Consider the following 144,179-nt stretch of genomic DNA (forward strand, 5'->3'; position numbering starts at 1 on the left):
TGTTTGCCAGGGGGTGATGTCCACCCTCTGCTCATGCCATCGTTTTCCCCTGCCATCGTGGAGCTTCCCCTCGAGCCTGTAAGCCAAAATAAATCTCTTTTTCCCAGAAGCTGCTCTTGATTGGGTGATTTCTACCAGCAATGCGGACCGGACTGCAACAGTAAAGTGGTACCGAGGAGTGGGATTGCTGCTAGACACCTGATTGTGTAGCTTTGGCCTTTTGGAGTTGATTTTCAAGAGGAATGTGGGAGGAGTTGAAACCTTGGCCTAAGAGATGCCTTGCAGTGCTGTAAGTACAGCTTGATGGACTGTTCTGGTCTGAGCTGCAAGACCTGAATGCAGTAAGAACTATGGACTGTGAAGTTTGGCTTATGAGGGTGACAAAGAGCTTTTGCCTGGACTGGGCTAGCAGTTTGTGTGAGAAGCTTGCTCTTGTGCCCGTGTCCTGAGAAGTTGTGCAGGGTTGCTTTGCGTAGAAATGAACTGGTGTGTGCAGAGGGATATGGCACAGAAAGAAAAATCTTTGGGTGAACTGCTGCCCGTTCAGCTGCAACTGAGAGATTACAACCTTTGAGACTGGGCTAGCTGACCTGTGCTGGGGCAACAAGAAGAATGTCAACTCTTTTGAAGGGGCCTGAGTGCTCAAGGAGTGTCCTGTTCTTCAAAGTCTGCTTTAATCCCCCCTGGATTAACAAATTGGCACCCTACCTGGTATTGTGGAGTATAAGAAATGCTGGAAAGAGGGTCATTGAGTTTGCAACACGGTCTTGTGTTTTGGAAATGGCCATGGGCAGTGTGAAGCGGGTTTGCTGGTTGCCTGCCTAGAGACCCCATGGGGCCATGAGGATGAACCGTGGCTTGCAGTGGAGGGAGATGCCGGGACCATGAGATGGCTGCCGAGGAGCTGCCGGCCCCGATGAAGTTTTCCAGGACTGTGAGTAGCCTAGCTGGAGGGGCGGAACTGGAATGCCAGAGACTTGTTGATCAAACTTGAAGATTTGTCACTGGTTTGAGTTGCTGGACTTGAAGCTACAGAGTTTGATGTTTGCCCTGGTTGTTTTAAATCTTGTATTGGTTGAATGTTTCTTTGCTATGCCCAATGCCATCTATTGCAGTGTGAATATTTATTCTGTGCCATTCTGGGTTTTTTGAGGTTATATTTTGGTATTATGGCTCAGTTAAAAGATCTTGAACTATGGGGATGTATGAACATCATTGGGATTGATAAAAACTATAGGGACTTTTAAAGTCAGACTGAATGCATTGTATTTTACATCATGTATGGATATCAGTTTATGGGGGCCAGGGGCGGAATGTGGTGGTTTGATTCAGGTGTCCCCCATAAACTTAGGTGTTCTGAATGCTAGCTCCCCAGCTGATGGAGATTTGGGAATTAATGCCTCCTGGAGGGAGTGTATTGTTGGGAGCGGGCTTATGGGCTTTATAGCCAGTTTCCCCATGCCAGTGTTTGGCACACCCTCCTGTTGCTGTGGTCCATCTTATGTTTGCCAGGGGGTGATGTCCACCCTCTGCTCATGCCATCGTTTTCCCCTGCCATCGTGGAGCTTCCCCTCGAGCCTGTAAGCCAAAATAAATCTCTTTTTCCCAGAAGCTGCTCTTGGTTGGGTGATTTCTACCAGCAATGCGGACCGGACTGCAACAGTTTACCTATCTATCTATCTATCTATCTCTCTGTCTATCTATCTATCTATCTATCTATCTATCTATCTATCTATCTATCTATCTATCAATCATCAGTCTATTGATCTATCTGGATATCTGTCTTGTTTTTTGTTTTTGCTTTTTTATTTTTTTTTTAGGTAAGGTTTAACTGTAGCTCAGGCTGATCCGGAATTCACTATGTAGTCTCAGGGTGGCCTTGAACTCACAGTGATCCTCTTACCTCTGTCTCCCAATTGCGGGGATTAAAGTATATGCCACCACACACGTCTCTATTCTTCATTCAAGCAGCCTTTGTGCCTGTCACCAGGAGAAGCTCAAGGGCATTTTGTGAGTTCAGAAAGTGGGAGTCTGGTTCTCGTAATAGAGGGAACTGGTGTGAGTCTTCACAAATACAAACTTTTTGCTTCACAAACAAGCAAAAACCCCTGGCCTTCTCACTGTTTCTTGCATCTTTCCTCCAATAAGTGGTGGAATTTGAACACAGAGAGGGTTTGTTCATTTTGTTTTAAATGAGGGTGAGTGTTTTTTTCTTAGGACTATACAGAATTGGGGTTTTTACACCAGCATAGACTGCCAATATTTATTATTATTATTATTTATTATTATTATTATTCTGGGAATTCAATCCATGATTCTGTTTTAATTGACTGAAATCACTTGTGGCTCTTTTTTTTTTTTCAGTAACAGTAGAGAATGTCATGTATTCTTAAAGTACTCTGGCAGGTGCACATATGTTCACATACTTGCCATTTAATAAATTTTTTATATATTTTAGAGAAATAGAGAGAGAGAGCGAGCGAGAATGGACACACCAGGGCCTTTGGCTACTGCAAATGAACTCCAGATGCATGTGCCCCTTGTGCAACTGGCTTACATGGGTCTTGAAGAACAAAACCTGAATCCTTTGGCTTTGCAGTAAGTGTCTTAATAGCTAAGCCATTTATCCACACTATATTTGTCTTTTATAAAATACGATCTCTCCTGAGTTTGTGCCACCTGCCTGGCTCTCAGTGAAATGGGAGTAAGTACTCCCTGGCTGAGCAATATTCATGTCTTTGGTTTGAACATATATATGGTAAATCCAACTAAAGTTCTCAGAATTACTCATAGAGACTCAAAAATTACCATCAAAACTTCCTGACTTCTTCTTTTTCCCCTACAAAAATCTCTTTCTCAAAAAATAATCTTTAGAAGAAAAAGCTGATATTCTACATTCTACATTTCGATGGATTATGCACATCATGTTTGTTCTTTATTTAGTAGCATAATTGAATTATAATTTCTATTGCTTCTCATCTTTTATGAGGCAAAGCACTTTAGGAGCAACACTTTCCCATACATAGGGAATTTACTACTGGATCCTATGTGAAGTAGCAAAACCAAATGGAAAACAGGCCTGAAGTCTAGCTTCTCTGTATAATTTGTCACAGGTATACTCATGAGAAAAATTATTACTTCACTTTGCAATGCATACATGTCTACCTCTACATTTTCCATATTGTATAAAATAAGAATAGCAAACATGTATTTCAGAGGGTTGAAGCATTTTCCAGAAGCAGTGAGTTGCAGAGAGTCAGCAAGAAAGACAAAACTAAAAATGGACACTGTTCTGCATATGTCCATTTACAGATCTTGGAACACAGTTTGGAATAGAGTAATTTTCATATGTATTTGCAACCTTACCAGCTTGGATCTTCTTACTTTCTTCGGTTTCTATTTCTTGCTTTGTGGATTTTCTCTGCAGCAAAAGTATAAGATAACCAGAATTTAGCATGCATTTCTATTCCCTCATTCACTCCATCACTCAATCAATCAGTCACTAAGACCAAAACCCATGTCTATCAAATCTCAGGCATTATCCTTGAGAGAAACTAAAGCAAGACATCAAATTCAAGAATCCAGCATAGGTGGTTACCTATGACAACAAATAAAAACAGAAGAGAATAATTCACTGCTGCTGTAGCTGAGATTCATATAGCTACACTACCAAGGGGAGCAAGAACTTCTATCCTGAAGCTCAGAAGTTTTTCCAGCAATAGGGTCATAATGTGAAAGGCAAAGAGAGCACAGAGAAAGATACAAGTAGGGAAGACACTGTGGACATGGCACCAGGAGCAAAAAGATGAGGTATGAAAGAAAATAGTGAATGGGGTTAATCTTGTGCAGAAAAAGAGAAATACACTTTCCAGGAGGCACATAAATTTGTCAATTGAGTGATCAGGTCTGTTTGCTCTAATCAAGTCAATCTGCTGTCTTCCTATGGGCATTAACTGCCTCAGCATGCACAAGACACTGGAGGAAGCATTACACCCACCAAATCTGAGCTTTTAAGAATATACCAATAAGGGAAAAAATTTAAGGGTGATAAACATTCATTATATTACCTAGAAAGAATATAGGTGGAGTGGAGAGATGGCTTAGCGGTTAAGGCATTTGCCTGCAAAGCCTAAGGACCCAGGTTCAATTCTCCAGGTCCCACGTAAGCCAGATGCACATGGTGGTGCATGTGTCTGGAGTTCATTTGCAGTGGTTGGAGGCCCTGGTATACTTCCATTCTCTCTCTCTCTCTCTCTCTCTCTCTCTCTCTCTCTTTCTCTCTCTCTCTCTCTCTCTCTCTCTCTCTCTCTCTCTCACACACACACACACACACACACACTGTAATAAATAAATAAATAAAATATTTTAAAAAAAGAAAGAAATAGGTACTTTTTAGTTTTGCTTGTGCACTGAGGACATGGTACAATGGCTAAAGGTGCCACAGGCAAAGCCTACTGTTTCAGTTAATAGTGCTCAGGATGAACATAGCCAGATGCACCAAGGGAAGCATGCACATGCAGCTCATTTGCAGGGGCTAGAGGTCCCATTGTCCACACAATCTCTCTCTCTCTGTCTCTCTGTGTGTGTGTGTGTGTGTGTGTGTGAGTGCAAATATATAAATAACAAAGAAAATGCCACATATCCTCAAATTCTTGTAAGCAGACATCCCATCATAGACTATTACATACTTAGCTTAATTACAAAGAGAGTTACTGCTGTAAAGAAGAACACACAGGGCTGGGCGTGGTGGCGCACGCCTTTAATCCCTGCACTAGGGAGGCAGAGGTAGGAGGATTGCCATGAGTTTGAGGCCACCCTGAAACTTCATAGTGAATTCCAGGTCAGCCTGGGCTAGAGTGAGACCCTACCTCAAAAAAACCAAAAAAAAAAAAAAAAAAAAAAAAAGAAGAAGAACACACAGGAAATCTAAGAGGTTAAATTTGATATTATGTTGCATATACAACCATCATACTAACTGTTTCTCTAGGGTAAATGACTAATGCCTATACATTTATTGATGAAACTCTTAAAGGTGAAATATTTTTGAATAAATTGATAAATTCAAGTTACATTTATACAGTGTTATTTTAAGTAAATCCTTATACTTCATAGAAAGAGTGTGAAACTCTATCCATTGAGGGCAAACTTCAAAATTGTTTTCCCAGGTTTAGAATAAAGGCAGCACATGAAAATTTAATGACTGAGAATTTAAAATATTTCACATACTCATTTATCAAAAAATTTATAAGTAAAATCTTACAGATTATATGCTCATTTTGTCCATCCTTTTCACATTTGCTACTTGTCACTCTTTCTAAATTGTACCCAATGGGTACTAAAGTACCCAGCGATGGGCATTTATCATCCGCTATTCTCTCAGCCACATGTGTTGTATTCATACACAGCCATATGGATAATCTGTGTCCCTTCAAAGAATATAGGAAATACCAACTCCTTTGTTTCTTTCTCTTACAATCTGTCCCTGGGCCATAGGCTTTTTTCTTTTTCTTGTTTTTCCTGACAGGATAGTTTAATGTCTTCCTCCCCAGAATATTCTGTGAAATTTTTTCTGTGAATGTAACATGTTAATCTTGCTGGTAAAAGTGGTGCACATCTTTAATCCCATCACTCAGAGGGTAGAGGTAGGATGATCACCTTGAGTTAAAGGCCAGCCTGAGACTACATAGTGAGTAATTCAGGTCAGCCTGGATTACAGTGAGACTCTACCTAAAAAAAAAAAAAGTCTATATTGTTGACATCAATGCAAACAAATGAACTTGGAAAAATTTTTGGGAAAGATGTCCACAATACTTTAACATTAATAACAAATATCTGTAAATCAAAAGAACATTATCTAAGAATGCATTTTTTAAAATAATGTAACTGCAAAATATTCCATTCCCCTTTAAGACATTCGTCTCTTAAAGGTCACTTTGGCTGTATTCCATGGACATACTTATGTCAACTCCTGAACAAAGTAAGAATGGATCCTTTAAGTTGACAACTATATGGAAAAAAATTTGAATGCAGAAATCAAGAACCTCTGGCAATAACCTAACTTTAACATGAATCGAATTTGCGATCCATCACATATATCTGGTTCAAGATTTCAATAGTCGGCTCACAAGAGTCAATTTTCACCTTAACTTTGACATACAAATTATATAGCTTGAACAAAGAGAGAAAGATATATTTATCATTTTGGCAAAAAAAAAGAAATATGATGGTCAGGCCTAAATGAATGCTGGCACTTATAGTATTAGAACTTATAATGACCGAAATTAAAATTCTAATATAAAAATGGTAAATAAGAGCTAGTCATGGTGGCACACACCTTTAATCCCAGCCTTCATGAGGCAGAGGTAGGAGGATTGACATGAGTTCAAGGCCACCCTGAGATTACAGAGTGAATACCAGGTCAGTCTGAGCTATAGCAAGACCCTACCTTGAAAAACCAAACTAGCAAAAAAAAAAAAAAAAAAAGTGAAAAAAGTGGTCAATGATCCTAAATGACAATCTCAAAGGATATTTTATGGATATTTCATATGCTTATATGAAGCTTGAAACAAAACACACAGAATAAAATCAGCAGTTTCACATTTAAAGAATTTCATACCAATGTCTGATTATTTTCGCTGCCACCATGACTGGTTTTCTTGTCTTCTGCTATTTCCTCTTTATCTGTTGTTGCTGAAAAATGCAGATAAGCGGGATTGACAAAACGAAATTCTTCATACCATTAAATGGAAATATTTAAAACTTGTGTTATTATATCACAACCCTGAGTTAATTTATTGTTAACTGAAAAATGTTTAATATTTAGTTGAGTATGGAATCCTTTAGAAGGCACCGATAATTTTGAAACCTTAAGCATATTACTGGTATATAAGCTAGATGGCACTGGGTTCACTGAATAAAATAAGTTCAAAGATTTGTACACACATTGTTCAAATTAACATCAACACACAATTATTTTGACAAAAACATAAAGATATCACAATAATATGTTCTTTCCCATTGTGTATTGTACTTTACTTCAAGCAGAATGATTTAAAAATGGGTCTTCTGGTGTCGATCATGCCGCCGCTGGCGGCCAGGGACAGCGGAAGAAGGGCAGTCCAGGACAGCTAGCTCTCAAGTGACCCTGGTGTCCCCGCCCTCACCGCCAGAGGGGGACTGGGAAGTGAATGCAGATCCACGTGAGAGCAGGAGTGGACCCTGGGCGGCGGCAAGGTGATGGCCACAGTTGATTATGGAAGATTCCCGCAAGAGTAACACTTCCAAGACCACACCTCAGCCTGGTTCAACAGTTCAGGGAACTCATATTTCTCATATTGCCCAACAGAATAATTTTGAAAGACCTCTCTTCTGAAGAAACATGGAGCAGAAAAGGAGATGGGGAAAATCCTGGAGTTTCTGCTGTCACTTCTATGTCTGTTCCAACTCCTATCTACATTGTCATTGCCCCAAATGGAGCCTTGCAGTTGGCCAGTCCAGGCACAGACAGAGTACAGGGGACTACAGACCTTAACATGACAAATTCAGGCAATTCTCAGTAAGGTACGATTCTCCAGTATGCACAGACCTCTGGTGGACAGCAAATACTTGTGTCCAGCAACCAGGTGGTTGTGCAAACTGCATCAGAAGATGTGCAGACATACCAGATCCACACCACACCACCCGCTGCTTCGCTGCCGCAAGCTGTGGTGATTTCGTCGCCCATCACTCTTACCTCTCAGGCAACTAAGATAGATGACCCCCAATTGAAAAGAGAAATAAGATTGATGAAAAACAGAGAAGCTGCTCAAGAATGTCCAAAAAAGAAGAAAGAGTATGTCAAATGTCTGGAAAATCGAGTTGCAGTCCCAGAAAATCAAAATCAAACTCTCATAGGAGAGTTAAAAACTCTGAAGGATCTTTATTCCCATAAAGGTGTTTGATTTTTTTTTAAAAAGAAAGTATTTTTGTGGACTGGCCCAAAAATTATATGGATTTCTTTTTTATGGGGTTTTATAAAGTTTTATAAAAGTGAAGCTAATTTTTATTTAGGCTTTTGCAATGCAAAGGTAAATAAATGTTTTTATGCAGAGACCTGGTCACAGAATGAAGTGGCAAATGGCCTTAAGAAGCTACTGGCACAACTAGGGGCTTTGTAAACAAGAAACATCCTCAAGAAGTGAACTTCAGCATTTCAAGTTTTCTAAGTCAATCCAAAAATTGTATATAAGGTGAAATTTAGTAAATTGAATTTGTAAATCAATTGACCCTGTAAGTTTGCATTTCTTACTGTTTCTTGGGATTGTCCTTTTTCAGCTGCATGTGGTTTTATGTGCATTTTATTTCTACCAATAAATTCTAAATTACAAATGTAAAAGAAAACTTGATACATTGCTAAATATATAAATTATGTGGTCTGATTGTGTATACCTGTCGTATTGTGAAGTTTTTTAGATGAGTTTTTAAAAGTAAGTTTGTTGGACCTGGAGAGGATTTTTAAGAATGGGTTAACTGTTTCAAAGGTCTTTTCCTAAAAGGCTTGCTAGGTTCATGAATGAAGTGGGATGATTTTGTAGCATTTGTTTTTTGTCAGAAAAATGGGAAAAGGACTATTTTAAAGTTTGATACTTTTAAATAGTTGGGTATTTTTTTTGCCTACTCTGGTAAAGGTGATTTTTACAAATACATACTGATTTGGTTATTTGATTCTATATCCTAAATGCTTTTGAATACCCATTACTTTTGTGCTTTAATAGAATGAAGTATTTACGAAGGATCTGAAAATATTTTTTATAAAACCTTCTGAAAATGCATACCAAAGATTTACAAGAGAATTTTACAATCAACTTCATGTAAGGGCTGTCAGGTTCTGAGATAGAACAGTTAGTTGAGGGAGTTTTGTCTTAGAGACTATTTTGTAATGTAGCGAATGGTACCTTTATAAAAAGAGTGACTTGCCAATATATTTCTATAGCTAATCTTTACAAATTCTAATGTTGAGTTTTAATGATTACTTTAAATATTTTATGTAGTTTGTTTAGTGAAAATCTGCATGTCATCCTTTTTATATTATGAGAAAGTTATCAGATTGGCTAATATTTGAAATTGTAAGTTTTATATGAAAATGTAAAGTTCAAAATGTCAGTTACACAGGTGTTAAACTCTGTATTCTAATTTGCATATACCTTGAAACTGTACTGCAAAACCGTTGTGCTTGTTTCATATTGTCGTCTGTGAAATTTGATAAGAATATTTGATAAAAATAAAAATAAAATGGATCTATTGCTGCATTAAAACATTTATCAGGGGCTGGAGAGATGGCTTAGCGGTTAACCGCTTGCCTGTGAAGCCTAAGGACCCCGGTTCGAGGCTCAGTTCCCCAGGTCCCACGTTAGCCAGATGCACAAAGGGGCGCACGCGTCTGGAGTTCGTTTGCACAGGCTGGAAGCCCTGGCGCGCCCATTCTCTCTCTCTCCCTCTGTCTTTCTCTCTGTGTCTGTCACTCTCAAATAAATTAAAAAAAAAAAAAAAAAACCATTTATCAGGAGCCGTCTGCAGACTTTGACTTTTTTTTCACCCTAGCCATGAAGATCTTTTTGGGTGGCCAAAAAAATGCCTTTCTCCTCAGTGCTGTCCTCACTGTCCAGGCCCATCAGGAGCAGGGTTGCAGCAGTTCACTGATGTAATTGGGTGCCGATTCAATCAAAACTTGAATGGCCTTGTCTTCTCGCTTTGCCTCCTGTGCTCAGAAGGACACGGCCCTCCGTGGGAAGTGACCCTGTGCCCTGAACACAGTCCATCCATCCTTGTTGTCAGTGGACAGATGGGTCTTTGGATGGAGATGTTTCTCTAAAGCCAACAAGCTGATGCAGAAGTCTTGCAAGAAGCCCGTGTGTTGGAAGGCACTGTGACTTTGCACTGAGGGGTGTCCATCCCCTGTGGCAATTTGGAAAAGCTGCTATAGTTAAAAAGTCACTGAAAATTCCGCTACTCATAAGGTGAGGAAAGCTTTTGCAAAGCATCCAAGACGAGGCTGCAGGGGTGCAGCAGACACTCCTTCATTGTCTCTAGGTTTGAGCCCTCCAAGAAGAATAAGGGGAGGGTCCTAACCAAAGCAGGTCTGGCTTGACCCAAAATGACCCCACTTCTTGCTAGGTAGTCCTCTCCTACCTTTGGGGTAGAGGGAATATCTGTAATTTTGGTCAGTCATACTTGGATGTCTGATAGGTCTGACTTATGGGTTATAATGTTATTGTTCTATCTATCTATGTACCTATCTATTATCCTTTTTTTTTTTTGAGGTTGGGTTTCACTGTAGCTTCAGGCTGGCCTGAAACTCACTATGTAGTCTCAGGGTGGCCTTGAACTTGTGGTGATCCTCCTAACTCTGCCTCCCAAGTGCTGGGATTAAAGGTGTACACCACCACGCAAGGCTCTATTCTTCCATCTTTCAAGGAATCTTAGTGCGTGTCACTGGGAGAAGCTCAAGGGCATTTAGTGAGTTCAGGAAGTGGGAGTCTGGTTCTTGATTGTAGTAGAGCAACTGGTGTGAGTCTTCACAAACACAAACTTTTTGCTTCACAAACAAGCCAAAACCACTGGCCTCCTTACTGTTCCTTGGGTCTTTCTTCCAATAAGTGGTGAAAGTTGAACACATAGAGGGTTTTGTTTTGTTTTAAATGAAGCTGAGTGTTTTTCCATTAGGACTATACAGAGTTGGGGTTTTTACAGCAGCACAGTCTGCCAAATATTTGTTATTATTGTTATTGTAGTTCTGGGAATCCAATCCATGGTTCTGTTTATTTATAGACTCAAATCACTCGTGACTCTTTTTTTCCTCAGTAACCATAGAGAATGTTATGTATTTATAAAATACTTGGGCAGATGCATATATGTACACATACTTGTCATTTTCAAAATTTTTATTTATTTGAGAAAGAGAACTAGGCAGGGAGAGAGAGAAAGAGAGAGAGAGAGAGAGAATGGGCACACCAGGGCCTTTGGCTGCTGCAAATGCACTCCCGATATATGTGCCCCCTTGTGCATCTGGCTTATATAGGTCCTGAAGAACTGAACCTGAGTCCTGTGGCTTTGCAGGCAAGTACCTTAACAGCTAAGCCATCTCTCCAGCCTATATTTGTCTTTTGTAAAATGATGATGGGTTTGTACCTCTTGCCTGGCACTCAGTTGAATAGGAGTAAGAAATACTCCCTGGCTGAGCATTGTTCATGTCTTTGGTGTGAACATATACACAGTAAATCCAATTAAAGTTCTCAGTTTTATTCACCATGGCTCAAAATTTACCATCAAATCTCCCGTTTTACTTTCTTATTTTTTCCCTACAAAATCCCTCTTTCTCACAAAATAATGTCTAGAAGGATGAGCTGATATTCTTCTTACAACATTTTTTTAAAATTTTTTGTTCATTTTTATTTATTTATTTGAGAATGACAGAAAGAGAGAGAGAAAGAGGCAGATAGATAGAGAGAGAGAGAATGGGCACACCAGGGCCTCTAGCCACTGCAAATGAACTCCAGACGTGTGCACCCCCTTGTGCATCTGGCTAACTTAGGTCCTGGGGAATAGAGCCTCGAACCGGGGTCCTTAGGTTTCACAGGCAAGCGCTTAACTGCTAAGCCATCTCTCCAGCCCTCTTACTACATTTTGATGGATCATGCCCATCATGTGTTTGTTCTTTATTTAGCAGCATAATTGAATTATAATTTCTATTGCTTCTCATCTGTTATGAGGCAAAGCACTTTAGGTGTAACACTTTCCCATAAGCAGAGAGTTTACTATTGGATTCTATGTGAAGTAGGAAAACCAAATGGAAAATAGGCCTGAAGTCTAGTAAAGGATAGACCATTTGCCTAGAGTACAGGTGGCCATGGGCTTAGTACCTAAATCTGCCAAGGAAGTTATGCATTTTCACCATTATTACTGTGCAGTGCAGCAAATTTGAGAACTTTAGTTGAATAATCATATTACATTAGAGATAGGTGAAGATTATCATTGGTCATGTCTATATTGAATAATTACAAACCTATAGGCCAAATTAGTTACGTGTGTAGCTAGGAAATAATCAAAGGGCTGAATATTTTATCATGTCTTAGTGACACAACTTGTTCTTCTGTGCTTCTAGTTATATAAAAAAGATGTGATAATTTTCAGTTACTAAATGCAATGCATTCATTATAAAATTAAATAGAAGCTGCAAGTCCAATTATCTGTGACCATCAAGAAAGCAAGTAGCATGCTAAATTTAAATATCTTTTTTTATATTTACCAACATATATAAGATTTCAAGAGCCACCTTAAAATGGCAATTTTTGGACAAGGCCCTTTCAGATTATAAATTTCACAATTTACTTTAAAGAATTCTGATTTGTAAACTATTAGGAGACACATCAGAAAAACTATGAATTCAATTTACACTTTGCTTTAAAATTCTTCTTTCATTTAATTGAGAGAGGGAAAGAGAGAAACAATTGGTGTACCAGGGCCTCTTGCCACTGCAACTGAACTCCAGGTGCTAGTGGATCTTATGCATCTGGATTTACATTGGTACTGGGAAATGAAACCTGGTTCAACAGACTTTGCTGGCAAGTGTCTCTATTAATTACTGAGTCGTCTCCCCAGCACTACACTTTGTGAATCACCTTTTGGAATCAAAATATTCTCAGTCTGACTGTACTATCTAGGGCAGGAAGCTCTATAGTAATGAACTATCAGAAGACTTACATGATGTGTCGCTATCATCTGAAGTTGTTCTCCTCTTCTTGGCGTAAGCCAACAACAATGGAAGACTGTAATGTACAAAAAAGTGGTAAATAAAATTACTGTTTCAATGTTAATATGGAAATCATTTGCCCAATGCACTAAATTCATGTTTTTTTCTGATACTATTAACAGTCCTACCTGAATTTTTAATCATATGCTTCAAACTGAAGATTTTAAAACTTTTACATAACTTGTAACAAAAATGAGGCGGGGGGGGGGGGTGAAATGGTTAGGAATCAAAAGTAAACCACCTCAGGCTATGAATTAAATTTTCCTAGCTTACTGAAAAGCATCATGATTTGTTATAACCAACTGGTGCTTTGTTTAGATCAAATTGTTTCTCTTAGGGAAACATGTTCTAAAAATAATACCTTAACTGTTACTTCATTAGGTTGCTGTGAATAAATTGACAGTCTACAGAACATGTACGTACAAAGAGAAAAGCAATGGGGTGATTTTGCTTGTTTTGATTGAGCTGTTCCAGAATCCCAAATAAAACTAGATATGTGTTTGCACATGGGCTCTAATATACAAATGAGGAAGTAATGAGGAAATATTCAACCAATCTACGTATTCAAGCCCTGAGGCAGTAGATCCTTGTGAGAGTGACTCTTGTGGCACCAGCTTCATCTGCAACTGTCTTTGAAGACAAACTTCTCTTTCACACTTGTGCTCTGATGAGACACAATGGGGTTCTCCTCTCTTAATTCCAAATAATGTACTTCAGACTCAGAGAACTGTGATTAATGGTCTTGTGGTAAAGCAAGAACTGAAAATATCCTGAAAACTCAAGGCACAGACTCAAGTAGGTAAGAAGGGTCTCACTGCTATGGAGAATGTCACTTGAGTGACTAATCAGAAGTTGGCACTCTCTCTGGGAAGGCTGATGTGGACCTCCTAACACTGAGGCCAAGAAGATACACGGGCTTCTTTGAAGGGCTTTTGAGTGTAGGGTATAGGGTATTAAAGAAGAGAGGGCATGCCAGTCTCTTCCTACATAATTTGACACTATCTGATAGTTTAGAATGGTCCCCATTCAGACTGGAAAAGGGGACAAACAAGTTCCTCAATGGTAACCCACTATAAAGGTCTAGGTTAACACCTGGCTTCCCTAGAAGGGTTTGAAAGTGTCCGTTTTCTGTCAGTCTGTGTTGTTAAAGCTCAGAGCCCCGGCAGATGCAGCCGAATAGTGTTCAATCAGTAATAGTAGGTGCTCTCAGAAACATGCATATATGTGAACACTGCTTTTCAACTTTTAAGACTCAGTGTCTATTGCTATGAATACTCAGGACACTCCATTAGTAAAGACAAAGGGCAGGAATGGATGTTCATGTCTGGCTGCAGGGTCAGCTTGAGCTGCAAAACTACAGCACAAAATAAACCAAAGGATGACTACAATGTATTCTTTTTTCTTTCTTTCTTTTTTTTTTCTTTTTTCATAACAACAGATTGTAATGTAAAGAATTCCTTAAGTTCTCGGGAGTTCAAATAGCATGCATGTGCCCACACTCATATACCAACACATGTGTACACATTCAAACACATACAAATAAATAAATCATAGAAGAGCAGAATCACAAAGATAGCACTCAGAGGAAAGTAACAGGAATGTTTGATAACCCAGTGATTTCAAAACTCAAAAGCTAATTAGCATATCAAAGATATGAGGTTATGTGTACTCCCTGATTGTGTTATATTTAGAATAAAAGCACAAAATGCTGTTATCCTCAAATACAGCTTTCTGAAAGTTCCTGAGCTAAGTAATGGGAGTGTGACTCAAGGATAGAATATTCACTTTAGTCAAGTTCAAGTCCCAGCCTTTCAAAAAGTACCCTGCATAGAGTCCTGCATCCATTGTTCCTTCTTTTGAGTGCTTAGCTTCTCAATGATGACATGGATATATCACTGCCATTTCAATTGTCTTTAAGTAGATAAGAAATCCTCTCCTGATGGAGAAGCTACCATTTTTGTAATTGCTTTTAACATTCACTTGATGATAGCTACAATTTTAATTTAAATACTTACATCTTACTTTTATTTTCAACTGCATATTCAATGGCCGTGAGATTATAACCATCTCTTGCCTTGACAGATACACCTCTCTCAAGTAAAACCTCTGCAGCCTTTGCTAATTCATATCTAACAGCATAGATGAGGCTGGTCCTAAAATAATGGAGACAAAACATTATATTGGGTATTTAATAAAAAGTACTGAATAGATAACTATACATAATTTGCCAATTTGAAATCATTTGTCTGTGTAGAAATGACCATTTACTAACAAATGTACAAAGATGAGCACAGGTCATCTTTGTAGATAACCAGCAAGGTCAAGGAACAAAACAAAGAGGAAGCTTCTTGTTTTGCTTGACATTCCACAATGGAGTTCAAAATTTCATACCCTTCAGTGGATAATGATTGTGTGGAAGTTATTTATCGGAAGCATTTAAAGAGGTAGATGAGTCATTCCCTATGTCTTCCCTGGTCTGATGTGTGTAGAGTAATAATTCACAAGAGACTAAAATCTATCCACATGCTTAAGGCAATAGCATTAGTATAAAACCATACCAATAATAATGGTGACAACAGTTATAAGACTCCTAAGTTCCAGCATCTGAGCTGGAACAAGGGACTGAAAGGTCACACTTGTTCCAGGAAGCCCAGGAGCTGCAAGGGCCTGGTCAAGAGGTGGAGTTCCCAAAGCCTCAAAGTCGCAGTGCTGATCTGAGTGAGTGGGCTGGGGGAGCAGGATTCCACCACCAAGCAGAAGACTCACACTGCAATTAGCAGCTGCCAACACAGACAAAGCCTTAGTGTCATCAGGAGTAACTCCTCAGTGGATGCTAAGACCACCCAGGCTCTGTCGAGGAACACACTGCTTGGCAGATGCTGCACCACAATTACCGAGTCTACATCTTGGAACTTAGCAAAGCAGACAAGACAGGAGACTGGCAAAGGCGAGAGGCGCAGCTTGATGATCTTGCCCAAGGAGACCAAGAGAGTCTGCATCTGCTGAGAGCAGGTGCTTGGGGACATGTACATCGCCTGGCTCACCACAGAGCAGGTGTAGGTGCTGCCTCCACCACTGAGGCCTGCGCCTATAGCATATGGATTACAGCAGTACTGCCCATGGTACCATCACAGCCTTACTTCTGCTTGTAGTTGCTCAGACAAAGCATCTAGCCAAAAGCAGCTGATAGCAGGGAGGTTTTTGTTTTTGTTTTGTTTTTTTGCCTTACAGTTTTGTGGGGAAACAGTAGCAAGAGGGTTGGTGGTTAAGGTGCTTGCCTGCAAGGTCTAAGGACCAAGGTTAGGTGGCACATGCACGTGGAGTTCTTTGTAATGGCTGGAGGCCCTGGCATACTCATTCTCTCCCTCCTCTCTCTCTCTCTCTCTCTTTCCCTGCCACTCTCTCTCATAAAGCATTTAAAGAAAATAGTAGGAAGAGAGTGAGCTGCTTAACATACAATTTTAAAAGAACAGTATGTCAGAAGCAGAGAGTTAAAGTATTGTAAAATAGTTAAGCATTCACTTGTAATACAAAACTAAAACAAAACCCCAATTATTTAATTCACAAATATTTAAATTATACCATTAAATATATGAAACCTTTTGTTAGATACATTTATATAACCAAAATGGATTACAATTAACAAACAGCAGTCCATATTATATGGTAATATATATCCTACAATATGTAATTTCACAGTATCCTGAACTAATCTTCATCAGTGTGATATTTCTAGCAGGAGTGATGGTTTCCTCTATAGAACACAGTATATCAGTTCAAATTGAAAGGACTGTACCTTAACACCTTATCACATATGAATATGTTGGCATTGTTATTGATTAAGAATATTGCCATCTCCTCCTGTTTTTGTTGAAGAGCCAGTAAAAGTGGTGGCAGTTGCCTCTGTTAAACAAGAAATCAGAGATGAGCTGAAAACCTAACACCACCCTTGTACATGAACATCTAGCACAGAAATTCAGCAGCGCTTTCTTCCTCTCAACCCACTGCACACTGACACGTGCGCCCCTGTTTTTTAAGTGCTCCACCCTGTCTAGGGTTGCAACATGAACTCAGACTCCCACAGAGTTCACGTTAAATGATTACCTTCCTGAGAAATACTACATATGTACAAACTGATGAGTATTTTTGAGTCGGGCAATGGTTCCATCTAAGCCCAGAGCTCCCTGAGGGCAGGAGCTCCATCTTCATCTCAACAACTCCAAAGCAGGGGAGTAATATTTTCATTGTATCATGTGAAAGGTGAGCTGATTATAAAGGTATTAGGATTCCTGCTATAACCATAAGCAAAATACGTTTTTCAAATACCCCCAATCTGGGAGAGAAATTTAAAATAGATGTCCAGTATTGAAGATCTCTTTAATTTTGCTTAGTTACTAATTTATATGCTACTATTATATAGCCTGGGTTAGCCTCCTGGCTCAGAAACTTCCTACTTAAGTTCTCCCCATTGTGCTGGGATTCCAGGCCTGTGCCATTACTTTTATTAATTAATTAATTAATTAGTTAATTAATTTATTTATTTAGGTCTCACTCTAGCCCAGGCTGACATGGAATTCCCTAAGTAGTCTCAGTGTGGCCTCGAACCTATGGAGATCCTCCTACCTCTGCCTCCTGAATGCTGGGATTAAAGGTGTACGCCTCCAATCCTGGTCTTTTAATTTTTTTTTGTGTGTGTGGCTTCATAAATTACCCCTTCTTTAGTTTATTTTACACTAAATAAAAATAATGAGACAATGACATAACATGGCCACCTTTCATATTGTGTATTATTTTTACCAGAACCAAAGTCACCAATTCATGAGTCTTGTTAAGAGACAATTCTGAGGACAATGATATAATTTTGTTTGCAATAATGCACAACTTGGCTGGACTGTTAAAAGTGACTTACCTGTTAAAACTTAGAGGTTTATTTGTTCAAATGAGCATATGTTTAAAGTATGGGCAAAGGAAAATATTTTTATATAAAATGTTCAGTGGTTAAAGACACTTTCAAAGACTGAAAGCTTGTGTTTGATTCCCCAGTAATCACATAAACCAGATGCACAAAGTGTAACATGCATCTTGACTTTGTTTGCAGTAGCAAGAAACCCCAGCGCACCCATTCTCTCCCTCTCTGTGTCTCTCTTTCTCTCTCTTTTTCACTCCTTGCAAATAAATCAATATTTTTAATATTTTATTTTAATTATTTATTTATGAGAGAGGAAGAGAAAGAGCCAGGAGAGAGAGAGAGAGAGAGAGGGAGAGAGGGAGTGTGTGTGTGTGTGTGTGTGTGTGTGTGTGCCAGGGCCTCTAGCCACCACAAATGCCAGACACATGTTCCACCTTATGCATCTGGCTTATGTGGGTACTGGGGAATCAAACCCAGACTGTCAGGCTTTGAAAGTAAGTGTCTTTAACCACTGAGAAATATTAGATTCCTTAACTGCTAAGCCATCCCTCTAGTCCAAATAAATAATTTTTAAAAACTCTAATTGCTAAAGTTAATCCCATTGCTAGAAAAGTAGTACATAATATATAACCTATTCTTAAACATTTCAGTGTTTTGTAAACAATAAAATCTGTAATAAAATTCAAATTAAACATCAACTGTGGACTCAACTATATGTAAAGGCAAAGTCGATGACAAGAGGAAACACCAAATTGGATCCCATGCTAACTGATCACACATAGGTCCTGGACAACAGGTACATACAGGCAGCCAATAGTTCTTATTTGATTTACTGAGATAAACTTTGTAGGAAAAGCCTGGCCTTGTACATTCTCAATTCTCTCCTTGTCACAACAGCACACAACGTTAGGTCTGGCTCTTGTCTGGTCAGGCAGACAAGCATCACTTCAGTCTCACCTCCATCCCCAGGGCCAAGTCCTTCATCATTTGAAGATTTTGTTAAAAGGATAAATGAAATAAAGACGTGAAATTAGTGAAAATTCCATTCAATTCCTGGCGTTAGGGACAGCAGAAGAAATCGAAACCTCAAAAAGGCAACCCGATTCTTCAAAGATGCAATGTGAAATATCTCCAACTCCCAGGAAAGTATTGCACATCTGAGAACATGGTTTAGGCCCTTTTCTATGTGGCTGTTTCTTTTATTTAATATTTTATTTTTATTTATTTGAGAGAGAGAGAGAGAGAGAGAGAAATAGGCAGGTAGAAAGAGAGAATGGGCACACCAGGGGCTCCAGCCACTGCAAATGAATTCCAAATGCATGTGCTCCCTTGTGCATCTGGCTTACATGGGTCCTGGGGAATCAAATCTAGGTCCTATGGCTTTGCAGGCAAGCGCCTTAACCGCTACACAATCTCTCCAGCTCTGTGGCTGTTTCTTAAACGATAGGGAACTAACTATTCATGTGCCTTATTAGTTCTTCCTTTAAATTGTCCATATAATCACCACCCTGTCACTATCAGTCTGGTCTCTCCACAGTCCTCCTAAAGTCCCTCTGCAGGCATGCTTATGATTCAACACCTTTCTCAAACTAAGAGAGCCATTACCTCCCACTTCCACAGCACAATATTAATACATCTAAAATGAATTGTAAAAACCACTTGATGTTTTCCTTCAAATTTCTTATTTCAAAGTTGGCCTAAATATTTCTGATCAATTTCTTTTTCTAATATTTTTTTCCTCAGTCTTACCACTTAGAGGTTAATCACACAATATAACTTTTTTTACAGCAGCATCGAGATATCCACATTTCATCAAGAACTTATGTTTGAGACTAGCCAACTTCTAGGGCAATTTTTATTCCCTATATTTTATTTTAAGCTAGCTAGGAAAACTTTGATGAAGAGGACACTATAGAATAGAAAAAATCATAGCTTAACAGATCATTGTGTTCATAAATTGTTGTAGAGCAGTTTCCTCAGTATTGAAGCAGTTCCTCTTTGGGAGAAACTGGGAGTCAACAAGATGAAGGAAATTTACAAGACCCCATCCCCTAAGATCATTTGAAGTGAAAAAAAAAAAAAATGCCTGGGAAGAGACTGCCAACTGAGCAGTCTGCAAATCCTGTAGTGCGCCTGAGACTCTGCAGCTGGCCAAGCTGCCGCCAGGCTGTGCTATGCACTGCAGAGATGCAGCCTCTGTGAGCCATCGCCTGTGCTGCGGTGAGCTTTCCACAATGTAGCTGCACGTGAGTCACCATGCTCCTGTAAGCAACCCCTCACCCTGTTCTATACGGAACCCTAATAAACTCGTTGGTTCACCAAAACTGGTTGTGGTGTACTTGTGCTTTGGTCTAACTTTTGAGCCCTTTCAGGGGTGACAGATTTCTGCAACATAAGTACTTAACATGAGTGCATAGAAGAAAGTTGTCCTCTGTTACATGCCTTTTCAAAGTATCAATATGCAAAGTGACACTTGAAATAGATGAACTATTTCCAAATAGTTTCATTCAAGAGAAATGCTTGAGCTTGGAAACTGACCTTACACGACTGTGAAAACACATGCATTTCAACTACCTTGGTATTAAATTTGTATGAATTATACCTCGTTCTCCAAGTTAATATCTGCACGGTGTTTCAGCAGCATTGAAGCAAGGCTTATGTCCCCATTGTAGACTGCATAGTGCAGAGCCGTGCTGCCTGTGTTGTCCGCTATGTTCGTCAGAGCACCATGTCGGAGAAGGTATTTTGCACATTCCTCATTTCGGCACTGAACAGCCTGTGAGTAGTGGATCAATAAGCAGATTGTCAACTCAAGGAACTCAAGATACACATTCAACAGAATTCACCACTTAGTTGTTTAAATGAGATAAACTCACTTTTATAATAAGCATTGAAATCAAATCTATATTATCTGAAAATAATGGTGTCGTTATACCTTCATGAGAGGTGAGACAAGGCGCAAATCCACTGCATTAACACTGCATTTCCGCTTAATCAAGAGCTTCACAACGTCCAGATGGCCATATACACAAGCATAGTGAAGGGGAGTCCTGTGGAAATGGAGTGAACTTTACAAAATTATAGAGCGCTACCTCAAAACCTATAGTCACTCTTATAAAAATTATATAGCATGTAACACCTATACTCATTAATTTTCATCTGATGGATCCTTTACTTTCCATAAGTTCGAGACCACCCTGAGAGTACATAGTGAGTTCTAGGTCATCCTGGGCTAGAGGTAAGATCTTACCTTACAAAAACAACAACAACCAAAAAAAAAAAAAAAAAAAAAAAAAGCACAGAGCCATCTTCTGCCTTCAAAGTTTCATTGTAAATTCTCTTTATAATGCATATTTGTATGAGTGTCCACCATAGAAATTGGACATTGAATTTTATTCAAAGAATTTTGGGGTATGTAGCTAGACAGTTTCTCTCACTAGGCACTTGTCTACAGTGTCATGACATGGGTTTTTTTTTTTATTATTTGTTCATTAAATGGTGTATTCCTTAGTTTTGTTCCCTCTTAAATCAAGAAGAAAGTGCTCCACAAGGGGGTGTGTAAGGGGACCCAAAGTTTGTTAGTTTTGCTGCACATGAAGGTGGTCTGGATGCTAGGCCCCTTGCAGGGGTGCAGGGGTGCAGGCCACAGGTGTGAGGAGGAAGGGGTGGAAATAAAGCGAGAGACCAGCCAACACTCCAGGGCCTACTCTCAGCAGAGCCAGGGAAGGCATGGCCTTTTCTACAGGGCAACTAGCCCCATTCACCCCAGGTTAGCTGACCACAGGCGTGAGGAGCCTGTAGTAGGGAGAGAGTGAGAGCCAGGCCAGCCCGTCCCTAACCGCCTCAGCAAAACCAGGGAAGCATGGCCGTCTCCCTAGGGAGCTGCCTCCTTTTTATCCCAAGGGCACAGGCCACAGGTGTGAGAAGCCTGTGGTGGGAAGAAAGTGACGCAAGGGCCAGAGCGACTGCCCTCAGCACAGCCAGGGGAGACGTGGCCTTCTCCAGGTGACACTTGCCTCCCTCCCTGCAAAATATGCAGGCCACAAAATGTGAGGAGCCTGTGGCTGGCAGAAAGTGAGCACACCGCCAAGCCCTCCCCTGCCCGCCCTCCACACAACCAGGGGAGACGTGGCCTTCTCCCCGGGGCTCCTGCCTCCTCCCTGCCATGTGTGCACAAGGGCCAGCTGTTCCCTCCGCCCTCAGCACAGCCATGCAGGACAGGGCCTTCTCCACGTGGGACCTGCCTCCCTCCAGAGCCCAGTCACCTCTTCTTCACATCTGTTTTGCCCCTGTAAGACTCCTTGCGCTTCAGGTAAAGTTCCAAGAGGCCTGTAAATCCGAAGGCTGCAGCCTCGTGGACCTTATTCTGAGGCTCGTAGTAGGTGTGGTACCTGGGCGGGCCAGGACCCGACACCCTCGGATCTTCAAAAGGTTTTTCCTTAGTGAAGAAGTTAATCAACTTCTTCATGGCTGGTTCTTCCTGGGGTTCACAGCCGCCACTTCTCTTTTCCCCAACCAATGAAAATACTTAAAAGTAAGAATGTAATACTGATAAATATAAACCACCCAAAGAACTTCAAAGAACTTTGTGGCTGCGGCTCCCAGGCTCCCTGCCGCCCGCCGCCCCACCCCGCCCACCCCCACCCCCTTCCCCGCCCGCTCCCCGCCCCAACCCAATAAAAACCCTTAAAAGTAAGAATAAACCGCTTCTCAATGAAAAGCCCCGAACGAATTCTATAATGCTCCCGCTCCCAGCGCCGAAAATTAAGTCTGCCACAGATCCCCGGCAGGGTTCGCCTTTCAGCAACTGTCCACAGTTCCGCAACTGTCCACCGAACCGCGGGCTGCACGAGCCGTGACTGTCCACTGAACCGCGGGCTGCACGAGCCGTGACTGTCCACGGGAAGCGCGGTCTGCACGAGCCGGGACTGTCCACGGGAACCGCGGGATGCACGGGCGTTACTGTCCACCGAACCGCGGTCTGCACGAGCCGGGACTGTCCACGGGAACCGCGGGATGCACGGGCGTTACTGTCCACCGAACCGCGGTCTGCACGAGCCGTGACTGTCCACGGGAACCGCGGGCTGCACGAGCCGTGACTGTCCACGGGAACCGCGGGATGCACGGGCGTTACTGTCCACGGGAACCGCGGTCTGCACGAACCGGGACTGTCCACGGGAACCACGGGCTGCACGGGCCGTGACTGTCCACGGTAACCACGGGCTGCTCGGGCCGTGACTGTCCACGGGAAGCGCGGAATACACGGGCCGTGACTGTCCACGGGAAGCGCGGAATGCACGGGCCGTGACTGTCCTCCGGAACCGCGGAATACACGGGCCGTGACTGTCCACGGGAAGCGCGGAATACACGGGCCGTGACTGTCCTCCGGAAGCGCGGAGTGCAGGAGCTGTTGGAGCTCCGCAGCTTGAGCAAGTAGGGGAGTCAAGAGTGCTCAGTGCGCATGTCCAGATCTCAGCGGGTCGAACATGCAGAATACAGAGACTTTAGAGTGGTGGCATTCCACATACCCAGGGTGCTCAATGCGCACGTCCGATGCTAAGCAGTCAAATGTGCAGAGGTACGTTAGAGGCGTGGCATACAGGTACCCTAGTGTACTCAATGCGCATGTGAACAGCCAACCATGTCGAATCTCAGCTGCACAAAACCCTGTTCCTCCAAAGATAAATTTCAGTAGAGGGACTAAATAGAAAAAAGGGGTTAAGTGGAGGGGGAGGGGCAAGGCAGGTGATGGGAGGGGATTGTGATCAGGTACATTGCGTGTATGCATGGGAGTTGTCAAAAAGTTTTTAAAATAAAAAATAAAAACAGGAAACAAGATTTTATGTTTTCTTAATTGTAAGGTTCCATACTCAGATGCAGAATTCTGAAAATTCATAAAATACAAAAAGACGCACATCGAAATACTATGAGTTTCATTCCTGCTAGCCTTTCCCTACACACACATTTTTTTTCTATTTGCTGAATGAGAATTTGATGTTCCTTATTTGCAAAGGACAAAGTCACCGGTGGGCAAACAGGCCTTGGTATGTGAGCCGGTGGAAAGTAGAGTTGTACCCGAGGCTGTCCATCACGTCTCTAAACGCGTCAGAATCCCTCTAGTCCTCGCTTAGCCCTGACCAGAAGGGCATCCATGCGAATTCCGCTGCCAGAAGGGCAGGCTGTGTCCTGACTTCAAAGACGCTGGCATTGTGTATTCGATGAAAACATGCGGAGAAAGCCTTGCCCTTCTCAAGCAGAGATGAGAATGCTTTTACGAATGTCCTTCCTACCTACCAACCGCTTGGCACAGCTGCCCACAACTCCTCACTTCTCTATTTCCTATTTTCAATTTGTAATGAGAGCACTGCTTAGTTTTGACATCTTTTTTGTTTTGTTTTGTTGTTGTTGTTGTTAGAGGTAGGGTCTCACTCTAGATCAGGCTGACCTGAAATTCACTATGTAGTCTCAGGGTGGCTTTGAACGCACAGAGATCCTCCTACCTCTGCCTCCCGAGTGCTGGGATTAAAGGCTTGTGCCACCATGCCCGGTTTTGTTTTGTTTTTTCCTTGACCATTCATTTTTTTTTTTCTTCAACAATTCACCTTTTCTCATTAGGTTAAAGTGGCTCTCTGCCTTCCACCATCCAACTCTTCTGTTAGCTCCTCCTCCCACTTGTCAACAGCATCTCCTCATCTTCACTCCCTTCACCTCCAGTGGCATTTGTGACCCCCTAGGAGGCCCCCCACCCAAATCCTCCACACTCCCAAATGTTGAACTCACTTCTGGATGCACATCCTCTCGGCGTCATCTCCACCTTCCTTCCTTCCGTTGGACCATCCTCCCACTCCACGTCTCCATCGCAGCCACACATTGTGTCAGTTCCCTACGTGGCTGTCCCTCCCGAAACCCTGCCTGACCCAACCAGAGCCGGAGCCCGGCCTTTCAGGACCAGGCACTGCAGCCCACAGTATCCCCATAAGGAAAACATCATCTGGGGAGCGGGCAGGGGAACATGTGTGGGCATGCCCATGACCTGTGCCCTGTGCCCCAGCTGAGCCCAGCAAGGAAGGACCCAGAAAGGCATGTTTACGAAACACTTCAACCATGACAGCATTTTGGAGACAGTAGTGGTCACTTTTCATTTATCATATGCTCTGTTAAGTACTATGCGTGGATTACATAAGTGATTATCGACTGTTACGAAAATCTTTGAAATTAAAACTGGGATCTCACGCCAGGCACGAGTCTTGTGATTAGACCAGACCTTGCTTTACCCACCACCGAGAAGGATGGTGCCGCTAGATGACCTGCCGCTCCACGGGGACCACGGCTCGGCCGCCCTTCTACCCTCCGGGTCGCCTGCCTTCCGCTGCCGTCGGCCGTCCGCCCCCGCTCCCGGCGTCCCCGGCTTTCCGTCACGCCGTCTCTACCCCAGCGGCCCAGCTCCTTTCCCGGGGACCGGCGGCCCCCTTCCTCCAGCCTCCGCGGGCCCTGCAGCCCCGGGCGCCCGCCCGAGGCCTCCCGCGCTGGCGGCTTCCACCCGGGACCGCCGCCGCCTCAGCGCGCCGGCCTCTCCCCCAGGGCCGCCCTGGGGCGCGCGCGGGGCTGAGGCGCCGCTGCCGCCGCCGTCCGACGCTCTCGGGGACGCGGGCCCCGCAGCGCCTGCGCGACCGGCCGTGGCTGGAGGCTGTGCTCGGCGAGCCCCGGCGGCCCGCGGGTGGCTCCGCGGCCCGGCTCAGGCCCTACGCGAGGCCGAGGACGACCGCCCGACCCGGCCGGGCCGAGCGCTCACAGCCGCTGGCCCAGGCCGCCCGCGTGGGCGAGGCGAGGGCGTCTTGTCTGAAGCGAGGAAAAAACGGGCGGACGCCGAAAGCATGGTGGACATCCTTCGTGCTTTGGAGAAGCTGAGGACACTGGGGAAGGAAGCTGCAGCAAGGACGGGGGGTTGTGGGGGGTCTGTCCTCCGGCCTTTGAACACCACCTTCAGCGGCTGAGAAAACTCAATAAAAAGCGCTCTGAACTGTGTGAAGCTGAGGAGAGAGCCCTCCGAGTTGTGTTGGAAGGAGAACAAGGGAATTAGAAAAGAAACACAGAAAAGGAAAAGAGAAAATTTTACTTCGGAAACGTGACATTGAATCCAAATTATCTGGAGATCCAGATGAGCTCCCTCTTGCTCACCTCTAGCAGCCTTTTCGACAGTATTACCTCCAAGCTGAGCATTGCCTTCCAGCGCTCATCCAGATAAGGCATGGTTGGGATCAGTACCTGGTGCCCTCCGATCATTCCAAAGGCGCAAGGACATCTGGGCACCTGCCATTAAGCTGCATGAGGAAAAAAGGCTCCAGGAGTGTGGTCCAGCAGCGCACATCCCAGCCCTGACTGGTAGTGATGCTGCCTGATGCGGCGGCCTTCTGCATGACTTCCAAACTCCATGTGACATCACCTCACCCAGGGCTCTGCATTCTTCTGTGGTCTGGCCTGGCCAAAGGTGCCTCTTGAAGCAGGAGATTCATGTGGCTCTTCTAGGAAAGAGCCAAGGTGAACTGAGGTTATTAGCATAGCAGAGGACTTTCCGCACCAAATTTGCCTCTGTTTTGAGGGGCTTGGTCAGTGTGACCCTTTAACTTACTTGAGTCTTTGTGTATTGATGGGTAAGTACGTTCAACACACTCGATTATTCCATAGAGGCGCACACTAGGTAGATTTTTTTAGCAATCCTTCCACTGGTACTGAGTGTGAAAGCAAGCTTGGTGCAAAACCCTTTATCAACCTTCGTGAAGAGCCCTCTGATTCCAGGAGTAAGGGTCAAAAGCTTGACCTCAGTGTTCCAAATCCAGTGAGGTGCAGTTTGAGAGGCTGCTAGCTAGGAAAATGGCAGTGGCTGTAGGATGGCTTTTCAGGAGAGATGACAGGCCTAATGTTAAGAGTCACGAGGGGACTGCAAACATGAGTGCCTGTACCCACACTCAATCATGGTTTTTTTGTTTTTGTTTTTTGGTTTGGTTTGGTTTTTCCAGGTAGGGTCTCGCTCTAGCCCAGGCTGACCTGGAATTCACTATATAGTCTGAGACTGGCCTTGAGCTCAATTGATCCTCCTACCTCTGTCTCCTCAGTGCTGGGATTAAAGGTGTGCCCCACCACGCCCGACGAAATTTTGTTTTAGTGGGCACTGACTGTGTTCTCATGGTCCCCATCCTGATGAAAACACTGGGCTTGAAGTTCTGGGGTATCTAGTTTAGTTAACTCCAGCAATAGTTAATGTTTCCCTGTGGGAGCAGAACCTTAATCTCAGTCACATTTTAGGAGCTGGTAAAGCTGTGGAATTTTTTTTTTTTTTATTTGAGAGCAACAGACACACACACACACACAGAGAGAGAGAGAGAGGTAGAGAGAGAGAGAGAATGGACATGCCAGGGCCTCCAGCCCCTGCAAACGAACTCCAGATGCGTGCGACCCCTTATGCATCTGGCTAACGTGGGTCCTGGGGAATTGAGCCTTGAACCGGGGTCCTTAGGCTTCACAGGCAAGTGCTTAACCGCTAAGCCATCTCTCCAGCCCAAGCTGTGGAATTTTTTTAGGAGCTCAGGTTTCTAAAACATCCATGTAGTAAAAGTTGGAGAAAAGCAAATAAAAATGATAAATGTTTATACTCATTAATAAATGCTTTTGTGCTTGGAGATGATGGGCTGCAATATGTTAGGTTTACTTTTCTTGTTTCATTTTGGGTTTTGCCAGTTATTTTGTTATTTAATTTCCAAAAACTAACAAATACCATCTTTATTTTAAAAAAGAAGAAAAAGAAAAGAAGAATGATGATGCCTGCAGTTTGCAAGAGAGTTATTACTCATAATGTGGCTAAATAAGAGGTGAGGGCTTGCAAATTAGCCTTATCTTTATTTTAAATAATTACGTTTTGTGCAAATGTCAGTGAGTAGAATGTCATAGTTGTACTATTGTAACTACCACTATATTTCTTATGGAACTGTCTTATTCTAATAAAAATGATGGTAGAGGGCTAGAGAGATGGCTTAGCAGTTAAGCATTTGCCTGTGAAGCATAAGGATCCCAGTTCAAGGCTTGATACCCAAGTACCCACATAAGCCAGTTGCACAAGGGGACGCATGCATCTGGAGTTCGTTTGCAGTGGCTGGAGGCCTTGATGCACCCATTCTCTCTTTCTCCCTCTCCCTCCCTCTCTCTCTTTCTCTCTCTCTCTCTCTCTCTCTTTCTCTCTTTCTCTGTCTGTCTTTCGCCTCTTTTCCCCTTTTCCCACTCACAGGCTCCTGCTTTCCTTTTCTTTACTTTTTCTCCTTCACAACCCTCATATTTTTCTTTGTTTAATTTTTCCCTTTTGTCTTCCCTCCATGTTTCCCCAGGTTACACCTCTACTCCTTTTTTTGTACTGTAACTATAATATGAAAAATGTGACACCTATGGATTATATTCATTGGCTGTTTGCATTAACTGAAGTAGGTTAATAGTTTTGTATAATGCTGCCTTAGAATATCAATTTTGTCTATTCATTTATTCATCATGTCACGTTTTAAAAATTGAATTAGTTATTCCACATAGATAAGTGGTTTCCTGCTCCTTCCTATAAAATCTCTGAAAAGAATTTTCGAACTTACCATTATTTAATTCTGTGTTAGCTGTTTTCCACACTATGGTCAAACTACGGAATTTGAAGTGAGGAAAAGTGCTTTAGCATGAGCTGCATCCTGAGTGAGCCCCAATAACCAGATTTCACAGTTGCAGTTATTGAACCAGATGTCAAGATACTGACACAAAGTAGGTATTACTGATAGTAGTCATTATCACCTGATATAATTGCCCTGCATAAAATGAAAATGGCATATGCAGGTAACACCTCACCCATGCATATCTATTTCTTGTTATGTGGATATATGGCACACTTTCCTTTAAGGGAAATTCCAGATTGAATGTATTGAAGATGGTTATGGAAGAAAGTAAGACAGCTCATCACCAATTATATATGACGAAAAATTGCTTCTCATCCCAAATTAGTGTATGGTTTCTTCATGATTATAGTGGAGCAGATTAGTGTAGTTTTGGTCTAACTCATTCTTCCATTAATTTATCCAGTTCCTAATTCAAACCTTTTTTATTCCAGTCTTATTTTTGTTTAATTAATGCCTATGATAACCAAAAATGCCTATGTCTTGATGGTAGTCTATGAAAAATGACATCATTTAACATTTTGCCAAGTTATTTATGTATTTCTACAACCATATGTAAACTAAGTAGGAACTTATGGGGCTGGGGAGATGGCTTAGTTGATAAAGTGCTTGCTATGCAGGGATGAGAATCTAAGTCTGAATCCCTAGCACACATATATAAGTCAGGTACAATATTACTCACCTGTAATCCCAACTCTGGGAACACAGCAGAAGGATCCCTAGAGGCTTGATGGCTAGCTTGTCTAACTGAATTAATGAGCTCTAAGTTCTGTCAGTGACTGTGTCTCTAAAAAGAAAGTAGAGAAAAGCTGAAGAAGATACAAGATGTCAAACTCTGACATATGCATACATGTACTCACACCTGCACAGACATATGAACACATCATACATCCAAACACATATACCCACAATACTATATATGTATGTACTTACATATATATGTATGCATTCAAATCTATTTAGAATTGAAATTAAGAGAAGTTGATTTTGATGGTAGGTCCACATTTTTCAGGTTAGAGATTGACTGTAGAAACTTAACTTCACAGTGGCCAGCTGGCTAACTGGTTGGCTAGGTTATTTCTAATTAAAAAAAAATGCTTATCAGGATAAAGGCATTGTCATCTTCTTTCCTAGACACTATTGGAAGATGATTCCCTTGTTGCCAGACTATATGATGCCTTATTTTTGTGGTATACATTATTTATTTTCTACCCAAGTATCGCTAGAACAACTTTTTAAAAAATAATTTTATTAATTTGAGAGAGAGAATGTGTACACCAGGGCCTCTAGCCACTGTAAGTGAAATATAGATGTATGTGTCACTTTGTGCATCTGGCTTTATGTGGCTACTGGGGTATCAAACCAGGGTCCTTAGATGTTGCAGGCAAGTGCCTTCATTGCTAAGCTATCTCTCTAGCCCAAACTCCTTTTTTAAAAAATGATTTCAGGCTTCAAACATTAAATTTGTGCCTATCAAAAACACTCTTCAAGGCCTTCTGTAGCTCTATTTAATTCAGTGATAGAAAATACAAGTCTACTAGGTAGAGTCTCTGGAAAGTTCTTGATAAAATTGATAAAGAGGATTTTTAAATGGCATTAGGTATTTAGCTGCTACTTCTTCCTAAGATTTGATGCAACTATCTTATAACTTTAAGGATAACAGCCACAGACTAGCTTAACATTAGATCTAGACAAAGGTTCACTAACTCCTGTGAAAAGTAAAAAGGACTGGAGAGATGGCTCAGCAGTTATGGCACTTGCCTGCAGAGCTTAAGGACCCCAGTTCAATTCCCCGGTACCCACATAAAACTAGATGCATAGGATGACACATGCATCTGGAGTTCGTTTGCTGGAGGCCTAGGTGCGTGCATTCTCTAGCCCTTCCCCCTGTCTCTGCAAATAAAAAATACAATATTTTTTTAAGAGTTTTTTCTTTTTTTTTTTTTTTTTTCGAGGTAGGGTCTCACTCTGGCTCAGGCTGACCTGGAATTCACTATGTAGTCTCAGGGTGGCCTCGAACTCTCAGCGATCCTCCTACCTGTGCCTCCCAAGTGCTGGGATTAAAAGCGTGCACCACCACACCCATTTTAAAAATACAGTATTTTTTAAGTAAAATAAAAGGATAGAGAGCAAGTTCTGTCTCAGCTTCCTACATGGAATCCATACAGGTTCTCAGAGGGTCTGAGTTTAGCTCATGTTTTCACTAGAAGAGAAAATGTTAACTTCCTTCAACTTCAATAACTGTCAAAGAACAGCTGTCACCTTTATAAAAATGTCATTAAAAACATAAACATGTATATGTTTTATTTTCGCAGGCCTGACAAACAAGATCATTCCTTCTTCTGAAATTCTCTGATTAGCTGTGCTAGGCAAGTAAAACTGCAATGAGCCTCAAGATCAGTTGTATTGGAAGCCACAGCAGAGCGTCCTGAAGGATCTGACCTGATACAGGTATTAGCACTGCTAGAATAGTTCCTCTTAACACAGATGTCTTGTGTCAGACATTTCATCCCCAAACAAATTGTGAAATTTTATTTATTTATTTATTTTGGTTTTTCGGTTCCCCAGGACCCACATAAGCCAGATGCACAAAGTGGTGTATGCATCTGGAGTTCACTTGCAATGACTGGAGGCCTGGTGCACCCATTCTCTCTTTCTCTCTCTTTCTCCTCCCTCTTTCTCTCTCAAATAAATAAATAAAAATAAAAAATGAAATTTAAAAAGACTCTAAACAATGAAAAAAGAGAGAGAGAAAGAATGATAAAACCAATAAAAGAGAAACAATTCATTATATACAAAGGCAATTCCATCAGCATTACCTCAGATTTTTTTATGGAAACCATGAAAGCCAAAAAGGCTTGGAATGGAACACTTCAAAGCCTAAAAAAACTATGGCTTCCAACCCAAACTACTATACCCAGTGAAAGTATCCCTCACAATAGACAGAGAAAGGAAAATTTTCTGTGGAAAAAAAAAAAAAAAAAGCCATCCCTATAATTATATGAACACAGAGCAAAACCTAGAGGGAATGCTTCAGGAAAAATTCCACACAGAAGAGTTGAACAACCAAACTCAAGAGCCTACAAGAGGATGAACATGATTACCAAAACTAGAGCAGACATGAAAAAGTTCAAAGCACCAAACCCCATAAACCCTACTGCTTGGCAAGGATTACTTCAAACCTGACAGTCACAACTTTACTTTTTTTTAAATTTATTTGAGAGTGACAGACAGAGAGAGAAAGAGGCAGATAGAGAGAGAGAGAGAAAATGGGTGTGCCAAGGCTTCCAGCCACTGTAAACGAACTCCAGATGTGTGTGCCCCCTTGTGCATCTGGCTAACGTGGGTCCTGGGGAATCGAGCCTTGAACCGGGGTCCTTAGGCTTCATAGACAAGCACTTAACTGCTAAGCCATCTTTCCAGCACACAACTTTAAATATTAATGGACTTAGCTTACCCATAAAAAGACACAGGTTACCAGGGTAGATCAGAAAAAAAAAAGACCTTTCAATCTGCTGCTCTTAAAAAACTCATCTCTTCATTAAAGATAAACACCTCCTCTGGGTGAAGTGATATAAAATGGTTTCCCAAGCATATAGGAAGATGAAACAAGCTGATGTGACTATATTAATATCTGAGAAAATAGACTTCAAACCAAATGTAATTAAGAAGTACAAAGACGGCCACTTTGGGGCTGGATAGATGGCTTAGTGGTTAAGGTGCATGCCTGTGCAGCCTAAGGACTCAGGTTTGATTCTCCAGGTCCCACATAAGCCAGATGCATATGGTGGCACATGTGTCTGGATTCATTTGCAGTGACTAGAGGCCCTGGAACACCCATTCTCTCTCTCTCATAAATAAATAAAAATAAATCTTTAATAAAAAAGAAAAGCTGGGCGATGACACATGCCTTTAATCCCAGCATTCGGAAGGCAGAGGTAGGAGGATCACCATGAGTTCAAGGCCATCCTAAGAATACAGAGTGAATTCCAGGTCAACCTGGGCTAGAGTGAGACCCTACCTTATAAATCCAAAAAACAAACAAACAAACAAAAGGCCACTTTTTACTCATCAAAGAAACAATGCAACAAGAGAACATCACATCACAATTATAAATCTATATGCACCAAACACAGGTGTACCACATTTATAAAACAAAACCTACTAGACAACAAACCAGAAATCAATCCCAATACCATCATAGTAGGGGACTTCAATATGCCACTGTCATCATTAGACAGATCTTCTAGGCAGAAAATCAACAGGGAAATAATAGAGCTCAACAATACCATAGATCAATTAGACCTAACAGACTTCTACAGAACTTCCAACCCCAATTCTACAGAATACACATTCTTTTCATCAGCCCAAGGAATGTTCTTCAAAATAAATACTATATTTTAGCATAAAGCATGCCTCCATAAATTCAAGAAAATTTACATTATCTCCTGAATCATATTAGATCACAATGCTTTGAATCTAGATTAACAACAAAACCACAGAAATTGCACCAGCTCCTGGAAACTAAACAACATGTTATTAAACAATGAATGGGTCATGGAAGAAATTAAAAGAGGAAATTGTAAAGTTTCTTTAACTGAATGATAATGAAAATACAACATACCAAAACTGATAGAACATAATGAAGACAGACCTAAGGGGAATATTTATAGCACTAAATGCCTTCATAACAAAGATAAAGAGATCTCAAATTAACAACCTAACCATCCACCTAAAGGCATTGGAAAAACAAGATCAATCCAACCCTGAATTCCAGACAGAAAGAAATAATTAAGATCAGAGCACAAATTAATGAATCGGAAACTAAGAAAACAAGAAAAGTAATGAAACAAAGAGATGGTTCTTTTATAAAATAAACAAGATTGATAAATCTCTGGCCAATTTGATCAAATGAAAAAAAGAGAAGTTTCAAGTTAACAAAATTAGAAATTAAATGGGGGAAATCACAACAGACATCAATGAAATTGTATGAATCATCAAGACATGTTTCCAAAATCTCTACTCCTCCAAATTGGATAACCTGTAGGAAATGGACAAATTCCTAGACATATACCACCTACCAAAACTAAGTCCAGGGTAGATAAATCTCCTAAACAAACCCATTACATCTATTGAGATTGAAAATGTAAAAGAAAAGAAAAGAAAAGAAAAACTCCCTGAAAAGAAAAGTACAGGACTTAATGGATTCTCAGCTGAATTTTACTAAACTTTCAACAAACAGCTGAAACCACTTTTTCTCAAGTTATTTCACATAACTGGACGACAGATTCTTCTCCAGCATCACCCTAACACCAAAACCAGACAGAGAGATAACAAGAAAAGCAAACTATAGACCTATATCCCTATAGAACTATATCCCTGATAAACTTAGATGCAAAAATCCTTAACAAAATCCTCTCAAAGAGAATTCAACAACACATTATCTTGACCAAGCAGGCTTCATCCCCAGGATGCGGGGATGGTTCAACATATGGAAATCATTCACTGTAATACACCACAGAAATAAACACAAGAACCACAGGATCATTTCAATAGGTGCAAAAAACCTTTAATAACATACATCACTTTTTTATCAAAAGATTGGAGGGGTGAGGTATGGAGGGTATGTATCTCAACATAATGAAGGCTATATGCAAAGCACCTAAAGCCCAAAGTATACTGAGTGGGGAAAGACTCAAGGAGTTCTTATTAAGGCCAGCAACGAGACAGGGATGCCCACTCTCATCAATGCTCTTCAAAAAAGCACAGGAAATCCTAGGCCAAGAAATAAAACAGGAGAAAGATATAAAAGGGGTACAAATTGGAAAGGAAGAAGGCAAACTAGCCCTATTTGTGGATGACTTGACCTGAAAGTCTCTACCATAAAACTTCTAAAGGTGATAAATTCTTTCAGCAAAGTGGCAGGATACAGAATCAACACACACACACACACAAATCAATAGTCTTCATATATGCAAAAGACAAGTGCACCAAGAAATAAATCAGTGATGCTGTTCTTTTTTAATAGCCACAAATAATAAAATACCTGGGAAAAATACTAACCAAGGTGGTGAATGACATAAATACTGAAAAGGTAAGCTTACTGAAGAAAGAAAGTGAGGACAAGAGAATATTAAAACACCTTCCATGTTCCTGGATAGATAGAATTAATATTGTGAAAATGGCAATCCTAGCAAAAGCAATACAGATTCAACACAATACCAATAAAAATCCCAGCATCATTCTTCATAGAGATAGAACAACAATCTCAAAATTTATATGGAATGGCAGAATATCTGGGATATCTAAAAATATCCTTAGCAAAAGAAACACCTCTGGAGGTATAGCAATGCCTGATCTAAAGTTACACTACAAAGCCATAGCAACAAAAAACATGGCACTGGCATAAAAACAGACATACAGATGAATGGGACAGTATTGAAGACCCAACCCTTAGTTCAAGCAACTACAGCTACCTGATCTTTACAAAGGAGCCCATCAACACTACACTGCAAAAAGGAAAGCATCTTCAACAAGTGGTGCTAGCCAAATTGGATAACCACAGACCCACCCCTCTTACCATGCACAAAAATCAACTCCAACTAGATTAAAAACCTCAACGTAAGACCTGAAACTTAATTGCCTGGAAGAAAAAATAGAGGGAATTTTTCATAATACAGGAGTGGGGAAAGACTTCCTGAATAATAACCCCAGTAGCTCAGCAAATTAAGTGATCACTCAATCAGTGGGCTTCCTTGAAGCTAAAATGATTTTGTACAGATAGACATTCCATAAAGCCAAAAGAGTACACATAGAATGGGAGAAACTCATCACCAGCTATCCCACTGACACAGGCTATCTAGACTAAGAACTCAAAAAACGAAATAAAACAATCTAACAATTCACACACAAACCGGGCAAAGAACTGAATAGGGAATTCTCAATGGAAGAAATACAAATGGCTAATACCTAAGAAAATGTTCAACATCCGTAAATATCAGGAAAATAAAAATTCAAACAACTATGATACTCAACCTTACTCCAGTCATGATGGAAATAATTTTTTTAAAAAAAAAAACAATAAATGTTGGTGAGGATGTGGTGAATGAGGAACCCTCATTCACTGCTGGTGGGAATGTAAACTTGTGCAACCATTACGGAAATCAATGAGGAAACTCTGGGAAAAGATGAAAATAGTGCTACCAACTGACCCAGCTATTCCTCTGTTGGGCATCTACTCTAAAAGCTCCACTCTTCACTTTGAACCTAAGCTGACCTCAATCTCTGTTGAAGAATCTGTTTTTATTTTTCAGGAGTCAGGAGAACCAAGGAGATAGACCACCCCTCGCACACCAGCCAGGGCCCAGGTGAAACCACAGAGGAATTGTCAAGGAGAGCAATAGTACTACTTCAGTGGTGAGACTGGCAACCTGTGCCAAGCTTATGGAGACAGACACTGGGAATACTCAACTCACACCAAAGCAGAGATCCAGAACCTGCTGAGAGCTCAACACTAAAGTAGACTTGAAACACACTCACCATGGCTCAGGGAATTTTGTAGAAGACAGGGCATGACAGACTCTTGCCACTGCAAACAAATTGCAGATGTATGTACCACTTTGTGCATTTGGCTTTACATGGGTACTGGGGATCAAATCCGGGCCAGAAGGCTTTGCAAGCAAATGTCTTTAAACTCTGAGCCATCTTCCCAGCCCTCCAGTCTTTTTTTTTTCTTTGTTCAAGGTAAGATCTTGCTATAGCCCAGGCTGACCACTTTAGTCCTAGGGCTGACCTCAAACTCACAGCGATCTTCCTATCTCTGCTTCCCAAGTGTTGGGATTAAAGGTGTGTACCATCACATCCAGCAATTTTTTTTTCTTATTTGTTAGAAGAAATTTTGCTTTCCTTTAAAATTACTAAACAGTTGTGTTTAGCAAAAATTATTTTAGATGGTTAGTGAAATAAAATGTTTGCTTTTCCAGCCATCAAGGAAGGAGTTTGTGAACTAGTTTCAGAAAAATATACTCCAAAAATAAAACCAAATGTCAAATTCAAATACCAAGTAATGAATACCATGACAAGAAAGTGGGACAGGATACATGAGCTATAGTAGTTTAAACACAGAGCAGCTTTGCTGGCCTGGAGTGATCACAGATGGTCCAAGGAGAGACTGAAGTTCAGTACTCTGATAGAAGAGAGGGAAGAAAATGGTTCTTTAGGCCTGAGAGGAGGATTTCCCTAAGTAAAGGTGTAGCTAGACACTTTGTAGGGAGGCTTAGTGTCGGATGAGCAAGGAAACACTGCGGGAGCTCAACAGTTTAGGAAAAAGGCAAAGGGATGTGGTTGGCTCAAGGAAGGAGAGTGGGGTCTTGTACCCAATGTAGACATTCTCCTTTAATCTGTGTGCAACAGGGGCCTCTGACAGCCTCTGCTTGGGAGTTGCATATTGAAAGATGTTGTTAATTTCCAGCTGGGCAGTCAACTGGACTCTCACAGGAGAAGAGGCCCGCTGTATCTAAGCAGGGCTGGTAGGTGCGCAGCTTTGACCTTGATTCAAAAAGTACAGGTACTTGCCCAAGTCAGCTGGTGAGTAAAGCAGATGGCATCTCCCACTCCAGTCCTGTGGAGAGTGCTTCAATTTCTTGTAGAGCTGTGTTTGTCAAGCACAGGAATGAAGAAACCTAAGGAAGAACAGGGGAGGCAATCTGGTTAGTAGCACAGCTTTGCATGTGGTCCAGCTGTTTAGTATCCTGCTTCAGCCCCCACTATACCCGTTTCCTTGTCTGCAAGGTACCAGCACCGATTGCTTACAGTGAGTGAAGGACCTAGTGCATTGGATGGCATGTAATTAATGGTCAGTGAATGTTAGCTGTTATTAGAGCACTGCCAATTAGGGAGGCTTTGACCCTTCACAGGGCAGTTACACAGGAAGGAGAGTCAGGACTCAGCTCATGGGGTATAGGGACCTAATAAAAAGCAGAACCGGCAGTGACTCCCAGCATCGGAGTTGTTGAAGAAACTGGCAGTTTGGAGGAGCAGTTTTGGGATGATGCGCAGGTTCTTGTGTGAGGTTTTGGATTCATTTAGTGTGTTATTTTCCTTCAAGGAATTCTAGGGCAATCATTATTAAAAAGGGGTTGCTTGGACTGGAGAGATGCTTAGCAGTTAAGCGCTCACCTGTGAAGCCTAAGAACCCCTGTTCGAGGCTCGATTCCCCAGGACCCACGTAAGCCAGATGCACAAGGGGGCGCACTCATCTGGAGTTCCTTTGCAGTGGCTGGAGGCCCTGGTGCACCCATTCTCTCTCTCTCTCACTTTCTCTCTGTGTCTGTCATTCTCAAATAAATAAACAAATTTAAAAAGGGGTTGCTAATTTATTTAATGCCTGCATTTGAAAAATAAATGATGTTTAAGAACCTGCCTTCTGACTAGCTTCTGGTACACCTATCTCTAATCCTTGCCATTAAGTTAAACATTGCAAAACAGAATCACAAAATCACAATGCAATTTCATATTTCATGTCCTTATTGTCATATCTTATGTGCCAAAATTAAACTAATTCTTATTTAATTATTAATTTCTAGGTTTAAGATTTTGATTTGGTAGGAGTAATTCAAATGCAAGGACAAAGAATATTGATGTATATTATATGAATCCTTAATAAATCATTATTTAATTAGTTTAACATTTTCACTTTGGGGTATAAAATAGTCTTCTCCAAACATTGAACACTGTTGAAACAAATGCTCTAGGTTTCCAGTTTTATATGAAACACAGGACTTTGCTGTGTTGGCCAAAAGAAAAGATCTGGGAACTGGATTGATCCATGTAGGTGGTCAGGGGAATATGCAAATATATTTGTTATCATTGCCATGAATGACAACATTAATATTCTGTGTCCAAATGGAATATTTAGAATACTTAGCTTAAGTTATAAGGGCACCAAGAACCAAAATACATGACACAGTCTCTACAAAAATACAAAAATGATGGCTTCATTAAGTTGCTTCCATTAAAACATATGCTTTTATGAGTATAATGCTAAAATATTAAGGTTATTGATTTAAATTGTCATCTTAAAGGGGACAGGATTCCCACTATTTTCTACCAAGTATGTTGATGAAACAACTGAGGTTAACCATTTCCTTCTGGTACACAAAATCACATTTTGAGGTCTGATTTCTTTGCAGCCTAATATAATATATTAATTTATTATATTTGATGCACTTGGTCCTAGGTAGCCTATGGATATATTTACAAGTACCATTTTTTTTTGTTGTTGTTGTTTATAAGAGTGAGATAGAGAAAGAGAGAGACAGTGATAGAGAGAGAAAGGATGGGTTTGCCAGGGCCTCTGGCCACTGCAAATGAACTCCAGACGCATGTACCACCTTGTGCATCTAGTTTACATGGGTCCTGAGGAATTGAACCAAGGTCCTTTGGCTATGCAGACAAATTCCTTAGCCACTAAGCCATATCTCCATCCCTGCAAGTACCATTTTTAAAATTCCTATCATTTTGATTTAAAATAGATGTCATAAAGCAGCAAGTTTGAGAAAATCTTGGCCTAAAGCTATAGAGAAGAAGCCAAAGTTCTCTAGCCATCAGGGCAAAAAGCATACATGTAAATGTATCTTTCTTAAATATTTCTTTCTGTTTATTTATTTGAGAGAGAGAAATAAGAAGAGAGGAGAGAGGGTGTGAAAAATAGAATTGGCACACCAAAGCCTCCAGCTGCTGCAAGTGAACTGCAAGACACATGTGCCACCTTGTGCATCTCTTTTATGTGGGTCCTGGAGGAATCGAACCTTGGTCCTCTGGCTTTGCAGGCAAGTTTTTTTTTTAACACTGCTAAGCCATCTCTCCAGCCCAAAAATGTTTTCTTAATACCACCTCTCACTATAATCATACTTTGCCTTTTATAATAGTTTTCAGTATTGCTTTAAATAAATTACTACATTTGTTCCTCACAGTAAATCTTTGAGACAACATTATCGTCGATACCCTTGAGATCATAAAACAGAATTTCAGAAAGAGTGGCCAGCTTGTTCACGTTCTCATGCTTCTATAAACAGTGCTGCTGCCCCATGCTCCCAGGTCTTCAGCTTCAAGTCCCTGACTATATCTGTATTGCCCAAATATCTGAAGTGGCCTCACCGTCAATCGCATTTTACAGAGGGTTAAGTGTTGGATAATCCCTGGAGAAGGTAACGTTGTACATATGCATAAAGAGGGGTACAATGGCAAAAGCTGCGTGTCTCAAGCCAGAGATTTTATTTTTTATTTTTGTTTGAAATCATAAAAAGGAGAAAACACATTGAAAATGCCTAATGCTTTTACACAGGCCAAAGTATCTATGCAAAAAAACAAAATCAGTGGTTGATATTGTATATATGTAAGTACAATGATAGAGATGTGGAGGTAATATGATGGAGAATGGAATTTCAAAGGGGAAAGTGTGGGGCTGAGGGAGAGAATTACCATGGATATTTTTTATAATCATGGAAAATGCTAATAAAAATTTAAAAAAAGAAAACAGGAAAAAAAAATCAGTGAACTTCCAGAAGTTGATATTACAGATTTTTCCCTAATGAGGTGTTCGGGGCAAAAGAATTATTTCTCGAGGTGACATCAACAAATGGCAGTGGTTGGTACTAGCTAGAGACTCCAGTAGAACCTTGTCTTACAAATCCTTGTCTGGAGGAAGGACACAGGTTGAAGTTGGTTGTAATTCTTCTTGTCTAGTCATTCTCAGAATGATGTTATGTTATTCAAGAAATTTATATATGTGGTAGGTGGACATCAATTACAGAAGAAAATATTTTAACTTACTTCATATCTCTTTTGAGAAATATAATCTACCACAATATTGACATTGAAGGGATGAATACTGTGGAATACTAACATCCTTCTAGGCTGCAAATAGAGTTTGGATGTTGTATCTATAGCTTATGATATTAGTGTGGTCTTGCATGTCAGAGCATTTGACCTGTCTGAACTGTGTTTTCTTCATCTGAAAGGGACATGTTAATACACACTTGAAGAGGTTACATTCCTTTATAAAGTATTTAATTAATTTATTTATTTGAGAGAGAGAGAGAAAGAAAGAATGAGAACAGGAGTGCCAGGGCCCCACGTTGCTACAAACAAACTGCAGATGCATGCACCACTTTGTGCATCTGGCTCTATGTAGATACTGGGAAATCAAACCTATGTCATTAGGGCTTGCAGGCAAGTGCCTTAACCACTGAGCAATCTTTCCAGTCCCATCCTTTTTTATGTTTGTTATGAACTATTTCATACAGAGAAAACAAAAAGATGACCTAATATCTGTGTATTACTACCCAGATGCAGTAAAGACTAACTTAACTTAAACTTTAGTTTACTGAATTTTCTCAGAATTTTAAGGGGGTTTTAAGGTAGGGTCTTCTTGTAGCCCAGGCTGACGTGGAATTTCACTATGTTGTCTCAGGGTGGCCTCAAACTCATGGTGAATCTCCTACTTCTGCCTTCCTAGTGCTGAAATTGCACCACCACACCCCACTTGAGATTTTTTTTAAAGAAATAAAAAACAGATGTAGAAAAAAGTCCTTTTGCTCTCTAACCCAAAGCTATTCCCTCCCGTAGCCCACCCAGTGTGCCTCAGGATAGTGGGAATCCTGAATTGAGCTCAAGTCCACAAGGTGATTTTGATGACACAGGAAATGATGCCTTACCTAAAACTACCCTGTAGTGAACTTCATTAGACCTTTGTTTATCTGTTTATGCATCTGGGGTTAAAAATTCAATTTACCAATAAGGAGGGCACAAGATCACAAATGCTTTGTAATCTGTGAAGTGATGCAGAAATTACTTTACAGGAATGTGGTTACTATTAGGTTCATAATTTGTCTTGAAATTACAACAGATTATCTAGAAGAGGTTAGGGTAGGAGGGGAGGACAAAGAAAAGATGGAGGAGAGGTACACAGAAAGAGAGAGAAGAAGGAGAGACAATGACTCTTGTGCAAGGCAGCTGGGTCCTTTGGATGGTTTTACTTGGTCCCACCCCTGGCTTGCACCTGTTCCTGGTATGTATGTAACAAAGCTGGAATCTTTCACCCTGTGCTTTAGGGAAACATGTTCACAGTCAGTGCAGATGAATTATTGTTTGTTATTATGACTCTTTTATCAGCTAAAGGTATACTGTGTTACTCCTTCATTATCAAAATGAAGTTGGAAGTTTTTCTTTTTTTTTTTTTTACTACTTATTTGAGAGAGAGTAAGGAAGAGAAAGAGAGGGAGAAAAGAAGGGGGAAGGGAAGGGTGGACATGCCAAGGCCTCCTGTCCCTGCACATGAACTCCAAATGCACATATGTGTCACTTTGTGAGCTGGCTTTACATGGGTAGTGGGGAATCAAACCCAGGTTCTGGCAGACTTGGCAAGCAAGTGCCTTCAACTGCTGAGCTATCTCTCTAACCCTTCATTTACTTGCAATAATGTTTCTGGCTAGATTGTCAGATTAAAATGCTTCTGTGAGATTTTGACAAAGTATTACCTGGCATAGAAGCTCTTCAGTCGTTCATCCTGGTGGTGGTCAGAAAGGCCATTCAAGAGGAAGCATCCGGAAGCAGCAGGAAAAGATGGTGATGCAGCATGACAAAGGGAGAATCCCACAGATGCTGAGTATGTGTGCAAGAACATGCTGAAGGAAGAGATTCAGCAAACAAGGCCAGTTAAGATGAGGGACAGGACAGATTTCTTGTCTGGTAGTTTAGGCAAAGGATGTGATAGTGAGCAGAGAACAGAAATCAACATGGGGACAGGATAGGATACTTTTGACAGGTGTTGAATGATGCTTTTTTTTTTTTTTTTTTTTGGTTTCTCAAGGTGGGATCTCACTCTGGCCCAGGCTGACCTGGAATTGACAATGTAGTCTCAGGCTGGCCTCTAACTCATGGTAACTCTCCTACCTCTGCCTCCCAAGTGCTGGGATTAAAGGCATGCGCCACCACACCTGGCTTATTGTTGTTTTTTTGTTTTGTTTTTTCAGTTTTTCAAGGTAAGATCTCACTCGAGCTCTGGCTGACCTGGGATTAACTCTGTTATTCTCAGGGTGGCCTCAAACTCACAGCAATCCTCCTACCTCTGCCTCCCGAGTGCTGGGATTAAAGGCGTGTGCCTCCACACCCAGCTGCTTTCTTGAGCAAGGTGTAAATGACACACAGCTTACAGTATTAAGGGTAACCTAAAATTATCTAGAAATGGAAAAGGAGGAAAAACATTCTACCCTTTGAGGAAGAAAAAAAAAAAAAAAAAGAAAGAGAACTTTCTCCTGCAGAAGCTTATAAACCAGCTAATTTTATTTTGGGGTATTGAAAAAAGAGGTAAAAACACTCCTTCCTTCAATGTTTAGGGTATTCAGAATCTAAATGCAACTGCTTCTAAAAGGTAGCTAAAAGTTCTTCTGGATATTGTCTAAGTTGTGTGTGTGTGTGTGTGTGTGTGTGTGTGTATCATTTAATCCTTACAACTCTGTGATATACTCAACATAAGTGTTATACATGGAGAGAATGAGGCATGAGGAAGTAATTTTTCCCACGGTCATAGAGCTAATAAGTGACAGTGCAGAACTCAAACTGATGAGAGTGGTTTCTGGAGCATGGTTTTGCAATCCTGAGTTACTTTTGATGTATGTGCCTCAGTAAAAAAATAAAACAACAAACTAGCTCAGTAGCAGCATGTTACACATGCACTTCCTGTGCCTTTAAGCTTAGAAGACACTCCTGTTTATGTACTCTGTGATTGAATTACTCACTGGTGAATTGCTCATCCCATTTCTTTGTTTTGTTCTTGTCCTGTTGGTTTTATTATTTGTTAGCTGCCACAAAATATAAGTGCCTGAAAATAGGGCCAAGGGATCTAAATTCATCAACTTGTTGATTTCTAAGACTCAGGTTAACTCCATAGCTAAAGCAAAAATAAGTCAAACTATTTCTCAAGTGGTTATTACTAACCAGAGCATTTTTTTAAGATTTAGAGACTGTATTAGATTAAGAGAAGAGAGTGAAGGAAGTGCAGAGAGCTCCCGCCATGTGGAGCACAAATGAGTAATCTGCCTTCTAAAATCATCTGATGTTGCCAGGTATGGTAGTTCATGCCTGTAATCCCAGTACTCCAGAGGCAGAGGTTGACATGAATAGCTCTGTGAGTTCGAGGCCAGCCTGAGGGAGTTCCAGGCCAGTCTGGGCTAGACTGAGACCCTACCTTGAAATAACAAAAACAAAACCAAAAAGTCTGATGTATACAATGCAGTGCTGCTTTCTTGTTTTTGTTTTGCAGTACTGGACTTTAAACCCAGGGCCTCAAGCATGCTAAGCAAGCGCTCTATCACTCCAGCCCTCCTTTTTATTTTGAGCTAAGGTCTCACTATGTTACCTAGGCTATCCTTAAGCTGTCTCTATAATTCAGGCAGGCATGGACTTGTGATTCTCCTGTGTCAGTCTTCTGAGTAACTGGGATGACAGGCCTGTGCCACCAGCCTGGCTTGCAGCACTGATGGTCAGGGTTGCAATGTCCTTGCAGCCAGTCTCTAGAACTAACTGAAATTTTACCCATGTTGAAGAATTGTCTATTTCCTCCTTGCAAGTCCCAGCAGCCCCCTTTCTACTCACTGAGTCTCTGAATTGACTATTTTAGATACTTGATATAAATGGAGTCTTGTGGCACGTGACTCCAGGACACTGGCGTGTTTCTCTCACTCAGCACAATGTCCTCCCGGTGGAGGATGCTGCAGACAGCAAGATTTCGTCCTCATGGAGCCTGATAAGGTTCCATCTACCAGATGTTCTTTATGCTTCTATTGTTGGGCATGTAAGTTGTTACCATACCTTGGCTGTTGTGAAAAATATTGCCATGAACATGAAGTTTTGCGTGTCTCGTTGACATTGATGTCAGTTACTTTGTATGTCTACAAAGTAGTGGGATGGCTGAATCATATAGTATTTTTCATCTTTTGACGTTTCTCCACCTGATTTTCACAACATCCACACTGCTTACATGGCCACCAACCATTCACAACTGCTCCCTTTCTCCACATCCTCACCAGCCCTTGGCTTTTTGTCTTTGAGAAAAACCATGCTCACAAGTGTGAGGTATCTCATGCATTTCTGTGAGGACTTGAGAAAAGAAGTGGATCCCCGCTTTATATATGCATTATCCACCTCCATGTCTTGTTTTGAAAGATATCTGCCTATTTTTTGGCCAATTTTAAATTGCTTGCTTTTTAAAATATCAAGTTCTAGAGGACACATATATTTAATTAGTCTCCTGCTGCATTCACTATACAGCCAGTCTTGTTTTGCTGTTTTTGTGACTGTAACTATTTCTCCTAGTAACCCAGTTCATAACTCTAATGTCACTAGTGGACTGAAATAGATTATATATCCATACATCTATTTCTATGCAAACTAAAATTTTTTTTAAAAATTTTATTTATTTATTTATTTGAGAGCAACAGACACAGAGAGAAAGACAGGTAGAGGGAGAGAGAGAGAGAGAATGGGCGCGCCAGGGCTTCCAGCCTCTGCAAACGAACTCCAGACGCGTGTGCCCCCTTGTGCATCTGGCTAACGTGGGACCTGGGGAACTGAGCCTTGAACCGGGGTCCTTAGGCTTCACAGGCAAGTGCTTAACCGCTAAGCCATCTATCCAGCCCCAAACTAAAAATTTTTACCTTGCAGTGTATTTTTAGAAATACTTTATATACACATTTGTATGATTAAAAGAAAACGACCCAATCTCTCTGAAAATGAAGGATCAAAAGATTGTCCCTAATTCTTTTTTTTTTTTTTTTTGTAGATAGGCTCCATTGTAGAACTAAATTGGTGAAAAGTTCCAGGATTTGCTCCGTTTCATAGTCCCTCTTCCCTTGCTGTCTTTCTCTTTCCCATCTCACCCCTGCTCCCTCCCTCCTTTCTCTCCATGGAAGTAGGAAGTCTATGGGGCGAGGGAGGAAGGGTTCTAAGGAAAAGGAAGAAGGATAACAAGATAGGATACTGGGGGAAAGAAAAGCAAACTAAAAATAAGAAGAAAGTCAAGTATTGCATTTTTCTTTTATATGTAGAAATTATATGCCTATGCACATACATATACATATATGACATGAAAGCAAGAGGGGAAACTATTGAGGGAGGAAGAAAGGGACCAAGGAGAGAAGAAGGGGTGTGACCAGGAAGGGAAGAAGGGAAAAATATGAGCAAGGACCAAGATAGATAGATAGATAGATAGATAGATAGATAGATAGATAGATAGATAGATATCGCCGGGCATATCTCACTCATGCACACCTTTAATCCCAGCACTCAGGAGACAGAGTAGGAGGATCACCATGTATTTGAGGCCACCCTGAAACTACATAGTGAATTCCAGGTTAGCCTGGGCTAGAGTGAGACCCTACCTTGTACAACCAATATGTGTGTGTGTGTGTGTGTGTGTGTGTGTGTGTGTGTGTGTGTGTATGTATCTTACTTTGAACTCATTATTTTGAATGGTGAGAAAAAATAATTTAAAAATGCAAAAGGTGGTCTGGAGAGATGGCTTAGCAAACCCAGAACTAACACTATTGCATCTTTGCTTTGGTCTTTGATCTCTGTTACCAAGCCCTTTGGGTTCTTTGTTCATGTTTATCATCTGGTTTTTTTTTTTTTGTTGTTGTTGTTGTTGTTGTTTTTTGTTTTTGTTTTTGTTTTCCCGATGTAGGGTCTCACTCTAGCTCAGGCTGACCTGGAATTCACTCTGTAGTCTCAGGGTGGCCTCGAACTCCTGGCAGTCCTCCTACCTCTGCCTCCAGAGTGCTGGGATTAAAGGCATGCACCACCACACCCAGTTTATCATCTGTTTTATGTTAACTTTTTCCTTTTCTCTCTCTCTTTCTTTCTCTTGTATATGTGTGTATGTCTTTCATCTACCATTTGTTTTTTTGCATCCTTTCTCTGACTTTTCTTCTGTTTTGAATATGTTTATATATGTCTGCTTCTATTAATTTTGTTTTGTTTTGGGGGGGTTTTCAAAGTAGGATCTCACTCTAGTCCAGGCTGACTTACTCACTCCATAGTCCCAGGCTGGTCACCAACTCACAGCAATCCTCCTACCTCTGCCTCCCCAGTGCTGGGATTAAAGACATATGCCACCACACCTGGCTTAATTTTTATTTATTTATTTACTTATTTATTTATTTTGAGGTAAGGTTTCACTATAGCCCAGTCTGACCTGGAACTCACTCTGTAGTCCCAGGCTGACTTCAATCCTCTTACCTCTGCCTCCCAAGTGCTAGAATTAAAGGCATGTGCCACCACTCCCTGCCTGCTGTTAATTTTTTGCTATAACTCTTCTTTAGATAAAATGACAGATGCAGCCGGGCGTGGTGGCGCATGCCTTTAATCCCAGCAGAGGGAGACAGTGGTAGGAGGACTGCCACGAGTTTGAGGCCACCTGAGGATATATAGTGAATTCCAGGTTAGCCTGAGCTAGAGTGAAACCCTACTTCAGAAAAACCAAAAAAAAAGACAGATGAAAGAATAGTACAGTGGTCTATAGTATTTTTTAATCGGTTTCCTCAATGTCAAAGCCAGAAACTAACATATGTACAATCTCTAGATCTTATTTTTTGTTGTTGTTGTTTGTTCTCACTCTAGCCCAGGCTAACCTGGAATGCACTAAGTAGTCTCAGGGTGGCCTCGAACTCACAGTGATCCTCTTACCTCTGCCCCCAAGTGGTGGGATTAAAGGTGTGTGCCACCTCACCCAGAAATACCCTAGTTTTATATGTACTTATGTACTTGTTTTGTGTGTGGTGTGTTATAGGTCTACTATACCTCCTTTTTTGTTGTCATTTTTCAAGGTCATTGTCAGACATAGACAGGGCCTTGGGTTAAAGCAAACCTAAGCTGTCTGACACAAAAGCCCCAGGCTATGGAGAGGTTGCAGCAGCCTGAACTGTGGGCCATATCTCGGGGACCAGACTGGCAGGGGAGCTCCTCCCCCCATTCTCAGGGGGTGCAGTGAGCCAGGATCCACCCCCATTCTTGGGGGTTGCAGGGAGCCTGGAATCCCGGACAAAACAACAGACCCCGAAATCAGTTGGAAGCAAGACCACTCCCCTCCACATTCAGATAAAACTTGGTCTTTGCCCATAACCCTGTGACCTTTGGCCAGTTTTCTAGAAAACTCCTCATATGGTATCATATGGTATACATATATATGTAAGTACACACATATATAGTGTTGTGGGTACATGTGTTTGGATGTATGATGTGTTCATATGTCTGTGCAGGTATGAGTACACATGTATGCATATGTCAGAGTTGAGATCTTGTATCTTCTTCAGCTTTTCTCTACTTTCTTTTTAGAGACACAGTCACTGACGGAACTTAGAGCTCATTAATTCAGTTAGACAAGCTAGCCATCAAGCCTCTAGGGATCCTCCTGCTGTGTGCCCAGAGTTGGGATTACAGGTGAGTAATACTGTACCTGACTTTTATATGTGTGCTAGGGATTCAAACTTAGATTCTCATGCCTGCATAGCAAGTACTTTACCAACTAAGCCATCTCCCCAGCCCCATAAGTTCCTACTTATGTAGAAATACATAAATAACTTGGCAAAATGTTAAATGATGTCATTTTTCATAGACTACCATCAAGACAGGCATTTTTGGTTATCATAGGCATTAATTAAACAAAAGTAGACTGGAATAAAAAAGGTTTGAATTAGGAACTGGATAAATTAATGAAAGAATAAGTTAGACCAAAACTACACTAATCAGCTCCTCTATAATCATGAAGAAACCATACACTAATTTGGGATGAGAAGCAATTTTTCGTCATATGTAATTGGTGATGAGCTGTCTTACTTTCTTCTGTAACCATCTTCAATACATTCAATCTGGAATTTCCCTTAAAGGAAAGTGTGCCATATATCCACATAACAAGAAAGAGATATGCATGGGTGAGGAGTTATCTGCACATGCCATTTTCATTTTATGCAAAGCCCATCCTCCTGTACCATATGCCTTCCCTTTATCATTGCCTATGTGCTGGAATGTATGTCCCATATGCTAATTAGGCATCAGCAAGCAACCTTGTACATCCTTAGGACCTTCAACTACTGATAAACCCATTTCCCTATTGATTAAAGCAAGCTGTTCACAGAGACTGTCTCCCAAAACTGAATCTTTTGTCATCGCACCCGCCACAGTTGCCTGGGTGCCTTGGGGGATCATGGCTGGCCCGAGGACCGAGGAACCTACAGGACATGTCTTGTTCTTGCCCAGGCTGACCTGGAATTCACTATGTAATCTCAGAGTGGTCGCAAACTCACAGCGATACTCCTACCTCTGCCTCTAAATGCTGGGATTAAAGGTGTGTACCTTGGTTTATACCTCCTCTTTTGATTCATACTACACACATGCTCTGCCACTGAGCCATGCCCTTAGTCCTAGAATCTAGGATTCTATTCTGACCTACTCCATTGCATTCAGTGCACTTTATTTTCTTGGTTAGGGGCAGGTTGGCAGACATACATAACAAGAAAAGGCATATGTGGTGATACCTGTAATCCCAGTTTTTCATTGGGGATCTTAGTGTAAGAGCAAGGTGAAATAATCAGTTACTATCTTTTATTATTATTATTATATGAGACAGAGAGGGAGAGAGAGACAGAGAGAGAGAATGGGCATGTCAGGGCCTTTAGCCACCTCAAATGAACTCCAGACACATGCACCACCTTGTGCATCTGGTTTACGTGGGTGGGTACTGGGGAAATGAACCTGAGTCCTTAGGCTTTGCCTTAACTGCTGAGCCATCTCTCCAAATTTGTGGCTTTTAAAAAAATTTTTGTATTTATTTATTTATTTATTTTCAAGGGATAGAGATAGAGAATGGGCACACCAGCGTGTCCAGCTACTGCAAACAATCTCCAGATGCATGCTCCATCTTGTGCATCTCATTTACATGGGTCCTGGGGAATCGAACCTGGGTCCTTTGGCTTTGCAGGCAAGCACCTTAACTGCTAAGCCATCTTTCCGGCCCTCAACTTGTTTTTGTTGTTGTTGTCATTTTTGTTTTTGTTTTAAGGCGGGGTCTGACTCTAGCTCAGGCTGATCCAGAACTCACTCTGTAGCCCGCAAACTCATGGCACTTCTCCTACCTCAGCCTCCCAAATGCTAGGAATAAAGGCAGGAGCTACCAGCAGGCTCTCAGCCTGAGATAACACCAGGGTTAGAGTGTGGAAAGTCCTACCTCCAGCCAGGTGCCTACTTTCTCTTTGAAGGTCCCATGACTCTGGCAGTGGATGAGAAGCTAGAATGTCAGTGTCATCAAGCATGGAGTTAGCTTAAGGGCTCTTATGGGGAATGTAAAGATTATTTGTGATAATACCTATGAATGCTTAGTAAACATAAAACCACCAGATTCCACTTTCCTTCCATTGCTTCCTCTTCCCTCCAGAATCTTTCACTGTGACATCAGTAGGTTCCAAGAACAAGATATAACTAGAAAGGTTTCAGCTGTTGGTAGGGTAGGAGGAGGAGAGAGGGGCTCTCACCTTGCCGTTGAGAGATGTTGTTTGATTCTAGTAAAACTGTACTCTTAGAGGAAGACTTGCTGTCTTCCCCCTCATGGTAAAAGGGCTACTTGAGTCATTTGCTGCTTAGGAACCATGAGGAGACGCAGGTTGCCTAATTCCTGGCAGATCCTGAGGAAGGAACTGGTGAGGAGAGTCAAGGGCTCTGGGCGGGAATCTTGTGCAGAAGATTGAACAAACAGTTAACAAGCAGGAATGACAAGGCAGGTGTAGGAGAGGCCCTAGATGAATGGTGGCTGCCCTGTACCTTGTGGAGTCACAACATATGACACAAAGGAGGGAAGCTCCAGAAGTGGCTCAGAACTGAACCAAAACCCCTGTTTTATAGCCTACCATCCCCTGGGCAAGCTTCAGCATTGTGCTCTACTCTCAGCCTTTCTGTAACTGGGAGTCAGAGGAAACAAGACAGGGCAGCGAGGTAGAGTAACAGGGAAAGCTATGGTCTGTGGAGCCAGACTGCCTGGGTTTAGAGCCCCACAACCATGTGAGCCTCCGCAAGTAACTGGGCTTTCTGGACCTTTGTTTCCTCCTCTGTGATGAGGTACTGTGTACATAAACTTCCTGTTGAGGACAGGCACGATAGTGCATATTAGAATAATGCCTGACAATGGTAATCTGCACTCAGTAAGTATTAAGCTTGTTAATAAAGAGTCCCTTTCTTTTATGTTTCCTTTAGATAGCTAATTTAGGGCTGAAGAGATGGCTTAGTGGTTAAGGCATATGCCTGCGAAGCCTAAGGACCCAGGTTCGATTCTTCAGGTCCTACATAAGCCAGATGCACATGGTGGCACATGCATCTGGAGTTAGTTTGCAGTGGCTGGAGACCCTGGCACACCTGTTCTCTCTCTCTATCTCTCTTTCCCTCTCTCTGTCTCAAATAAAAAAAAAAGGATAAATAGCTAATTAAAAAATTATTTGGTTTTCAGAAGTAGGGTCTTGCTCTAGCCCATTACCCAGCACATTTTTACATAGGTACTGAGGGTCCACACTTGATATATTTCATGCTTACACCACAAGCACTTACTCACTGACCCATCTCCTCTGCTCCTGTGTGTAATTTCCTTTTTTTTTAATTTGTTTGTTTGCTTGCTTGCTTTTGAGGTGGGATCTCACTTTAGTCCAGGCTGACCTGGAATTCACTATGTAGTCAAGGGTGGCCTTGAACTCACAGTGATCCTCCTACCTCTATCTCCTGAGTGCTGGGATTAAAGGCATGCGCCACCACGTCCAGCTCCATTTTTATATTTTGAGAAAGAGGGAAGGAGAGAGAATGGGCATGCCAGGGCCTTTCAGCCACTGTGAATGAATTCCAGACACATGTGCCTCCTTGTGCACATGTGTGACATTGCACCATGCATCACTGTGCATCTGGCTATGGGGAACCTGGAGATTCAAACATATGCTATTAGGCTTAGCAGCCAAGTGTCTTAACCACTAAGCCATTTCTCCAGCCCTGAAATTTTTTATGGGGGGAGAAAGAGAGAGGGAGAGAGAACTGGCACACTGAGGCTTTTGTTTGTTTTTCTGACATAGGGTCTCACTCTAGCCCAGGCCGACCTGGAATTCACTATGTAATTTCAGAGTGGCCTTGAACTCACAGCGATCCTCCTACCTCTGCCTCCTAAGCGCCACTATACCTGGCTATAAGCTAAAGTTTTAATTTAGTTTTTGTATTTTTTTAAATTTTTTTTTTATTTTAGAGAGAGAGAGAGAATTGGTACACCAGGGCCTCAGCCACTGCAATCACACCGCCTCACCTTTGTGCATCTTGCTTATGTGGGATCTGGAGAGTCAAACATGGGTCTTTAGGCTTCGCAGGCAAGTGCCTTAACTGATAAGCCATCTCTTCAGCACCCAAATTCTGTTAATTCCTTTTAAAATTTTTTTGTTTACTTTTATTTATTTGAGAGCAACAGACAGAGAGAGAAAGAGGGAGAGAGAGAGAATGGGCGTACCAGGACCTCCAGCCACTGAAAATGAACTCCAGACACTTGTGCCACCTTGTGCATTTAGCTTACTTGGGTTCTGGGGAATTGAACCTGGGTCTATTGGCTTTGCAGGCAAGTGCCTTAACTGCTAAGCCATCTCTCCAGCCCTCTTCCTTTTCTTTCTTTCTTCTTTTTTTTTGGGTTGATTTTGTTGAAGCAGAGTTTCACTCTAGTCCAGGCTGACCTGGAACTCACTCTGAAGTCTCAGGCTGGCCTCAAACTCACAGGGATCCTTCTACCTCAGCCTCCCAAGTGCCAGGATCAAAGGTGTGCACCACCACACTCTCCTCTTGATCATAAATTTAATCCTTAGCTTTGAAAAAAAAAAAATCTCAGGTTGTAACCACTGTTACAACATACCACTGTATTAATTCTGTTAAATTTCACCCTGTGCAGTGCCATCCAGCCTACTGTTGATGTTGAATGATCAGATTTTTTTTAAATTTTTTATTTATTTATTTGAGAGCGACAGACACAGAGAGAAAGACAGATAGAGGTAGAGAGAGAGAATGGGCGCGCCAGGGCTTCCAGCCTCTGCAAACGAACTCCAGACGCGTGCACCCCCTTGTGCATCTGGCTAACGTGGGACCTGGGGAACTGAGCCTCGAACCGGGGTCCTTAGGCTTCACAGGCAAGCGCTTAACCGCTAAGCCATCTCTCCAGCCCTGTTGTTGTTTTTTAGGTAGGGTCTTGCTCTAGCCCAGCCTGACATTCATTCACTACGTAGTCTCAGGCTGACCTTGATCTCTCCCCTACATCTGCCTCCCGGGTGCTGGGACTAAAGGCATGCACCACCACAGCCAGCCGGGTATTTTCCATTGCTCTTGTCTGCTTTGTTTCATAGGGGCTGTACCAGCTCGGCATGGATGTCATAATGATGATTCGAGTGTGTAAAATGTTCCGCCAAGGCCTCAGAGGATTCCGAGAATATCAAATCATTGAGCCTGCTTACAGAAGGCACCCAATTTTCTCCTTTTGGGATGTAAGTAATCTGATAAGCAGGATTATTAGGATTTAAGGGGTGTAATGGATACAATCCATACTTAAAACCAGCTAAGAGAGAAGACCAAGAGCAAAGCAGGATGGGAGATCCTGCTGTCACCTTCATTATCCATAGACCTCTACCTTCATGTGCTGGATGTGCCCTCCAGGGTAGTGGCAGCATAGTAGGCCCTGCTGCCCTGGCTTAGGGAATGGAAGGGCAGAACAGAACGTGGGTCCAGAGGAGCGAAAAGGGATGATCCTGCCATATTTCTCCTTCCAAACTCACCAGAGTTTGTTCCTCAGCCACGCAGAAATAGGATAGTAGTGTTATACTCATCCATGTCCCTCAGTATGACTCAAAACATCAGGAATGAGGAAGAAACAGTGTGCTTTCCACCCCTGACCACAAGAGCCAGAAGGAATCTGGAAGTCACAGCAGAACCAGGGCTTTTCTGAGCGTTCCAAACTACACACCATCTCTACTTTCTGAACTATCTTTCTACGTAAATGAAGGGGACACTTTCAAGGCCTTGCTCATTGTGGTGATGTTGCTCTTGTAGATTTTCTAGAAGGTCCTAGCTTAAAATATTTTATCCTGCCAGGCGTGGTGGTGCATGCCATGAATCTCAGCACTTGGGAGGCACAGGTAGGAGAATCACCATGAGTTCAGGCCACTCTGAGACTATAGTGAATTTCAAGTCAGCCCGGGTTGGAGCAAGACCCTGCCTCAAGAAAACAAAAGCAATGGGCTGGAGAGATGACTCAGTGGTTAAAGACAGTTTCTTGGAATGTCTGATGGCCCAGGTTCAATTCCCCAGGACACATGTAAAGCCAGACACACAAAATGGCACAAGCATCTGGAGTTTGTTTGTAGTGACTGGAGGCCCTAGTATGCCCATAATCATGCTGTCTGTCTTTCTCTCTCTCTCTCTCTTTGAAATAAATGAATAAAATATTGTTTTATTAAAAAAAAAAAAGCCAGGTGTGTTGGTGCACACCTTTAGTTCCAGCACTTGGGAGGATGAGGTAGGTGGATCACTTTGAGTTCAAGGCCAGACTGAGAGCACATAGTGAGTTCTAGGTCAGTCTGGGCTAGAGTGAACCTACCTCAAAATCTCCTCACCAGCCCCCCTCAAAAAAGTATCCTTTTCGTAGCACAGGAGCCTTTGGGACTCATCAATAGTGGTACGTTGGTCACCATTACTGTTACTTTTCCCAGAGGTATCTTCATTAGTACTCATTATGATTCCCACAGTTTCAACATTTCCTCAGTCTAACATGAAGACAAGTCTACACATGTTCCTCTTGTTTCAAGAGTGACTGTGCCCCTTGTATCTAGCCATTCAGTCCAAGAAGTCCCCCACGATCATTACGGGAAGATGGAAGTTGAAGAGGAGGACAGTGGGGATAGGAAGGCCAATGGCTACTGTGGTCTCACTGCCGCACAGGCTGGACGTGAGTTCTGTGATGCTCCTGAGTGATGAGTTAACAGATGTGGGACACCATGTTCAGCCTTTCCACTGGTTTCTTTTTAGAAACTTTAAAACAATTTTTTTTAGATAGAGTGAGAGACAGAGAGAGGGAATTGACACACCAGAACCTCAGCCACTGCAATCGGACTCCAGACGCTTATGCCACCTAGTGGGCATGTGTGACCTTGACTTGCCTCACCTCTGTGTGTCTGACTTACATGGGATCTTGGAGTCAAACATGGGTCCTTAGGCTTTGCAGGCAAGTGCCTTAACCATTAAGCCATCTCTGCAGACCCCTGCTGGCTTCTAATTAGTGTGTGTGGCTAAGTTAAGATATACCAAGGAGGAGTGCCTATGGGCTTGCTTGAGGACACATTTCCTCCTAAAGAGATTCAGATCAGGTATTTTCTGACTATGGTGACCATTGTAAGACAGCTTCACATGTCTGGGATGAACCACCAGATGAACACAGTTTATGGGAGTAATGTATTTATTTCAGGCTACAGATCCAAGGGAAATTCCATGCTGGCAGAAGAACCTGGCCCCCCTTTTGCAGAACCATGAGCAGAGAAATGAAACCACTACCAGCACCAACAAGCAAGCACCCAATCAACAGCCAAACAGCAGGGACCCAGGCAGAGCCCACTCTTCACACCTCAGGCTAGAATTTAGAGTCACAGGGACCCAGGCAGAGCCCACCCTGCACACCTCGGACTGGAATTCAATCACAGGGACCCAGGCAGAGCCCACCGTGCACACCTCAGGCTGGAATTCAAAGTCACAGGCCCCCTTCCCCTACCTGCTAGGGAAAGAAGTAGGAAACTCAATTTTAACAACACCTCAGTCTATTAGGGGACATAGATTCAAACCACCAGTGACAAAACAAGCCTTCAAGCTGTGCCAAAAGATGGAAAGAGATGGAAACGAACTGTGCTCTGAGGCGTTTGATTTGCTTTCAAGAAAGACAGTCCGAGTCTAAGGGTGGCATGCTAAGGTAAATCAATGAACATTGATACATGGACCTATTGGTAATCAAAAAACCCAGAGTTTACAATAGGAAGCTTAGAGATGCCTAGATTTACCTGGCTGTGGTGGTGTACGCCTTTAATCTCAGCACTTGGTAGGTTTAGGTAGGAGGATCTCCATGAGTGAGTCTAGCCTGGGGCTAGAATGAGATCTAGGTCAACCTTGGCTAGAGTGAGACCCTACCTCAAAAAAAGAAGAATGGGGGCTGGGAGATGGCCTAGCAGTTAAGCACTTGCCTGTGAAGCCTAAGCACCCTGGTTCCGGGCTCGATTCCCCAGGACCCACGGTAGCCAGATGCACAAGGGGACGCACCCATCTGTAGTTTGTTTGCAGTGGCTAGAGGCCCTGGCACACACATTCTCTCTCTCTCTTTCTCTCTCTATCTGCCCATTTCTCTGTCTGTCGCTCTCAAATAAATAAATAAAAATAAACAAGAAGAATGGAGCCAGGCATGATGTTGTACGTCTTTAATTCCAGCACTCTGAGGCAGAGGTAGGAGAACCTCCATAACTTCAAGGCCATATTGAGACTACATAGTGAATTCCAGGTCAGCCTGGACTAGAGTGACACCCTACCTCAATAGGAAAAAAAAAAAAAAAGGAAAGAAGGAAGGAAAGAAAGAAAGAAAGAAAGAGAGAGAGAAAGAAAGGCTGGGGTGGATGGCTTAGAGGTTAAGGCGCTTGCTTGCAAAGCCAAATGACCCAAGTTTGATTCCCAGGACCCACGTAAGCCAGATGCACAAGGTGGTTGCATGTGTCTGGAGTTTGTTTGCAGTGGCTGGAGGCCCTGGCATTCCCCATTCTCCACCCCCCCCAATAAATAAATAAAAATAAAATTTAGAAAAAAAGAAAAAGAACCATACTTGGTTCACTCTACAAACTTATCAAGCCTTGGGCTGGCGAGATTGCTTAGTGGTTAAGGTGTTTACCTGCAAAGCCAAGGTTTGATTCCCCAGGACCCACATAAGCATCTGGAGTTCATTTACAGCAGCTGAAGGCCCTGGCTCACCCATTCTCTATTTGCCTCTTTTTCTTTCTCTCAAATAAATAAACTTATCGGAGCCTGTCTTCATTGCTAGCCCTTCTCCTCCCCCCATCTCACCTGCTTCACTGCCTCCTTTTTCTCTGTTTTCCTCTTTGCAGTCATTCTTCCTCTGCACCCCCTTCCCTCACCCTGCTCTGTTTCTTGGTCAGTAATGTAGATGCTAGACACAGGGAGCATGGTGTCGTTGGTTTTGAGCAGGGAACATATAAGGGCCAGTTGGTAGGAATTGTCTCCTGGCTTCCTGCCGGCCACAGTGGCCTGGGTAGACAGCAGAGCTGCAGATGCAGGATTCTAGGGACAGACTCACTGGTTCTCCCTCCCCTCTCTTCTCCATGCTTCATTTCTTTCAGAAAAGGAAGAATTGCCGGATCACATTTGACACCATGGACTTCGTTGCTGAGGGGGTATGTATAGCTGTAACTTTTTTTTTCTTTTTCTGAGACAAGGTCTCATGTAGTCCAGCCTGGCCGAGGAAGACCTTGAACTCCTAATCCATCTTCTTCCACCTCCCAAGTACTGGGATTAGAGGGATGTTCCACCATACCTGGCTAACTCTGACGTGTGTGTGTAGGGAGGGGGCCTGATATTCTATCTACACCAGGTTCACCAGGGCTAAGGAGAAGTACAAGAGCTGGTTTCAATCTCAGTTCTTCCACCAGCAGTGTGTCACTCTTTTTTTTTTTCAAAATTTTTGTTATAATTATGTTTTTATTAACAACTTCCATGATTGTAAACAATATCTCATGGTAATTCCCTAACTCCCCCACTTTCCCCTTTGAAACTCCACCCTCTATCATATCTCCTCCCATCTCAATCAGATGTCATCATCTTTTCCTCCTATTATGATGGTCTTGTGTAGATAATGTCAGGCACTGTGAGGTCATGGATATACAGGCTATTTTGTGTCTGGAGGAGGACATTGTAAGGAGTCCTACCCTTCCTTTGGCTCTTACATTCTTTCCACCACCTCTTCTGCAATGGACCCTGAGCCTTGGGAGGTGTGTTAGAGATATTGCAATGCTGAGCACTCCTCTGTCACTTTTTCTCAGCACTGTGATGCCTTCTGAGTCATCCCAAGGTCATTGCCATTTGAAAAGAAGTTCTCTACCAAAAATGAGAGTAAAATTAATATATGGGTATAAACATTAAGAGAAGTGCTTACTGGGCAGTTTGATGAGCGTAGTATACATTTAGCAAGACAGCAGCAGACATTATACCCCTAGAGCTCATGACTCCCCCCTGTTGTAGGTTTTCAGTACCAGGGATGTATTCCCTCCCATGGAGCAGGCCTCCAGTCAAATTAGAGGGTAGTTGGTTTCCCCCATATAATAGACATGCCACTATTGCACCTGTTGGCTCATTTGCCCAGGTTGGTCAAATATAAGTCTTGCAGTATCCATTGTTGAGTATCTTCACTGGTGATTTCTCTCTCTCCCATTGAACTTCATGCAGCCTGGCTTTTTCCAGCTTTCTGTCAGCTGGTCTACATGGAGGAGGTTTTCAGCTCAGTTACAGCAGGATTTCTCAGTGGCCTTGCAGCCCAAGTATGTGAAGTCTTCAGCAATAGGGTCTTACCATCTATTCCTGGTGGGAAACCAAGGACCTTGGCAATGGCCTCTAATGTTTGGGGGGGCATCAGGGACCTCCCTGGCCAACAACTCACTGAAAGGTATTCCATCCCTGGCACTGAAAATTTTCTAGTAACAATCTATGGCTTCTGAGTGTTCCATTGTCTAAAAAAGTAAGTTTCCATAAGATTTATTTGTATCCTCTTTGATTTTGATTAGCCCTCCCTCCACCTTTCCTTTACTCAATCTCTTCCCCTGACCTCACTTAGGCCTTTTCACTCCCATTAGTCTATTCTTCTACTTACATATATACAATACCATCCTATTAAATTCCTCTCCTTCCTTTCTATTCCCTTTATATCTCCTTTCTAGCTTACTTGCCTATGCTACTGAGTTTTGTTCCTACTCACAAAGAAGTACAGTTATTTGTAGCTAGGATCCACATATGAGAAAAACATGTGATGCTTGGTTTTCTGGGCCTGGATTACCTCACTTAGTATAATCCTTTCCAGATCCATCCATTTTTCTGCAAATTTCATAACTTCATTTTTCTTTGCCACTGAGTAGAACTCCATTGTCTAAATGTGCCATATCTTTAGCAGCTGAGGGAATCTAGGCTGGTTCCATTTCATAGCTGTTGTGAATAGAGCTGCAATAAACATGGTTGAGCAAGTATCTCTAAGGTAGTGAGATGAGTCCTTAGGATATATGCCTAGGAATGGTATTCCTGGGTCATATGGTAGATCAGGAACCTCCACACTGATTTTGACAATGGCTAGACCAGATTGCATTCCCACCAATAGTGTAGAAGGGATCCTCTTTTCCCGCATCCTTGCCAGCTTTTATGGTCATTTGTTTTCATGATGGTGGCCAACCTGACAGGAATGAGATGGAATCTCAACGTAGTTTCAATCTGTATGTCCCTGATGACTAGGGATGTAGAACATTTTTTTAATTTTTTGAGTTCTTTGTATATCCTACATATTAGTCCTCTATCAAATATATAAATGGCAAAGATTTTCTCCCATTCTGTAGGTTGCCTTTCTGCTGTATTCACAGTGTCCTTTGCTGTACAAAGGCTTGTAATTTCATGAGGTCCCAGCAGTTAATCTGTGGTTTTATTACCTGAGCAATTGAGGTTATATTCAGAAAGTCTTTGTCAAGACCAATATGTTGAGGGGTTTCCCTTACTTTTTCCTCTAGAAGTTTCAGAGTTTCAGGTCTGATGTTAAGGTCTTTGATCCATTTAGACTTAATTCTTGGCCATGGAGAGAGAGAAGGATCTATTTTCATTCTTCTATAGATACATATCCAGTTTTCCCAGCAACATTTGCTGAAGAAGCTGTCTTTTCTCCAATGAGTATTTCTGGCATTTTTGTAGAATATCAGGGGGCTATAGTTACCTGGGCTTATATCTGGGTCCTTTATTCTGTTCCATTGATCTACATGTCTGGGTTTGTGCCATTTCCATGCTGTTTTTGTTACTATGGCTCTGTAGTATAGGTTACAATCAGGTATGGTGATAACACCAGCCTTATTTTTGTTGCTCAAAATTGTTTTAGATATTTGAGATTTTGGGGGGCTTCCAAATGAATTTTTGGATTTTTTTTCTATTTCTGTGAAGAATGTAATTGGAATTTTGATGGGAATTTCATTAAATGTGTAGATTGCTTTTGGTAAGGTTGCCATTTTCACAATATTGATTCTTCCAATCCAGGAACAAGGGATGTTTCTCCACTTTCTAGTGTCTTCTGCAATTTCTCGCTTGAGTGTTTTAAAGTTCTCATTGTAGAGATTCTTTATTTCCTTCGTTAGGTTTATTCCAAGGTACTTTTTTTTTTATACAATTGTGAGTGGAAATGATTCTGTGATTTCATCTTCTGTGTGTTTGTTGTTAACATACAGAAGGCTACTGATTTCTTTGTGCTTATTTTGTACCCTGCTACATGGCTATAGGTGTTTATCAGCTCTAACAGTTTGCTGGTAGAGTCTCTAGGGTCCTTTATGTACAGAATCATGTCATCTGCAAACAGTGATAACTTGATCTCTTCCTTTTGAATTTGTATCCCTTTTATGTGTGTCTCTTGCCTTATTGCTATGGCTAAGACTTCCAGCACTATATTAAATAAAAGTGGGGACAGTGGACACCCTTGTCTTCTTCCTGATTTTAGTGGAAAAGCTTCAAGTTTTTCTCCATTTAGTAATATATTGGCTGTAGGTTGTCATAAATAGCCTTTATTATGTTGAAATATATTCCCAGTCTTTGTAGGACTTTTATCATTAAAGGATGTTGGATTTTGTCAAATGCTTTTTCTGCATCTAAAGAGATGATCATGTGGTTTTTGTCCTTCAGTCCATTTATATAATGTTTTACATTTATCAATTTACATATGTTGAACCATCCTTGCATCTCTGGGATAAAGCCTACTTGGTCAGGGTGAATGATCTTTCTGATATATTTTTGAATTCTGTTGGCCAATATTTTGTTAAGAATTTTTCCATCTATGGTCATAAGGGAGATTGGTCTGTAATTTTCTTTTTTTGTTCTATCTTTGCCTGGTTTTGATATCAGGGTGATGCTGGCTTCATAGAAGGAGTTTGGTAGGATTCCTTCTTTTTGTATTTTATGGAAAAATTTAAGAAGCATTGGTGTTAGTTCTTCCATGAAGGTCTGGTAAAGTTCACCAATGAATCCCTGTGGGCCTGGACTGTTTTTAGTTGGGAGATTTTTGATAACTGCTTGGCTCTCCATACTTTTTATAGGTCTATTTAAGTGGTTAATCTCATCTTGACTTAATTTAGCTAGGTCATATTAATCAAGGAAATCATCCATTTCTTTCAGATTTTCAAACTTAGTGGAGTATATGTTCTTATAATGTGTCCCTGTGATTTTTTTAATTTCTCTGGTATCTGTTGTGATGGTGCCTTTTTCATCTCTAATTTTATTAATTTGTGTCTCTTCTCTCTTTCTTCTGGTCAGATTTGCTAAGGGCTTATCAATCTTGTTTATCCTTTTAAAGACCCAACTCTTTGTTTCATTGATTCTTCAAATTGGTTGGGGTTTTTTTGGTATCTATTTCATTAATTTCTACCCTAATCTTTATTATTTCTTCCCATGTACTGATTTTTGGTTTGCCTTCTTCTTTTTCCAAGGCTTTAAGGTGAAGCATTAAGTTGTTTACTTGTAACCTTTCTAATCTCTTAATATAGGCACTTAAAGTTATAAATTTCCCTCTTAGGACTGCCTTCATTGTGTCCCAAAGGTTTTTGGTATGTTGTGTTCTCATTTGTCTCTAAGAATTTATATATACTTTATCTCCCTATGAGGCCTGTGTGTTATTGTATACAGATGACTCTGGGACACCTGAATCTCAAGTGGGGCAGGGGATAGGCACAGTTGATCTTGGTACCAGTTACAAAGTTCTATTGTCCCTCACTCTGGAAGAAAAAAAAAAAATGGCTACTCCAAACCAGAGTCAAGACAGGTCTGCATTGATGATAACTTCACTGATGCCTGTAAATAGTAGGTTCCTTTAAATTTAGACTTCACTTTAAAATTTTATTTAACATCCAGGATTTGGTAAGTAGACGTGAATAAAATAACAATGATACTTGAAATTCGGAGACCAAGTCACATAAGCCCAAAGACTCATAAAGTCTTCTTTCAACAGGATGGGAAAGCCAATCACAGGGCTTCCAACACTCAGGTCAGGGACAGATGTGCCCAGCACCACTCAGAGAGTACAGGGCAAAAAATGAATTCACACACAGGCCAAAAGTCTTCCTACCCCGTGGCTTCTTTCTCCTCTGGCTGGACTTCCCCTTTTCTATTTTGCTTTCTGCTATTTTCCTCTTTAAAGGTCTATGCCCATAGATTCTGTGCCACAGGTTTTGCTCAATTATTCAGTAAAAACTTTTGGAACTCCATGTGTTTTGTATGGAAAATTTCCTCTGCATTAAAAGGTATAAACAGGGCTGGAGAGATGGTTTAGCACTAAATTTAAAGGAACCTGCTATTTACAGGCATCAGTGAAGTTATCATCAATGCAGACCTGTCTTGACTCTGGTTTAGAGTAGCCATTTTTTTTTTTCTCTCAGAGTGAGGGACAATAGAACTTTGTAACTGGTACCAAGATCAACTGTGCCTACCCCTGCCCCACCTCTTACTCCTTAGCAATATGCTTCTCCAGGATACATTCCAGGTCTTCATGACCCCTGAAGCATAATCAAGTGAGTCATACAAATTCTGTTTCGTCAGTTTTTCAGACCAGCTAATGCCTGACATTGGGCATGGAAGATTATTCAAGGTTTATCTTGATTCTGATAGGAGAAATTAGGGGTCTGGCTGAGAGCCACAGACTTCTCAAGGTGAGGGCAATTCTGTGCACAGTAATTAAGGAAGCAATGAGGGCATCAGAGTGAAAAATCCATTGTGACAGGCAAGGCCTAAAGATCCAGTAAGTCATGTCTGGTGCCAACACAGAACATCAAGGTTCCCCCAGGTGCAGTGTGCATGTGCTGAGGGGACTCTTGAGGGCCCCTGGAGCAAGAGAAGCCTCATGTTGCCAGGTGGCTGTGAAGGAGCTATGGGCCTTGGCATGGGGTAGATTTACTTATAATCTGTTCGACTTTCTTCATCTGCCAAAAGGGGATGATTGGTGAGCCGAGTAAAGATGTAGTGACATGGGGACTCTTATCCTGAGGCTGAAGACATAGCTCAGTAAGTGAAGTGCAGCCTTGTAAGCATGAGAACTTGCATTTGAGCACCGTGTTAAAAAATGCCAGCTTTGGGCTGGAGGGATGGCTTAGCACTTAAGGCACTTGTCTGCAAAGCCTAAGGACCCAAGTTCCATTACCCAGGTCCCACATAAGCCAGATGCACAAGGTGGCACATGCATCTGGAGTTCATTTGCAGTGGCTAGAGTCCCTGGCATGTTCATTCTCTCCCTTTCTCTCCTGCTGTCTCTAACAAATAAATAAAAAATTTATAAATCTTTTCAAAAAATGCCAGGTTTGGTGGTACACTTGTAATCCCAACCAGTGCTGAATAGATGGAGGCTCACTGACCAGCTAGTCTAGCATAATTAGGTAAGTTCCAGGCCGGTGAGAGACCCCATCTCAAAAAGGATGGACAACTTCCCAAGAAATGACACCTGAAGTCCCGTAGGCCTCCATATGCACACGCATGCACCTGCACACACGTGAGCACGCGCACACACACACACACAAGGTGCTTACACTGTTGGTTGCCCCACAGCCCTTAGTGCATGCTATCCACTATTGTATGGGAAACATGACAGCATGCAAACGAGAATGTGGGGAGTTATCAGCTGGGGTTCTGCGAGTCACGCTGGCCGTCTCTCCCCAGGGTCACTTCCCTCCGAGGGCTATTCAGACCACGCGGAAGAAACCTTCCTGGAGGACAGAGGAGGAGATCCAAGCGCTCTGCAACGTCCTGCAGGTTCTGGACAGCTACCGGAACTACACAGAGTCCCTGCAGCTACTCCTGGCCAAGGTTATGCGCTTCGAACGGTCAGTGAGGGGCACAGCTCTTGGCCTCTGTTGACCGGGGTAGGAGCTGGGCAGAAGGAATCCAGCTGGAAAGGCATGGCAGATCCGGGGCCCCTCGGCCCTCCCAAGAGATCAGCCATGTAGTCTCTGTCCGTTCACCTGAGTGCTCACTTACTCAGAATCATTCTAGAATTACAGCCACTGGATAGGGAAAACATACGGTCTAATTTACTCACATTTCAGCTGGGGAAAACTGGGATCAAAGAGAGGAAAGACTTCATACTTAATCACCTAGTGACTCATTCCACCTTCTGCTGCTAATAATACAAATTGGGCAAGTTATGCAGGCAAGAGTGGGCTGGGGAGAGGGCTCAGCAACTAAAGGCACATGCAATGCAAAGCCCGTTGGCCAGAACCCATGTAAAACCAGATGAACAAAGTGGCGCATGCATCTGGAGTTTGTTTGCATTGGCAAGAGGGCCTGGCACACCCATCTACTCTCTCTCTCTCTCTCTCTCTCTCTCTCTCTCTCTCTCTCTCTCTCCTCACAAATAAGTAAAAAACTTTTGAGCCGGGCATGGTGGCCCATGCTTTTAATCCTAGCACTGGAGAGGCAGAGGTAAGAGAATTGCTGTGAGTACGAAGCCAGCCTGAGACTACATAGTGAATTCCAGGTCAGGCTGGGCTAGAGTGAAATCCTACCTCGAAAAAAAAAAATGTTTTGTTTTTGGGGGGACGGGGAGAGTCTCACTCTAGCTCAGGCTGTCCTGGAATTCACTCTGTAGTCCCAAGATGGCCCTGAACTCACAGAGATCCTCCTACCTCAGCCTCCTGAGTACTATGATTAAAGACGTGCACCACCATGCCCAGCTTGATAAAAATATTTTTTTAATAAAATAAAACAATAAAGGCAGGAGGCTTATTTCAGTTCATGGTCTGGTCCAAGGTCAAGGAGCTCCATCTGGTGATGACCATGTTGCTGCTCCAGCATTATACAGTGAAAGGGCATATTTGTATCCTTTTGGCTCTTTTTATAATGCCATCAGTATTTAATCATGAAGCTCTACCCTGCTGACCTTGTCTAATATATTTTTTTCTTTATGCTATTCAAAATCCTGTGCCTGTTAAAAGTGTGCCATAAGCCACCCTCTGTCTCTCAAATAAATAAATAAAATATTTTTTAAAATGGGGCTGAAGAGATGGCTTACTGGCTTAATGCCTGCAAAGCCAAAGGACCCAGGTTCAGTTCCCCAGGACCCACATAAGGCAGATGCACAAGGTGGCACATGCATCTGGAGTTCATTTGCAGTGGCTGGAGGCCCTGGCATGCCCATTCTCTGTCTCTCAAATAAATAAATTTTAAAAATAATAAAATATTTTAAAAATGTGTCATAAACTAGATGTGATGGCTCATATGTTTAATCCCAGCACTAAGGAGGCTGATATAGAATGATCACTATGAGTTCAAGGCCAACCTGGGCTACAGAGTGAGTTCTAGATCAGTCTGGGCTAGAGTGAGACCCTGCCTTATAAAACCAAAAAAAATAAAAAATAAAAAATGATGTGTTCTACCACCGAACTACTCCATCAGCCTGCCTTATCTAATCTTAATTACCTCCCAAAGATCTCTCTTCTAAACATTAAGTTTCTATCCTCTTGACACCTTACTGTGGGAGTCAAACTCCACCAGCCTGAGTCTCAGTGGGGACAAATCATATTTAAATCATAGCACCCATATAACATCAACCTTTGGAGCCTGAGTGAATCACGGGTGATTATAGTATATCCAAGTAGGTACTGTAACAGTATCTATGAACTTGGATGAGAAAGAAATAAGTATCTGTTTTCATTGACCTGTTATTGTAGTTACTTATGTGTTTCTGGAACAAAATACCCTACCAAAAAGCAGATAATGGGGTTTGAGATATGGCTTAGTAGTTAAGGTGCTTTCCAGCAAAGCCAAAGGACCCAGGTTCAATTCCCCTGGACCCACATAAAGCCTGATGCACAAGGTGATGCATACATCTGGAGTTCATCTGCAGTGCATGCTCTCTCTCTCTCTCTCCCCCCTGTCTGTCTCTCAGATAAATAAATTAATTAAATATTTTTTTAAGCAGATTATGGGAGGAAAGGGTTTATTTTGGCTTACAGTCTCGAAGGTAAAGTCCCTCATGACAGGAGAAGAATGATAGAGCAAAGGCTGGACATCTTTCCACAGATGGTGGGAAGCAGCAAGAGTGAGCTGAGCTGCTACTGGCAAGAGGCATGAGGCTGTAACACCTCCAAGCCTGCCCCAGAAACACACCTACTCCGGCAAAGCTCTGCCTCCCAAATTGCCACCAGCTGGGGGCCAAGTATTCAAAACAATTGGGGACAGAAGGGATAGCTCATGCAGACCACCACAGCTGTACATGAAATGTATTTCCCTCCATCATAAATGTAGGCAACAAGTCACTGTAGTTATAGTGATGTTGTTTTATTTTATGGTTAGGTCTCACTATGATAAATTTACTGTCACTGGGCTGGAGAGATGGCTTAGCAGTTACGGCTCATGCCTGCAAAGCCCAAGGACCCAGGTTCAACTCTCCAGGTCCCATGTAAGCCAGATGCACATGGTGGCACATGCATCCAGAGTTTGTCTGCAGTGGCTAGAAGCCTGGCACTCCCATTCTCACTCCCTCTCTCCCTCTCTCTCCCTCTCTATCTCACTGTAATAAATAAATAATTTTTTAAAATTTACTATCACTATATTTCCTGTAGCTCATACTAGCTTTGAACTCAAGTTCCTCCTGACTCAGGCTCCTAGCATCTGGTGTCTGTCCTTATCCTGTCTCCCTATCTTTTTTTTTTTTTTTTTTTGGTGCATGTGTGTATGTTCATGTGTGTGCACGGCAGTTGTGTGTGAAGGTCAGAGAACAGCTCTTGGGAGCCGGTTATCACTGTGTATCTCACTTGAATCTCACTCTGCTGTTCTTTGCTGCTTTCAGCAGGTGTTCTGGGAAGTTCTCCTGACTTTGCCTCCATCGTGCCAGTGTGCTGGAATTATAGAAGCCCACCATGGCTCCCAGCTTTGACATGGGGTCTAGGAAGGGCTGAACTCAAGGCTTGAGCAGTGGGTGCTCTATCCACTGAGCCATCCCCTCAGCCTTGTTTATTTATTTGTGTTCTTTCTGAACCAGATTGGCTTTATTTATTTATTTTTTTTTTACTTTTGGATTTTTTGAGATAGGGTCTCACTCTAGTCCAGGCTGACCCGGAATTTAGTCTGTAGTCCCAGGCTGGCCTCACACTCATGGCAACCCTCCTACTTCTGCCTCCCAAGTGCTGGGATTAAAGGCATATGCCACCATGTCTAGCCAGATTGGCTTTGGTTTAGGTGTAAGAACTAAATCCATGACTGGAGGGAAGGCTTAGCAGTTAAGGCACTTGCCCACAAAGCCTGAGGACCTATGTTCAATTCTCCAGTACCCATGTGGAGCTGGATGTATGGGGTAGCACATGTGTCTGGAGTTTGTTTGCAGTGGTTAGAGACCCTGGAACACCCATTGTCTCTCTCTCTATCTATCTGCCTCTTTCTCTCTCAAATAAATAAAATATATTTTTAATTGGTTACTCTAGTATTTTGGACTGAAGAGATGGCTTAGTAGTTAAAGAACTTGATGGAAGGGCTGGAGAGATGGCTTAGCGGTTAAACGCTTGCCTGTGAAGCCTAAGGACCCCGGTTTGAGGCTCGGTTCCCCAGGTCCCACGTTAGCCAGATGCACAAGGGGGCGCACGCGTCTGGAGTTTATTTGCAGAGGCTGGAAGCCCTGGCGTGCCCATTCTCTCTCTCTGCCTCTATCTGTCCTTCTCTCTGTGTCTGTCACTCTCAAATAAATAAATAAAATTTAAAAAACAAAAGAACTTGCTGGAAAAGCCAAAAGACCCAGGTTCAATTCCCCAGGACCCACATAAATCCAGATGCACAAGGTGGTACATGTGTCTGTAGTTTGTTTGCAGTGGCTGGAGGCCCTTGTGCACCCACTTTCTCTCTCTCTCTCTCTCTGTCTCTCTCCTCTCTCTTTTGAGGTAGGGTCTCTCTCTAGCCTGGAATTCAGTCTGCAGGCTCAGGGTGGCCATGAAATCATGGCGATCCTCCCACCTCAGCCTCCCAAGTGCTGGGATTAAAGGTGTGCGCCACCCGCCTCTCTCTCTCTCTCTCTCTCTCTCTCTCTCTCTCTCCCTTAAGTAAGTAAGTAAATAAATAAATAAATAAACAAATAAATAAATAAATTTTTTTTTAAAAAAGAATTGGTTACTATAATATTTGGGGCTGGAGAGATTGCTCAACAGTTAAGGTGCTTGCCTACAAAGCCTAACGACCTTAACCACTGACCAATCTCTCCAGGCCCAATGCCACCATTTATATGTCTCTTTCATATATCTGTTGTTGCATGTGTAGGTGCATGTATGAGCGTGTGCATGTATGAGCAGGTGTATGTGTATGGTGTGTGCATGGCTTGCATCCATGTGTGTATGTGCATGTGAATATGGAGACTAGAGGTCAGTACTGGGAGTCTCCCTCAATCCACAGGGTCTGTCAGTGCGCTGAGCGTCCCCTGATTCAGCTAGACTCCTTGTATCTGTCTCTCTGGAGCTGGATTAGGGCATGTACCCCTATTCCTAGCATTTTGGCAAAGACTTTACCCAGTGAGCTATCTGCCCAGCCCTTATCTGTCTCTTTCTAGGCATGTTCATCCATATTTCCCAGCTGGCTGCATGTGGTGGACATGCCTGTAATCTCAGCATTTGGGAGGTGGGAGCAGGAAGATTAGGAGTTTAAGGTCATCCTTGGCTACATAGTAAGTTCAAGTCCAGACTTACACTACATGAGACCCTATCTGAACCCCCCTCAATCCCTACACACATACACAGATACACTGCCATGAAAAGACAAAGAGAACAAAAGTGAGGCTCAAAGACAGGCTATGACCTGTTGTGTCATCCAAGTGTGGGCAGAACCAGGATTGGGATCCTTGTCTGACTCTCATAATTATTTAGCTGTTCTACAAACACAGGCATTGTTTTCATCTTCTATTCAGTCACTCACCTAGCTCTGTCAGCTGGGCATTTACTGGGTCCTGAGTACATTCAGCAGTGAGCCAGACTTGACAAAGTCCATGCTTGCGGGGAGCCTCAGTTGAACTAGGGCAAATAGTTGGATAGGTGATGGACGGTTCAGCTTGATGGACTCTCTGAACTCCTCCAAAGTCTCTCCTGGTTCAAGCCTGTGCTTTCATACCCCAGGCAAAGGAGTTCAGAGCTCTTCCTGGTATGCCCCCGCCTCCTCGTTGCCACCAGATCACATGGCCATGGTCTTTCCCCAGGTTTGGTCGCAGGCGTGTGATCGTCAAGAAAGGGCAGAGGGGCAACAGCTTCTATTTCATCTATCTGGGCACAGTCGCGGTGACCGAGGATGATGATGGCAGCAGCGCCTTTCTGGACCCTCACCCGACATTGCTGCACAAGGGTGGCTGTTTTGGGGTAAGCCAAGGGGAAGGGCCTCATTTCCAGTGCTTGGGGTCGGGGTTGAGGTGTGAACAGCACTCTTGCTCCAGCATCTTAGCCAGGCTCTAACCTGCTTTATCAAACTCTGTGCAAGCCACTGACTAGTGTGGGCCCCTTATTTGTCAAATGCTGAATGAATTGGACCAGGTAATGTCCAGAGCCGATCTCTCCGCTGATGCTAAAGGAGTACATTCCCTGTTTAGCCCCTCATACATGCAGTGACTCTACACGTGGACCTCTCCAGTTTCCTCTATTGCTTCTTTTTTTTTCTATTTTATTTTATTTTTGTTTATTTATTTAAGAGCGAGAAAGACAGACAGATGTGTGTGTGAGAGAGAGAGAAAATGGGTACACCAGGGCCTCCATCCACTGCAAATGAACTCCAGATGTGAGCTCCAGATGCATGTGCCCCTTTCTGCATATGGCTTAATGTGGGTCATGGGGAATCAAACCGTGGTCCTTTGGCTTTGCAGGCAAATGCCTTAACCGCTCAGCCATTTCTTCAGCCCTCTGCTTCTTTTCTACAAGCAGCAGATAAAGGGTGTGTGTAGTGGGGGAATGAGCAGGAGTATGGAGTGGGGACAAGGGAACCTGAAGCCTGGAGATTTCTGGAAGGAGACTGAAACAGGGAAAATATGTGCAGGACCATAAGCAGGAAGTTGGAGGTGGCCTCAACACTTGTCCTTGTCCCTATTTGCCCAACAGGAAATGGGTCTTCTGAACTCTGCAGTAAGGAGGGCCACCGTGGTGTGCATGGAAGAGTCGGAGTTCCTGGTAGTTGACAGAGAGGACTTCCTTGCTAACAAGCTTGATGAGGAAGTTCAAAAGGAAACACAGTATCGATATGAATTCTTCAGGTAAGGCTCCATCACTCAGCATCTTTTTCTCTTCCTTTATTAGTATTTGATTTTGCCCTTGGCCTGGTGGGAACCAGAAAACCATCTCCGTTCCAAGTTGTCTGTCTAGCCCAACTTCTGCTTGGTCTTTGGGTCCCAGCTCCCCTTCCTTGTGGAACAGCAAACATCAGAATAGCTCACAGATTGAAACAGGCTAGGCCAAGCAGGGCCTTTTCTCACATCTATCTCCCATTCACTACCCTGAGGAGTTTCTCGTCTTTTCTTCAGTTTATAGATGAAAGTGCCAAGGTTTAGGATGGGTACAAGTCAAGAATGATTCAGAAGTCCCTGGGTCTCACTGACCTACCTCATCTGCCTCAGAATATACAGGGTCTATTCTTCAGTTGTACCCTGTGTTCTTTTAAAGCCTCTACCTATAGTGTGACTTTCCATTGTGAGGTAAGTTCTTTATAGTTTGCATGCCATGTCCAATAATAAGCAGTATGATGGCAGGGACAAAACTTGTCCTTTCACCCTTCTGATCCTCCTATTGTCACATTGCCAAGCACATGTGATGCTCAACAAAAAAATATGTAAGTAAATATTGAAAAAATGAAGCTGGGCATGGTGGCTTCTAGCACTTGGAAGGCCACAAAATTTGACGCCAGAACTTTGGAGGTAGAGGCAGGAGGTTCAGAAGGTGATCATGGCTATTCTGTGCTCCATAGTGGGTTTGAGGCCAGCCTGAGATACATGAGATGGAAAAAACAAAGAAGAAGAACAGTAAGTAAATAATTATAACCATGAGTCAGAAAGAAAGCATGTTATCTATGGGGACCATATGTAAAGACCAAAATCCAGGCAACACACCTACACACACACAAACATTTTTGTTGTTTTTTTTTAAATATTTTTTTGGTTTTTAAATTATTTATTTATTTGCAAGCAGAGAGAGAGAGAGAGAGAAGAGAGACAGAGAATGGCACACCAGGGCCTCCAGCCACTGTAAATGAACTCCAGATTCATGTGCCACTTTGTGCTTCTGGCTTTACATGGGTACTGGGGAATTGAACTCAGGTCATTAGGCTTTGCAGGAAAGTACCTTAACCTCTAAGCCATCTCTCCAGCCACAAAAACATTTTTGTATTGAACATATACTTGAAAGGCCATCTAAGGACGATTAAACTAAAGCATATGTATTTAGTTTATTTGCCTCTCTGTTAAAAAAAAAAAAAAAAAAAGAAAACCCAAGGAAGTATCTGGACTGGCCCCAAAAGTGCAGGTTGTATGGTTACACAGCCATAGAGAAGTATACTGAACTGAGTGGTCTGGCCCCTGTGACTGAGCAAGAAGAGGTAGTGTCATGGAGGGGTTGAGGCCTGGAGGGGTTCTGAAGGGAAGACTAATTTTATGTTTTCAAATTGTGGAAAAATAGGTCTGACAACTGAACTTCAGCTCATAGCATTGTTAAAAGGAAAATTCTACAGACCAATTGAATTTATTTGAGTTTATTTGACAGATCAAAGCAAAGCAAAATAAAAATTTGAGAACCAGGATGGAGAGGTGGCTAAGTGGATTAAAGGTGTTTGTTTGCAAAGCCTGATGCCTGAATTTGATACTTCAGCACCCACATAAAGCCAGATGCACAAAGTGACACATGTGTCTGGAGTTCGTTTGCAGTGGTAGGAGGCCCTGACACACCCATTCTCTCTTTCTCTCTCAAATAAATAAAAAAAAAAGAAGGTTTTTGTTTGTTTGTTTGTTTTTTGTTTTTTTGAGGTAGGGTCTCACTCTAGCCTAGGCTGACCCAGAATTCATTATGGAGTCTCAGGGAGGCCTCGAACTCATGGCGATCCTCCTACTTCTGCCTCCCGAGTGCTGGGATTAAAGGCGTGCACCACCACGCCTGGTTAATTTTTTTTTTTTTTTAAGGTAGCGTCTCCTTCTAGCCCAGGCTGACCTGGAATTCACTTGGTAGTCTCAGGATGGCCTTGAACTCATGGCAATCCTTCTACCCCTGCCTCCCAAATTTTGGGATTAAAGGCATGAGCCACCACACCCGGTTCAGAAAGAAGGTTCTTAAGTGAAGGAGCAGAGTGAGAGAAGCAAGGTGTTGCATATATCACCCCAGGGTTCTATGAGCAGCAACAAAGTGGATGCATTTGGCTGGAGAGAAGGCCTTGAGAAGGGATCACATGGGCTGGAGAGATGGCTTAGCGGTTAAGGTGTTTGCCTGCAAAGCCAAAGGACCTTGGTTCAATCCCCCAGGATCCACATAAGCCAGATGTATAAGGTGGTGCATGCATCTGGAATTTGTTTGCATTGGCGAGAGGCCCTGGCATACCCATTCTTTCTTTCTTTCTCTCTCTCTTTCTCTTTCTCTCTCTGCCTCTTTCTCTCTTACTATCTCAAATAAATAAATAAATAGTTAACTTTAAAAAAAAAGAGAGAAGGGAGCACAGAACATGGGTTACAGTGGGTCATGGGGAAATATTCCACTCTGGGCATTTGCAAGAGTTGAACAGAGTGGTCCCTTTCTAGAAGAAGCTGAACTCTGGGTTCCCTATGTAATGGAGGGTGATGGATCCTAACAGGCTTTTCCCTTCAGGCAACTGGATCTGTTTCAATCTTGGACTGATGAGAAACTCCGGACACTGGTAAGCCTGGGAAGGATAGAGAAGTTCTCGAGCGGACAGGTGGTGTCGAAGAACTTTATGGATTCATCCTTTGTCATATTTATCTGCAAGGTGAGAATCCGGTGACAGGCAGGTAGCATAATAGTATGGACACACTGGCCAAAGGCATGGTTCTTCTCCCATGCAGGACAGAGTTGGATGGCATGAAGTGTAATCGTGTTGCTCAGAGGGGTGTGCAATTACAAACTTACAGACTGTGTATTCCTGGAACTTTCCATTCACTATGTTCAGACTGGTAGTATAGGTAACTGGAACCACAGGTGAGGTCCTTCATAATGCTTCACGTTTTTTCTCATTTCAGTCACAATAGCCTCCCCCCTACCCCCCCCCAACACCTCTAAGATGGGTGTGATCATTGTTCCCATTTAACAGAGGAGGAAATGAGCACAGGTGGGTCCAAGGTCACATAGGTCAGCTCAGGGGCAAGGTTCAGCTCAGGTCTGTCTGGCTCCAAAGCTCTTCTCAAGAACTTGGATTGGAGTTGGCTCTGCCATTTCTTTACATTGTAACTCACCAAATATATAGACTGTGGTTTTTTACAATAGTTCATTTATCTATAGGGGGGCAGATAGAGAGAATAGGTGTGTCAGGGCCTCTAACCACTGCAAAAACAACTGCAGCTGCATGTGCCACCTTAAGCACCTGGCTTTACATGGGTACTGGGGAATTGAACCTGGACCCTTAGGCTTTGCAGGCAAGCACCTTAGCTGCTGAGCCATCTCTCCAGCCCTATATATTGCGTTTTTACCAAGGTGATGACACTTTGGTACAAAATCTTCCATTAGATGTCAAGCACACACAAAGTCATCAGTACCGACTACCATGTGATATACACAAACTGAGTGAGGTTCAAAAGTTCAAGAGAGGAAACTCTCCAAGGCTGGAGGCTTTAAGGAGGGCTTCCCAAAGAAGGTGACGGAAGATGTGCCATGAGGTACTGAGCCATTAGAGCAAAGGAGGGGGCAAGATTGATTGTGTACAGAACTGGCTTGTACTGGCCTACAAGAGTGTATTGTTAAATTTTAAGGAGTGTTGTGAGTTGGTAATCACAGTGATTTTTTGTATTCACACAACTATTAATTACAATAGCATTCATGTACACTTGAAAACACGGACAGTGGGGCTGGGAACTAAGTCAGTCAGTAAAGTGCTTGACTTGCAAGTAGAAAGATTAATTTGATTCCCACAACCCATATTTTAAAAAAAAAAAAAAAAACCATACTGGAGAGATGACTTAGAGGTTAAGGCACTTGCCTACAAAGCCAAAGGACCAAGGTTTGATTCCCCAGTACCCGTATAAAGCCAGATGCACAAGGTAGTGCAGCATCTGTAGTTTGCAGTGGCTAGAGGCCCTGGCGTGCCCATTCTCGCTATCTGCCTCTTATCTCTCTCAACTAAATAGATAAATATATTAAAATTTTTTAAAGATGGATGGATGTGGTGACCTACACCTGTGCGAAAAGGCAGACAGGAGAGTCCCTGGGGCTTGATGACCAGCCAGGCTAGCCTAATTGGTGAGCGCCAGGCTGAGGAGAGGCCCTACCTCGGAACAGTGAGAGACGACGTGTCCTGGGCTAGTCACTCCACTTTCTTTTCTTGTCATTCCGGCAGGTGTCAGATCTCTCCAGTATTCACCACCATCTGTAAAAAGAGGACTCTCGGGGCTGGGAAGATGGCTTGGAGGTTAAAAATATTTGCTTGGAAAGTCTGGTGGCCCAGGTAGCCAGATGCAAAAGAGGCCCTGGCATGTCCATTTTCTTTCTTTCTTTCCTGTCCCTTTCCACTTCTCCCTCAAATAAATATTTACAAAGGTAGGTTCTCTAACCAGGCGTAAGAGCAGCATGGATCAAAGAGGGTAAACATATATTTAGGGTTTTTTTGAGAGGCATATCTTCTCCCCTTAGCCAAAGAACAGTTGAAGCTTCCCTGTAGGGTCTATGAACTTGAAAGGTTGCCAGGGAAGGAAGAATCATTCTCTTCTGTGTGGCAGCCACTGGTGAGGAGAAAGTGAACAGTGTGGCTGAGGGGGAGAATGTGAGGCACATATCATCAAAACAATCCATATGTATGAAAATGTGAAAAAAAAATAGAAGAACTCCTGAGAATGGTACTTGAAGTTGTCCCCTGGCATACGTGCAAACACACACACACACACACACACACACACACACACACACACAAAGATAATATTGTAATTCTGGGCTGAAGAGATGGCTCAACTGTTAAAGGTGCTTGTTTACAAAGCCTGCAGACCAGGTTCAATTTCTCAGTACCCACATAAAGCCAGATGTACTACATGGTGCATGCATATGGATTTGGTTTGCAGCAGCAAGAGGCCCTGATAGATCTATTTTTTTTCTCTCTCTCTCAAATAAATAAGTTTTTGATTTTTTTTCAAGGTAGGACCTTGCTATAGCCCAGGTTGACTTAGATAGAATTCACTATGTAGTCTCAGGCTGGCCTCAAACTCACAGTGATCCTCCTACCTCAACCTCCCAAGTGCTGGGATAAAGGCGTGTGCCACCACGCCTGGGAGAAAGAGAGAAAGGGAGGGAGGGAGCGAGGGAGAGAGAATGGGCACACCAGGGCGTCCAGCTGCTGCAAACAGGCTGAGATGCATGCACCACTCTGTGCATCTGGCTTTACATGGGTACTGAGACACTGAGTCCAATAAAAATATTTTTTAAAAGATAATAATGCGGGGCGTGGTGGCACACGCCTTTAATCCCAGCATTCTGGAGGCAGAGGTAGGAGGATTGCCGTGAGTTCGAGGCCACCCTGAGACTCCATAGTGAATTCCGGGTCAGCCTGGGCTAGAAAAGACCTTACCTCGAAAAACCAAAAAATAAAGATAATAATGAAGGCTGGAAAAATGGCTCAGCTGTTAAGGTGCTTGCCTACAAAGCCTAAAGGCCCTGGCTCAGTTCTCCAGTACCCACATAAAGTCAGATGCACAAAGAGTTGCATGCATCTGGAGTTCATTTGCAGTAACTAGAAGCCCTGGCATGCCCATTCTGTCTGTCTCTATTCTATCTCTCTCTGCTCGAAAATAACTTTTTTCAAAAAATTTTTGAGGGCTGGAGAGATGACTTAGCAGTTAAGCACTTACCTGTGAAGCCTAAGGACCCAGGTTTGAGGCTCAATTCCCCAGGACCCACGTTAGCCAGATGCACAAGGGAGTGCACGTGTCTGGAGCTTGTTTGCAGTAGCTGGAGGCCCTAGTGCACCCATTCTCTCTCTCTCTCTCTCTCTCTCTCTCTCTCTCTCTCTTTCTCTCTGTCACTCTCAAATAAATAAATAAACAAAAAAATGGGTAAAAGTATTTTTTTTTTTTGAGGAAGATCACCATGAGTTCAAGGCCACCCTGAGACTACGTAGTGAATTCCAGGTCAGCCTGGGCTAGAGTGAGACCCTACCTCGAAATACCAAAAAAAAATTTTTTTTAATCAGAACATTTATTATTATTGGCAGCCAAAATTCTCAGGATGAACTGGATGTTGCAACAGCTACCCTCTTGGGTATAGGTATTGTTCCGTCATGGAATTCATGCCTGATTTTGCAATAGACAATTTTTAGATGCTTCATTCGCCCAGTTCCAGTAGTATTTCAGTCATAGCCTTGGCACCCCAGTTATACTTTCTCTTGCTATGTTTAGCAGAGTGGCCACATTTGTCACAGGTGAACTTCTAAAGGTGGTAGGCCTTAGAGCCACAGTGGCAACACAATGTATGTGTCTTATTGCTCCACTTTCCAAATGAGGACATTCCCTCATCCTCTTACTTTTGCTGCCAAGACCAAAGAGCTAAATATAAATATTTGTAAAAAAAAAAAAATCATATGACCTGGCATAGTGATACACACCTTTGATCCCAGCACTCAGGAGGCAAAGGTAGGAGAATCACTGTGAGTTCAAGGACCTACCTTGAAAAATAGGGAAAAAAAGCTAAGCCTAAACCAGGCGTGGTGGCACATGCCTTTAATCCCAGTACTTGGGATGCAGAGGTAGGAGGATCACCATGAGTTCAAGGCCACCCTGAGACTACATAGTGAATTCCAGGTCAGCCTGGGCCAGAGTGAGACCCTACCTCGAAAAAAAAAAAAAAAAAAGCTAAGCCTAAGGGCCCAGGTTTGATTCCCCAGTACCCATGTAAACCAGATGCACAAGGTGGTACATGTGTCTAGAGTTCATTTTCACTGGCTGGAGGCCCTGGTGCACCCATTCTCTTTCTCTCTCTACTCATCTATTTCCCTTTCTCTCTCTCCCTCAAATCAATAAATAAAATAAAAAGATAATATGAAATCTGGTGTACTGGCTCACACCTTTAATCCCAGTACTCAGGAGGTTGAGGTAGGAGAATCACTGTGAGTTCAAGGCCAGCCTGGAGCTACCGAGTATGAGATCCAGGTAAGTCCTGGCTAGAATGAGGCAGATCCTGCTTCAAAAAAAAAAAAAACAAAAAATGCAGTGCTGGAGGGATGGCTTAGTGGACCCACATAAGCCAGATGCACAAGGTGGCACATGCATCTGAAGTTTGTTTACACATGTCTATTCTCTCTCTTTCTCAAATAAATAAATAAAAATAAAAATAAAACTTTTTTAAAAATGCACATAGGAGACACGAATTTATTCACTTTATGGTAATGTCTGGAGCTCTTTTAGATTCATAAAAATCCTGTGGCCAATTCCAGAAACCCTTAACCCAAAATGGAGTTGAATTGGGTCACACTATCAGTGTATTCACCAGCAAAATCAAGGCTCATACAAAAAGATTCAATGTGCTGTAATTCCACAGCATTCACTACATGCAATTGTCTTCACATAGGATGAAAAGTAGGCAATGTTAGTTGCATGACCAATGGACCTATCACTTAGCTTCTCTTAACTTCATCTGTAAGAGAAATATCTTCTAGAGACCTCTGGAAAGTAAGTGATACACATCTCAACTAGTGTGGTGGCACACACCTTTAATTGCAGCACTCAGGAGGCAGAGGTAGGATTGCCATGAGTTTGAGGCCAGCCTGAGACTATATAATGAATTCAGATCAACCTGAGACAGGAAAGGCTCTACCTCAAAGAAAAGAAGAAAGAAAAAAAATCACCTCAATGAGGACCAGAAGTCAGGAAGGAGGGGTGGAAACAAAAGGTGCTTTCCAGTGACCAATGAATACTCTGAATTTAATGAAACTCCAAAATAGTTCATTGTAAATTGGTAACATTAAAGGGACTGATCATTACCAGTTCATCCACACAAAAAAAGAATCTTTTTAGAATAGTTGGGGAAACAAGCAAGAGTGCTGTTTTCTTTGCAAACCTGGTACCAGCACAAGGGTGAAGTAGATAGACACAGAGAGCAATCAACTTCTACCAAGCCAGATATCCAGAGACACAGAGACTCCCAAGACCTCATCACCAAAGCAGACCTAAAATGAATCCAACATGGCTCAGGGAAATTTGCAGAAGAGGGGGCGGAAAAAATGTCAGAGCCATATGTTGGGTCATGATACACAGAGATATTTCCTCCTACCCATAACTGATGGCTAACCGCACAATGCAAGACCCATATACCCTAACAAGGAGAGTCCCTGTGTAGGGGGAGACAGGAAGGAGGCTAACAATGGTACCAACTTGACTGTATTCACTGAATACAAAACTAATTTTAAAAAGAATCTTTCTAAAAAACTGTTTTAAGCCAGGCATGGTGGAGCACGCCTTTAATCCCAGCACTCAGGAGGCAGAGGTAGGAGGATCGCCATGAGTTCAAGGCCACCCTGAGACTACAGAGTTAATTCCAGGTCAGCCTGGACCAGAGTAGGACCAAAGATCCTACCTCGAAAAACCAATATATATATATATATGGCTTACTTATATATTTATTTTAGAGAGAGAAAGATAAAGAATGGCCACACTAGGGCCTCCAGCCACTACAAACGAACTCTAGACACTAGCACTGCCTTGTGCATCTGGCTTACGTGGGTACTGGGGAGTCAAACCTGCGTCCCTGGGCTTCACAGACAAGCACCTTAACCTCTAAACCATCTCTCCAGCCTTTTAAAAAATATATATTTTAGCAAGGCATGGTGGCGCATGCCTTTAATCCCAGAATTCGGGAGACAGAGGTAGGAGGAACACGGAGAGTTCAAGGCCACCCTGAGACTACATAGTGAATTCCAGGTCAGCCTGAGCTAGAGTGAGAGCCTACCTTGAAAAACAAAAAAAAATATGTATATATTTTTTAATTTATTTGAGAGAAAGAAAGAGAGAGAGAGGGAACACATAAAAGAATCAACCTGCTCCCACCCCACACCATTAGCTGTTGGTCTGAAATGAGGAAGGACAGGTTTAGGGGAAGGAGGTCCAGAAAACATTCCATTTCATCATGTCTTCACATACATCAAATGGAAATGAACAGCGCCCTCTTCTGTCTGTGGGAGCAACTAAGAAAAGGGTGGGATAGAAAATTTCATTCAATAGTCATTCAATAAGCAGCACATGTTGACTAAGTGCCAGGCCTTCACTGGCTCTGAAGATACAGTTAGAAAACTTGTCCGAAAGCTTGGCAAGGAGCATAAACAAGAAAGCCAATGAACCAGGCAACTGCTAGAAGGAAGACAAGACTAGCAGGCAGGAAAAAGAAGAGTGGGTTTTCTGAGTGGGTGGTAAAGATCTCTTCATGGTGTCTTCTGTGTGCCCAGATCTAAAATGCCTTGCAGGGGCTGGAGAGATTGCTCAGTGGTTAAGGTACTTGCTTGCAAGTCTGACTGCCTAGGTTCGACTCCCCAATATCCACATAAAGCCAGATACACAAAGTGGAACATGTGTCTGGAGGGCATTTGCAGCTGCAAGACGCCCTGGCGCATCCATTATCTCTTTTCCTTCTCTCTCCTTGCAAATAAAAATCTTAAAAAATAAATAAATAGGGCTGGAGAGATGGCTTAGCGGTTAAGCGCTAGGCTGTGAAGCCTAAGGACCCCGGTTCAAGGCTCGGTTCCCCAGGTCCCACGTTAGCCAGATGCACAAGGGGGCGCACGCTTCTGGAGTTCGTTTGCAGAGGCTGGAAGCCCTGGCGCGCCCATTCTCTCTCTCTCCCTCTATCTGTCTTTCTCTCTGTGTCTGTCACTCTCAAATAAATAAATAAATAAATAAAGTCTTGTACTTTGCCTGGGGCCACAATATTCCAAGCAGAGAACATTAAATGCAATAAAATAAAATGACTATAAGCCTAGACTAAGAATGTCAAGGCCCCAAAGGGAGAGCAATAGATAATTATTAAAAGTTAAATTATGGCCTCAAGGGGCAGCTCCGTGGGTAAAGCAGTTGAACATGAGAGCCTGAGTTTGGAACCTTTGACCCCAATGTAAAAGTTGGAAGCTGTGGCAGGCTTCTATAATCTCAGCACGCCTATGGTGAGATGGGAGGCAGAGATGGGTGAACTTCCCGGGGGCTCGAGGGCCAGCTAGCCTGGTGAATGGAGCAGTACATGATGAAGAGCCCTGCCTCTAAGGAGGTGGAAGGTGAGGACTGACATTTGAAAGCTGTCCGCTGACCTCCACACAGATGCCGTGGCACATGCATACCCAAACTCACACACCTGAGCATGTGTGTGTGCACACACACGCATCATATGCACGAATATAAACACAAAACTAAATTATATATGTTGAGTGAGAGAGATGGCTCAGCAGTTATGGGCACTTATTTGCAGGGCCTGACGGCCGGGGTTTGATTCTCCAGTGCTCATGTAAAGCCAGCTGCAGAGTGACACATGCATCTGGAGTTCATTGGCACTGGCCATAGGCCCTGCTGCACCCATTTCTCTCTCTCCTTCCTTGCAAATAAATAATAAATACAACATTCTAATTAAATTATGTAAGCCCATAATTAAATAGATATGAGAAACAAGGGTAATAAACATAGAACTCACCTTTTTTGTATGTGTTTAAGATAGGATCTCATTCTGTCACCCAAGCTGGCCTTGAACTCATAGTAATTTACCTGCCTCAGCTTCCTAAATTGAGGATTATGGGTGTGAATCACAATATTTAGCTTGAGAACTCATAGTGTTTTGTTTGCTTTGTTTTGTTTTTATTTTTGTGAGGCAGGGTCTCACTGTAGCCCAGGCTGGCCTCAAACTCACAGCCATCCTCCCATCTCTGCCTCCGGAGTGCTGGGATTAAAGGTGTGCGCCACAATGCCCAGCCGACACATCCTTCGTAACAGTAAGATTTATGTACATTAATACTTTGCTTTTTTCAAAGAGCTACTTGTTAAACTTACTAGCACCACTAGGGGATGCCTTGTTGATTCTGATCTCTGAGACTGGCCCCAGAATAAGTCTAGTTATGTGAGTAGAAAGGGAATTATTGTCGATTCTTCAACTGGGATTTAATGGAGAGGTGAAGAGGCGGGGAACCTGCAGAAAATGATGTACAAACAACTTCAAGCCTTGTAGTCCTTCTAGAACTAGGCTGCTGTGGGTTCTCTACTACTTTTGCCATGTTCAGAAAGCCACTCCTCTAGCCACTGACTAAAGCAATGAACAGCTGTGATGTCACAAACTAACCCTTGCGCATCAGGTCAGTGGCATCCAAATCACATCCAAGACCTTTGCTGCAAAGGAGCCCTGGAAATGAAGTGGTTATCTACACTTTCAAAAGGAACTAGGGGGCTGGAGAGGTGGCCCCACAGTTAAAGGTGCTTTCTTGCAAATCTGCTGGTCCCAGTCTCCGACACCCGTGGAAGGCTGGATGCAAAGTGGCACATGGGCCTGTGATTCCAACATGCCTACAACAATGGGAGGGCAGAGCCAGGAGAATCGCTGCGTTCATGGCCAGCTAGACTGGCATACATGAAGAGGCAAATTCAAAACATAAGGAAGACCCTTTCTCAAGCAAAGTGGAAGGTGTGGACAAACACCCAGAGGTTGTCCTCAGATCTCCACACACATACCAGGGCATGTGTGCCTCTCCCCACGTCATACACACACGATTTTATTTTTTCCCATTTCTTAGTTCTTAACCTTTTTTAAAAAGATGTATTTATTCACTTGCAAGCAGAAAGAGATAGAAAGACAGAGAAAGAATGGGCGCAACAGGGCCTCTAGCCACTGCAAACAAAACTCCAGATGCATGCACCATTCAGCTTTACATGGGTACTGGGGAATCGAAACTGAGTCATTATATTAGGCTTTGCAGGCAAATGCCTTAACCGCTGCACCATCTCTGTAGCCCAATCTTTTAAAACTTTTCATTGACAACCTCCATACATATAGATAATAAACCATGATCATAATCCCCTCCCACCTCCTTCCCTTTTCCCTCACAAATCCTCCCTCCACCAATCCCCTTCTTTCCAGCTAGACTCTTATTTTGATGCCATTATTCTTTTCCCCTCTTATTATGCAGGTCTTTTGTTGGTACCACCAGCCACAGTGACTTTACTTATTTATGTTTTTCTAGGTAGGGTCTATTCAAGCCCAGGCTGACCTAGAATTCACCATGTAGCCTCAGGCTGTGAGGCTTTGAATATCACAGCCACTCTGCATCTGGAAGGCAGTATTGCAAAGCACTCCTCAAGTTTCTTTTGCTCTTACATTCTATCTGCCACCTCTTCTAAAATGCTCCCTGAGCCCTGGAGGGAGTGATACAGATGTCTCACTTAGTACTGAACACTCCACTGTCACTTCTCTTCAGCACTTTGGTAAGGCACATCACTTTTTTATTTATTTATTTTCACATCTTTTTTTTGTTCATTATTTATTTATTTATTTGAGAGTGACAGAGAGAGAAAGAGACAGAAAGAGAGAGATAGAATGGGCGCTCCAGGGCTTCCAGCCACTGCAAACGAACTCCAGACACCTGCGCCCCCTTGTGCATCTGGCTAACGTGGGTCCTGGGGAACCAAGCCTCGAACCGGGATCCTTAGGCTTCACAGGCAAGCACTTAGCTGCTAAGCCATCTCTCCAGCCCTCACATGACTCTGTGTGTGTGTGTGTGTGTGTGTGTGTGTGTGTGTGTGTGTTTAATTTTTTTTAACATGACTTTTTTTTTTTTAAAGGACCAGATTTACTGTTTCTGCCTTAGGCTCCTGAGTGCTGACCACCATGTCCAGATGGGGATGTTTTTTGTTGTGCTTCAGCTTTTTTTTCCCCTTTGAGGTAGGGTCTAGCTCTAAGCCCAAGATGACCTGGAATTCACTCTGTAGTCTTGGGTGGCTTCAAACTCATAGCACTTCTCCTACTTCCCGAATGTTGGGATTAAAGGCATGCACCACCATGCCTGGCTGTGTTTCACTTTTATTTTATTTCTTAAAATATTTTATTTTTATTTATTTAGTTATGAGAGAGGGAAGGAATGGGAGGGCTAGGGCCTGTAGCCACTGCAAATGAACTCCAGAAGCATGTGCCACCATGTATATCTGGCTTATGTGGGTTCTGGAAAATTGAACCTGGGTCCTTAAGTCTTGTAGGCAAGTACCTTAATCACTAAGCCATCTTTCCAACCCTGTGTTTTACTTTTTTAAAAAAAATTTAGTTGCATCACAAGGTGACACAATCACTCAAGGTTGCACATGTGCACAAGGTGACACAGGCATCTGGAGTTCATTTACAGTGGCTGGAGGCCCTAGTGCACCAATTCCCCCCCCCACCACCACCGCTGCATTTGCTCTCACACATAAAAGGCAAAGTCAGGGGCCGGAGAGATGGCTTAGTGGTTAGGCGCTTACTTGCAAAGCTTACAGACTCATGTTTGACTCTCCAGGTCCCACATAAGCCAAATGCACAAAGTGATGCAAGGGCACAAGGTCACACATGTACCCAAGTGGATGCACGGGGCATCTGGAGTTCAGTTGTAGTGGCTGGAGAACCTAGCACTCCCATTCTCTCTATCTTGCTCTCTCGCATTAAAAAAAAAAAAAAAGCCAGTTTGTTCAACTTGCATCAAAAAATATTATTTCTTTGAGAGAGTGAGAGAGAGAGGCAGATAGAATAGGAGCGCTAGGGCCTCGAGCCACTGTAAACAAACTCCAGATGTATGTACCACCTTGTAAATCTGGCTTTACATAGATACTAGGAAACTGAAGGCGTGAACCCAGGGCCAGCAGGCTTTGCAAGCAAGTGTCTTTAACCACTGAGCTATCTCCCCAGCCCCAGGGTTCTTTAACTTTAGTATGCATCAGAATTCGTGGAAATCTTGTTAATGATCCGCCTTCCTTTCTGGAGTATTGGTTGTAATAGCTCTTGGAAGAGCCTGAGAATTGCCTTGCTTATTTTATAGAGAAAAGGTCTCACTCTGTAGCCTAGGCTTCCCTGGAGCCTACTTATAGCGACAAGAGGCCCTGGTGTGCCCATTCTCTCTTCTCTCTCTCCCCTAACTTAATTAATTATTGAAGAGAGGAGTTTGTAAATTTAAGTAACTTAAGTAAGAATGAAATGGCTAGGGTACTTTTTATGTTTTATTTTTTTGAGATAGGGTCTCCCTGTAGCCCAAACTGACCTGAAATTCACTATGTAGTCTCAGGGTGGCCTCGAACTCTCAGCAGTCCTCCTACCTCTACTTCACAAATGCTGAGATTAAAGGCGTGCTCCACCACACCCGGCACTACTGTATTTTTTTTGAGAGAGAGAGAGGACAGACACACCAGAGCTTTTCAGCTGCTGTGAATAGGACACATGCACCACCTTGTGTGCATGCGTGGCATTGCATGCTTGCATCACTTGCTGGCAGTACAGCGTGAGATCTGAAGGATTGGAACAGGAATTCTCGGGCTTCCCGTGCAAGTGCCTTAACCGCTAAGCCATCTCTCCAGCCCTAGGGTATTTTAAAAAAATATTTTTATTTATTGATTTGAGAGAGACAGACAACAGAGAGAAAGAGTCAGACAGAGAAAGAGAGAGAGAATGAGCGTGCCAGGGCCTTCTGCCACTGCAAATGACCCCCAAATGCATGTGCCACTCTGTGCCTCTGGGTTCACTTGGGCACTGGGTTATTGAACCCAGGCTTCACAAGCAAGCACCTTTAACCACTGAGCCAACTGTCTAGCTCCTGCCTAGGATACTTTAAAAATATATATTTATTTATTTGCAAGCAAAAATAGGGATAGAAGAGGACAGACAGAGAGAATGCCAAGACCTCCAGCGACTGCAGACAGACTCCAGATGCATGGACCACTTTGTGCATCTGGCTTTACATGGGTACTGGGAAATTGAAGTCAGATCCTTAGGCTTTGCAGGCAAGAGCCTTAACTGCTGAGCCATCTCTCCAGGTTAGGTACTTTTTTTTTGGAAGGGTCTCGCTCTAGCCCAGGCTGACCTGGAATTCACTAAGGGTGGCCTCAAACTCACAGAGATCCTCCTACCTCTGCCTCCAGAGTGCTGGGATTAAAGGCTTGCGCCACCACGCCTGGTCAGGTGCAGGTACTTTTATAATGGGCAGATTCCTGTCTTTCCTCAGAGGTAGGTTAATTTCAGAACTTAAGTAAGTGCCGCAGGTAACTCTTCAATGGTGCTGGGACTTTATTCTGAGAAAAGTAAAGCCAAGGTCATCTTAAGACAGCAGGTGGGGACCCTGTGCCAGCAAAGGAGTGTAGTTTGTTCCTTAGAAAGTTTTCTAAACTCTGATCCTTCATGTGAAAAGCTTCCATAAACTTTCTAAAAATATATATATATTTTTACTTTTATTTATTTGTGAGAGAGAAAGGCAGAGAGAGAAAAAGAGAGAGTGGGGGCACCAGGGCCTCCAGCCACTGCAAATGAACTCTGGATGCGTGTGTCACCTTGTGCATCTGACTTACATGGGTCCTGGAGAATTGAATCTGAGTCCTTAGGTTTTGCAGGCGAACACCTTAACTGCTAAGCCATCTCTCCAGCCCCTGCCCAGCCAGCTCCTTGTGTTCAGACTTCCTCAGACAGAAACTCAGTGAACTTTACTTTTACTGCCAGTAGAGGGTGAGCACAGCAACAGATGGTCCTGTGTCCTTGACATTGTGGGAAGTTGGAATATCTGACTCTTGCTGCATCTGAAGAACAATCAATGTCCGTGATCCATTCTGAGCAGCATGCTATTTTAGGCCACACTGTAGCTCTCACCACAGATACAGATACAAGCAGAGATGCACGAAAGGCTTTCCAAGAGGAAACTTCATGTTTCTTTGGCACCTACAGTACTTGGTTGATGACTGGGGAATGAATGTTGAATAAGGCTCCAGGTACAATGCCTGCCATAGAATGAGGGCTCATTAGATTCTATTCTCCTTACTTATCAACAGCAACCTTTCTTTAGCCTCAGCCCTTTATATATCTCTTAGGGTTCCTATATTTTTAAGTATTATATTTATTTACTTACATATTTATTTGAGAGAGAGGGAGAATGGGTGCAACAGGGCCTCCAGTCACTGCAAACAAATTCCAGAAGCCTGAACCCTCTTGTGATTCTGGCTTATGTGAGTACTAGGGAATTGAACCTGGGCCCTTAGGCTTCTCAGGCAAGCCCCTCTAACTGCTAAGCCATCTCTCTAGTCCCCATTTAAAGGAAAAAAAATGGTAAAAAAAGGTAAGTGGCTGGAAAGAGCTCAGTGTTAAAAATGCTGGCTTGCAAAGCCTGTTGGCCCAGATACATAAAAATGGTCCCAGTTTCTGGAGTCCCTTTGCAGCAGCGAGGCCCTGGAGTGCACATGTGCATATACATAAATAAATAAACAAACAGGTAGGATTTTACAAACATAGAAAATTTTTTTTTCTGTTCTGTGGTGCAAACCCAGGACCTCATACATGCTAGGAAAGTGCTCTCCTGTGGAGATATACTCCCAGTCCTGACATATTTTTCTTACCTGTCAGATTGGCAAAACCCATTGTTGGCAAAAATGTAACAGGCTCCATCATGCACTACTGGAGTGTAAGCTGAGATAACCTTTCCACAGTGCAGTTTGATAATGTGTATCAAAATTTAGGACAGGCATGGTGGCGCATGCCTTTAATCCCAGCACTTTGGAGGCAGAGGTAGGAAGATCTCTATGAGTTCAAGGCCAGCCTGAGACGACATAGTAAATCCCAGGTCAGCCTGGGTTAAAGTGAGACCTTACCTTGACAAATGAAAATAAGAAAAAAAAATAGAACATGCACACCTTTAGGAATTATTCCCAGGTTGATAATAAAACACAGATATTAAGTTAAGATAAAATAAAATATTGTGTTGCATTTGTAAACAATCCTCAAGGCTCGGTGCAGTGATAACTACGTTCGTATTAACTTTTTTCTCATAGTACTTGCCTATGGCACATCACTGGGGAGGTCTTGGCTTACGCTCACTCAGGGGCCCAAGCCACTAGAAATTCTTCCTCCCTCCTTTCCTCCCTTCCTTCTGTCCTCCCTTCTTCCCTCCCTCCCTTCCTTTCTTTCTTCCTCCTGGTCTCTCTCTCTCTCTCTCTCTCTCTCTCTCTCTCTCTCTCTCTCTTCCTCTCTCTCTCTCTCTGAGGCTTATGTTGGCCCATGCTGACCTTGAACTAAAGATCCCCTGCCTCAGCCTCCTTAATTCTGGGCTTAAAGGCTGTGCCACCATTCTTGGCTTGGGGACCCTATCTTGATCCATACTTCCCTGGTCAGTAAGGCAGGAGAAGGAAATGTTAAGAATTAAGGGCTAGCTTTTAATGTATCTACCTAGCCTATCACCTGTCCATTTGCTAAGAAAACTTACCAAAGCAGCAAGGCTGATTCCAAGGGTGAAAAGTACAATCCTACTATGTGCTCAGGAGGAGAACTTGAGCATTTGTGAGCTGCTTTAATGACCCCATACACAGACTTGGATGTCTGTGCTGAGAACCTGTTAGAGTTGCTTCTGTGCAAGCAGATCACAGAAAACCACTACAAACGGCTCCATACATGTTCTTTTATTTTTCTTAATGCACTAGTCTAGAAGTAAGCATTCCAGATTTAGGACAGCTGTTCTGGAAGTCGTCAAGAGTCCAGGTCCTCTCTAGCTTCTCACTCTCATCATTCCAATGTTCACATTATGGCTGTTATTCCAGCCATTACATAGGCATTCCAGACAGAGAGAAGGAGGAAAAACAATGGCTTTTCTAAGATTTTTATCCAGTAGTTTTCAACTTTAGAGCTCATTAGCCAGAACTGGGTCACTGTCATCTCCAATGCAGGACAGTTTGGGAAAGTAATAAAAATAAATAAAAAAAACTTGGGGCTGGAGAGATGGCTTAGCAGTTAAGTGCTTGCCTGTGAAGCCTAAGGACCCCAGTTCAAGGCTTGATTTCCCAGGACCCACGTTAGCCAGATGCACAAGGTGGTGCATGTGCCTGGGGTTTGTTCATAGTGGCTAGAGGCCCTGGTGCACCATATTTCCTCCCTCTCTCTTTCTCTTCCCCCCACCCCCACCTCTTTTTCTCTCTCTCTCTCTCGAATGGGCATGCCATGGTCTTCAGCCACTGCAAATGAACTCCAGATGTGTGCACCTCCTTGTGTGCATGTGCGACATTGCGTACTTGTGTCACTGTGCATCTGGCTTATGTGGGACCTGAGTGAGATTCAAACATGAGTTCTTAGGCTTTGCAGGCAAGACCTTAACTGCTAAGCCATCTCTCCAGCCTGTAAAATCCTTTTTTTGTAATGGAGTCAGATACAGTGTAGAGAGCTTAGTATCAAAGCCCGGCCAGCCTGGAGTGTCCATATTTAACCCTTTGCTTGTGTCTTTTGATGTGCCCAGGGCAGCTGTGAAATCCTGCGGCTGATAGACCTTGCTAACTCCTCTTCCTATTACAACTGGGTCTGGGAGCATCTGGAACTGATAGACCCAAAACCTCTGAGGGTTCATCTCAATGGTAAGCCCCATGACCATATCTGGCAGCTGATAGCACATCAAGGGGAGCTTGGAGCCTGTACTGCTTCCAGCTTCCAGCCCACAGAAGTTTGGACACCTGGAACACAAGGAGCCGGGCAGGATGTCTGATTTGATCTCTCTCATCATCCTGTACAGGAGCTGAGTGCACAGGCCCTGCCTCCCGCCCAGCTTTCTCCCTTCCCTCCTGTAGGTTTTGCCATGTGAGGATGTGCTCCTTACCCCTGTCTTTTCCCCAGCTCTCTTCTGCTCATGATGTCTTACACTAAGCATCCTTATCTGAGACAAGTCTCTGATTTCTCATGCTGAAGCAGCACCTTCCATTCCCCACTATTTCCCATTCACATGCCCCAATTTTCTCATCTGTGGTATTTGACCCCACTGGAATCATATACTGGAATGTGAACTAGTCTATATCCCCATGGCCTAGGACTGTCCCTAGCATCTAGTGGCTATTCAGGAATGACTCATAGAGTCAACAGACACTCATATCTTACCTGCTGGGTATGCCTTTGGATATATCCCAAGATATGATGTGTCCATGCCCTCTCCAGAACCTAGAAACTCATATATCTGCTATGAGTAACAGTTATCATTTATTAATTCTGGTTATATGCCAAGTATCTGGCTTAGCCATTTTACCTATCATATAACTCTTTTTTTAATTTTATGTATTTATTTGAGAAAGCGAATGATAGAGAGAGAGAGAGAGAATGGGCACTCCAGGGTCTCTAGCTACTACAAATGAACTCCAGATGCACGTGCCACCTTGTGGGTTCTGGGGAATCAAACCTGGGTCCTTAGGCTTTGCAGGAAAGTGCCTTAACCATTAAGCCATTTCTCCAACCCTCATATAACTCTTGTAACAGATATGATTGTATGTCCATTTTTCAGATAGGGAAACAGTCTCAAATAGGTGAGTCTCTTGTGTAAGGGTCATAGCAGATACTAAATAACAGTGAAGAAATTCAGAATACAGGTCCAGCTGATTGGGTTTTTCCTGCCCATAAAAATCTTCAGCCTTAAGCTGGGTATGGTAGTGCACACCTTTAATCCTAGCACTTGGGAGGGAGAGGTAGGAGGATTGCCAGCCTATGACTACAGAGTTCCAGGTCAGCCTAGGCTAGAGGGAAACCCTACCTTGAAACAAAACAAAACAAAAAAGTCTCTAGCCTTTCTCCATTTATTTTTTTAAAAAAATATTTTGATTTTGTTTATTTATTTGAGAGAGAGAATATGGTCACACCAGGGCCTCCAGCCACTGCAAACAAACTCCAGCTAGTGGTAATCGAACCAAAGTCCTTTGGCTTTGTAGGCAAGTTCCTTAACCGCTAAGCCGCCTCTCCAGCCCTCGTTGTCTATTTCTTGTGTTAGACACAAATATTTTCAGATATCAGCTTCTAGAATTTGCCGTCAGGCTTCTTGACCCTGAGCAGTGTTGTTTCATTTTTCAGGAAATTTTTTTCTTGTCTCATTCTCTTAAGTCAAAAACCCCAGCCTCGGCAGTCCTATGAAGTAGGACAGTAATTCACACTTTATAGACTGTAGGAACACTGATGCATAAAGACACAGTCACTTGTACAGCATCACACAGGACCCTGTATTCAAACACAAGTAAGGTGACTGTGAGCCTGTGCTCTTCACCATGATACTAGCATGTATGGACATGAAGAAATCAGGCCCACAGATTTTAAGTACTAACCAATGCTACCCACCTACTTAGACAGACCCAGCTCTGTCAAGCTCCGTGTTTTGTTCTTTTCATTTTCCCCCAACCTTTCTCCCTGCCTACCTGCCCCTATATTAGCCTCAGTTCTAATCTCGAAAGGACTGGCTGCATCCATAGCGAACCACAGTAAGGCGCAGGCTAATGCCTAGATTATAATCCCAAAGCACTGGTGCAAGTCACTGGAAGAATGTAAAACAACTGAGCCACTGCAAATGTTTGCTGAGGGCTGGGGTTTTTGATTCATAGAGCACTACCTAGCTGCATTAATGTATAGTGTATATAGTGTATAATGCATAAAGCCTGGTAGCTCCTCAGTATATCAGTTCTCATATCGGTCCCCCCACCAATGCACACACTCTTTTGCCAATTGCCTGGAGACAAGTTGCATTCCATACATTTTGATATGTTGTGTTCTCATTGTTCCGTTCAAAATATTTTAAATTTCCCTTTTGATTTCATCTGTGATCCATTGAATATTGATAAGGATATTATTTAGTCTCCAGAGATTTGGGGACTATCCAGCCATCTTTTTGTTTATCGTTTCTACACTAAAATACTTTATAGAGTTTGAATTCTCTTAAAATGTATTGAAGCTTGTTTTATGGCCCGAAATGCAATCTGTCTTGGTAAATGCTCCATTTGTATTTGAAAAGAATATGCTGTCATTGGGAGCAGTATGCCATGAATGTTAATCAGTTAAAGTTGGCTGATGGTGTTTGTCAAGTTATCTATATGCTTCCTGATTTTTCTGTTTGCTCTATCAATTATTAATGCAGAGTTGTTAAAAGCTCAAGCTATAATTAAAGATATTTTTTTCCCCTTTTGCTCATTTTTTGAATGTTTTTAATCATTTTTTTAAATTTTACAGAGGGAGAAAGAGAATTGCATGCCAGGGCCTCAGCCAGTATAATCAAACTCCAGATGTCTGTGCCACTTAGTGGGTATGTGCAACCTTGCACTTGCCTCACCTTTGTGCATCTGGTTTACATGGGATTTGGAGAGCCAAACATGGCTCCTTGAGTTTTGCAGGCAAGCACCTTAACGGCTAAGCCATCTCTTCAGTCCTCCTTTTTCTTTTTTAAAAAATATTTATTTAGGTGCTGGAGAGATGGCTTAGTGATTAAGGTGCATGCCTGCAAAGCCTAAGGACCCAGGTTTGATTCTCCAGGTCCCATGTAAGCCAGATGCATAAGTGGCACATGCATCTCCAGTGGCTAGAGGCCCTGGCACACTCATTCTCTCTCTATCTCTCGCTCCTTCTTTCTGCCTCTAATAAATAAATAAAAATAAATCTTTATTAAAAAATTATTTATTTATTGGAGAGAGTAAGCATGAAAATGGGTGCACCAGGACCTCCTGTCAAGGCACAAACTCAAGACACATACGCCACTTTGTGCATCTGGCTTTACCTGGGTACTGGGGAATTGAATTCAAGCCATCAGGCTTGGGCAGCAAGTGCCTTTAATAGCTTAGCCAGCTCTCCAGCCTCTCTTTTTCTTTTCTTTCTTTTTTTTTTAATGTGAATGGGTTGAATGTGTGTGGAAGATAGAAAGGATGCAGGTACATGAATATAACAACACATGTGTGGAGGTCAGAGGACAAAACTGGGTGGCATTCCTTACCTTTACCTTGTTTGAGGCAGGGTCTCTTGTTTGCCAAATCAGCAAGCCCACAAACATTGCAGATTCTCCCAGCACTTGGGAGAATGAGGCTGGAGGACTGCACACTTGAAGCCAGCTTGGGCTACATAGGGAGACTCAGTCTAGGAAGAAATGATGACAAAACTAAAAACAACAGTCAAAAACCCAAATCACAGTGAAAGATCTCTTCTGAATATATAGCTCTCTGCCGGGGTTGTGGTCTTGGCTGGTCAAGTGGGACAGAACTACTGCCAGTCTCACCCAACATGGGTACTGGCAAGCCTTGGCCCTGCTCTGTGGGTGTCTCACAGGTCTGTCTCATGACACAATAGCTTGCTCCCTGAGAATGAGAAAGAACAACAGTGATGGTTTGATTCAGGTGTCCCCCATAAACTTAGGTGTTCTGAATGCCAGGTCAGAGCTGGTGGCATTCTGGGAATTGTATCCTCCTGAAGGTGATGCATTGTTTCAGGGCAGGCTTATTCATGTTGTAGCCAGCTTCCCCTTGCCAGTGTTTGGCACACTCTCCTGCTGCTGTTGTCCACCTGATGTTGTCCAGGAGGTGATGTCCACCCTTTGCTCATGCCATCATTTTCCCCTGTCATCATGGAGCTTCTGCTCGAGTCAAAATAAACACTTCTTCCCACAAGCTGCTCTTGGTCAAGTGCTTTTAACCAGCAGTGAGAAGTGGTATCATTTCTCTTAGACACCTAACAGTGTGGTTTTTGGCCTTTGGGAGCTGATTTTTGAGAAGATTGTGCAAAGATTTGAAACCTTGGCCTAAGAGACGCCTTTTAGTGCTGTAAGTACAGCTTGATGGACTATTCTGGACAGAGTTGAAAGACCTGGACACAATAAGAATGATGGACTGTGAGGTTTGGCTTATAAGGAGAAAGAGCTTTGCCTACACTAGGGGCTAGAAGCAGTTTGTATGAGAGACTGTGTCCTAAGAACTTTTTCAGAGTTACATTGTATAGAAATGGACTGGTGTGAGCGAGATATGGATATGACACAGAAAGAAATGAAATTTTCTGCCTGTTCAGCTGCAATTATTTGAAAGATTAGACATTGGGATTGGGCCAGATGACATGCATTGGGACAAAAGGAAGAATGTGGACTCTTTTGAAGGGATCTGAATGCTGAAGGAATGTCCTGTTCTTCAAAGTCTGCTTTATTCCCCACTGAATTGACAAGTTGATAGCCTACCTGGTCCTATGGAGTAGAAAAAATTCAAGAAAAGAGAGGGGCCATTGAATTTGCAGCAGGGTTTTTTTTTTCAATTTTATTTTTATTTATTTATTTGAGAGAGAGAGAAAGAGTGGGCACACCAGGGCATATAGCCACTGCAAATGAACTCCAGATGCATGTGCCCCCTTTGTTTCTGGCTTTTTTTTTTTTTTTTTTCTGAGAGGAGTGTGCAAGGATTTGAAACCTTGGCCTAAGAGACGCCTTGTAGTGCTGTAAGAAGAAATGATGACAAAACAAAAAACAACAGTTGAAACCCAAATCACAATAAAAAATCTCTCTTGAATATACTGAATATCTCCTGAATATCCCCTGTGGGGCCTGGGGGATAGAACGTAGGTCCTTTGGCTTTGCAGGCAAGTGCCTTAACTACTAAGCCATCTCTCCAGCCCTCCAACAGGGTTTTGCTTTTTGGAAATGGCCATGGACAGTATGAAGTAGGCTTTTTGGGTTACCTGCCTAGAGGTCCAATGGAGCCATGAGAATGTACCATGCATTACAGTGGAGACCCAATGGAAAAGCCAGGACTATTGAATGGCTGCCAATGAGAGCTGCGGTACCACATAAAGTTTGTTTTTGTTTCCTTATTTTATTTTTATTTAAAAAAAATTTTTATTTTATTATTTATTTGAGAGCAACAGACACAGAGAGAAAGACAGATAGAGGGAGAGAAAGAGAATGGGTGCGCCATGGCTACCAGCCACTGCAAACAAACTCCAGACGCGTGCGCCCCCTTGTGTATCTGGCTAACGTGGGACCTGGGGAACCGAGCCTCGAACCGGGGCCCTTAGGCTTCACAGGCAAGCGCTTAACCGCTAAGCCATCTCTCCAGCCCCTGTTTCCTTATTTTTGAGGTAGGGTCTCACTCTAGCTCAGGCTGACCTGGAATTCACTATGTAGTCTCATGGTGGCCTTGAATTCATGGTAATCCTCCTACCTCTGCCTCCCAAGTGCTGGGATTAAAGGCGTGCACCACCACCCCTGGCTCAAATTAAGGCGCACACATCTGGAGTTCGATTGCAGTGGCTAGATGCCCAGGTACACCATTTCTCTCTTTCTTGTGTGTGCACACATGCTCCCCCTCATTTAAAAGAATATTACCAAACTTGTCACTGGTTAGAGTTGTCAGAGTTGGAGCAACAGTGTTTGATGTTTGCCCTGTTTGTTTTAAATCTTGTATTGGTTGAATATTTCTTTGCTATGCCCAGTGCCACCTTTTGCAGGATGAGTGTTTATTCTGTGCCATTATGTTTTTTTTTTTTTTTTTTTTGTATTATGGCTCAGTTAAAAGACCTTGGACTATGGGGATGTTTCAGCATCAATGGGATGGATAAAAACTATGGAGATTTTTAAAGTTGGATTAAATACATCGCATTTTATATCATGGATGGTTATCAGTTTATGGGGGCTGAGGAGGAATGTGGTTTGATTTTAGGTTTTCTGAATGCCAAGTCCCCAGCTGGTGGTAATTTGAAATTAGAGCTTCCTGAAGGTAATGTATTGTCGGGGGCAGGCTTATGGGTGTTACAGCCAGCTTCCCCTTGCCAGTGTTTGGCACACTCTCGATGGCCAGGAGGTGGTGTCCACTGTCTGCTCATGCCATCATTTTCCCCTGCCATAATGGAGCTCCCCCCTCAAGTCTGTAAGCCAAAATAAACTCTTTCCTCCCACAAGCCGCTCTTGGTCAGGTGCTTTTTACCAGCAATGAGAAGCTACAACAACCACAAGTGTGCTCGTAATGGAAGAAACAGTCTTTCTATAGCCTTGTTTCTGAAGACACATCCAAACACTTCTTTTGTGCTCTATTTGTTAGAAATGAGCTCAGCCCATGCTAAACGGGGAGTTATCATGCAAGTCTGTGAGTGTAAGGAGGTGGGCATCCCAGTGGGCCATCGCCAGGGGGCTGTCTAACATTAGTTGTTTCCTAATGCACACAACTGATCAATGCTCCACTGACCTTCAGGGCGTGCCCTCTGCAGGGTGTCGGAGTTCTCCGTAAAGCTCTCTCTCTCTCTCTGTCTCTCTTTTCTCCCATACCTTGCCCTTCTCCCCCTCCCCAGACTCTATTCTGCCTCATCAATTCAGGGAAGTGGATGACCTCAACCTGGAGTTTCCTTCTCTGTGCCACAGCCCAGGAAGTCTCCAGGCAGTAGGCTGGGGGCAGCAGTCCATCTTGTCTTGTTTGGTTTGCAAGGATGATACTCTTCAATATCTCAGAAAAGATTCTCTTCCTACATCTTGTCTAGTACTTTAGTAGCTTTTTATGGGAGGGAAAATTTAATTTTTGTTATTCCATCATGGCTGGAAGAAGGCATCTACATTGTTTTTCAGTAGCTTTTTCCCTATTTTATAGATGTACCATAACATAATGCTTTTTACAGTTATTTTGACTTATTTCCCATTTTTCCTGTACAATTTTTTTTATCATGCTTATTCGTCTTATCTATCTATCTATCTTTTTTTTTTTTTCAAGGTAAGGTCTCACTCTAGCCCCGGCTGACCTGGAATTCACTATGTAGTCTCAGGGTGGCCTTGAACTCACAGCAATCCTCCTACCTCAGCCTCATGAGTGCTGGGATTAAAGGCGTGCACCACCACACCTAGCTCTTTACTTTTTTTGAGAGAGAAGTTTCACTATGTAGCATATGCTGGTCTGGAATCGAGGATAACTCCTGCGCCTTAGTGTTGGGATTATAGGTGTACATGACTCTCCCCAGCACCTTTGTATTCTTGTGTAAGAAAATGTATTTGACAAATTTCACTCACTCTCTCTCTCTCTCTCTGTTTTGTTGTTTTTGAGACAGGGCCTTATTATGTAGCCCAAGTTGGCCTGGAACTTGATATGTAGCCCAGGTGAGCCTTGGATTTGTAAGCCTCCTGCTTCTGCTTCCCTAATGCTAGGACTCTAGATAGATGCTTGCCATGCCCAGTGTGGACACATTCTTTAAACTACAGATACACTGCATGCTGGCTGTGAAAATTTAAAATATTAATATAAGGGCTGGAGAGATAGCAGTTAAGGTATCTGCTTGTGAAGCCTAAGGACCCAGACTCAATTCCCCAGGACCCACATAAGCCAGATGCACAAGGTAGCACGTGCATCTCAAGTTCGTTTCCAGTGGCTGGAGACCTGCTGTGCCTATTCTCTCTGTCTTTCCACTCTCTCTCTCTCTCTCCCTCCCTCCCTTCCTCCCTCATTCTCCTTGCAAATAAAGAAAGAAAAGAAAATGTAGTCTTTAAAAAATATTAACATAGGTGTAGGAGAGATTTCTCAGTGGTTAAGGTGCTTGCTGGAAAGCCTAACAACCTGGATTCACTTCCCCAGTACCCACATGAAGCCAAATGCACAATGAGGCTCACGCATCTGGAGTTCATTTGTAGTGACTGAGGCCCTGGCATGCCTATTCTCTTTGTCTCCTCTCTCTCTCTCCTTGCAAATAAAAATAAAAACATTTTTAAAATTTTAACATATACATATTAAAATGCCTTTTAAAATTGCACAAAGCTTTTCATAAATACTCATTAAGCTATACCTACTTCATTTGAGGTTTGGATTTATTTCTGTTAACATGTCTTGTTTGTTTGTTTGTTTTTGTTTTTTGAGGTAGGGTCTTACTCTAACCCAGGCTGACCTGGAATTCACTCTGTAGTCTCAGGCTGGCCTGAAACTCAGGGTGATCCTCCTACCTCTACCTCCCAGTACTGGAACTAAAGGTGTGTGCCTCCACGCCCGGCTTCTCTATTTTTTTTTAATTTTTTTGTTCATCTTTATTTATTTATTTGAGAGTGACAGAGAGAGAAAGAGGCAGAGAGAGAGAGAGAAAGAGAATGGGCGCACCAGGGCTTCCAGCCACTGCAAACGAACTCCGGACGCGTGGGCCCCCTTGTGCATCTGGCTCACGTGGGTCCTGGGGAACCGAGCCTCGAACCAGGGTCCTTAGGCATCACAGGCAAGCGCTTAACCGATAAGCCATCTCTCCAACACCCCCCCCCCCCCCGCTTCTCTTTAATTGTCGCGGTAGTCCTGTGAGAGCTCCGGGAGTATACCATTGGTCTAGAGTTCCATGGCCAGTCATCCATGTATCTTTTATGGCTGTCCCTGCCCCAGTGCAAAAGCCTCATCTGAAAGCACAGAAAAGTGTGATCTATTAATGGAGAGATGAGATTCGAGTTCCATCCAAGCTTCGTTGCTTTTCTGGACGGCTTGAACTCTGCTGGTCATCTCGTCTCTCTCACTCGGCTAATTGCACGTCTGGGCGGGATGAATGGAACGGTGTGGCACGGGCATGCCACAGAGGACAGTTTATGGAAGCCGAGGTATTCTTCCTTTCTCTCCTTGAGAGTTTATTTGCAGGTTCCAGCAGGGGAGCGCAGCTACTTGTATGCACTTGACCGAAGACTGGTCCTCCTCTATTCGAGGAAGGCCGTCCTCTTCAAACGTGCGGCTTCGGGAGGGACACACAAGAAGCGGTGAGGGAGGAAGGGGACGCCCGCCTAGCCAGCCAGATCAGCCAGATCAACCCTGGCGATCAGTGGGATGACAGATGTCACAGGCAGGTTGCCCTCACATCCCTGTCTTTTCTTCTTAATTCTCTCACACACCACATTATTTAGGCAGGTTACTATGACATACTTCCACTACCACTCTATGTGCATAAGGCCTGTTGATGTGGTTTTCTGTGCTTTCTCTGAACAGAAGTGTCTCCCAGGGAGAGATTTAAGGAATTCCAGATCAAATCATATCCTCTACAAGACTTTAGCTATTTGAAACTTCTGCGTCTCCAGGAAGCCTGGGAGAATAAGAAGATGACCTCCATTGGGAAGATCAATACTTCAGAAACTAGTCTCCCAAAGACATTGGGCCCCAAAGTCAAGTAAGCTCAGCTCTTAGCAGATGGAAAAGTCTGGATATGGTTATAAAGGAGAGTATTACGTACACAGAGGATGCCAGGGACACTGGAGAGGAGGCGGAGGTGGCCCCTAGACACCCCTAGACAGATGTGTATATGGAAGGCTGCCTAGAAATGTCCTAAGTCTGGCTTCCAGGACCTGCATTCTCTGCTTCCAACTCACAGACCAGTGTAGGTGATCAGCCACTCCTTTTTCTCTGCAACCCATTCAAGGAAGAAGGGCAGGAAAGGTCTGGCTCTGACAATCTGTATGCATGTTGCTGGTCCTTTTCACTCAACTTCTTTAGAAAACTACCCACCAAAGTGAGGTAGCTCTTGTACAGCCAAGAACCTGGCTTGCAGTCAGTCCACCCCAGCTTCAAATCCTGGCTTGTCCACTCATTTTGGCTCTGTGTCCCTGGGGAGGACTCTCTAAGTCTTATTCTTTATAGATAACACTACCTAAGTTATCAGGGTTATGGCAAGCTGCCTCTTAAATGAAATATTGAGAAATCACACTTACCACAGAATTCTTTTGTGCCTACTAGTGAGCATACAACTTCATAATAACCCTAAAGTGATACTATTATCAGTCCCACTTTTCAGATGAGAAAATTAAAGTTCACAGATAGATTAAGTTTCATGTTCAAGGTCACATAGGTAGAAAGTAGCAGAGCCATCAGTATTTGGGCTGGAGAAATGGCTTAGTGGTTAAGGCACTTGCCTGCAAAATCTAAGGACCCATGTTCAACTCTCCAGATCCCACATAAGCCAAACGCACAAGGTGATGCAAGAGTGCAAGGTCGCACATATGCACAGGTGGTACACACGTCCGGAGTTCAATTACAGTGGCTAGAGGCTCTGGTGCACCAATTCTCTCTCACACTCACTCACTCTTGCTGTCTCATTTTAAAGGGGGGGGGCAGTCTGTTGAGTTTGCCTCACACACAAAAAAAAAGGTTTAGCCTTTTAACTGGTAGGTTTTTGTAGCTGGCAGAAGAGATGCACACTGAAGGGAATTGCTGGAGAGCTTGAGGAGGTGGAAAAGATCCTCAGTGGGTCTGGAGCACTGTAGTGTGACCCACTTTCCCCCATTAAATTTGAAATCCAAGTATCCTAAGCATGTGAATAATGGTGGAGTGTCACAATCCCCATGTTTCTCTGAGGGCCTCTTCACTTTGTCCACTCACATTCCAAGCTGCTTGTCTCCATAATGAGCATCCCATGACTTCAGTCTGTTTCTCTTCTGATGGATAATCCATCCACAAAATCTAGTAGTTGAAATCCCAACTCCAGTTCTTCCCAGAGACAAAACACACTCAGTTAAAAGAGGACATGTTGGACCTAGAAATAAAACAGATAAAAAAGGCAATGCTGGCTGTGGACCCTTCATGTACGCATCCCGGTGGGGCAGAAGTTGAAACTTGTCCGTGTTCTAAGTGAGCCAAGCTGTATGCTCAGCTGATTATCTTTTCTCTACTACAAAAAACCTATCCTAGACAAAGTCCAAAGAAAGCAAGCCCCGGACCATCTGTGTAAATTAACCCCAGTATGAACAAAGTCCAGGGTCTACAGGCCATCCAGGGAAATGTGACTTTGTAAACAGACAAGCCACCCTTTTTCTGCTTTCCCATGAAGAAAGAGCCCAGATGTGGGTAGGGAGATGGCTCAGCTGGTAAAGCGCTTGCTATGCAAGCGTGAGGCCCTGGGTTTGGATCCCCAGTACCCACAAAAATGCTGTGTGGGGATGGCAGCCCACCTGTAATGTAATTCTAGCACTCAAGCCAGATATGGTGGCTCACGCTTTTAATCCCAGCACTCGGGAGGCAGAGGTAGGAGGATCACCATGAGTTTGAGGCCACCGTGAGAATACATAGTGAATTCCAGATCAGCCTAGGCTAGAGTGAGACCCTGTCTCAGGTAAAAAAGAAGAGCAAAAGTACGATAGGATCTCCAGGACAAATCAGGGAGCTCTGGGTTCAAGTGAGGACCTTGGCTCAATAAACAAAGACGGAGAGTTATTGAGGAAGACATCTGATGCCAACTCTGGCCTCCACATATACATGCCCACTTGCACACATGCACCCACGCACATGTGTGCACACTGCATGAAAAAAAAAACCACAACAAAAAGAAAATCTTCAGAAAATATTTTTTATTTATTTGAAAGAGAACAGGAGTGCCAGAGCCTCTTCCCACTGAAAATAAACTCCAGACACATGTGCCATTGTGCATCCAGCTTCACATGGGCACTGAGGAAGAGAACTCAGGTTGGCAGGCTATGCAAGCAAGCACCTCCAGTCACTGAGCCAGGTCCCCAGCACCCCAAAAATCTTAATAAAAATGAGACCCAACTTTAGCTATGCTCTCAGGGCTTCAAAACTGAGCCTCTGTCAAAACATTCTGTTCCTTTTCCAGCAGCTCTGATTGTTAGAGATTCCTTCAGTATGAGCTTTCTATGAAATAACTCCGAGCTCCAGCTCTCTCCTGGGGGACTTGAACTTTCTGCCTTGACTTCCTGTCCCTTGAGCTGGCTTGGCTGCATGGGTTCATCAGCCTTCCCATAATTAAAAGGCCCCTAGTTCATTTCTCTCCCAGTAGGAGTCAAGTTCTGTCAAGGTTTAATTTTGAGTTTTCTCACCTTCTCGGGTGGTGTGGATTCTCCAGGAGGGAGCGCTCAGTACTTGGTCAAGGGAGGGCTGACTGCTAGGGTCTTATGAACGTGCCTGTCTCATAGACCAGTTCTCTGAACAAGTTGTTACATTTCAGATCCAAGTATGGTAATCCACTCAGATGTGCCATGGTTGATACCAAATTTGGTGAGCTCCCCAAGAACGCTGTGGTGGCGGTCTACATGAAGATCCACACCGTGGAGAAAGGAGATATTGTGGTGAGTACACAGAGAGGAGCGTTCACAATAGAACACGTCGCATGAATGGCCCGGGAGTATTAAATAATAAGAAACGTCTAGAGACATCCCTTTAAAAGAAAAAAATTGAGTATGTGTGTGCACACATGTGTGTGCATGAGAGCACCAGAACCTTCTGCTGTTGAAAATGAATACTTATATAGGTGATTCGGGAATTGAACCCAGGCTAACAAGCTTTGCAAGCAAGTGCCTTTAGCCACAGAGCAATCTTACCAGCCCCTAGAAATGCCCTTACCTTTTTTTGGTTTTCTGAGGTAGGGTTTCACTTTTGCTCAGACTGACCTGGAATTCACCATGTAGTCTCAGGCTGGCCTTGAACTCATGGTAATCCTCTTTCCTCTGCCTCCCAAGTGCTGATATTAAAGGCATGCACCACCATGCCCAGCTAGAAATACCCCTTTCAATATTTGATGATTTTCAGAAGCAGTGTTGGGGCTGGAGATATGGCTTAGCACTTAAAGTGCTTACTTGCAGAGCCTAAGGACTCAGGTTTAATTCCCCAGTATCCATGTAAAGCTAGAAACACAAAGTTATGCATACATCTGGAATTTGTTTACAGCAACTAGAAGCCCTGGTGTGCCCACTCTCCCCCCACCCCTACTCTTGTTTGTAAATTTACAAAAACATTTTTTTAAAGTAGTATTGTTGATTTTTTGTTGTTGTTGTTTGTTTTCTGAGGTAGGGTCTCACTCTGGCCCAGGGTGACCTGGAAGTCACTATGTAGTCTCAGGGTGGCCTCGAACTCTCAGCAATCCTCCTACCTCTGCCTCCAGAGTGCTGGGATTAAAGGAGTGTGCCACCACGCCAGGCTCTAGGGATTCTTAATAAACCACAATACCCTATGACATCTTAACAAAAATCAACAATACTAGCCAGGCTGAGGTGGCACACACCTTTAATCCCAGAAGTAGGAGGATAATTGCAAGTTCAAGGCCACTCTGAGACTACATAGTGAATTCCAGGTCAGCCTGGTAATGAATGAGACCCTACCTTGGAAAACAAAATAAATAAATAGGGCTGGAGAGATGGCTTAGCAGTTGAGGTGCTTGCCTGTGAAGCCTGAGGACCCAGGTTCATTTCCCCAGGACCCACATAAGCCAGATACACAAATTGGCACAGGCATCTGGAGTTTGTTTGCAGTGGCTAGAGGCCCTGGCACATCCATTCTCATTCTCTTTCTCTCTCTCTCTCTCTCTCTCATAAATAAACATTTTAAAAGTATAAAAAATTCCAATAAAAGTAAACATAAAAGACCTTATATTTAGGAGCTACAAATCAAACTATTTATAGATCTGCCAAAAGCCAGGTGTGGTGGAACATGCCTATAATTTCAGTACTTAGGAAGCTGAGGCAGGAGAATTGTGAGTTTGAGGCAAACCTCTGCTGTATCCTATTTCAAAAACAAAAACATGGTCGGGTTTAGTGGTGCATGCCTTTAATGCCAGCACTCAGTAGGCAGAGATAGGAGGATCACCATAAGTTCAAGGCCACCCTGAGACTACATAGTGAATTCCAGGTCATCCTGAGCTAGAGTGAGACCCTACCTCGAAAAACAAAAACAAAAACAAAAAATAAAAAGAAGAAAATCTGTAGATGAAGTGATATGACAGCTGGGACTTGTTTTAAAACAACTGAACAGTCATAAGACAAGGACGTCCCTTCTCATGAATCTTATTCAGCGCTGTGCGGGAATCCTACTCAGCACACTGAGAGGAGAACCTATAACCCCAGCTGCTTGGTAAATGGAGGTAGAAGGATCAAGTTCAAGGCCATGCCCAACTACATAGGGAATTGGAAACCAGCCTGCTAGACTTAACTGGTCTTTCACATCTTGCTTTCTGTGACTTCTCTCCAGGGTTCTTACCAGGCCTTCCTCCCAGAGAACCAGCGTGACACGAGACCCTTCATCCTCGTGAGCCAGGGAGCAGAGGTGATACGGATGAGAAAAGAAAAATTCTATGGTTTGATGGATGAAGAGACAAAAGAGAAGTTGTTACAGCTTGAGATTGAGTACCCCAGGTCAGTTCTGGAAATCAGGCTAAGTTGCGTCAGGTCCAAGGAATGCTTTTCCCCTTTTTACTTCAGTAAACAAAGTTGTGGGAACTGAATACTGACAAGAGTGAAGAGAAACAGGTTGCTCTTGCTACACTCAAAATTAATGCAATCTTTCTTTTTAAGTTTTAATTATTTTGGGGGGGTTGGTGTTTCAAGGTAGGGTGTTGCTTAACCCCAGGCTGACCAGAAATTCACTATGTAGTCTCAGGCTAGACTTGAACTCACAACAGTCCTCCTACCTCTACCTCCCAAGGGCTAGGACGAAAGGCTTATGCCACTGCACAGCCCAACTGATGGCAATCTTTTCTAATTAATTAATTTTATTTATTTATTTGAGAGAGAGAGCATGAATGGGTGTACCAGGGCCTCTAACCACTACAAACGAACTCCAGACATATGTGCTACCTTGTGCATCTGGCTTATGTGGGTATTGGGGAATCAAACCCAGGTCCTCAGGTTTTGCAGGCAAGCACCTTAACCACCTAACCATTTAACCAGCCCAATATGTATATACTTTGTTTGGTTGTTGTTTTTATTTTGTTGGTTTTCCTGAGGTAGGGTCTCACTCTAGCCCAGGCTGACCTGGAATTCACTATGTAGTCTCAGGCTGGCCTCAAACTCACAGCAATCCTCCTACCTCAGCCTCCCAAGTGCTGAGATTAAAGGTGTGTGCCACCACACCCAGCCATTACATTTTTGTTTTTTGTGGTAGGGTCTCACTCTAGCCCAGGCTAACCTGGAATTCACTATGTAGTCTCAGGGTGGACTTGAACTCAGAGTGATCCTACTGCCTCTGCCTCCCAAGTGCTGGGTTATAGTTGTGTGCCATCACACCTGGCTACTTTTGTTTTTTGGGTTTTTTTTTATGCTAACTTTAACATTATGTTTCAAGGGCTATAAAATTGTCCCTACTTTGAGGCAGTGATTCACCTGTGAATTTGTCTTTTTTAAAAAAAGTTTATTTTAATGTAGAAAACAAACGTGGCTGGAGAGATGGCTTAGGGGTTAAGGTGCTTGCCTGAGCAAAGCCTAAGAACTCATGTTCAAATCTCCAGGTCCCACTTAGCCATACACACAGTGACGTAAGCACACAATTCTGTACATGTGCCACAAGGGGTCACATGCATCTGGAGGTCATTGGCAGTGGCTGAAGGCCACTCTCTCTCTCAAAAAAAAAAAAAAAAAAAAATATATATATATATATATATATATATATATATGAAATAAATAAAAAGTAAAGAAAGTAGAGGGGATACAGACTCCTCATGGAGGAGGGGCTCCAGAGCTGGTGGTCCCCTGAATTTGTCTTCATAAAGCCAGAATATGTTGAAAGCCACATGTATTAAGATGTTCATTGGCACTCATGTCCGTAATAGAGAGGGAAATTGTAGCAGCCACCCATAGCTGTCACACTAAGGGTACAGTTTAGAAAATGGTGCCATATTCTCTCTTTTTTAAAATATTTGATTTGAGAAAGAGAAAAAGGAGTGTGGGGGAGAGAGAATGAGTGTACCAGGGCCCCCAGGCACTGCAAACAGACTCCAGAAGCATGCACCACCTTGTGCATCTGGCTTATGTGGGTACTGAAGAGTCAATCTCCTTAGGCTTTGTTGGCAAACACTTTAACCACTAAGCTATCTCTCCAGCCCAATATTCTCTTGATAAAACACAACTGATTTTTTTTTAAGATGGTAAGTATGGGGCTGGAGAGATGGCTTAGTGGTTAAGGCATTTGCCTGCAAAGCCTAAGGACCCAGGTTGGATTTCCCAGTACCCACATAAGCCAGATGCATGACGTGGCGCATGCTTCTGGAGTCTGTTTGCAGTCCCTGGAGGTCCTGGCATGCTCATTGTTTTTCTCTATCTCTCTCTGTCAAATAAATAAATAAATAAATGATGGTGAGTTTGATGACTGCATTAGTTAGGGTTCTCTAGAGGAATCAAACTACCACAATGACTCTATACCCAGCGGGTAAGGTGATGAGATAATGATGCACACAAGATACTCCTCTAGGCTGCAGAGGCTGTCAACAAAACAAGCACTTGTGGAGAGGGGTGGCAGAGGTAGGAGGATCACTATGTGTCCGAGGAACTACAGAGTGAATTCCAGGTCAGAATGGGCTAGAGTGAGACCCTAGCCCCCCCCCCAAAAAAAAATCCTACCCCTACCCCCTCAAAAAAAATAAAAAGAGAGAGAGAGCACGCAAATTGATTAGATTGATTTTTCCCAAGGTAGAAATGCGTTCCACAAAAGGTTACGGGGGCTGGAGAAGTGGCTCAGTGGTTAAGGGCAATTTCTTGTAAGGCCACATAGAACAAAGTGAAGAGAGTGGTTCTCAAGTGTTTCAGCCTACAGTACAAGAGGAACCTCCAGTTCAGGTGAGGCTGGCGTTGGAAGCAAACTCCCACACAAAATAGAGGCTCAGACGAGGTTAATGAAAAAGTAGACTGGAAACCAGTGTGGCCATCAGTAGCCACTGGTGACATGGGTAAGATCTTGTCTATAGGTCCAGAACTCGATGAACTGCTAGGGATTTGGGTTGGATTTCCAAATATCTATGTAAAGCCAGATGCACAGAGTGGTGCATGCATCTGGAATTCAGTTTCAGTGACAAGAGGCCCTGGCGCACCTCTCTCTCTCTCTCTCTCTCTCTCTCTCTCTCTCTCTCTCTCTCTCTCTCTCTCTCCTTGAAAATAAAAATAAAAAATAAATATTTTTAAAAGGTTACAGGTTTGGTTATCAGGTAGCACACAAATGAATATGTTTGGTTTTGATAGTTCTATACAGGTTCTCATACATAACTAGAATTAGAAATAAATTAGAAAAAGAGGGCTGGAGGGATGTCTTAGTGGTTAAGGTGCTTGCCTTGGAAGCCTAAGGACCCAGGTTCAATTCCCCACTACCCATGTAAGCAAGAGGCACAAGGTAGTCCATGCGTCTAGAGTTCCTTTGCAGTGGCTAGAGGCCCTGGTACACCCATTCTCTTTCTCTCCCTCAAATATACATATTGTTTTTATTTATTTATTTGAAAGAGAGAGAGAGGCAGATAGAAAGAATGAGCATGCCAGGGCCTCTAGGCACTACAAACAAACTCCAGATGCATGTGCCACCACGTGTATCTGGCTTATGGGAGTTCTGAGGAGTTGAACCTGGGTCCTCAGGCTTCACAGGCAAGAAGCGCCTTAACCAACTAAGCCATCTCTCCAGCCCTAAAATAAAATGCTTAGAAAAGAAAAAGAACATACTGAGGATTAAACAGATATTGTTGCTCAGGATAGAACTAACACAGATATATAGTAAAGGAAATTGAGTAGATTAGAAAAACTCACGACTGCTGGGCGTGGTGGCGCACACCTTTAATTCCAGCAACCTGAAGGCAGAGGTAGGAGGATCACTGAGTTCAAGGCTTGCCTGTGATTCATAGTGAATTCCAGGTCTACCTGGGCTACAGCGAGACCCTATCTGGAAAAACAAAACAAAATGGCTCATGACCAAATCAAGATATGGCTAAAATTGAGGGGGTTTTCTTTTGAGAAAAATGATAGAAAATTCCAATATCTTCTTCCACCTCAGATGTATCATGCTCCTTTGGCTCCTGGCTCCACTAAAAATACTTTTTCAGACCGTCCTACTGGGAAAGGCTGTAATGAGCCTCCCTCAGCAACTCCCATGATGCCTGGTGTTAGTGATGCTGTTAGTGTTTGTGGAAGTGAAATTCCACAGAGGTTTGCATAGACTTTAGCATGCAGATGTTTGAGCCTCGCCCTCCTGTGCTGCTCAGTCAGCACTTTGCCATGTTGTCTGTAATGCTGACAGGCAAGAGTCTGTCTCCATTAAGTGTTGAGCTCACGGGTTTCTAGACTGCTAAATCAGGGAGGAAAGATAACCATTAGTTAGCTCAAATCCCTCATATTTGAAGACTCCAAGATCCTGTAGATCCTAAGAGTTAGGGGCATAGAGACCCCTGCCCTGGGGATATCATGGGCTAGACAACCTAAATTTATCCTGACCTAATCCAGGGTAGGTCACAGAAAACAAAGTGAAGAGAGTGGTACTCAAGTGTTACAGCCTACAGTATGAGAACAGCCTCCAGTTCAGGTGAGTCTGGCACTGGAACCGGACTCCCACATGAAGCAGAGGCTATAGACAAGGTGAATGGAAAAGTAGACTGGAAACCAGGGTGACCATCAGTAGCCACAGATGACGTGGATCTTATCTATCGACTGGACTCTGAACTCTTAGGGATTTGTAGTTCCATGTTTGCTCCTCATAGACTTAGGCAAGTTCCCTGGCCTCTTCAAGTCCCAGTTTTCATAGTGTGAAATAGATTAGTGTGAAAATTAAATGACTTAGCCACTGTAAATGCTGGACATATGGCAAATACTAGGTTAGAGTCAGATGTTATTACCTATTATGTTAGAAATTGGGAGTTTGGGGGGGGTAGAGACATGGCATAGTGGTTAAGATGCTTGCTTGCGAAGCCTAAGGAACCAGGTTTCAATTCCCCAATACCCTTGTAAGCCAGATGCACATGGTGACACATGCATCTGGAGTTCATCGGCAGTGGCTATAGGCCCTGACACACCCATTCTCTCTCTGTCTACCTTTTCTCTCTCTCTCTTTAATAAATAAAATAAAGAAATTGGGAGTTTTGGAACTTTTTTAAACTTTGTTATTTATTTATTTATTTATTTGAGAAAAAGAGAAAGACAGAGGAAGAGAGAGGATGAGCACACCAAGGCCTCCAGGCAAAGGCTAAGCCATCTCTCCAGCCCTGGGAGTTTTGGAACTTTTTAAGGGCAGGCTATTCAGTGGTGTGTTGGTAAATATCTAACAGCCAGATCTCCCAAAGGCAGAAGGAGATCTTGACTGGCAACGTTTGCTGATTTCTGTGGCATAAATATGGGGAATAAATAGGCCAATTTCAGGTTATTAACCTGATGACCCCTAACGTAGACTTGAGAAGAGATGCATATAGTTAGTTTTTGTGACCATGTAGAAGTTGGCTTTGACACATTAGTCAGACCAAAAGGTCCACGTAGGCAGTTCTGATTTCTAAATGTTTTCTTGTTAATTTCTGTGGGTCACAGTTGCTCTTGTCTTGTCAGTATGATCTAGCCAGAGGAATAGTCATGACTAGGAGTCACCTCTTCTGGCAGGTGAGTCCAGACAAGTCAGCAGAAGGTTGGCAGCCCCTGTTCTTGCTGAGATCTCAGAAGAAAAAGAGCCAATGAGTGATGCACCCAGCACTCCACACGGTCCGGCCCTCACCTGCTATGGTGGGGGGGGGGGGTGGACAAGGCTAGGATCAGGACCCCATGGCCTGTCCAGGTTAGCCACCAATCTGCTGTTTCTCTCCAGACTTGCCCATTGTGTACATTTGAAAAGAAAACAAAAAACATTTTAAGCCAGGCAAGGTGGCACATGCCTTTAATCCCAGCACTCAGGCAGAGGTAGGAGGATCGCTATGAGTTCAAGGCCACCCTGAGACTACATAGTTAATTCCAGGTCAGCCTGGACCAAAGTAAGACCCTACCTCAAAAAAAAAAAAAAAAAAGAGAAAGAAAGAAAGAATGAATGAATGAAAGAAAGAAAGAAAAGAGAGGGAGGAAGAGAATGGGCATGGGCATGCTAGGGCCTCTAGCCCCTGCAAATGATCTCCAGATGTATGCACCACTTTATGCATTTGGCTTTATGTGGGTATACTGGGGAATTGATTCCAGGCCATCAGTCTTTGTAATCAAGTGCCTTAAGCACTGAGCAATCTCTCCAGTTCTGTGGACATTCTTATACACATTTGTATGTAAGCATATATTTTCATTTCTTCTAAGTATATTCCTACTACTGAATTGCTGAGTCAGATGGCAACTCTGTTTAACCTTCTGAGAAACCGTCAAACTTTTTTCCAAAGTGACTGCATCATCATACACCCCCCTTAGCAGTGCAGTGGGACCCTTTTCACTTTTTTTGTTGTTGTTAGAGAGAGGGAGAAAAAGAGAGGCGGTGGGGGGAGAGAATGGGTACACCAGAGTTTACAGCCACTGCAAATAAAGTCCAGACACATGCACCACCATGTACTTCTGGCTAATGTGGGACCTGGAGAATCGAACTTGTGTCCTTGGGCTTCATAGGCAAATGCCTTAACTGCTGAGCTGTCTCTCCAGCCCCGTTTCACTTTTCTGATGGTAGCCATTCTAGTGGGTGAAGTGGTATCTCATTAGCATGTCCCCTCTGCATTTTAGGAGTTTTTTTTTGTTGTTGTTGTTGTTTTGTTTTGTTTTTTTGAGGTAGGGTTTCACTCAAGCCCAGGCTGACCTGGAATTCATTCTGTAATCTCAGGGTGGCCTTGAACTCATGGCAATCCTCCTACCTCAGCCTCCCAAGTGCTGGGATTAAAGTCATGTGATACCACCATGCCCAGCCCCATCTTGATTTTGATTTATAATACCCTGATAGCTAATGATCATATATATAATTTAAACTTTTAATAGATACTTTTTTGAGATATAGGGTCTTTCTGTGTAGCCGACGTTGTTCTAGTACTTACTATTACTATATAGACCAGGCTCGGGGAGGAGGGTGGAGAGATGGCTTAGCAGTTAAGGTGCTTGCCTGAAAACCCTAAGGACCTGAGTTTGATTCCCTAGTACCCAAGTAAAGGCAGATGCACAAAGTGGCACATGCATCTTGAGTTTGTTTGTAGCAGTTAAAGGCTCTGGCATACCTATCATCTCTCTCTCTCTCTCTCTCTCTCTCTCTCTCTCTCTGCTTGCAAATAAATAATAACAACAATAACAAGAACAGGCTGGCCTCAAATTTAGGATCCTCCTGGGTATTGTGGCTCATGCCTGTAATCTCAGTACTGGGGATTCTGAAGCAGGAGGACTGCCACAAATTCAAGGTCTCTCTGGGCTTTAGAGTAAGACCTTGTCTCAAAACACAAAAACAGACTCACTTGGTCAAATGAAAAGAGCAGTAATACTCAGCTTATTTATTTTATTTTATTTTATTTTATTTTATTTTATTTTATTTTTTGGCTTTTCGAGGCAGGGTCTCACTCTAGCCCAGGCTGACCTGGAATTCACTATGGAGTCTCAGGGTGGCCTCAAACTCATGGCAAGCCTTCTATCTCTGCCTCTCGAGTGCTGGGATTAAAGGCGTGCGCCACCATGCCCGGCTCAATACCCACCTTTATTTTATTTTATTTTTTTGTTTATTTATTTGAGAGAGACAGAGAGGGACAGAAAGAGGCAGATAGAGAGAGGGAGAGAGAATGGGCACGCCAGGGCCTCCAGCCACTGCAAACGAACTCCAGATGCGTGCGCCCCCTTGTGCATCTGGCTAACGTGGGTCTTGGGGAGTCGAGCCTCGAACCGGGGTCCTTAGGCTTCACAGGTAAGCACTTAACCACCAAGCCATCTCTCCAGCTCCCCACCTTTATTTTTATGTTGGCAAAATAAATAACACATTGCCTACTACAAAGTAAATTGCCTAGAGATCTGTACAAGTATTATCATTGTTTATATTTATGGAAGTTGTTAATTAAAAATTTTTAAAGAAGGTAATTGCAATAGGAAAATTGGTATCAGGGACTGGAGAGATGGCTCAGTGATTAAAGGCACTTTTTTGACCCAAGTTTGTTTCCCCAAGTACCCCCAGTACCCAGATGCACAAATTGGTGCATGTGTCTGGCAGGAGGCCCTGGAACACCGGTCTTTCTCCTTACAAGTAAATAGAAATATATCTTAAAAAATTGTACCAGGGGCTGGAGAGGTGGCTTAGCGGTTAAGTGCTTGTCTGTGAAGCCTAAGGACCCGGGTTTGAGGCTAGATTCCCCAGGGCCCACGGTAGCAAGATGCACAAGGGGGCGCACGTGTCTGGAGTTTGTTTGCAGTGGCTGGAGGCCCTGGTGTGCCCACTCTCTCTCTATCTGCCTCTTTCTCTCTCTCTCTGTCGCTGTCAAATAAATAAATTAAAAATGAAGAAGAAGTTTTTTAAAAAAAAAGTCTTAAAAAAATTGCACCAGGAGTGGGTTCACTACTGTGATGAATCTGACCATGTAGTTTTTGGTCTTTTGGAACTTTTTTATTTTATTTATTTGTTTGAGAGCGGCAGATATAGTAAGAGGCAGAGAGAGAGGGAGAGAGGAGAGAATGGGTGCATCAGGGCCTCCATCCACTGCAAATGAACTCCAGATGCATGTGCCCCCTTGTGCATCTGGCTTATGTGGGTACTGGGGAATTGAGCCTTGAACTGGGATCCTTAGGCTTCACAGGCAAGCACTTAACGTCTAAGCCATCTCTCCAGACCTGGAACTTTTTTTGTTGGAGGAATATGGAAAGATTTGGTATTTTGAACTGGAAAAGCCCTGAGTGTTGTAAGCAAAGCATTATGGGCTGTTCTAATGAGAGTCTGAAAATGCTAAATACAGAGAGAAGTGTGGACTGTGAAGGCTTGGCTTACGAACTTTCAAAGGGGAAGGAAAGAACTTTGTTGGAACTGGGCTGCTGGTAGAAAAGCTGGCTTCAATTCCTGAGAATTTGAGCAAAGTTGAATTTAACAGTAGTGGACTGGTGCATTTGGCAGAAAGTATAAAACACAGATATGAAAGATAAACAGTTGATCACAGAAATTCAAGCAAGTTTGAAGTTACAGGCACAAGAGACTAGTTTTAGACTTAAGTTGCAATTGTTAAGGAGTGTACCACTTTTAAAGAGGGGGCAAATGTTTTGCATTGGGACAATTATAAAGCTTCCTGAGGATGAATTGAGCAAGGCTCAAGCTAGTAATAATGTACATTCTTTTGAAAGGAGGGGGTTTGATAAAATACTGGTAAAAGAGTGTCCTGTTCTTCAGGGTCAAGCTTTATCTCCCCCAACCCCCAACCATTTACAAGTTTGGCTATGCCCGCTTACCTGGGACTGGTTTTGCAAGCATGAGATATGCAGAAAAGCGAGTGATGGCATACACACACTTTTAGAAGCCACAAGTTGCAGCAGTGTGGAGGAAGGTTGAAATCCCTGTATGGAGACCTAGTAAGGCCATGGTATGATGCTATGAAGATGAACCACAGGATATCCAAGGAATGTGGGTATGCCATGACTGTGGAACAGCTGCTAAGAAGAGCTGCCAGTTCAGGATGGAGTTTTCTCCAGTCTGTGAGCAGCCCAGTTGGAGGTGCAGAATTGGCACCCCAGAGACTTCATTACTGGTTACAGATGTCAGACTTGGAACTGCAGATGTTTGATGTTTGCCTGCTGGTTATTGATCTTGCATTGGTCCTATCTCAGTCTCATCTTATTATACCTTCTTGTTGTTTTGTTTTGTTTTTCTCAAAGTAGGATCTCAGTCATCCCAGGCTGGCCTTGAACTCACAGCAATTCTCCTGCCTCTGCCTCCCAATTGCTGGAATTAAAGGTGTGTGCCACTATACCTGACCTTATTATGTCTTGTTTTTTGCAGTGTTTACTCTGCCATTTCTCTATCTGCCTCTCAATAAATATTTCAAAAAGTATTTATTTATTTACATGCATAGAAGACAGAGAGAGAATGGGTATGCCAGGGTCTCCAGCCACTGCAGATAAACTCCAGATATATGCACCATTTTGTGCATCTGGATTTACATGGTACTGGGGAATCAAACCCATGTTGCTAGGCTTTACAGATGAGTACCTTGACCACTAAGCTATCTCTCCAGCCCTAAAAAGGTTTTTTTTTTTTTTTTTTTTTTTGAGGCAAGCCCACCAGACTGGCCTTTTAAAAAAGTTTATGTATTTTTTTATTTGCAAGCAGAGAGATAGAACAGATATAGAAAGAATGGATATGCCAGGGCCTCTAGCCACTGCAAACAAATTTCACATGTGTGCACTATGTGTGCATCTGGCTTTATGTAGGCCATGGGCAGTTGAACTCGGGTTGTTAGGCTTTGCAGGCAGGTACCTTAGTTGCTAAGCCATCTCTCGAGCTCTGGCTTTTTTTTTTTTATGTGTGTGTGTGTATGTGTGTGTGTGTGTGTGTGTGTGTGTGAGAGAGAGGGGGGGAGGGGAGAGAAAATATATGAATTGGCATGTCAAGACTCCTAGCCACTGTATAGTCAAGCTCCAGATGTGTGCGCCACCTAGTGTGCATGTGCGACCTTGCATGCTTGTGTCACTTTTGTGTGTCTGGGTTATGTGGGACCTGGAGAGTCGAACATGAGTTTAGGCTTTGCAGGCAAGCGCCTAAATCTCTAGACCATCTTTCCAGCCCCCTAAAATAAATAAATAAATAAGCACACACACACATACTAGTTTTTCAAGGTAGGGTTTCACTTTAGCCCAGGCTGACCTGGAGCTCACTATGTAGTCTCAGGGTGGCCTCAGACTCATGGTAGTCCTCCTACTCCTGCCTCCCAATTGCTGGGATTAAAGGCATATGCCACCATTTCTGGATCCAGCCCCCTAAAATATTTTTAAAAATTTAAATTTATTTGTGTGAGGGAGAAAGAGGAAGATAGAGAATGAATGGGCACGCCAGCCTCTCTAGCCACTGCAGATGAACTCTAGAAATATGTACCACCTTGTGCATCTGGCTTACATGGGTACTGGAGAATTGAACCTGGGTTCTTAGGTTTCGCAGGCAAGCACCTTAACCATTATGTCATCTCATCAGCCCCCTAAAACTTTTTAAAAGGATTTTTGGGGACTGGAGGGATGGCTTAGTGGCTAAGGTGTTTGCCTGCAAAGCCAAAGAACCCAGGTTGATTCCCTAGTATGCACATAAATCAGATGCACAAGGTAGCACATGCATCTGGAGTTCATTTGCAGTGGCTAGAGGCCCTGGCCACCCATTCTCTCTGTCTCTCTGTCTCTGAAATAAATTAAATAAATAAAATTTAAAAAAGGAATGTTCGGCTGGAAGGGGGATTAGAAGTCTAATTTTTGTTTTCATTTTTAGTTTGTTGAGGTAGGGTCTCACTGTATCCCAGGCTGACCTGGAATTCACTATGTAGTCTCAGGGTGGCTTTGAACTCATGGTGATCCTCCTACCTCTGCCTCCAGAGTGCTGGGATTAAAGGTGTGTGCCATTATGCCTGGCCCAGTAAGCACTTCTCTTAATGTTCATATCCATGTATTAATGCTACTCTCACTTTTGGTTGGAGAAGCTTCTCTTTTCAGATGGCAATGACCTTGGGATGACTCAAAAGGCACCATGGTGCTGAGAAGAAGTGACAGAGGAGTGCTTAGCATTAAAAATATCCCTGTCACATCTTCCAAGGCCCAGGGTCCATTGCAGAAGAGGTGGTGGAAAGAATGTAAGAGCCAGAGAAAGGGTAGGACTCCTTACAACTTGCTCCTCCAGATACAAAATGGCCTGAATATCTATAACCTCACAGTGCCTGACACTACCTACACAAGATCATCATTATAGGAGAAAAAGATCATGACATCAAAATAAAAGAGAGACTGATGAAGAAGGGGAGGAGATATGATGGAGAGTGGAGTTTCAAAGGGGAATGTGGAGGGAGGGAGGTAATTACCATGGGGTATTGTTTACAGTTATGGAAGTTGTCAATAAAAAAAAATAAGTAAAAAGAAAGTTGTAAAAATAATACAGAAATTACCCACAGCATCCAGTTTCCTTCATCTCTGTTGTGTGTGCACCTGAAATGTCCCCTGCAGGCTCATGCTTGATCCTCTGCTGCTGGTGCTAGTTTAGTAAGCTATGGAACCTCACTAGTAAAAATAGGTCATTAGGAGCAGGCCTTTGAAACTTGTATCAATTACTGTTTCCTGCCCCTTAGTTGGCTTCCTTCTCTGTGGTGACATAACAGCCTCTGCTACATTTCCCCACGTTCCTCCCCAACCATAACAGATTGAAACCCTTTTAAACTGGGAGCCATGGGCTGGGGGGATGGCTTCGCGGTTAAGGTACTTGCCTGCAAAGCCAGAGGACCCAGTTCGATTCCCAAGGACCCATGCTAGCCAGATGCACAAGGGGGCACACACATCTGGAGATTGTTTGCAGTGGCTAGAGGCCCTGGCATGCTCATTCTCTCACTCTCCCTCTTTCTCTGTCAAATAATAAAAAGAAACAAACAAACTGGAAGCATGTGGTGGTTTGATTCAGATGTTTCCCATAAACTTAGGTGTTCTGAATGCTAGGTTCCCAGCTGATAGAGATTTGGGAATTGACGCCTCCTGGAGGGAGTGTATTATTGGGGGCGGGCTTATGGTTATTATAGCCAGTTTCCCCTTGCCAATGTTTGGCACAGTCTCCTGTTGCTATTGTCCATCTTATGTTGGCCAGGAGGTGATGTCCATCCTCTGCTCATGCCATCATTTCCCCCTACCATCGTGGAGCTTTCCCTCAAGCCTGTAAACCAAAATAAACCTCCTTTTCCCACAAGCTGCTCTTAGTTGGGTAATTTCTACCAGCAATGAGAACCTGACTGCAACAGAGCCCAAATAAATCTTTCCTCCCTTAAGTTATTTCTGTTGGATGTTGTGGTCATGGTGATGCTAAAGTAACTAATTCTATCTTGTGTAAAAGCACTACAGTGTGAAAACCAGGACATTGACACAAGTATAGTCCACAGACTTCATGTGTACACATCCATGCAATTTTATTCCATGTGCAGATTCATGCAGCTCTTTCTACAATCAGTACTTACAATTGTTTGATCACCACATAGATTCATGCTACCACTTCTCTATAATTGCTTCTATTTTTTTCCCTCTTCCGTACCTAGCTATAGACAATCATTAGTCTATGTAATTTTGACATTCAAAGACCAAACCAGGGGCTGGAGAGAGAGCTCATAGGTTCAAGGCACTTGCTTGCAAGCCTTCCAGCCTATGTGCAAGCCCCCAGCACTCACATAAAGCCAGAGGCAAAGTGGCCCTATGCATCTATAATCCAAATATGTTTGCATCAATGGGAGGCAGGGCCAGGAGAATCCGGAAGCTTGTGGGCCAGCTAGTCTGGTGCATGCAGCAACAAAAACAATGAGAGGCACTGTCTGGAAGGGAGGGAGGGAGGGGGAGAGAGAAGAGGGGAAAGAGGGAGGAAGGGAAAACTTCCTGTGTTGTCCTCAGACCTTCACACATGCACCATGGCATGTGCTTGCCCACACACACATCCACAGACAGACAGAATATTTTTATTTATTTATTTATTTACGAGGGGGGGGGGAGAGAGAATTGAGATTGGGCACACCAGGGCCTCTAGCTACTGCAAATGAACTCCAGATGCATGTGCCACCCTGTGCATCTGGCTTATGTGGGCACTGGGGAATTGAACCTGGGTCTGTAGGTTTTGCAGGCAAACACCTTAACCACTAAATTCCCTCTCCAGCCCCCCACACTTTGAAAAAGTCCCCAAACAATCCAAACAACAGGAAACCAGAGTAATGGTTGGAGAGGTGGCTCAGTGGACAACGTGCTTGTCATGTAAGTGTGAGTACATGAGTCTGGAAAATGCAACTGATCCAAAAGAGACCCTGACTCGAACAAGATGAAAGACAAGGACCAACATCCAAGGTTGTCCTCTGATCTCCACATGTGCACCATGGCACGTACACACCCATCAGATAGATTTTGTTTTATTTTTAATTTTTTTTTATATTTATTTGAGAGTGACAGACAGAGAGAGAAAGACAGATAGAGGGAGAGAGAGGGAATGGGCGCGCCAGGGCTTCCAGCCTCTGCAAACGAACTCCAGACGCGTGCGCCCCCTTGTGCATCTGGCTAACGTGGGACCTGGGGAACCGAGCCTCGAACCGGGGTCCTTAGGCTTCACAGGCAAGCGCTTAACCGCTAAGCCATCTCTCCAGCCCATTGTTTTATTTTTAAAATGTACTTAGTTGGGCATGGTGGCACATGCCTTTATTCCAAGCACTTGAGGCAAAGGTAGGAGGATCACTGAGTTTGAGGCCAGCCTGAGGCTACATAGTAAATTCCAGGACAGCCTGGGCTAGAGTGAGACCCTACCTCAAAGAAAAAAAAATAGGGCTGGAGAGATGGCTTAGTGGTTAAGACACTTGCCTATAAAGCCTAAGGACCCAGGTTTGATTCCCCAGGACCCACATAATCTAGATGCACATGGTGGTGCATGCAGCTGGAGTTTGTTTGCAGTGGCTAGAGGACCTGGTTCTCTCTCAAATAAAAAAAAAATAAGTTAATTAAAAAAATATGTGTTTAACAATGACAGACTTCTGTCAGAGTACTTGATGACCCACCAAAGGCCAGTGCTAAGACCCTATTGCTGAAGACTCCATACGCAGCTGATGCGTAAAATGGAATGACATGGCTGGAAGCCAGGAGAGAGTCAGTCCCCAGACAGTCAGAGTGTCTAGTGCCAGAAGGTGCTACATAGGCGACTGGGGGAAATGACCAAGATCTGTCCAAGCAACACATTGTTTAACCTAATTAGCAACAAATAACCGGATGTGATGCCCACACAAGTGCAATAGTGGTACACAGCCATGGTGAGGAACCAATTGCTCTTGATTTGGCTAACTGATCCACTCAGTGGTACTAGACCCATAGCTGGAGCTGGGAAACAAGTCAGAACCATACCCAAACACAAGCCCACTCTACAATATCAAGCTACCATCAATCACGGGGTATAAGAGGGCCTACACCTATCATACTGTCTATCAAAAAAGTGTTATCTCAATTTTCCGGGTGCTAACTTACTCTCCGTTGGAGAATCTGCTTCTCTTTTCCAGATAGATGCAGATCCTAAGAAGAGAGCTGCCCCAACATACCTCAAAAGGGGCCCAACTGAAACTAAGGACAACTGGCAAAATAAGCAAGGGTGATGTTTTCCTGTGAACTGGATACCAGCACAAAGGGGAAGGAGACCAACGCAGAGAAAAATCAACTCCTACCAAATCAGAGAGCCAGAGCCTCAGAGGCTCCCAACACCTCAGCACTGAAGCAGACCAAAAATGAACCCAACATGGCTCAGGGAAATTTTGCGGAAGAGGGGGTGGAAAGAATGTCAGAGTCACATGTTGGGTCATGATTTGCAGAGACATTTATACCAATAACCGGGGGCTAACTCCACAATGCACGACCCATTTTCATTAACAAGGAGGGTCTAATGGGAGGGGGTAGATCACAGATGAGCCTAAATAATGGTACCAAACTGCCTGTATTTACTGAAAAGAAAACTAATAAATTAAATTAAAAAAAAAAAGAATTTCCTATACTGGAAAGGAAAAAAAATATGTGTTTAAGAAAAAAATTAAAATGGATTCAGTATATAATCATTTGGGAATTAGCTTTTCACTCAGAACTTCCTAGAGTTGTTGCTTGCATCAATAGACTATTTCTTAGTCTTTCTGTTTTTATTTTTGAGGCAGGGTCTCACTGTCACCTTGGCTGGCCTGGAACTCACTCTGTAGCCCCAGGTTAGCCTCCTCCTGTCTCAGTCTCCCCAGTACTGGGATTAAAGGTGTGTGCTCAATAGTCCCCCTTTTTTGTGAGACTGGGTCTCATATAGCCTAGGCTGTCTTCAAACTCACTGTGGGGCTGAGGATGTCCTTGAACTTCCAGTTCCTATGTCTTTATCTCCTGAGTGCTGGGATTATGGGCATGTGCCATCATGCTTGTGATAGGGATTGAACCCAGAGCTTCATACAAGCTAGAAAGCATTAAACTACATCCTCTATGTTTAGCTTTTTGTGTAATCACTCATTTTCTCCAGTGGCTCCAAGATTTCACATTCTTACCAGCAGTGTGGAAGAATTCTAGTTTTTGTTCATTCTTTGATTATTTACTAGTGTAATATATTAAATTTTTTTTTTTCAGTGGTGGAGACTGAACCCAGGTGCCTTGTGTGTACTAAACCAGGACCATTCCACCTCTGAGCTACATGCCCAACCCCTCTTCTAATGTCATGTCTAGGATGCTTGTTCTCCTTTCTCTGATGATATTGCTAACCTCATTTATTTTTATTATTTTATTATTATTATTATTTTTTAAACTTTTATGTATGGTCTCACTCTAGTCCACGCTGACCTGAAATTCACTATGTAGTCTCAGGTTGGCCTTAAATTTACAGTGATCCTCCTACCTCTGCCTCCCAGGTGTGGGATTAAAGGCGTGTGCCACCATGCCCAGCTTGTCTTGTACTTGATAAATATAAATTCATAGAACTATATACTTCAAAGCCTTTTTGGCTCTCTGTCCTTTTACCTTTTTTTTTTTTTTTTTTTTTTTTAGGTAGGGTCTCACTGTAGCCCAGACTGACCTGAAATTCACTTGCTTTTATTCACTTTTTAAAGGATATTTATTTATTTATTTATTTTCAAGGAGACAGAGAGAGAGAAGGAGAGAGAGAGGGAGAGAGAGAGAGAGAGAGCGAGAGAGAGAGAGAGAGAGAGAGCGAGTGACATGCTAGGGCCTCTGGTTGCTACAAACAAACTCCAGACACATGCACTTGGGGAATGGAACCTGGGTCCTTAGGCTTTGCAAACAAGTGCCTTAACTGCTAAGCCATCTCTCTAGCCTCCTTTTACCTACTTAAAAAAAAAATTATTTATTTGAAAGACAGAAATAGGGAGAGAGAGAGAGAGAGAGAGAGAGAGCGAGGGAGAGAATGGGTGTGCCAGGGCCTTCAGCCACTGCAACAGAACTCCAGATGTGTATACCCCCTTGTGCATCTGGTTTATGTGGGTCCTGGGGAGTTGAACCTGGGTCCTTTGGCTTTGCAGGCAAATGCCTTAACTGCTAAGCCATCTCTCCAGCCCTTACCTACTTTTAATCTATGCAAATCTCTTGCTTCTTTATGAGTTTTCAAGTAATTTGGCTTTACTATGGTATTCAACCAATAGCTCTACATTCTTAAATTATACTGCATGGATTTTATTTCATTCCCTAGAAATGTATTCATTCATTTTGAATAGATTACACTCACATAGAGTACAAAAAGTCATTGCTGATTTTGGGGACTTCTGGGTAAGGTGGCATTATACGATCCACACCAAAGGAGCCTAGGGTGGAAAATAAACAGAAACACAGCAAAATGCATTTTTCTACTGAAAAGTGAAGGTGTATAAATTATCAACCATGGCAGAGAAGCAGGAGAGACCGAAATCTTCCAAAAAGGAGGAAACCAGCCAGAATCCCGCTTAGGTGACAGCAGCCCTGATCTGTGAATCCACCAGCCTGCCTGGCCAGCAGTGCAGCGCTGCAGGAGCAGAAACAAGGTGAAGGGGTTTTCCACTCGCATCAGCCTCCCCATAAAGTCAAGAAACCTGAAAGGGAAGACAGTAGGGGCCAACTGAACAGCTGCTGAAGAGACTACATAGTGTATTCCAGGTCATCCGGGGCTAGAGTGAGACCATACTTAGGAACAAACAAACAAGCAAGCAAGCAAACAACCTGAATTCAGGACATAGTAGAAGGAGAAGAAATTCACTCCAAAGGCATAACAGGCATTTTCAACAAAATCATAAAAGAAAACTTCCCCCAAGTTGGGAAAGTGATGCCAGTGAAGACACAGGGAGCCTACAGAATGCCAAACAGACAAAATCATGAAAGAACCTCTCATCATCATATTATAATTAAACTATAAAACACAGAAAATATATTGAAAGCAGCTAGAGAGAAAAATCAAGTCACATACAAAGGCAATCCCATCAGGATAATAGCAGATCACTCAACACAAACTTTAAAAGCCAGAAGGGCTTGGAGTGATGTATTCCAAGTTCTGAAAGATAACAACTGTCAACCAAGGTTACTTTGTTCTGCAAAGCTATCATTCAGATAGAGAAATAAGGACATTCCACAAAAAAAGCAGGGTAAAGGAATATTTGAAGACAAAACCAACTCTCCAGAAAATACTTGAAAGGATCCTCCATGCTGAAGAGAAAGAAAAGCACACATATAAGGAACCTGGAAAAAACAAACCATACTCAAATACTTGTTAATACAAGAGAGCAAAGGTAAAACTGGAAGAACTACAAAATAAGAAAAACACCAAAAATAAGTATACATATTTCAATAATAACTCTTAATATCAATGGCTTCAATGCCCCAGCCAAAAGACACAAGTTTGCAGACTGGGTTAAAAAGCAGGAGTCTTGGGCTGGAGAGATGGCTTAGCGGTTAAGCGCTTGCCTGTGAAGCCTAAGGACCCTGGTTCGAGGCTCGGTTCCCCAGGTCCCACGTTAGCCAGATGCACAAGGGGGCGCACGCATCTGGAGATCGTTTGCAGAGGCTGGAAGCCCTGGTGCGCCCATTCTCTCTCTCCCCCTCTATCTGTCTTTCTCTCTGTGTCTGTCGCTCTCAAATAAATAAATTAAAAAAAAAAAAAGCAATTTGTTGCCTCCCAGAAACTCACCTTTCCACAAAAGATGTGCACTATCTTAGGGTGAAAGGTTGGAAAACTGTGTTTCAAGCAAATGAACCTAGGAAACAAGCAGGTGTTGCTATCCTAACATTGGACAAGGAGACTTCAGACCAACATCACTTAGGAAAGATAAGGAAGGTCACTTTATATTGATTAAAGAAACACTCCAACAGGAGTGCATTACAATCCTAAACATATGCACCTAATATGGGAGCTCCCAACTTCATCAAACAAATGCTATTAGAACTAAGGTCACAGATAACACCAAACACAGTTGTAGTGGGTGGCTTCAACATCCCACTCTCATCAATTGACAGGTCATCTGAGCAAAAAACAAACCGAGATACATCTGGATTAAATGAGATCATAGCACAATGGACCTAGCAGATATATAGAGGACATTTCATGTAAATGCTGCAGAATACACATTCTTTTCCACAGCATATGGAACATTCTCTAAAATAGACCATATATTAGGACACAAAGGAAATCTTAACAAGTGCAGGAAAGTTGGAATAATTCCCTGAACTCTATCTGATCATAATGGAGGAAGAAGGGAATAAAGGACATTCCACATCAAGGTAGTGAGAGGTCACAGAAATGTATATCTGACATCTGCCCAGATTCTCCACAAGCCATTTGTTTTTCCACAGTTTTCCCTCCCTTTGCTACATAGTCATACAGGAGTCAAAACAGTCTTGGGCACCAACACCACAGGGTGCCAGGATCCTGAACAGGATGCATGTTTCTGGGCTTGACCTGTGTGCTTCCAGATGCCAGCACTCTGCATTCAGCACTCAGCACTCTGCACTCAGCACTCAGCACTCAGAGAACTTTTCACCAACATTTTATTTTTTGCATAAGTAAAGGGCTTTTGCAGGTGAGTTAAAGGCATATGCCTCCAATATTTCAGGTATCTGTGGTTGACAAAACAACTCTTCCTGCTTAGAAATTTTAGTCCATTCTTGTTGGGATTCGTGGATGGAAGTTACTCTTCAGAGTCTTCTCATAGATGGCTGGTACACCACGTCTCTCTGTTAAAGGAGTGAAATTTCCTCAGTGCTAAAATAAGTTGTGGGATCTCTCATGATGCAGTCTGTAACATCACAGCTTAAGGTCCTTCAGTAATTGCTTTTTATCACCACTTTATGGCACATGTAATTACAGCATAAATCTAGAAGAAAAATTAGTACAATTGGCATTCATAATTTTAGCAACCTAGACAATATAGAAGTACTGCCCCGGGGAACACAAGAGAATATTCATGAAAAGCTATTGTTTACTATTGGTGCCTATTGGGGGTATTTGCAGAAGCAAGGTTACAGGTCCCCAAAACTTTGGTGAGTGGAGTGTGTGATGAGTGTGTGCATGTGCACCGATCCATACATGTAGATGTTCAAGTGCATGAGAGTGCACGGGTGAATGTGACCGTGCCTGCAATGTGAAGGGCAGAGAACAGCTTGTGAAGTGGTTCCCAAGAGACACCATCCACCTCTTTTTGAGACAGGCCTGTCCACACAAATTCCACACTCCACAGCACTCACCTAAATTCAGACACAAAGTGGAACATACAGTTTTGACACTAGTGCACCTGACAGTGAAAGGAAGAGCCCGGAGAATTCAAAAGTCACAGAGTGGGCTGGAGAGATGGCTTAGTGGTTAAGTGCTTGCCTGTGAAGCCTAAGGACCCCAGTTCTAGGCTCGATTCCCCAGGGGGGCACATGCATCTGGAGTTCGTTTGCAGTGGCTGGAGGCCTTGGCACGCCTATTCTCTCTTATTCTCACTCTCTGCCTCTTTCTCTCTCTGTCACTCTCAAATAAATAAAGATAAACAAAAAAATAAATAAAAAGTCACAGAGTAGCTGTTCTGCAGTGCAAGAGACCCTGTTTCAAGGAAGGCGAAAGAAGAACACCAACACCTGGCGTGTGTGCCAAGGCTGCATACGTCTAGACACACAAAAAGTACATCAAAGCAAATAAATAAAATTGGAAAAGAATTCAGCCTGGCCTGAAGACTCAGGCTTATAATCCAAGATCTTGGGAGACTGAGACAGGAGGATTACCACCAGTTCAGAGAATTCTGGGTATGTCCTAGTACCCCTTACAAACAACAAAACAAACAAAAAGCTTATAACTTTTGTGTCAAAGTATGTGTTACTATAAAGTCATGGGGATTTGACTCAGAAAAGACACTGTGGCAGGGCAAAGGATAAAGGGAACTGTAGCAAGGATAAAAAATGACACCACTGAAGTCCACGTAAGGTCCTAGCTCTTTGGCCTTGCATCATTGTGGGCTCTTAGTAGGTGGAGGTGGTAAGTAAGCTGAAACCTGAAGGACCAGGAGAAAGTGCCAGAAAGAGTGAAGTGCGTGCAAGCTGGCTGAAATGAAGACGATCACCTGAAGATGTGGACTCGTACACTACCCAGATTGGCTAGAAGGTGCAGGACAAGGGAAAAATACGGTACCTGGCCAGAGATATGTCTCTGTGGGGTAGGGCAGAACAACTAAGATCGAATGACATTTATTATTTTTGGAAGTATACACTCCCTGGACGAAGTGAATCTCTGGGGATATCTTTGAGGTTTGATAGCCTGATATCTTTCCTTGTTTGCTTTATCCTGCCTAATTGCAGGAGAAATGAGGCTATCTGCCTGAAGCTCCTGTTGGTATGCCTTTCCTACCATGGTGCACTGCAATCTTCTTTAAATGCTAAAGCAAAGACAACCCTTCCCTTCTTTAGTTATTTTTGTGCTGTGTTTGGAGACAACAACTGGGAAAGGAATACAACAATCAATACTCTGTGGTGTTAAATGATCATTTGATATCTAATTCCTTTGAAGATCTTAGGTGTGAAGACACATTTATTTGACTGATTGTCTGATTTTATATTTTCCTTGTGTGTTTTCCATAACATGGAGAAAAGACAGCATCTTCAGCAAGTGGTGATGGCCAGTCTTTATGTTTACATGCAGAAGATTGAAGCTAGATCCTCTCAGGAATAATTAAATGGAGGGAAACAGTGAGTCAAGATCACTAGTGGTGGGAGGTTGTCTGTGGTGGTTTGATTCAGGTGTCCCCCATAAACTTGGGTGTTCTGAATGCTAGGTTGCCAGCTGATGAAAATTTGGGAAGTAACACCTCTTGGAGGCAGTGCACTTTTGGGGGTGGGCTTATGGGTATTACAGCCAGTGTCTGGCAAACTCTCCTGTTGCTACTGCCCACCTTATGTTGGCCAAGGGGTGATGTCCCCCCTCTGCTCATGCCGTCATTTCCCCCTGCCATCGTGGAGCATCTCCTCAAGTTTGTAATCTAAAATAAACCTTCCCCCTCACCACAAGCTGCTCTTGGTTGGGTGATTGCAATGCAAACCTGACTGAAACATTGCCCATTCCATGGTAAATAACCTCCCACCCATATCAAGGAAGCAACCCTAACTTAACTCAATGAGTAAAATAGGCATGGAAGTATGATGGGGTTAATGGAGCAAGAACAAGGAGGTTAATGGGGGAAGGTGGTGGAGGAAATAAGAACAAAATATGGTATAGTGTACATGTATGAAAATGTAAAGAGTGGATAAAATTATTTTTAAAAAAATATTCTACCAGGGCTGGAGAGATGGCTTAGTGGTTAAGTGCTTGCCTGTGAAGCCTAAGGACCCCAGTTCGAGGCTCGGTTCCCCAGGTCCCACGTTAGCCAGATGTACAAGGGGGCGCACGCGTCTGGAGTTTGTTTGCAGTGGCTGGAAGCCCTGGCGCGCCCATTCTCTCTCTCTCCCTCTATCTGTCTTTTTCCCTATGTCTGTTGCTCTCAAATAAATAAATTAAAAAAAAATATTCTACCAAACCACTATTGTGATTTTAGTTACTTTATACAATTGTTGCCGTGACTTACATTGGTTTTCAATAGAATGTTATTTCTGACTCGTCATCACTTGAGGTATCATAGAGTCCTTGTAGCAGATCTACATATGGGTAATCTAGTGAACTGCAGCCGGTAGGGTTTTGAGGACGATATGCATATCGAAGAAATTCATAAGCTTCAACCTAAAAGAAATTCAAGGGTGTGTGTGTGTGTATATATATATATATATATATATATATATATATATATATATATATATATATTTTTTTTTTTTTTTGGTTTTTCGAGGTAGGGTCTCACTCTGGCTCAGGCTGACCTGGAATTCACTATGGAGTCTCAGGGTGGCCTCGAACTCTCAGAGATCCTCCTACCTCTGCCTCCCGAGTGCTGGGATTAAAGGCGTGCGCTACCACGCCGGGCACAAGGGTATATTTTTGATAGTTGTTGTAAAAATAAATATTTGGTATTTGTTCTTAAAGTTCCTTCAGTGATTCAGAGGGAAACTTTAAATAGGTGAAAAAGCTCAAACTAAAAATATACATATGATATTGCAAAGTATACAGTGTTTTAAAACAGAAATATATATGAGAACATACAATTTGTGTAAAATTATAGGTTTTCAATCTAAAGAAGTAAATATGTTTCTGTGTCAATTTCATATTAAAATTGAAATTAAAGCAAAAGGTAAAGAAATGGCTATGTATGAGGGAGAGGAGGACAGGCTAATCTAAACTATGTATTATAAATCAAAAAAGAAAAAGTCAAGCCAGGCATGGTGGTGCATGCCTTTAATCCCAGCACTTGGGAGGCAGAGGTAGGAGGATCGCCGTGAGTTCGAGGCCACCCTGAGACTCCATAGTGAATTCCAAGTCAGCCTGGGTTAGAGTGTGATACAATAATATTACTTCACAAAATTGATATATATGCAGTAAGTAAAATTGCAGTTCAAGATATATTTTCATTTAAGAAAATGTCAAAAATATAACTTAAAGTTCAGCATGATAGGTCACACCTTTAAACTCAGCACTTGGGAGGCAAAGGTAGGAGGATCACTATGAGTTTAAGTCCACCCTGAGACTACATAGTAAATTCCAGGTCATCCTTGACTAGAGTGACCCTACCTTGAACAAAATAAAACACACACACACAGACACAGACACGTGTGTGTCTCTCTGTGTGTGTGTATAAATATAAACTGAAAGCCAAAGTTGGGCTGGAGAGTGGCTTAGAAGTTAAAGTCCTTGCCTGCAAAACCTAAGGACCCATGATAGACTCTCCAGATCCCACATAAACCAGATGCACAAAGATAAGGAAAGCACAAGGTTGCACATGCCCACTAGTTGGTGCAAGCATCTGGAGTTTGATTTCAGTGGCTAAGGCCGTGGCATGGCAATTCTCTGTCTCTGTCTCTCTCTCTCTCTCTGTCTTTTTCTAAAAATAAAAATAAAATAATTTTAATAAAAAGTTAATCTTTTCATTTTTCATGTGTATGGACATCAGAGAAAGCATTCATCTCACATCCTTTAAATAACAGACATCCATGGCATAAGAGGTTAAGTATTTGGGTGTCTGTCATTCCTGTGGGGTCAGTGTCAGCACACTTGATGCTGCAGGATTACTCTTAAGGTTCTTTGAACACAAAGCAGCTACAATCACCTGGAATCTAAGACAAGTACTGCATATGCTCCCAGTGGTCACACACACTAATAATTTTCTTTTTTTTGAGGTAGGGTCTCATTCTAGTCCAGGCTGACCTGAAGTCACTATTTAGTCTCAGAGTGGCCTTGAACTCACGGCAATGTGCCTACCTCTGTGCCACCATGCCCGGCAGGACTAATAATCTTGTTTTATGATCTTGTGTAGATGAAGCATTTCAGGAGAGGCACACTACATCAGGAGAGTTATTTGTATTTCTTCAGGTGAGGAAAAGGAGGATCTTTTGGATGTGACATCTCCAGGGACTTTATTAAATTAGAAATGTAAGTTTTCTTCATAAGCATACACTATCATGAGCTCCACTTAAAATGAATGGGTTACCTAAACAACTCAGTAGTTCAACAAATTAAAAGTAAGAATAACATCAGAAATCTAAAATAGAGAAAATTTTGGTGCTACTAACCCTGGCACGATAGATCTCCATTTTTTGCTCAGATTCCAGCCATAATTGAAATCCTGATTTACGTTTTTTTCGACAGTGTCTTTGACTTAGCCCATAATAATCTAGTCTCGTGGAGCTGTGAGGAGAATAGAAGGCACCCACAGAAGACCTTGGGATTGTGTGCGATTGCATCAGGTCTTCTCTTGGGGGGTATCCTTGGCTGATCCCCATGCTACTTTGCCTCCTAGAGTTGTGAGGAGGACAGAAGGGACACTCAGAAGACTCTGGGATTGTGTGAAATTGCATCGGGTCTTCTGATGGGGGGGATCCTTGGCTGACCCATGTACCACTTTGCCTCCTAGAGCTGTGAGGAGGACAGAAGGCACACTCAGAAGACTTTGGGATTGTGTGGAATTTCATTGGATCTTCTGATGGGGGGGATCCTTGGCTGACCCCCATATTACTCTTCCTTGTAGAGCTGTGAGAGCAGAAGGCACAATCAGTAGACTTTGGGATTCTGTGAAATTGCATTGGGTCTTCTGATGGAGGGGATCCTTGGCTGACCCATGTACCACTTTGCCTCCTAGAGCTGTGAGGAGGACAGAAGGCACACTCAGAAGACTTTGGGATTGTGTGGAATTTCATTGGGTCTTCTGATGGGGGGGATCCCTGGCTGACCCCCATATTACTCTGCCTTGTAGAGCTGTGAGAGCAGAAGGCACACTCAGTAGACTTTGGGATTGTGTGGAATTTCATCGGGTCTTCTGATGGGGGGGATCCTTGGCTGACCCCCATATTACTCTGCCTTGTAGAGCTGTGAGAGCAGAAGGCACAATCAGAAGACTTTGGGATTGTGTGGAATTTCATTGTGTCTTCTGATGGGGGGGATCCCTGGCTGACCCCCATATTACTCTTCCTTGTAGAGCTGTGAGAGCAGAAGGCACACTCAGAAGACTTTGGGATTGTGTGGAATTTCATCGGGTCTTCTGATGGGGGGGATCCTTGGCTGACCCCTGTACCACTTTGCCTCGTAGAGCTGTGAGGAGAACAGAATGTAAGTACAGACTGACATTTTCCATGAAAGATTCATCAGTAACTGGCATCTAGAATTGCCATAATGAAGATGTAAATATGTGTGATGATGCATGTCTTGATTTACTTGGCAATGAATAAGATAATAGACAATGAAAAAAAATTATCAATATTTGTATTTAATAATCTAGTATAGGTTATCTTATCAAAACTTTCCAAATCTGTTTAAAACAATTTTCTGTCATGTAATATCTCTGTGAGGCTAATAATTTAAGATAATTCAGAACAACAATATTGGAGGGAAGAAGCCTTGGCTGAAGTGGTAATCAAAATGAATTAAATCAGATTCTATGATTGTTAGCTCAGCTTATCCTTTTTAGGTTTTCAGTGGAAATACATGTGTCCCATGTATTACCTCACACTGAAAAAGGAATTACTTAAGTCACTTTGTTATTAACTTTCATACACACTTATGTTACTTTTTTTGATTTTTCAATCATGCATTTATATTGAACAGAGAAAATTTGAAGAATAGTTTGTCCCTACCTACCATCTAGTGGTAGCATAGAAGATGTCAAAGAGAGTTAATTTCACAAGTTCTACAATGGGCCCCCAGGTTTAACATTAGTACTGCTTCACTCTTGAGATTAAGTTATTATACCCACAAGTAATGAAAATTTTAATTTTTTATAATTGCAGGAAATATTAAAAGCTATTTTGTAAGTATGATACTTTCTTTTTTGTTATTTTTATTTATTTATTTGAGAGTGACAGACAGAGAGAAAGAAGCAGATAGAGAGAGAGAGAGAGAGAGAGAGGGAGAGAATAGGCACGCCAGGGCCTCCAGTCAGTGCAAATAAACTCCAGACACGTGTGCCCCTTGTGCATCTGGCTAACTTGGGTCCTGGAGAACTGAGCCTCGAACCGGGGTCCTCAGGCTTCACAAGCAAGTGCTTAACCACTAAGCCATCTCTCCAGCCTGATATTTTCTTTTTGTAATTATTAAATTATTATATTTATTGACAGAAGAACAGAGCCAAGGAAAGGCACCCATGTGGTTAGAGATCCCATTGGAGGGCCTATGAAAACCATGGGACAAAAGAGAAAAGAAGTTTAAAGAGCTCCTGCCCTGGGGAGAGCTGGAAGGAATAAAGAGCCCATGTGGAGAGTAAGGGCTGGAAAACTCACCATCAGTTAGAAGTTCTCAGGTGATCAGGTAGCTCAGAGAGTGGGCTCTCCCCTTGCAAAGATATTTATAACCTTTTAGAGGTGGGACCTGTCTTTTGGCTCAGGTGACAAGTATGATACTTTCTTAATTAAAAATCTTCCTAATTATTTAGCCTAAACTCTAACAGATAAGTCAGGTGAAATATATGAAAATATTATCGGGGACTGCTATGTAAACACAAGATGGAAAGCTATATGTTACTCAGGACTTATATTATAAAAGGAATATCAATTATTAAATTTACTTTCCCAGGTTTCTCATTCTATTGTGTACTGAGGATTCATGAGACACAAATTTCATATACCTCTTTCAGTCAAAGAATTCACCCGACACCAGTGAGCTCTACTAACTTTGCACAATTCTTTGCTTTGACTTACTTTGATGGTCTATGTGATGTTGTTTCCCATGCTTCTTTACTTTTTTTCTCACCAGTTCTACATTGCAGATCTGTCACTGGGTATTGTGGTGGCCTTATGTGTGAAGCATTTAAATTACATTGTCTATTTTTGACATAATCTTCAGGTTGCAGCTAAAAGAAATAAAAGGATATATTTTGGATAGTTCTTATGAAGTAAATGTTGTGAATTTTATTTGTAAAGTTCTTTCAATGATCCAGAGAGAAAGATTAAGTAGTTAAAAAGCTACAATGAAGTTGGGCGTGGTGGCTCACGCCTTTAATACCAGCACTCAGGAGGCAGAGGTAGGAGGATGACCATGAGTTCAAGGCCACCCTGAGACTACATAGGAAATTCCAGATCAGCCTGAGCTAGAGTGAGACCTTACCTCAAAAAAACAAAAAACAGGGCTGGAGAGATGGCTTAGCGATTAAGCGCTTGCCTGTGAAGCCTAAGGACCCTGGTTCGAGGCTCGGTTCCCCAGGACCCACATTAGCCAGATACACAAGGGGGGGCACGCATCTGGAGTTCGTTTGTAGTGGCTGGAAGCCCTGCCATGCCCATTCTCTCTCTCTCTCTCACTCTCTGCCTCTTTCTTTCTCTGTCTGTCACTGTCAAATAAATAAATAAAAATAAACCAAAAAAATTCTAAAAAAAAAAGAAGAAAACAAAAAACAAGCAAAAAAAAAAAACCCAACCAAAACCAAAACCAGAACAAACAAACAAAAAAAACCCAGCTACAGTTAAAAACTTACATATGGTACTACTCACTATACAGTGTATTAACACAGGAATGTGTATGAGAACATACAAATTATGTAAAATTATCATTATCAGTTTAAATTTTCTTTAAAGAAGCAAATCTATTTCTGCAGGGATAGCATATTAAAAGAGAACTTAATACAGGAGAAATAGAAATGGCTACTGATGAGGGAGAGGAAGATGAGAAGCTAACAAAACTAAGATTTAGAGCCAGGAGTGGTGGCTCACACCTTTAACCCTAGCACTTGGGAGGCAGAGTAGGAGGATCACCATGAGTTCAAGGCCACCCTGAGATTACATAGTGAATTTCAGGTCAGCCTGGACTAGAGTGAAATCTTACCTTGGAAAACCAAAAACCAAAACAAAAAAACAAAAAACACCACTAAGATTTAAAAACTCAAAATAGAAAAAAATATGTACAAGTTATAGTGACTTTATCTGATAAGAATTAACAAAACAAACGTGTGTGTGTGTGTGTGTGTGTGTGTGTGTATACTTTCACAATGTCAGTCTCAGGTCCTGGACAAGTTTGGAAAGCTCTCTCTTCTGAGGTTGAGGTGTTCTGCCTGGTCTGGATTCTTTTTTTTTTTTTTTTTTTTTGAGGTAGGGTTTCACTCTAGCTCAGGCTGAACCTGAAATTCACTATGTATTCTCAGGGTGGCCTTGAACTCCCAGTGGTCCCCTTACCTCTGCCTCCTGAGTTCTGGGATTGAAGGCATGTGCCACCACGTCCAGCTCAAAGTCTTCCTATGTTATTATATATGTAATGAGGAAACAAAGAATTCCTGAATAAATTCATAGTGCTTAATAATGATAAGTTTAACTTGAAAACATTTAATGGTGTGTTATGCAATGGACCTAGAAAATAAAAATACATAAATGCTTTCTAAACACTGCTAGTGGGATCCCGACAAGGAGGCAACCAGGTGATAAGGAATGGCTTTATGCACTGAAAAAATGACACTGAAACCTTGCGGGAAGGCTCTGTTCCTCTGGGTGAGGAGGGATTTAGAACAACTTCTGTAAAGAACTGTTTAGCTGAGTTTGTGACCTAAATGAACTGAAAGCATGCGGTGAAGAGGTGGGCTACTTGCATCCTTGCTAAATGTCTGCCGTCCTCAAAGCCCTCACACTGAGCCTGTTCCAATTCTGTGAGCCACCATTTCCTTCCTCAACGATACTGAGACTTGCATACACAGTGAGTGGGAATGAGGCTAATTTTTCCAGTGAGAGGGTTACAGGGCCTTTGTTCAGAGGACTGTGTACTGGGATCATAACATGTCATTTTCCACTGTGAAATATAGGTCAATCCTTGGCCTGCTACTAGTGAATAGAGTTGTGTAATGAGAATGATGCATGTGACTTCCAACTCTTTTTTTTAAGATTATTTATTTATTTGAGAGACAGAGAGAGAGAATGGGCATGTTAGGGCCTCCAGCCATTGCAAATGAACTCCAGTTGCATGTACCCCCTGTGCATTTGGCTTATGTGGGTCCTGATGAGCCCACATGGGATCCTTTTGCTTTGCAGGCCAACACTTTAACCGCTAAGCCATCTCTCCAGCCCCCAACTCCTTTTTATTTTTTATTTTTTTTATTTTTTTATTTATTTATTTTTTTTGGTTTTTTGAGGTAGGGTCTCACTCTGGTCAAGGCTGACCTGGAATTAACTCTGTCATCTCAGGGTGACCTTGAACTCATGGCAATCCTCCTACCTCTGCCTCCCGAGTGCTGGGATTAAAGGCGTGCGCCACCACGCCCGGCCCAACTCCTTTTTAAAGTGCATATTTATTTAAGAGAAAAAGAGACAAAGAGAGGGAGGGAGGGAGGGAGGGAGAGGGAGATATCCACATTGTGCATCTGGCATATGTGGGTACTAGGGAATCAAATCTAGGTCCTTTGGCTTTGCAGGCAAGTTCGTTAACCACTAAGCCATATCTTTAGCCTTTCTTTCCACGCTTGATTAGAAAAGTTTTCAGTCCCAAACTGCTTGTCTTTTGAATAATCTGTTTCCCATGTTTTTTTTTTTTTTTTTCAAGGTAGGGTTTCACTCTAGTCCAAGCTGACCTGGAATTCACTATGTATTCTCAGGCTGGCCTTGAACCATTGGCAGTCCTCCTACCTCTGCCTCCTGAGTGCTGGGATTAAAGGCGTGTGCCACCAGGCCTGGCTGTTTCCCATGTTTTGAGGAGGTGAGGCCACAGAGAAAACCTAGGTGCTCCAGATGAGAAGAGTTTTAGCTGGCTATTGCAACTGAATTTTCAGCCAACAACTAGTAACAAGGTTCCCCATCTACCAGATCTGGCAGAGAAACACTCTCCAGAGGATTCCAGGCACCCAACCAAAGTGAAGATGTGGTCCAGGTACACAATGGAATTCTACTCAGTGGTAAGGACTAATGAAAGTATGAAATTTGCAGGAAAATGGATGGACTTGGGAAAATATCACCGTAAGTGAGGTCACACAAGTTAAGAGTGACCAAGGTCATGTGTTCTTTTCCATCTGAAGCTCTAGCATGGAATGGTGTGCCTTGTTTCTAAGCTGGAGTCTGCATCAGTAGAAATTGTAAGGAGCCTAGAGTGAGGCTCGTACAGAGCAGAAAGGAATGACAGAAGGTGATGCTTGACAGTCAAGAGGAAGCACAGAATCTGGGCTTGGAAGGTTTTGAGGGTTCTGGCATGTGAGAAAGGGAGGGGGCTGTTAAAGAAAACTAATCATGGCACAAATCATTCCTATAAAACCCTTTTTCTTGGTTAACTAATCAAAGGTAAAGCTCTTTTCAAAGGGAGGGTGAGAAATAGTTGGAGCAGAAGCACTCTGCTGGGGAAGAAAAGCTTGCCCTAAAGTCATAGGCTGTTGCTTGTAAATGCCAGGGCCAGAACGGGGTCATCTGCCACACTGTGTTGTTTGTTGGTCCAGGATATGTGATATCTAATTGCTTTAATGATTTTGGTGTAAAGATAAAGCTTTTTAATTTAATTTTATTTTTTTAAAGATTAATTTTTATTTATTGATTCATTAGAAACAGAGAGAGAGAGAGGGAGAGAGAGAGAGAGAGAACGAGCCTGCCCGGGCCTATAGCCATTGCAAACAAACTCTAGATGCATGTGCCATCATGTACATCTGGCTTACGTGGGACCTTGAGAATTGAACCTGGGTCCTTAGGCTTCAATGGCAAGTGCCTTAACAGCTAAGCTATCTCTTCAGCCCAAGGTAACCTTTTTTTTTTTTTTTGGTTTTTCGAGGTAGGGTCTCACTCTGGTCCAGGCTGACCTGGAATTAACTCTGTCATCTCAGGGTGGCCTTGAACTCATGGCAATCCTCCTACCTCTGCCTCCCGAGTGCTGGGATTAAAGGCGTGCGCCACCACGCCCGGCTCTCCAAGGTAAACTTTTGATTGATTGTCTTACTTATATTTCAGTGTATGTGTTAAAAACGTGTATGTGGCAACCACTTTATAGACATACTTAGTGACGGTAACTCTTTATATTGAATTAAAGTAGAAGTTTCCATGTTAGAAGTTTCTGTTACCAGTAAAATCACTAGGGAAAATTCAAATCATACTTTTAAATTTTCACAGGACAATATTGATCTGTAATTAGTATAATATTTTATGTTTATCCCCAAACATTGTTCTCATAAATACTCCCCCACCCTTTTTTTTTTTTTTTTTTTTGAGGTAGGGACTCACTCTAGCTCAGGCTGACCTCGAATTCACTATGTAGTCTCAGGGTGGCTTTGAACTCATGGCGATCCTCTTACCTCTGCCTCTCAAGTGCTGGGATTAAAGATGTGTGCCACCATGCCTGGCTTACTTCCTTATTTTTGGTTATAGCTTTTACTGTGCATATATAATTCATCAATAGATAGTTTCATTGCACATGAATTATGCTAGGTAAATATCAAATGCAATGTATCAAAGTTTGCTTAGTTGTACTGCAGCGGTATTTCTTTGGTATTGACTTGAATCTTGCATTTTATGCTTATTATGCAAGCTGTTTATCAATAAATTAAACATTTAACTCTGTATTCTCTCAATTTTATCTCTTTAGATTATATTTCAATCAGTATCATTTTTGTTCTAACTCTTTAGAGCACATGATAGTTTTTTTGTGGGGGAGGGTCACAAATTCACATTCACGTTTTTGTTGATCTCTGCATCCTTTCCAGCCTGAATCGTCTGGCCTCAAACTCATAGTAAGTCCCTTACCTCTGCCTACCAAGTGCTGGGATTATAGGTGTGCACCACCAAGCCCGACTTTTTTTTTTTTAAATTGAGATTCTTATGATACCATATACACATGAAAACTATCAGCTATCTTATTTTCTAGTTTGTTCAAGTCAATATTTGGTTTTTGTAATATGTCATGGTACACAAAAATGATCATACCTCAAACTCTTTCAAACTTCTTGCCTACTCTATAATGAATGGATTGTGTAGTTCTTTTTTTCTTTTTCTTTTTTTTTGTTTTTTTGTTTTTTTGAGGTAGGGTCTCACTCTGGTCCAGGCTGACCTGGAATTAACTCTGTAGTCTCAGGGTGGCCTTGAACTCACGGCGATCCTCCTACCTCTGCCTCCCGAGTGCTGGGATTAAAGGCGTGCGCCACCACGCCCGGCGATTGTGTAGTTCTTAATATATTTTATTTATTGATTTATTTGAGTGAGAGACTGCAAGAGATAAAAAGACACAGAGAGAAGGAGAGAGAGGGAAGAATGAGGGTGGGCATCTCGGGTCTCTAGCCACTGCAAATGAACTCCAGATATTTGTACCACCTTGTATATGTTGCTTATGAGGCTTCTGGGGAGTCAAACCTGGATCCTTAAGCTTCACAGGAAAGTCCCTTAACCATTAAGCCATCTCTCCAGCCTGGATTTTGTCATTGTTGCAAGTACTTTAGAGACACAGAAATGGTTACTGAAACTGTGTGTTTAGATGGGATGGTTCCCAGTACAACATATGTGACATGGGTATAGTATGGAGGTACTTTTATTTAATTTATTAACAATTTCCATGACTGTAGACAATATCCCATGGTAATGCCCTCCCTCCCCCAACTTTCCCCTTTGAAGCTCCATTCTTCATCATATTCCTTCCCCTCTCAATCTGTCTCTCTTTTATTTTGACATCATGATCTTTGCCTCCTATTATGATGGTCTTGTGTAGGTATGGAATTTTACATGACATGCTAGACAAGTAATATAAATTTGAGACCTTCATGTTACTTGTCAAGGCAAAAATAAAATACATTTTAAGAGACAATGTATTTGTTGAAATAAGTTATTTTAAAATTATTTTTAGGGGCTGAAAAGATGGCTTAACAATTAAGGCACTTGCCAGCAAAGCCAAAGGATTTGGGTTTGATTCCCCAGTATGTACATAAAGCCACATGCACAAGTTGGCGCACATGTCTGGAGTTCATTTGCCATGGCTAGAGGGCCTGGTGTGCCCATTCTCATTCTCTCTGACTCTTTATATCTCTCTTTCCCTTGAATAAATAAATAATGAATGAATAACTTAAATATTAAAAATTATTTTAAAAGTAAGTATCACAATAATATTTTACAAAAATGTACATACACACAATAAGTAAAATTGAAGTTACAGATATGTATTATTTAAGAAAATGTTTATTTAAGAAAACAAAGGAGCTGGGCATGGTGGCACACAAATTTAATCCCAGCACTCAGGAGGCAGAGGTAGGAGGATCGCCATGAGTTCAAGGCCACCCTGAGACTACATAGTTAATTCCAGGTCAGCCTGGGCCAGAGTGAGACCCTACCTCCAAAAATAAAATTAAAGAAAAAAGAAAAAAAGAAAAAAAAATCTTGTTCTATAATCTCACGTAGATCAGGCCTTTCAAAATAGCAACCGTACATCATGTGAGTTACTTTAATTTTATCACATGAGGAAAAGGTGTTTCTTTGGAATGTAGCAGCTCCAGACACCTTATTAAATTATAAATGCATCTTTGTCATTAAAACACATGTTCATAAGCTTCATTAAAATTAATGTGATAGATAAATAATTCATTAGTTCACCATATCAAAAGAAAGAATGACATGAGAAAAGCAATGCAAATAAAAATTTATAGTACAACTAACCCGGGCTAGCTCAGCGCTGGTGCTCTGCACAGAAGACCTTGGATTTGCACGTGCTGTCATCAGGTCTTCAGTCAGAGATGATCCTTGGCTGGTCTCCAAACTACTTTGCCTGGTGGACTTGTGACAAGGACAAAGGCAAATACAGACTCTCCTGTTTTCGACAATGGCTTCATCAGTGACTTGCATACTTAAGTAGAACAAAAGAAAATGTAAATATGTGAGATAATACATGTATTAATTTTCTTGACTATTGTAGCCATTCAGTAGTCAAAATTTATTAAAACAGCATGTGGTACTCATTAAAGATAAGCAATGAATAAAAACTATACACATTATGAAAAAAATCTAGCAATACTTTTATTTAGTAAGCCAAAATCTATTTGGAACAATTTTCTTTTGCCCTTTTGTACATTCCATATAATATCTGGGTGAGGTTGATAATTCAGGAAGAATTCAGAACCACAACCATGGGGAACAAGGGTTTGGTGGAGGCGGTGATTAAAGTAAACTCAGTCAGCTTCTAAGATCATTACCTGAACACATCTTTCTCAAATTTTTATTGGTGGAAACCACCCATTCTGTCTTCCATGCATCCCTCACACTGAACAACAAATCATTTCAGACACTTTTAAATTAATGTTCCTTCACAATAATGTTAGTTTTGATTTGAAAGCAGGCATTTACATTGAACAGAGAAAATTTGCGGAACAGTTTGTCCATACCTACCATCTAGAGGAGCATCAAAGATATCAAAGAAAGTTAACTTAGCAAGTGCCAGAATATGCCCACAAGTGTAACATTAGTAACACTTAACTCTTTGGATTAATTTATTATGCTCAAAAATAATCAAAATTTAAATTTCATAATTATAGGAAATGCCATATACTATTTTATATGTATGACACTTTCTCAGTTAGAAAGCCTCACAACTATTCAGCCTAAACTCTAATAGATAAGTCAGGTGAAACATGCATATGAATATTAAAGGGTATGTGGTGTGTAAACACCAGATGGAAAGTGATATAAGTCACTTTAACTTATGAATGGAACTTCAATTGTTAAATGTACTTTCCCAGGTGTTGGTCATGCTTTTTACTTAGCATTCATGATACACAAATCTCATTAACCTCTCAGTAAAAAGGATAAGACACATTAGTGAGCTTTGTTTATTTTACACAATTATTTGCTTTGACTTACTTTGGTAGTCTAGATGATGTTTCTGACTCTTCCTTAGTATTTCTATCATTGCATTCATGTAACAGATGTGTCAATGGGCATTTTTGTGAGCTTCTATGTGAAGAATTTTGATCACATTGTCTATTTTTGACATTTTGATCTTGCAGCTAAAAGAAATTAAATGACATATTTAAGGTAGTTACCTTCAGTGATTCAGAGAGAAAGTTTAAATAGGTGCAAAAGATAGAATTATAAATATATACATGGTATTGGGTACTATTCAGAGATTTTAAAATTTATTTATTTGAGAGACTGAGAGGCAGAGAGGGGGGGGGGAGAGAGAGAGAGAGAGAGAGAGAGAGAGAGAGAATGGGCAAGGCCTCCAGCCACTGCAAACGAACTCCAGAAGCATGTGCCACCTTGTGCATCTGGCTTCTATGGATCCTGGGGAATCAAACCTGGGGAATTCTTTGGTATTGCAGGCAAATGCCTTAACTGCTAAGCCATCTCTCCAGCCAAGATTTTTTCTGTGTTATTTTTTCATGGTTTTCTGAAGTTCTACAGTTACCCTCATTTTAGAAAAAAATTTTTATTTTGAGAGAGAAATAGAGGGAAAGAGAAAGAGAGAGAGAGAGAGAGGGAGGGAGAGAGAGACAGATAGAGAGGGGGCATTCCAGGGCCTCTAGCCACTGCAAATGAAGTCGAGATGCATGTGCCACATTGTACATCTGGCTTGTGTGGGTACTGAAGAATCAAACCTGAGTCCTTAGGCCTCACAGGCTAATGTCTTCACTGCTAAGCCATCTCTCCAGCCCCATCATACAGAGTTTTAACATAGAAATGGGCATGGCAGCATACAAACTGTGTACAATTATAGGTTTTCAATTGGTCTAAAGAAGTAAATATATTTCTATAGGGATGTCCTATTAAAAGAGAAATTAAGCAATACAGGAGGAATAGAAATGGCTACTGGAGGAAGGCAGAAGCATGACAGGCTAACCTAAGCCAAGCATTAAAATATCAAAATTAAAAAAATATGGACAAACGATTTTGCCTGTATCTGATAGAATTCACCAAATCTAATTTGTGTGTGTGTGTGTGTGTGTGTGTGTGTATGAGCAAGTTTACGGGTGCATGCATTCTGAGTGTCAATCCCAAATCCTTTGCATGTCAGCAAACTCTCTACTGAGGTGTTTTGAAAGAACTTTTTAGCTGAATTTGTGGCCAGAATGATCTGAAAGCATGTGCTGAAGAGGTGGGCTAGTTCTACCCTTGCTAGATCTCCCCGGGAAGTAATCTGCCCTTTCTACCTTCCACAACACCCTCACACTGAACAAGGATTTACCTGTTGCAATTCTGTGAGCTATAATTTCCTTCATCCAGATACGGAGACTTTCATATACAGTAAGTGGGAATGAAGCTAATTTTTCTAGTGACAGGATTACAGGGTCTTTTGACCAGAGGACAGTGTACTGGTTTCAGAACATGTCATTCTTTTATTGAAAAAAATATATTTTTTGGTTTTTCAAGGTAGGGTCTCACTCTGGCCCGGGCTGACCTGGAATTCACTATGTAGTCTCAGGGTGGCATCGAACTCATGGTGATCCTCCTATCTGCCTCCCGAGTGCTGGGATTAAAGGTGTGCATTACCAGGCCCAGCTTTATTGAAAATATTTTGAAAAAATATTTATTTCTTTATATGAGAGAGAGATCGATATAGAAAGATAGACAGAGAATATGCATGCCAAGGCCTCCAGTCACTGCAAATGTACTCTAGATGCATATGTCACCATGTGAATCAGGCTTACATGAGTACTGGAGAATCAAACCTAGATCCTTAGGCTTCACAGGCAAGCACCTTACCCAATTGCTGCAGTCAGGTTTTCATTGCTGCCAGAAATCGCCTGACCAAGAGCAGCTTTTGGGCAAAAAAGGGTTTGTTTTGACTTACAGAGTCGAGGGGAAGCTCCACAATGGCAGGTAAAAGGATGACATGAGCAGAGGATGGACGTCACTCCCAGGCCATCATTAGGTAGACAATGACAACAGGAGACTGTGCCAAACACTGCAATGGGGAGCTGGCTTTAACAGCCATAAGCCTATCCCAAAAATACACTGCCTCTAGGAGGGTTTTTATGTTTTCTGATTTTGTTGCTGTTGTTGTTTTTTTGTTTTTTGAGGTAGGGTCTCACTCTAACTCAGGCTGACCTGGAATTCAGTATGTAATCTCAGGGTGGTCTAGAACTCATGGCAATCCTACTACCTCTTCCTCCTGAGTGCTGGGATTAAAGGCGTGCACCACCATGCCAGGCTCTTGTTCACCAAATTAAAAGCAAGCATTACATGTGAAATGTTACACCAAGAAATTCATTGTTCAGACTCACTTTGGCTAGGTTGAAATTAGGACTCTCCACAGAAGACCTTGGGTTTACGTTTGCTGTCCTTAAGTCTTCTGGCTCTGAATGTCTTTGGTCAGTCCCCAAACTAAATTGCACAGGACGCCTGTCAAGAGAACAAAAGGTGAGCATAGATTCTCCCATTCCGTGAAGAATACTTCAGTTACAAACATATTTAACTGGAAAAAATGTAAGGATATCTGAGATGAAGCATGCATTCATTTACTTGACCATTAAAGGTTTTCAGGAGTCATAAATTAGTTTAAATAGCATGTTGACCTTATTAAAGATATGCATGAAGAAAAACACATACTTTCAAAAACTCTACCAATACTTGCATTTAGTAAGCCAGTATTGGGTGTTTTTGAAAATACAAATTCCCAAATCTGTTTGGATTAATTTTCTTTCAGTGATGTACATTCCTTATAATACATGGGTGAGGTTAATAACTGAGGGATAATTCAGCCAAACAACCACGGGGAAAAAGGATTTGTTTCAGATGGTGACTAAAATAAACCCAGTCAGCTTCTAAGATCATTACCTGAGCCTATCTTTCTCAAATTTTCACTGAGGAAACCACCCCTTCTGTCCTCCAGGCATCCTTCACAGTGAACAAGGAATCATTTCAGCCACTTTTAAATTAATGTTCCTTCACAATAATGTTACAGTTTTGATTTGAAAGCAGGCATTTACATTGAACAGAGAAAATTTGCGGAACAATTTGTCCATCTAGTGGCAGCATCAAGGATGTCACAGAAAGTTAACTTAGCAAGTGCCAGAATATGCCCACAAGTGTAACATTAGTAACACTTAACTCTTTGGATTAACTTATTATGCTCAAAAATAATCAAAATTTAAATTTCATAATTATAGGAAATACCATGCATTATTTTATGTGTATGACACTTTCTCAGTTAAAAAGCCTCACAACTATTCAGCCTAAACTCTAATAGATAAGTCAGGTGAAACATGCATATGAATATTAAAGGGTATGTGGTGTGTAAACACCAGATGGAAAGTGATATAAGTCACTTTAACTTATGAATGGAACTTAAGTTGTTAAATGTGCTTTCCCAGGTTTGGTCATGTTGTTTACTTTTTATTCATGATGCACAAATCTCATTAACCTCTCAGTAAAAAGTATAGGACACATTAGTGAGCTTTGTTTATTTTACACAATTATTTGCTTTGACTTACTTTGGTAGTCTAGACGATGTTTCTGACTCTTCTTTAGTATTTCTATTATTGCATTCATTTAACAGATGTGTCAATGGGTATTTTTGTGAACTTCTATCTGAAGAATTTTGATTACATTGTAATTTTTTGAGATATTGCTCTTTCGGCTAAAAGAAATTAAAGGACATATTTAAGGTAGTTGCTATGGAAATAAATGCTGGGTATTTTATTCCTAAAGTACCTTCAGTTATTCAGAGAACGTTTAAATAGGTGAAAAAGATAGAACTATACATATGTACATGGTATTGCGTACTATTCAGGGATTTTAAAAATTATTTATTTATTTGAGAGAGTGAGAGACGGGGAGGGGGGGGGAATGGGCAAGGCCTCCAGCCACTGCAAACGAACTCCAGAAGCATGTGCCACCTTGTGCATCTGGCTTCTGTGGATCCTGGGGAATCAAACCTGGGGAATTCTTTGGTATTGCAGGCAAATGCCTTAACTGCTAAGCCATCTCTCCAGCCAGGATTTTTTCTGTGTTATTTTTTCATGGTTTTCTGAAGTTCTTCAGTTACCCTCATTTTTAAAAATTTTCTTTATTTTTGAGAGAAATAGAAGGAAAGAGAAAGAGAGAGAGAGAGACAGAGAGAAAGAGAGGGAGAGAGAGTCAGATAGAGAGGGGGCATTCCAGGGCCTCTAGCCACTGCAAATGAAGTCGAGATGCATGTGCCACATTGTACATCTGACTTATGTGGGTACTGAGGAATCAAACCTGAGTCCTTAGGCCTCACAGGCTAATGTCTTCACGGCTAAGCCATCTCTCCAGCCCCATCATACAGAGTTTTAACACAGAAATGGGCATGGCAGCATACAAACTGTGTACAATTATAGGTTTTCAATTGGTCTAAAGAAGTAAATATATTTCTATAGGGATGTCCTATTAAAAGAGAAATTAAGCAATACAGGAGGAATAGAAATGTCTACTGGAGGAAGGCAGAAGCATGACAGGCTAACCTAAGCCAAGCATTAAAATATCAAAATTAAAAAAAATATGGACAAACAATTTTGCCTGTATCTGATAGAATTCACCAAATATAATTTGTGTGTGTGTGCGTATGTGTGAGCAAGTTTACAGGTGCATGCATTCTGAGTGTCAATCCCACATCCTCAGCATGTCAGGCAAACTCTCTACTGAGGTGTTTTGAAAGAACTTTTTAGCTGAATTTGTGGCCAGAATGATCTGAAAGCATGTGCTGAAGAGGTGGGCTAGTTCTACCCTTGCTAGATCTCCCCGGGAAGTAACCTGCCCTCTCTACCTTCCACAACATCCTCACACTGAACAAGGATTTACCTGTTGCAATTCTGTGAGCTATAATTTCCTTCATCCAGATATGGAGACTTTCATATACAGTAAGTGGGAATGAAGCTAATTTTTCTAGTGACAGGATTACAGGGTCTTTTGACCAGAGGGCAGTGTACTGGTTTCAGAACACGTCATTCTTTTATTGAAAAAAATATATTTTTTGGTTTTTCAAGGTAGGGTCTCACTCTGGCCCAGGCTGACCTGGAATTCACTATGTAGTCTCAGGGTGGCATCGAACTCATGGTGATCCTCCTATCTCTGCCTCCCGAGTGCTGGGATTAAAGGCATGCATCACCACACACCCGACTTTATTGAAAATATTTTGAAAAAATATTTATTTCTTTATATGAGAGAGAGATTGATTTATATATAGAAGATAGACAGAGAATGTGCATGACAAGGCTTCCAGTCACTGCAAATGTACTCTAGATGCATATGTCACCATGTTAATGTGGCTCACTTGAGTAATGGAGAATCAAACCTAGATCCTTAGGCTTCACAGGCAAGCACCTTACCCAATTGCTGCAGTCAGGTTTTCATTGCTGCCAGAAATCACCTGACCATTAGCAGCTTTTGGGGGAAAAAAAGGGTTAATTTTGACTTACAGACTCGAGGGGAAGCTCCACAATGGCAGGTAAAATGATGACATGAGCAGAGGATGGACATTATCCCCTGGCCAACATTAGGTAGACAATGGCAACAGGAGAGCGTGCCAAACACTGCAATGGGGAGCTGGCTTTAACAGCCATAAGCCTATCCCAAAAATACACTGCCTCTAGGAGGGTTTTTATGTTTTCTGATTTTGTTGCTGTTGTTGTTTTTTTGTTTTTTGAGGTAGGGTCTCACTCTAACTCAGGCTGACCTGGAATTCAGTATGTAATCTCAGGGTGGTCTAGAACTCATGGCAATCCTACTACCTCTTCCTCCTGAGTGCTGGGATTAAAGGCGTGCACCACCATGCCAGGCTCTTGTTCACCAAATTAAAAGCAAGCATTACATGTGAAATGTTACACCAAGAAATTCATTGTTCAGACTCACTTTGGCTAGGTTGAAATTAGGACTCTCCACAGAAGACCTTGGGTTTACGTTTGCTGTCCTTAAGTCTTCTGGTTCTGAATGTCTTTGGTCAGTCCCCAAACTAAATTGCACAGGACGCCTGTCAAGAGAACAAAAGGTGAGCATAGATTCTCCCATTCCGTGAAGAATACTTCAGTTACAAACATATTTAACTGGA

At 42.5% G+C, this 144,179-nt stretch overlaps 3 protein-coding genes and 3 pseudogenes across 3 annotated transcripts in view; 3 read left to right on the top strand and 3 right to left on the bottom strand.

Moving 5' to 3' along the window:
• Positions 1-22,251, bottom strand: part of LOC123462894 (putative ankyrin repeat domain-containing protein 19) — a 42,888-nt gene extending 20,637 nt beyond the window's left edge. Inside the window, exons 1-8 of the mRNA XM_045157062.1 lie at positions 21,962-22,251; positions 20,632-20,746; positions 20,299-20,472; positions 16,584-16,690; positions 14,803-14,940; positions 12,739-12,803; positions 6,617-6,690; positions 3,367-3,421 (exon numbers count right to left, since the gene is read on the bottom strand). Coding sequence (XP_045012997.1) covers positions 3,367-3,421; positions 6,617-6,690; positions 12,739-12,803; positions 14,803-14,940; positions 16,584-16,690; positions 20,299-20,472; positions 20,632-20,746; positions 21,962-22,164 — 931 coding nt within the window. The 5' untranslated portion in view covers positions 22,165-22,251. The remainder of the gene's footprint in view (positions 1-3,366; positions 3,422-6,616; positions 6,691-12,738; positions 12,804-14,802; positions 14,941-16,583; positions 16,691-20,298; positions 20,473-20,631; positions 20,747-21,961) is intronic.
• On the top strand, positions 7,253-7,940 carry LOC123462821 (annotated as a pseudogene).
• A 2,747-nt stretch (positions 22,252-24,998) lies between the features above and the next one.
• LOC123462895 lies at positions 24,999-26,347 on the top strand (annotated as a pseudogene).
• A 23,741-nt stretch (positions 26,348-50,088) lies between these two features.
• On the top strand, positions 50,089-111,993 carry LOC123462896 (cyclic nucleotide-binding domain-containing protein 2-like). Its single transcript, XM_045157063.1, has 12 exons — positions 50,089-50,139; positions 52,846-52,983; positions 56,878-56,931; positions 63,464-63,627; positions 68,973-69,129; positions 69,859-70,010; positions 72,598-72,736; positions 88,394-88,508; positions 97,836-98,013; positions 100,798-100,918; positions 102,813-102,976; positions 111,870-111,993. Exons 1-12 carry the CDS (start codon positions 50,089-50,091, stop codon positions 111,991-111,993), a joined length of 1,557 nt encoding a protein of 518 aa, XP_045012998.1.
• Positions 76,166-86,559, bottom strand: LOC123462762 (annotated as a pseudogene).
• A 10,193-nt stretch (positions 111,994-122,186) lies between the features above and the next one.
• LOC123462910 (CAP-Gly domain-containing linker protein 1-like) overlaps positions 122,187-144,179 on the bottom strand; it is a 59,419-nt gene continuing 37,426 nt past the window's right edge. Inside the window, exons 16-25 of the mRNA XM_045157155.1 lie at positions 143,984-144,101; positions 141,604-141,749; positions 140,395-140,512; positions 138,032-138,177; positions 136,835-137,021; positions 129,953-130,104; positions 128,327-128,351; positions 127,337-128,104; positions 125,248-125,399; positions 122,187-122,529 (exon numbers count right to left, since the gene is read on the bottom strand). Of these exons, the coding sequence (XP_045013090.1) occupies positions 125,256-125,399; positions 127,337-128,104; positions 128,327-128,351; positions 129,953-130,104; positions 136,835-137,021; positions 138,032-138,177; positions 140,395-140,512; positions 141,604-141,749; positions 143,984-144,101 (1,804 nt within the window). The 3' untranslated portion in view covers positions 122,187-122,529; positions 125,248-125,255. The remainder of the gene's footprint in view (positions 122,530-125,247; positions 125,400-127,336; positions 128,105-128,326; positions 128,352-129,952; positions 130,105-136,834; positions 137,022-138,031; positions 138,178-140,394; positions 140,513-141,603; positions 141,750-143,983; positions 144,102-144,179) is intronic.

Source organism: Jaculus jaculus, chromosome 8, assembly GCF_020740685.1.
Source record: "Jaculus jaculus isolate mJacJac1 chromosome 8, mJacJac1.mat.Y.cur, whole genome shotgun sequence".
Taxonomy (NCBI): Eukaryota; Metazoa; Chordata; class Mammalia; order Rodentia; family Dipodidae; genus Jaculus; species Jaculus jaculus.

Coding starts and splice junctions, on each gene's coding strand:
- LOC123462896 (XM_045157063.1), top strand. CDS start 50,089: ATGAGGAGACGCAGGTTGCCTAATTCCTGGCAGATCCTGAGGAAGGAA. Junction 70,011..72,597: donor TATCGATATGAATTCTTCAG/GTAAGGCTCCAT, acceptor TTTTCCCTTCAG/GCAACTGGATCTGTTTCAAT. Junction 88,509..97,835: donor TCTGAGGGTTCATCTCAATG/GTAAGCCCCATG, acceptor TTCTCTGAACAG/AAGTGTCTCCCAGGGAGAGA.